This window comes from Leptosomus discolor, chromosome 11 (assembly GCF_034619465.1).
Source record: "Leptosomus discolor isolate bLepDis1 chromosome 11, bLepDis1.hap2, whole genome shotgun sequence".
Taxonomy (NCBI): domain Eukaryota; kingdom Metazoa; phylum Chordata; class Aves; order Leptosomiformes; family Leptosomidae; genus Leptosomus; species Leptosomus discolor.
The window spans coordinates 10,573,236-10,695,131 of NC_141401.1; the positions used below are offsets into that span (position 1 = coordinate 10,573,236).

The window sequence follows — 121,896 nt, forward strand, 5'->3', positions numbered from 1 at the left end:
AGACTTCAGTTTCAGCAACATGAAACATGAAAGAAGTTCAGTTTAGCACTAGCCAAAATCAACCTGAAGGAGTCAGAACTTCTGAAAGCTAAAATCATAATTGCTTCCTTAAAGGCATCACTTGAATAAAATTAAATGCATTTCTCCAAAAGCCTCACTAGCATAGCAACTGATTGGCCCTTGAGGATTCCTATAGATACTTGTCATTCAGCATGAAATCAGGTCAGCAGCTAAAATTAAACACCCACCTCTCCCCTGCACTGCATGTGGAGTCATTGCTGTTAGTATTGCTCAGCCTCTGCTTCCCCAAACGGGTTCATTCTTACCACAAGCTTAAAGGATGTCTTATCAAGGAGCACTGACGGATACAGTCATCCCTGTTCCAAGATGAAACTGTGGGGAATCAGACTCGCAGTCCCTTTGACTCTATCTGCATTGATTAGTTCTTGGGCAGCCTGCCAAGGCAGTGTGCTGCCTCTTACCCTCGCCACTGTTAATCTGCCTAAGCGAGGCCTGCAAGCCCTACATACACTGCAATTTCTCTTCATTAGTGTGATTCTGCCTGCATGAATCTGATAACATATGGGATATTATCATAAAACAGCCTATTTCACCAATTCATTTTCTCCTTTATGAAGATTATGAATGTACTGCAAGTGCATTGGGCAGGATAAAACAGAGGAGTCTACTGTACAGTTTATCTTTGATTTAGTTTCCAAAATGCAGATAGCCTTCTTTTTAAGTTCACATTTCCCAATGCTCCCGTGCTAATATATTATAAAAACTGCTGACTCTCTCTCCCTGATTTCCTCTAATCTGTTATGGGGCTGGATCCACACTACGTGCCACTTGCCTAGATTGAGACTTTAACGATGAACAGAGCTAGCAGATGCCACACAATGGAAAAATGGGAGGTACAGTAACTGTTTAGTCAACCCTAATCACTGCCACAGTCTGACTAAGCACGAACATGAAACATGATCACAGTTTGACTACGGATTATGTAATTCCAAACATGTGCTTCATGCCCCCTCGCTTCCTGCCTATTTCAGATAATACGAGGCTGTTGGAACGGGCAGTTTCTGCACAGTTGAATGAGTGCTTTGTCTGGGAATGATACGGATACAGGTAGACTCCTACCCACTTCTGAGATTTATTAATTAGCACATGTCCCCATTTAATGAAGTCTGCGTGCCCTCTACTGGTACATGCATGCATTCCCAAGAACATCAACACTCCTGAAGAGCCTCACACATACAACTGCTGTCACAAGCTCCTTGGACAACGTGTGCACACTTATCGTGGCATGCTTCCACGTGCAATATAGAATAAAATGAAATTAAGAACCCCCCATTTATTCTAAACCTCGCAGCTGTTTTGTCCTTAAAACTGTTAGGTTGGTTTTATGCCTCTGTTTTGAGGGCATTTTCTGCTAAAAGGTACCATTATAATTGCACAGTGCATGTCTCTTTCAGAGGGGATTTTGCATGCACTGATCTATTAAGGAGTTGGAATAAGGGGATGTTGCAGACGATGGAGAACACAGAAGCCTGCGGCAACCACAGATTTGTTCTGAGCTGCTCCCAAGAAAAAAAAAGTTCAGTTTTCCAGGATTAATCCATTATCAAAGGCTACACTTAACTCCTGGCTAATCTGTATCAATTACCACATACAGACACATGCAGTAGAGGTCATTTTAATAAGCAGTTCACTCCTGAAATTGCTTCCACTGACAAATCAAGTCGAGATTGCTGGGGATCATAACTAAGGGATCATTAGCTTAGATGTAGGCCCTTCTAACTATTATACTGCCAGACAACAATAGCAACAGTAGACTCTAGAAGAATATAGAATGGCTCTTTTTAACAAGGAAAAATAAAATATAGCACAAACCACAGGATGGGCAGGGTGAAAAGTGCATCAGATGAAGATAAATACGCCCGTATACAACCAGCTGGTGCCAGTGCCCAGAGAGAAGCTGATAGTTCCCTGCAGTTGGATGGTTCACAGCGGGAAAGGGATGTGCCCAAGGACCACTCATACATGGCAGTAGAGCAAAGGAAAAAAATATCTTGCTGTGCCCTAAACCATGACAAATCCCATGAAAATAACCTTGAAAAAAAGAATACTTTCATGTCTCACTAGTGACATTTAAAACAATAACAACAACAACAAAGGAAACAGCTGAGTGCATGGCTGACTCCCTGCCTTGGGAAGTGTGTTGGCGTATCAACTGATCTGTTCCTGGCAAGTGCACACCATCACTGGCACAGGTAGCGCTGTGAGAGTGTATCGAAAGGGTTAACCATGGCACATCAAAGAGAAGGTGCAGGCAGGAATGTAATTGAAAACTGGCTGGCCCAGGGCATATTAAAAGCTGTGTAAATTTTAGATGCTGCTCATCTACAAGACTCCAATCTGAGCGCTGACATAGTGATCTATGCCAGTGAGGTTCGGTTGCAAGAGGAAGTTACTGTTTAGATGCATATCGAGGACTCGTATCCATTCTTTCCTTTCCTTTTAAACTGAGCAGAAGCTATTGCATCAGCATCTGAGTACAAACCAGAGTCTAACTGCTGCAGAAGACAGAAATGTGAAACAGCCTGTCAGGAATAGAAATTAAGAGTTATATTCTGTCCTGCCTGGATGAAAGTGTAGCGCAAAATGACCTATAGTGGAATCTTCTCTATTTCTGTGATTCCAATTCTTTATTAAACTCCATTCCCACTGCGGTCTCATCCAGACAAGAAGAGGACATATCCAAACACGGAAGCAAACACAGCCTTAAACACAATTTTATGCCCAATGTACTGCTATTTCAGCTCTGTTAATGTATCATGATCCACCCTGGGGAAGGAAAGGGAGCCAAGAGACAGGTAGAGGTAGATATTTTTCAGAAGTGCTAAAAAGCATGAGTTTCAAAGCAGAACCTGTCTGGAAAGGAGCAAGGAGGCTCACTAACCCACAGATACTAATGTGTTTTGAAACACGACCCATTTTACAGAGTCAGGGTACAGCAAATGTCCGTACTGTGTTTCTGATAATGCCTGTGAGAGCAATAAGGGACACTGGAAAGTGCCGTTGCAGGTAGGAGAAGCTGTGTGTGTAGGTGAGCAGGACATGGAGCCAGGTGAAACACTACAGGCCCAGCTTCCTGCCATACACACACAAGTTATTTTTCCAAATCCAGACACACGGTTATTCATTTCTATTTCAAGGATGCACACATTGTACTAGACACACATCCTCGGTAGCAAGTATCTGTCCCTACATGCTCAAATTACCTTCCTATAGCTACTCCTGCTGGCTGGTGAGGTCTCTGTTAGAGCTATGTGACTACCAGCACTAGCGGTTCCCCCAGACACTCCACATTAATTATTGAACAGCAACAACACAAATTGCATAAACAACTCATCTAGGTCTAAAATCTTCACTCTGGTTGTACATTGTCACTTAGGATTTGGTTGAACTAGGAGGAGACTAGATCATCTCCCTTTCCTCCTGCTCAGAAGATACAAAGGAAACATAAGAGCCAGGAGACCAACTCTGTTTTTATATAAATATATAAAAATCCTGGGGAGATGGGAAATTCTGCCTGACTCCAGAAGCTTATGTGTGTGTATATATATATATAAATAAATATATAAATATATATAAAAATATATGAAATATATCTATATAAAAACTGTTGTCTTCCATCAAAAACAAGATGCTGGGCCAGGCAGACCAGTGGCCTGTCCCAGTACAGCTGTGCTGGTGGAGCAGAAGGGATGAGGGAGCAGTTGGCTCTGAGCAGCCTCAGTCCATGCCTTTCCCTCTAAGCTGCCTGCAGGCACAGGTGCTCTCCCTGCTGAAAGTCGCCTTGCCCACTGGGTGGTAGCAGCATAACTGTCAGACCAGGTTTCTGAACCGAACAGGTTAGCTTCTGGAGCCAGGCATGAATTTTCCCATCTGGCCAGGATTAAAAACATGTTAGGTGGGTTTCCTGATTTCCTCCTACCATCCTTGAGGTCGAGTGCAAAGGAAGAGGAAGGGAAAGGAATAGCAGCTTTAGAAGAATGAGGTTAGGTAATAAATGTCAGAAACATTATTATAACTTCCAGCCAGTGAGGACATCAGCAAACATCTTCATAGAATGAGATCTTGAGGTGCTGTTGTGCAGAAGCCTGAGGGGGGTGGTAGTGGGTGTCCAACAGACCTTGCTGGTTTGTCAGCCACCTTAGCTCCTCATTACTAATGCTCTGTTCTCCTTAGCAATGGTAAGATGTTGGCTAATAGAAATAGCCATGCTTCAGTTTTAAAGCAGAAAGATATTTATCACTTTCCTGGATCCAGTTATCATCTGGGTATTTGACTCTTAAGATTAATATTTATATTGCCTGGTTGCCTGCCAGGTCTATCTTCATTTCTCCTACATGTCCTGATCAAGCAACAAAGAGTTGTATAAGATTGGATTTTATTCTTTAGTCAAAACAAGTATAGAAAAAAGTTCCTCATTTCCTGTGAACAGATCTGGCTCAGTTAGTGTCTTCTCATGCTTAACCCTAAGCTTACAGTGACCTTAATGCTTGGCACTTGTTATTGCATGTATCCTCGCTACTAACAACCAGCAGCAACCACAGCATTCACTGCAGAATCAAAGCAAGTAAAACTTTTCTCTCATTGGTATTTTAAAAAAGGAAGTGGACTATTTCAAGATTTTAAGAGCAATTCCTGTACTTGGAAAGTTTAAGTGAACTGGGAGTGCTCACTAACAGTGACCCATTGATAAACCTAGAGAATGAAGTCCTGTTTCCAGCCAAACAGCAGATAGCCGCGCACTACAAGTTCTCCCCTTTCCACCTCAATCTTGTTCTGACGTCATGTCTAGGACTAAGAAAGTTGCTTAGTCTCCATGTCCATTAAATCATACTATTCTTGGAATTAGATTTGTGCCTTCAGGCCTCAACCAATTCAAGATTCAGTTGTATGAAGCATTCATAACGCGAGACAGTCCCTGCCCCAAAGAGCTTACTATATAAATAGCACTTTCTAAAAGCAAAGAGCACACAGTCAAGCTTTGCATTGCTGTATCAGACTGTCCGCAAGGATGTTAATTATTGCCAGGGTGACTATGGTTTTATGATGTGAAAATCTCGTCTATTGGGAATCAAACCTCATATCCAGCAAAGCAGCCATCAGATGATAGTAACTATTTTTAGGCTACTTCTGACCTTTCAGAAAGTAAGGACTGTTCAAAAAGATGATTAAAATACTAACTAAATTATACAGAGAGTTGAATAGTCCGAAGAAAATGTAACTTCATTCAGTCTTGCATAATGCCTTTGGTAACACGGTTAGATTCTTTTGGCCCACAACAGTCAAATTTTCCACTGTAGCGTTAGGATGTAAGTTGGGCTGGTTATTGAGTAATAGAGAGGGCTTTCTTATTTGTGCAAACTTCTTAACCTTCAAGAGAACAAAGATTAATCAACAACATTGAAGAGGCTTTTGTCATAAGATCCAGTCATAAGATTTGTAGGGACTCCTGCAGGGGCTGCAATCCTTAAAACTGGTTTGGAACAAAATCTGCAAGACAGGAGCACACAGGGAAAACATTTTAAAAATAAAGTCCAACATAGTTACTAATGATGGAATGAAGGAGGTTCTACCATTGCAGTAAAGAAATCTGGAGAGCAAAGACCAGTTCCAGTGCATGAAGAAGACATTGTGAGGTAGTAAGAAATACAGACAAGGCCACCTGGTTCCCAGTTTGGTATCTAAAGCATCCAAACGGCTTTCAAAGCAAGTCCTCATTTTGAAAATGACTTCTGAAATCATCACCCCTGTATCTTTAGACTGGCTTCCCTTGCTTCAGGCTATTTTTGTGTTAACATGGAAGGGACATGAAGGGACAGCTCTGTACCTTAAAGCAAGGTACCTAAGGGACGCACAGCTGTGCATCCACAGGTAGCTGCAGTCTGTGTGGCTCCAAGAAACTGGGGACGAGATTTTCAAAACTGTTTGGGATTGCTGACCTTACCCTACTCAACATCAAAAATTCCACTCTTAATGCGAGATCTACGCAGCTGCTGACCAAAATTGCCTCAAAGGATGCTTGGTAGTATTTGAAAAGGAGTGGGTCATGGTGTTCACATGCTGTCTTTGTCTGCGGCCATTCTGATCTGCTTGTGGCAGTCGCATCTAAAGAAATCTTAGCAAACCCTCCCTCCTAATTAAGGATGGACCAGCGAGTTTCTGAAATTCCTTAACTAGGAAAGAAGCCTCCTCTCCAGGTTTGTCACACAAGGCAGCCTGGGACAGGGTGGGCTCAGCTTATCATATCACCTTTCTCTGAGCTGCTAAAAGTCTTTCATTGTGGCTTACAATAAAGTGCTTAATACAACACTGATCAAGCTGAGGAGCTGGGAAAATACCAAGCCATGATCACCTTAGAAGCTTTCTTAACTCCCTACAAAATCATTACTTATCTACCAGGCAAATAAAAATCCTGAAACATTGAGTATTGAAATATCTGAGGCTTTGCTGCCAGACCTCTCAAAATCAGGAAGAAAGGGAACAAGTAGCTAGTGGGAACCATAAAAAATGAAGGAGCTGAACTTAGGAGAGAAGAATTAGCTGTCTGGATAACTTGGGGGGAGAAAGAGAACCAGGGAAAGCTGGAAGCAACTGCTTGTACAGCTGATTGAGGAGCAAGTTCCTGGTAAGGAACCAATGGAAGCAGTCATAGGGCTAAAAGGCTGGGCTGGATGCAGGTGAGACGGTGCTCCAGCTCGTTCTGCTGCGCTACCAGCAGGTAGGTCCAGACCTGCATGTTGTGTCTGAAAGCAGCAGGAGCAGATCAGCCAAAGCCCAAAGGCCCCATTTTCTCAGCTACCCCTAATAAAAATGAACCTGGCACAGGAAAGGATGGTGAAGGCAACCAAGTGCTCTGCATGGAATGTTTTGCTGAGTTTTCCATGGGCTGTCAGCAGCTCTTTGAACACTTCAGGGCAGCCAGGAAAAAAAAAAAAAAAAAGAAAAAGAAAAAGAAGGAAACCAAAAACCACAGGCCAAGCTGAAGGCAAAAGCAGCCTGCAAAGGGCGCCCCTGAGTAGCTGCAAATCACAAAAAAGCCGTGAAGAATTAAGAGCTGCCTTTGCAGGATCCAGTGGCTGGGGACACAAAGGTGCGCAAGGGGGAAGGGAAGCAGAACCCAGGCTCCGTGCCAACCCAGATAACCAAGGGGACCAGAGGAAGGAAATCACAAAGCTCTGCAGTAAACACACGGATTGAGAGAAGGGTAGATGAACCAGTCAGACAAAGTAACTGACCCAAAACTCTCTTCTCAAAACTCAGATAAGGTTTGTGTTTTAAAAATATCCCATGCTCTCCTCTCCTCCCACTTCCTATAGATTTTTTTTTTTTTTTCTTTTTTAACACTTTCTGGGTTTGGCCAGGAATGGGTAAGAAAGTGCCAGGATACTGCTAGGAAATCTGTCTGTTCTCACAGTGTTTCTGGCCCAACCAGGAGTAGGAGGGAGCTGGACTCTCAAGAGAGAGTCTGTTTCCATTTAATTTCCAGGCCAGTTTTGCAGACTTACAAGGTCAGGGTAAGGTGCCAGACTTCTGGGTGATGCTGAAAAAAGCCTTGAGCCTTTGGAAACTTGTTCCTTTCTCAGCTGTCAGGAGAAATGTTGTAAACACAAAGGGAAGAGACTTGAGGAAACTATGATATCACTGGTAGGCTACTGACATCCCATGGAGGGTTAGAGCCTCCCATGCCACCTTCTTTTTCAAACCACCTCTTTCTTTCTTTCCAAGGCCAGGTCTCTGTTTTGTAACAGAAGTTACACGAGCTTATTTAAAGCATTAAGTCAGCGACAACTCCTGGGTTGCACAGTACCAAACAGACACTAAAAAGAAATTATTCCATTAACCATTTAGTGTTTCTTCCAGTTCTGCACTTTACACCTTAAAAAAAAAAAAGATGGAGAAACATTTATCATTGTGACTTGGGTGATGTAGGTAACATCTGGTTAAAATGCCAGCAGATGCTGGAGGGTTTGCTAGGCGAGGGGCCCTTGTGGGCTACTCACTTATTTGCTATAATTCCCTGGGGTAGCTGGGGGTGTTTTGGAGAGGCCAGAGAGGAAAAGTATTCAGGGGCTGACGACTGAAAGGCAGGAAAAGGCTCCCTCAGAGCAAGCAGAAGTAAAACCAAAGCCTTGTGGGAACCGTCAGCGTGGGTGTAACTTGCTAGAGGTTTGTTTTTTTCCCCTCCTCCCATGGCAGCAAAGCCTGCATCAGTATCATTCTGACTTGCAACTCCTGTCACGGCACTACTCTGTTTGTATAACTCTTCTCCACAGACCAGCCCTGACAAAAGCTTAAAGAACTTTGTGATGACTCTAAGTATCATTAAGCAAATAGGGAAACGGTGCTGAACCTGTCACTCAAAGGGCTTGTGGAGTCAGTACAAGAATTTGCCTAGCTTTTCTTTAGCACTTCCCTGGGGTTAAATTCTCAGCCCTTTTGAATATATTTATTTTCTTTCAGCATACCAAAGAAACCACCCATTTAAAAACATTTGCTTTAAAAAAACCTCAACCCATCCATAATCAAAGACAAATCATATTTTCTGGAACTCAGGGGAGGGAAGAAGCAAGGATCCTTATTTTAGATTTTGAAAGAAACAGTCACCTTACATCTAGATGCAATTCTGACCTTTATTATTTTCAAGAGTTTTATTCTTCTAATGGACGAAATTTACTTCAGCCCAACTCCTCCTGTGCTGCCAGCAGCACTTCCACACAGTCTAAAGGAAGCAACACCTATCCCCACTCTCTGTTTACATTACTGACAGGTCCACAGCAGAATGACTGCAGCAAGATGTCCCATACCAGGTACAGAGCTAGCAAGAGACTGAAAAACAGGATATAAAAGCAGCTGCTTGACTTAAGGTAAGTGATAGCAGCACATGACGCATAAAAAAATTAAATTTCAGTAACTCTGGAATACTTCTGAGCAAAAGTAAATTCAGAGTGAGCATATCTTAACATGAGCTCACACTAAGCTTATCAAAAGACGCTAGGTAAGAATAGGATTGGTCTCTCCTAATATTGTTTACAGAGCATATTTAAGAAACAAGTATCACACTTCCAACCTCCAACTCCAGCAGAAATGCAAATTTCTGAATCCGCTTGCATGTTTCAGAGACTTTTTAAGGGCTGAGAAACCTTGTAACATTAGAAACTTCTTTGTAGGTATGATCAGACTTAACAGACATTCACAATTACACGTGCTTTCCTGCCTACATGCATGGCTTTTTCTGTTTATTTAGAAATTAAGTGCCCTTCCCCCCCAGTAAAATCGCCATCTAAGACCTTCTGTGGTCCAACAGGTCTTAGAAAGCCTCTCTGGAGAAATCTCCCTTCTGAAAAATTTTGGTACGTCTAGCAAGGGCATAAGTGCAATGCAAGGAGCTGTCTTGGAGATATCCTTGCAGGGACTCAAAACCCAACTGCGCACGGTCCTGGGAAACCTGCTCTAGGTGATCTGCTTGAGCTGAGGCGTTGGACAACGTGACGTCCAGAGGTCCCTTCCAACCTCAGCCATTATGTGATTTTCTGGGTACGAGCCCAGGGCTGTGGCTGATGGAGAGAAGCAGGAATGGAGGCCTACGTTTTATCCACACTGAAAATTTTTCACACTCTCCTGTCCTCACTTGCCTCTGCACAATCCCATGCTTCTTTTCCCCAGTTTTCCCTGCTCTGATGAGAAGCCATTATTATCATGTAGTTGAACCCCAAAGACAATGTTGCAACAATTCACCAGGAGTTTCTACTCAGACAGAGCAAAAAAAAAACAAAAAAAAACAAACAAAAAAAAACACCTCGGAATTTTGTCAGTCAAGACATTTTGAAGATAGCCATGGAAATTGTCAGGAAGCAAACATTGAAAAGCTAGCAGAAGTGCTGCTTAAAATAGATGTTCATATACCTCTCCCAAACTTGGACCTGCCTTCCTAGAAGATTTACCATCTTTAAATTATTTTTTCAGGATCTAGGAAAGATGTGAAAACAAGCTTACCCCGAAAGACAAGGTGCAACCTTAACTGTGAAGCAGCTACAAGATTTCCAGCTGCCAGATGTGCCACAGCATCTCTCCAAACCTGTTACATGGCACAAATAATAAAAACCCTACAGGGTTTATTAAAAATTTCACAATTATTGTACATATGGCTGCTTTATCTACAAAAATTTTAGAAAGAGAAACAAAGGAAGAATGACAGCTAAACATTCAGAAGTGGTACAGGTAACAGAAACCTAGGCTGTTAATTTTCAGCGCTGCACAGATGGTAGGAAACAAGGGCACAAATGGAGATCCAAAAAAACCACCATAAAAGACATTTAATTTTCTGACTCTGAGCTTAATAAACATGTGGAAATACTTTCCAGGCATGTTAGTTAAAGTAGCCATAATATGCATGAATGCTAAAAGAAGGCCCAGGGCTGGGAGAGGAACCAAGGATGAACACTCTGATGGTGTTCATTATATAAGGTGTCATCTACCATCTCAGAAGAAAGGATTTTACAACCCTCTAAAAATACAGAGCATTTTCTAAAAACAACTTTTGAACATCAGCATCTTGTTTTGAGATTATTCAAACAGCAGTAGCTTCTATCATCCACTCACTTCTGGGGAGAAGGGCAACTACACAGTGTGAGATATAAAAAGACATGACCTCTGATGTTACATACTGCCAGATAATTACCAGAGTTACACAGCTGGCTTAATGTTAGAATTATTTGGTTGTGTTTAAGTATTGTGGGTTTTAACATGGGCAGAAATGCTCAAGGCTTCCAATTTTAAGTCGTAAGCAGTTACTGTAAATTAACATTCTGAATGCTATTTTGTCACCCCATAAATTTCTTAGCACTGTAATACTTTTTTCAGTGCACTGAGCCTTGACCTAATGACTACCCTCTAGTGCTTCAAGAGTGGAGTTTATGTTTGTAGGCACTGAACTTTAAGGAGTCTTTGAACACAAGCTATAAGGCAGATATGTAATGCATCTAACAATCCACTGGGGAACTCCACAAAAACATGAATACTTCAGCCAGCCATGTAGCTTTGGGCTTCAGAAGATAAAAGAAAATACCCTAATTATTAAGCCGCCCATTCTTCCCAATAATTTAAAATCACAGACTGAATAAACATTTTGTCTAGTTCAGTAACGACATCTGTCTAGGAAAGGAAGAGTTAATGGACATAGCAGATGATGGAGAGTTCCACCAGTCTTCCTAGAACACAAGGGCTGGTGGGCCCTTGACAGCAGCAGCTGCAGGCTCACTGACAGCCTGCTCCCCAGCTCAGCTGTCATATTACAGACCAGGATACAAGGAACCTCTCTTGGCTTAACAGCTGTCTCCCTTAATGGATTGCCCAGTTCACCGCTTCCAGACATCCTCAGTTTCTCCCTGCTCAAATTCTCTTTGCAAACACGTTCATGTGGCTTCTAGTTCAAACCCGCCCTGGGGATAGAGGAATGGTCAAATTCCGACTACCTTTGCACAGGTGAGAAACAGAATCGTTTTGTTCTGACATTCAGGCTGGAAACCAGCTAATCCTCTAAGTGAGCCGAACCAGTTACAGTGTGAAGTCTTCAGAGAAAGCAGTTATAATTTCATCACAAACTTCAAAATAAACATGGTAAGCATGTGCCTAAGTCAAAGACCCCTCTTTGAAGGATACTGCAGATAGCCATCTTCCCAAGCAGATTTTTACTTCCTTTAGTAGAAAAAAAATACCGTGGATAAGTGCTGAGATGTGTCTCTAAGTGAACTCTTATTCAAAAGTGAGGCTCTTATCTTTGCAATCTTCTCACTTCGATAGGAGTGGGGTAAGCAAAGCCAAGGTTAGATACTGTTTGGCTAACAATAAAAGCATGTGGTGCCTTTCAGAGCATGAACGCCAGTTTTTTACTGCAGGTGCTCTTGTGGTGTGGCCACAGGAGGAAAGCGATAACTGACATCCTTTTCCATTCAATTTACAGTCAAAAGAGTGTTCGTAATTTAGTAGTTGACTGGCTGAAGCTCAGCCCATATGGTAGCTGTTGTTCAGCAAAGGAAAAAAAAAGTACAGTACTTAAACCGGAAAGCACAGGCAGTCTGTGCTTCAACTTGAAGCTTCAAGGGGGTTCTGGCCCACTTTCATTCATATTTAAATGTGCTTGTTCACACTGGGGAAGGGGACAGCGAGCCACCCTTCCTAATATTGCAAATTACCGCTTTACTTCAGGTCTTGCGCGTTCTATACAAAGATTAAAAAAAAAAAGTGAATGCAGATTTGCATCAGTGTCCCATGAGGAATGCTGAAGGTTAGAAGCAAAACCAGCTGGAAAATACATAAAGAGCACGACACAGACTACAGCCTGGTTCTTTTCTCAGAGTATTTCTCTACCATTCGCCTTCTGATCGGCAGCTCTAAAAGGCCCAGAAGTTGCTGCCTACAGAACGTAATTCTAAACACAAAGAAATAAACACAAACTGCAGAGATAATTTTAAATACATCTATGAGGTGAAATGCAATTCTGAATGGAAATGTCTGGACATATGAGGAAAAAAAATCACTGGTTTTTTTTCTTTTCAGTCTTTTTAGGGAAGGATAGGCCGTTATCACCATTTTCTTAAAAACACTGAAGTTTAAAATGGAAAATACCTCCCATGGACTCTTACAGAGAAAACAATAGTTCAAACAAGAAATTGAAAGAATGACATTAAAATGAAAAGGGTAGAATGATGATTTCAGGTTAGTTTTAGCTTGGGGGGAGTACTGCAAAATAAACAAGTGACCAATATAGGGCACACTGTCTGCTTGCAAAGAACATGCAGTCTTGCTGGGTTTTTGACTTATATTCTACAGCTATGCTTCCCAAGAAAACAAGGAATAAAGGAAAATGGGCAAAGAGAAAAAGCAGCAAGCTGGAAGGAAGGAAAGGAAAAGGGGACAAAGCTGATGTTTTTCACACTTGGATTTCACTGATGTTCAGTTTTTTAAAACATTTCTGGTATCTCTGGGGACCTGGAACTGATACACCATGACGTGTGGTTATTAAAACTGTGATTAGCAATCACAAGCACAGGGCTTGTGAAATTATGCTTTTCCTGTGCAAACGAATCCAAGACAGGAGCTTCACGGCAATCGTATTTGCACATCACTGTGCACATTGGCAGCTACAGCCAAGCAGCTTCAATTTTTGTCCATTTTCCCTTTAGTTTAGGATATGACACAAATCACATTAATAAGCCAAAAAAAGACATGTGCCAACCTGCAATAAAATCAGTCAAAAATGGGGAAAAATAATTTCTAGTGTCTTCCAACTAGTTCCCAAACTGACCAGTGTGTGCACCTTGTAATCATACCTTCTTAGGAACTGTTTTCTCCTCCTCTTGCGTGTGAAAATCCACATAAACATAACAGGTACCCGTCTGAACATGCAGGAGAAAGAGTGAAAGTGACTGTGCACAAATTGCCCTCAGGCACACAGTGATCTGAAAACACCGATTTGATTTGGTTGATGGTAATGACATTATATGAGGCATTAATTAGCATTAGAAATTAATACCAATAACACAAAAGACCTGTATCACCCAAAAAATAAAATGCACACAAGCCAATACACGGAAGGATCAACAAAGGAAAGAGGCTTTCTTTGCTTCAACCCGTTAGTATGCTCTGGCAATAACATTAAGTTCTTCAGACTCACAAAAATCGCAGCTCATCACCCCTTGCAATACCCTGGCTGACAAGAAGGTATTTACTAAAGAAACTGATAGGTATCATTCAGAGGTGTTCTCAAAGAACCATTTGCAAGAAGCTCCACTGAAAATACGTTGTGTTGAATGAGAAAATTGTCTTTATTGGTTCATGCAAAATTGGCCTTTTCTATAAATGACGGCCATTTGCTGCACTCAAATTGATACATCTTGATTTTTTGCAATGTTTCTGCAATGCACAAGTTGGCCATTGCAGAGAAGAGTTTCTCTTTGCTGTTGTGTTTCAGGCTAATTAATAAAGCTATTTAGATCACAGAATTAAAAGAAAGCAATGAAGTTAAAGCTCAGCTAGATGTGCACATTATATGGGTCGGCATATAATGGACATTTTAGGAACATTAAATGAGGCTATGGGTATCCAAATTTACTACCTTTAAAAAGCAGTTTTGAGCAGTTAAAAGTTAGTCACACATTAACAATTTTAATATAAGAATGTTGTTATTCCATACTGTATTTCTGCAGGCTTTATTAGCAAGGCCAGGAGTCAACATTAGTGATTTACAGTCTGTAAAAAGGATGATGTCATTGAAATGTGAAGAAGGTCAGAATCCCTAAAGACAAATTACCTTAACAATAGAGTGAGATCATTCCATGCACTTATCTGCTCCAAGGGGCAATAATCAAACAGACCTACATGTAAAGCCTATGCTGAGCACTAGATAAAAGCTACAGAGGCAGCACTTTCTCCAGTGTAATACAGTAGAGTGCTGTAGATTTTGCTCTGAGCTTCACTCATGAAAAAGCTTACTCTGCAAGGGTCCCAATCCCATTTACTTTTGCTAAAACATTACAAAGAAAAAGTTATAAGCATGTGTAAGCTTGAATAGAAGATCTGGTTCCATTTCAAATAGAAGCACTGATACCTACAAGGAACTAAATAATGGGGCTCATTAAAAAAGGAGAGTTTGCCTTTGAACTTCCATGTAAAGTTTAATACACAGCTTTTCCCTGCACTAAAATTCTACAGGCTGGTTAAGATCCAAATCTGCATAAAGAATAAAATCCCCCCACAGGTTCTCAATCAGAATAAATCAGTTTAACTTCCTTGATATAAAAGAGCTACAACACTAGCTAACTAACATTAGCTACCGAGACAAGAGAATTACACAAGTCCACACTATCTGAGAAAACATCCACATTTTTGTTATTCCTTGAGTAATTTCTACAGAATCCTACTGTTTCTAGGATTCTCCATTACCTCCTGCAACACTTTCCTATGGATATCAGGGGCGGAGGTTGCTGTGTTATGGTAAAAAGAAAAGCTGTCTCTACAGAGCAGGGAGTGATTCTAATCATCTTCAATAGGAATGAGCAATTCATCAAAAAATAAGAAAGTTTTTAAAAATAATGAATGAACTTGTGACACTAGGTGTCCTCTTATTTAGAAGTGATAAGTGGTGGATTGTTTGCCTGCCTCCTCCATCACAAATAAATACAAATTGCCAGAGTTCAGTGCTTCTGAAGTGAAAAAGAAGTCCTATGTTTAATGAAGAATTGCAATTGTGCTCCCGCATGAGCTCACTAGCTTCCTGGATGTGGGTGTCTCATTTCAACTTTTAAGAGGACATCAAACCACATTTGCATGAATATAGATCATTGCTTCCGCTGGGTGATTTAAATGAATCTTACAGCTGTGGAGAAGGATTTTCTCAGTATTCAAAACATCCTTCTTAAGAAAAGGAATTAATTTATTCCTTTCTTTTTATACACATCAATAAAATTAGACCCACCTCTGAACCCCCATATTCTCTTAGCAGCAACCCTCATCCTCCTTCCTTTTGCTCTGCATGAGAAATCTTAATACTTTTGCCTGACAAACATTTCACGGCACATTCGGAGTTTACAGTGAATGCTCCTCCAGGTGGTAGACATGCTTCACAGCTATTCCCACCTGATGCTATCACAATATCCCAGCACAGCCTACGGAGTTTCTAAGCTCAGGTCTCTCCATTACTGATTAATATTGGTGTGCTGGAAGACTGACCGTCATGAGGAAAGAGACCCCTCTATGAAGTACGTTGCCTCTGGGTATTCCTTTTAAAAGGCTAGGATAATCTTTCAGTTTTTAAAAAAAAAAAAAAACAACAAGCAAACAAACCCCAAGGCTGTTTCTTTAGCAGGAAGTGCTGAGAGGGCAAAAATCTGTTCCGGACTTCTTTCATGAGGTAGTTAAATGTTTGCTCACTTTGCAGATCATCTGTGTGGGTGAAGGTGAATGATGCAGCCCTATCAGTGGATCTCGGGAATGTGGTCCATTAAAGACCCCTCCTGCCCTGAGGGACCCAACTGGGTGTATGTATGGAAGGTTGTATGAATTAATGCTGCATAAACCAGTAGTGACTTCTGATTAGATATCATAATACATCCCTGAGCAATCAGCATAGAAAAAAAACCCACCAGATTTTGCCACCAGTTCCTCTTCTGCTACACAATCCACAAATCATTTATTTCATTTCCCCCAAGTATGCATTTAGGTTTTTAAAAACACATGGTACAGGAAATTATGTAGTGTTATGCCAGGGCTGAAGGAAAAGAGAAAACATGTTTTTTGATAACTTGATGAGTTCCTGGGATGTTCCCTATTTTACATCTGAAAAGAAAAGCAGCATGCTCTCTGGGAGTGTCATTTTAAGTCAGTGATGAGTATCATCACCAAAAGGTTCAATATAGCAACGTCAGAAAAGGAAATATGGCATAATAGGGGAAGCCCCATCTTTGCCTTGAAACACAGAAAATACACCCTATGACTCAAAAAATTTGTTTAAAGTCACAAAGTAAAAGGGATGCAAAATAAACAAACTCCCCTTGTTTTGCTATAATTCTAAAAAAAAGCTTTTCAGAGGATAACATAAAACCAACATAGCTCAAAGTTGTGTAAAATATCCTTTGATTTGGAAATTACAAAAGCTGCAGAATTTCAATCTCCAAGTACCAGGAATTCATTATTTCTGCAAACCTCCTCTATAACAACTCCATCAAGCTTTCCAAAATAGTATGTTGTAGCAAAAAGGCCTTTGAACCCACCAAATTCTTATTTTCTCTTCTATAGTGTTGCCTCTGGTTGCACAACTTGCAAAAGTGAAGTTTGCCCATTTATCCAGTAATCATCTTTCTTCTGGCCCAGATTACTGCTTCATCTATAACAGCATTTATTGTCAACAAAAGCAGAGTAAAAAGCTTACACTGTGACTTTTTGCCCTTTCATAACTTATTCAGGATGATTAAAGTTGACCTGAAATAATTTCAAATTGATTTTTACATCTGAAATATCAAACACAACAACTAGTTGTTTCTCTCCATTTTGTTGAAGTGCTGGATAATGATGTTGTGCAAGATGTAAACATTAAGTCTCTCTCCCTCACTGAGCAAAGAAGAAAGGCCAATTCATAAGAACCGATGAGAGAAGGAAAGCTCTGGTTCAGTTTGTAGACTCATTTGGTATCACTTGCCCAGTCCCCCAAAGATTTAGCCTAAACGCTTTGATTCACACAAGCGATGGCTTGACAATTCTCTAGTAAAAGCACAGTACACACACACTTGTTTGCTCCAAGCCAAGCTAGTAGCTAAAGGAGGGTTGTAATTTGAGAAAATCTTTATAAAATGAAATCCAAGGTCTAAAAATTAAAATAGAACGAACTATTCTTTAAACATTTATCCTGATAAAAAGCAGGGGTAACTCAGCACGCATCCAGCAATGAGGGAAGAATCCAGACCAGCATTTCCCCCTACAACAGCTCAATATTTTAGCAGATTTACTGTCAGCCTCCAGCCCTTCTGCTTTGGATCATGCACACTCAGATCAAGAATTAAATCTAGAGAAAAAGGCATCTGTTCAGGGACTATTAGCAGCTCTTTGTTTTATAAAGTGACCAATGTTTCCAAAGGATTCAACATCTTTTCTTTTTAAATAAGGATTTTGCAAGAAGCTTATCTGCAATGAAAAAAAAAGCCACTGCCACTTTATAAAGAAGTATTACAAAAGTCACTTTTACAGTTACAGTAAAAGACCACAACAGAGACATTAAGAGTCTGTCCTTCAAAACCACGGGTCTTTCATTTACTCAGCGGTTTGGGATTTTTTGTTTGTTGCTTTTAAAGTAAAATACTATATTTGGGGATTTTCATATGCATTTGGTTTTTTCTACCATCATGGTGAAGCTGCAAACATTTTCATGTTTTTCTCTAATTTGATGCCAACATCAAGCTGGAAACTTTTTTTTTTAATGAAAACAGAGATTCTGATGAAATACAAGACCTGAGGTTTTTAGGAAAAACAAAGTATCACAAGATTTGTCAGAAAAACACAGAGTTGGCAACAGCAACAGTCTCCTTATGCACAGTAGCTTGCTATTTATAGGAGTGCTCACAAGTCTGCAGACATATTTCTGCTCTCCAGTAATAAACCTATGAAGAAAAAAGGCTCAGCTAGCATTATCACAGATAACCTGTCACTTGACCTAAGTCAAGAACAAAATGAAAGTGGCACAAAACCCAGATCCTCATCTGGCAGAAATCAAACAGGACTCAACTTTAGTCACATAAACCAAATCAATCACCCAAAATGAGATTCTGGCCCTAAACCTCGATCTGTATGAACTAAACACGGAGGGCTAGGCTGTATTACATACCACACGTCCACGTAATCAGCAGCAAAAGAAGTGCACATCCTCCAGGGAGGCAACACAAAGAGAGTCAATTTGCCACACGGACGCAGGTGCCACGCCAGTCACGCGGCTGCACTGAGGAGGGTCGGACAATGCATGATCTTCAGACTCTTCAGTGATTCTTTCCTCTGTTCAGTGACTTTCTTCACCGAACAGCTCCTTTGTGCCTTGCAACCTGACGTTAAAGCTAATATCCAACTTCAGCTCTTTTGGCCTCTGTTCTCCTTTGGCTGCCTGCTCACAGGGCATACACACTCTGGGCTAACACAGCCAACAGTATGGACTGGGGAACTCCTCTCTTCTGATCATCTAAGAGTGAATCGCACATGGCAATGACATTGCTCAAGTCCAAACTGTTAACATCAATACTAAATCTGTTTATACAGCATAAGCAAGGGAACCTTAAAGTGACTTCGCCTTTCAGACACACTTAGAAGATGCAGCTGCTTGTCATTTTTTCAGTTAGCTATGAGGAAATACTAAGTTTCATTCTTTCTGGCCAGAGAAGTATGTTACCTGCAAGCTCTAGAGCAAAAGCAAAGCTCAGCTTGTCAGCCACTAACTCTGGTCTACGCAGTTAGGTATTTTCCTTTGTCAATCACAGTTTTAGCGTCTTCTCTTGGGCTTGGAAGAAATGATGTTGCAAGCTCAAGCACAAGTGCCAGCTATCAGAAAGCAGGACAGTTACTGTACTTCCCTCTTCTACAGCCTGAACTCTTCCAGCCCAGGTTGGCAGAGGCTTCTCCATGTGCTTTGGGGTGCTCAGCTGAGAGAGAAGCACAACAAAAAAATACTTAAGGAATTTCCTGTCACACAGCCTGTGGACCTCAGAACAACATCCCTTCAAAATACGCTTGCGTGCAGTTCTTCAGGCTCCACCTGTCCCAGCAGCAAGATTCAAGAGAAGCCACGATTCACTGCTGGGTCCTGGCAAAAAGGGATTAAAAAGTTTATTTAAAGCTGCTTTCTATACAGTCAGTAAACTGGTACCCAGGTAACTGCTGCTGCTGGGCGTGCACCTCTCCCTTCCGCCATGCTCCCTGAAACGATGAGCCTGCCATAGTCAAGGGGTTTCCACGAAATCTACAGGACAGCGAGGGAGACAGAGAAAGAAGCGATGCAGGCTTGTTTCTTCATGCTTTCCTTCGCAGAGGCAAGGCTATGCAGAAGGCACGCTCTGACTGGTAATTACATTCTGCCTGTCAGGGCAGCTTATCTTCCATATAGCATACTTGCACACTATCTATTATTAAACACTTCTAGAGCAACAAAGCAATCTCATTATGCAATTAAAACAGTTACTATAAAGGCACCCACACAAGTGTGATGTTATTTTTTTTTCCACAGCATTTTTTACATTTCTCCTCCAGCTTTTCCCTTTCACACCAGCTGCAGTCGAATCACTCACTGGCCTTGATGCTTACAATGCTGGATGTGATAGGAACAGACTAGACATTGTTTTAACACAGGAAGGTTAATTTAAAATAACCTTCCTAAGCTGTTCATACTGCATGACAGCAATATAACAACGAGAAGACATAGATTCATAAATAGGATCAGCTTTCAATCCTCAGACCAGTGATAGCAGCACTTGTCATGAACATACTGTGCCTAGTCTCCAGGGGAAGCGCAGCTTCAGCTGCCGCTTACACAGCTCCTTCTGTCAGTCACTCCATGAAGCAATGCCAGTTTTTTTCTTCTAAAGAGCCATTGTCTTGACCTCCTAAAGGTACATGCTACCATGACAAGAGATGAAAGACAGAAAACTATTAGCTGCAGATATGCTCCATAGCATGCCTGCTACTATATTTCAGCACCAGGTAGCTCTGGATACGTCTGTATTGCTGAGTAAATAAATCAGTCTTTGGAATTAGGTTGATTGTTATAAAATCATCATTTAAAGGAGTACTAGAAAACTAAAAAAGACTTACGGTCAAACACGTATCCTAGAGGCAACCAGAAACCACTGCTTAATGGATGTATCACTCCTGTCATGAAAATTTTTGAGGTTTTTTTAATCATCTCAGTCCCTACTCCTACACAACTGACCTTGACTTTGCAACCTCCCCTTTGAACAAAGTAGGAGTAAGATCTCAGAGTACTCAGGCAGTAAGTCTAGCCAAAAAGTTATACTGCTTTCGGATGCAGCAAAGGAATGGGACTCCTGAAGCTCCACAGACCTTAAGTCCTCTTTAAGCATGATTAAATCTGCCTTCTCATCATGGTCAACCTTCTTATAGCTCCACTAAGGACAGCATTTCGGCTTGCGTTGTATGGTGGCTACTCCAACCTACTTTCTTGAATCCTACAATTACAAGACAGCCAAATGTTCCCTTTTTCAAATGGTGTGAAATTACCGCTGCAGCAAAACAACACTTTCATAGGGCACACAGAGTTAGGCAGCCAGGGATCATTTTGTACTAAGTCCCTCTAAAAAGCTTGTTGCTTACTCCGTAGCCTTCTTTTTATATTAAGACTGAGGGGTTTTCCTTCTTTTTTAAGCAAGTTTTAATCCAGAATTATTGTTTTCAGGAGAATATTGCAGCGCGGACAATGATACATATAACTGTCATGGAGTCATCACTAAAGCCCAAAAGTTTCTTAAGAGATGTCTCCAAGTCTGAGCCCTTTGCTACAGCAAAACAAACGACAAAATATTCCAGGGCAGCAGTTTACACTGGCATAAATCATTCAGAAAGCAATGAAACAAGAGCGATTTATTCATTACCTGACTTAATTTATTACAGTATAAAAGAACCATATGAAAAATTCTGGAAAGAGCTCTCCACAGATGGGAAAAAGCCAGCACTGAATTGGTGATGATGATCAATCTGCCTCCCATTTGTAATTCCACTTGAGAAGATGCATATTTTAGCTGCGCTTTGTGGCCACTTCACAAAAACGTAGCATAACATTACTGCACTCCCCTCCCTCTCAGGGGATTGCAAACGTGTTTGTGAGCATGTAGGAAATGCAGGGTTTTAAAAAGCTATAGATTCTTTCGACAGAAGTTTTATTTTTGCTGCCTGTGCAGATTGTTATTTATTGTTAGCCTTTTACACCAGCAGCTTTCCAAGGGAAAAAAAAAAAATGCATCTAGGTATCTCACTGGAGAACAGTGAGACATGCCACGTCTATAAGGGTGAAGGACAAGCCTTTATATGGCCATCAAAAACGCTAGCAGGAAAACACTACTGAATTTTGCTCCTTTTTCTATTTTGTTCAAATTCCAGAAGCAGCAAGTCTTTACAAAGATAAGTGGTTTCAGTAAAAAGAAGTAAGTTGATAATAAAACTATTCCTCTAAAGAATCAGTGGGGGTTTATGGAGTTGGATCCTTGGTAAAATAGGAAATGAAGGAGGAGGGATGAGTAGAGGAGGAGGCAGGATAAATTAACAATAAATAAATAAATAAAGCTCCTGTACAAAAACAGCATCTGTTGAAACAGAAGTCTCTGCCAAAGAGCCCAAACCACACTACTTCATGGTATCTCTTTTTTTCCTCCTGTTAGTCATGGTTTGCAGGAGTTTTATAATCAGGGAATGATACAGCTGTAAAAGACCAATGACTCCCAAACTTTTCACCTTGGTTTATTAATAGAAACTATAAAATCAATATTAATTTTTTTCTTACCTACTTTTTAGTAGATCCAAACTAGCACAAAACAAGTCAAAAAGCACACGCTCACAACAGAGGATATGACTAAGCCACATCAAGTAGGTAAGAGACCAAAATTCAGAAATACTGCTAAATCAAAATGGTATTTACATGTAAATGTTTTATCTTGCATGTAAACTATTTGTCTAAGCAGCCATAAAATCAGCCAGGCCTGCACAGACATCTCATGTTAACACTGTAAGTATTTTCCTTCTCTGGGCTGAACTGAAGAAGCAAATCACAGCTACTGAAAATTTGAAGAGTAAAACTGCAAATTGGTGAAGAATAGCACAACCAAATGTACACACTTTTTATCATTTCACAGACATGTATATGCATGGTTTAAAATATGAGATTCTACTCCACATTCTGCCAACCTTACCCCAACTTCATTGGATCCCACTCTGCAGAAAATTCCCAAGAAGCTGGAGTTACGGCTGTAGAAATGGCATCAGGTCTTCTCAAAAATACCTTGTCCCTGGTAACGCAACCAGTGTGGATGTTTGCGTCTCATACCCCTCAGTCATAGCTGCGATGTCATAAGTGAATGTGAAGAATTAAATTGTAAGCTTGAAGTTCAAAAAATAATAATTAAAAATAAAAAAGCTGTTTCAGACAAGAATGTGTATTTATTTGGCTTTCTGCATATAAGACATAAGATTTGTATCTGTTGGGTGAAGGGAGGAAATACAGGAAGAAAATATTGCCATCTGAAATTGAAAGCTTTGGTGCATCCATGCTTTTTACAATACTTCTTAGCTTAAAACATTTGTTTTCATGTCACTTTTCCACTTTTCCTGTCAACAATAACCTATATTATATACAAATTTAATGAAAGGGCTTTCAGATCCATCAAAAAGCTTAGCTATAGTCAAAATAAGAGAATAACAATGCAAAAACCCTGAAATTACAGTGTTGAGAGAACATTTACTACCTGGAAATTTTATGTAAATATTTGATCTTTAAAAATCATGTTTCAGAATTAGTTTCATTTCCATGCATTTCTCATATCAGAAGTCATGTCAGTTGGTGGAAATTTCTTATAAGCATCCTGTAAGAGGAGACCTAATAGTATGCAGTAAAAAAAATTATTAACATTTAACACCCTTCAAGGACGGATTTAAAAACGTGTTATGAATACCAAAGGACTACGTGTCACCATTACAACAGGTACTAAAAAGACCTTATCACTATTTTCTTGACTGTCCTTATGCTCTACATGATGCAACAAAGAAAACTATACTCCCTTGCCTAGTTTCAACTCTTGAGTTTTCACAGGCACTCTGGTATGAACAAGAATCAAAATGAATCAGAAGCTGATGGTGAGAATTCAAACCAAGCACTAAAAAAATGGTGCTGACAAAATAATCTAGCTTATTCACAGCCTCTCCTCCACATGCTCTTCTGCTTCTATTTCTGCTTCCAAATGAAACCAGGAAGCAGCACAGAAAAATCTACATAGCAGTCTGAACCAAACTAAAGTTAGAAACAAGAAACCCTAATAGAAACAGCAAAACCTTTAGACACCCTGCCCAAAGAATTTTGGCTGATATGATCAGGGCCAGGAGAAAAGTCACCTGAATTCCCAGTTCAAGTTCTGCTGCCAAGTCACACTGTGGAAGGTTTTAAGCAGACCTGCAAGCTCCTATTCTTCAAGTTGTCTCATCTGCAAACAGTACTTGTCTGGCACTAGGTTTATAAATGAAAAAGGTTTCAGACAGATACATTTGAGGAACACCTCTCTAATCAAGAGTGCTGTTTTACTCCCAGAATTGCCAGGTACACTGTATTTACCTCCTGTGTAAAGTAAGAGAATGAAACTGACGTCCAGTTTCCCATGTATACTGGAGACATTTATTCCCTTCATCCAGTCTGTGGAAACAAAGAACAAGCAAGCACTTAGCAAAAGCTGAGGTCCTTCCAACCACATGGGTCTCAGCTAGTTACACAAACAGGTGACTCCTTGCACGCACAAAACTAATTTTTCCTCAGACCCATATAGCAATATGCCACATTCATTCGTTTAAGGCTCCCTTTTAATCTGGCTGTCTGAGAGATCAACTAAAGATCCCTCAAGTAGCATTGAAGAATTTTCCTGCCCACAGCTTTTCATGAGAGGAATCATGTTGATTATTTGTCATCTATTGTAAAGCCTGACTTGATCCACCTCTCCCTTCTTATGCTATTGGAAGGACTACTCAAGAAGACTACAAGGTACTTGAACTGTGCAGCTAACAACCTTCCTATAGACTTATTAGGGCTTTCCCCATATATTTATAACTCACCACCACGCACAGAAAAGCAGAGGATTCTACCATGCACTGCGAGAAATATAAAGGATATTTATAACTGTAATTGCTTAACCAACCCCAAATTGTTACAAGAATAGTTTCAACTCAAAACAATGGCCATTTTGAGTCCAAGAATTTTGCCAGGACCCCTCTGTTATCAGAGTAAGTATACAATCTCATAAAGCATTCCAGAAGCACTTACAGCCAAAGCTGCTCTTCCATGCTTTAGATTTATCAGAAGTACAGTGTACAGTTCAAATGTTGCATGTTTCTCTCCTCAGCATGGCAGCTGACTTTATGAAGGAGTGACACGTTCTATTTCCCAAAGAACAAACTTCCAAATATTAGTGTCTCAAACAAGAAGACTTAGTTCCCAAGGTTAGGATGGAGTCAAGAGATTGTACTCAGACCTAACTTAGGAACTACATGCTTTGGTACAGAAGTACTGTTCTTCTCTGGTGTCTCTGTCCTCATCAATTGTAATATTAAGGCTGCAGCTAAAGTCCCAAACTAACATGGAAATAGGCGTAGGAAACAAAACAGCACAGATCCCGGTTATGCTTTGATTTCCCTTTTGGACTCCTGCTTTTTGTTTAAAGAAAGAAAAAAGTATGTGGAAAAAAGTAGTGAATCAGCTAAGATTACTAGTGCTTAAGAAAAGGAAAGCTTTTTAAAGCAAGAAGATAAAAGAAGCGTGGCCAGAGACAACAGAAAGGTGCTTGATGGCCCCTGCTTGGTCTTTATTCTTCTCTGGGGAAATCTAGCTCATATTTTTGATATTTTGATACTTACACCTTTCTACAAAATGAAATCATTTGGATTATCATATTATACCAGTGAATAGTTATCATTCTCTCTAATAAATATTACCACATAGAAGCTGATTGTTGTTTTTATACATTATCAACATCCTGAATTACCATTTTTATGCTGCCTGAGATGCAATGTAAAAATGCACCATAACAAAATATGAAAGCTATTATTAAATTTTTTTAAATCTATGTTAATGCTCTTTCTGCTTACTCAAGTATAGTAGATTACAGTTAACAATTACATAGTCATAACAATGACCAACCCATCCATCTCTACATCACCTATTCAAGCACCTTTGTGACCGCAGGCCAGACAGCCCTAACTTGTATTCAGCTAGCAGGGTAGCTCTACTAGCCAAGAACTCGTTTGTGAGTTTATGTCTTGACTGTTTTTTGCAGGCTGCAGTAAGTTACTGTGCCTTCCATGGCTCAAGCTACACAAGTACGTTTGTTCAAGCTCTAGTAAGGCTGCTGTGGAGTCACCCCTTGCAAAACAACAGCAATTTATGGAACAACCTTCTAAGAAAGGCAAATATTTTGTTTGCTTGAACAATTCACAAATACAGTCTGAAAAAGAAACACTTCCACAATGAAAACAAACAAGCTAGAAAAGAAAGAGCTGCTATTTAAAATAAAAGTTAAGCACTCAAAAATCATTCTACTTTTGAAACAAGTAAGTTTTCTTTCCCATAAGAAGCAAAACTGATATGAGCAAATTCTGCCTGCTGTATTGACACACACAGAATATTTATTCAGAAAGATCAAGTAGGTGCTAAAGGAGTACAAGGCAATTACAAATTAAAGAAATGGTTATATTCTGGAAAGAAAAGGACAACCTATTTGCATGGTTATCTGAAACAGAACTCTGCAAGTAGCAAAGACAAGAGGTAGCAGAAAGTCAGTTGGCACAAGATTTAAGGACTTATTTCCCATTCATTTAACCAAATATCAGAAACTCTTCAAGGACACCTATCCATTCAGTCTTAACCTTCCAGAATTCTTGTCCTTTCCGTTTACAAATCTAAGCAGCCAAATGAGAAGACAATTCATGCATCATGCTCCTCTTTTATCCAAGGTTTCCGTTTTTCTTAACTAAAACTTACAGCCTGTGAGGACTTTTTTCCTCTTAGTCTTGGTCTGAGTCTTTTTGGAGCCTTCTGCATCCTAGACACCTGCGAGCAGCAAGACATTTTGTATATTTTTGCAAGTGTTTCCCTTCACTGAATTCAAGACAACAGGCTGAATGGGTAGACATTTCTGCACGAGTCTGTAAACACTCACATGATTGGCAAAGGTAGCTGCTTGCCTAGTGCAGAGACAGCAGCTCCCAGCTTAGGATATTCACATGAACTTTTCAACAGGATGTGTTTCTAAGGAGGGAAAAAAGAACAACCTTGCTTGGTTTGCAGTGGTCTTCTGCATGTGCCATTTTTGCCCTTTGATTTAAAGATGATACATTACTGCTTTAGATGACTGCTTACATGAGGAACGGAGTATAACAAATAGTTTAGAAACTCCTAGAAGGCTTAAAATTATTTGCATATAGGTAACTATGGAAAGTATCGGTGAGTAAAAAGTACATTACAGAAATTAAAATAAATTTACAAAACAGAGTCGAAAACATTAAGAAGCTAAATCCAGTGTATAGTTTATTTGCCACAATTTAGCTAACCAGCTCTAACTGTAGTTATATCTGATAAATCAGAAAGAAACAAATTAAATTAGGAGTTCCTACTCCTGTGACAGAAAGTTCAACAGGGCAGTAAGTTTTAAAAATTGGGACCAATTGCAATGAATACACCTGTATTTTATTTAAATAAATAAACTATTTTCTCTGTATAAAAGCTGGAAAGGCTAAAGTTTATCAAAACATAAGCCACAGACATTATAGCGTGTAAGAAAGTGGTGACAAAGAACAAAGTCCACATGAAATTTTCAATCTGCTGCATAGAAAATCATCCACCCGCACTTAGCTGAGTCAGGAGAGAAAGGAAGCAGACACAGCTACTTATTTCTACTGAGAGTTCTTTGCTTTTCAGCATGCTCCACAATTTTTTCTTCTACATAAAGTCCCTTTCGCTTTCTTACTGCATTCATGTACTTGCGGGCCTGGTTCTCTGAGTCTGCCTTTTCCCCAAAGTGCAAATATTCTTCCTCAGTGGTCGGTACCCAGAATGGGTCACTTGAAATCATCTATAAAAAGAAAAAATAATAATAATAAAAAAGTAGTACAAAGTTTTATCAGTACATTTCAGGTAATCAATCTCTGAAATAGAGAAATATGAAAGTAGAGCAGATAGAGTTTTCTGGAAAGCCTGCAATTAGCTATTCAAGCAGAAAACAAGAGTTAAGATACACTATGTAGCATTTGCCATAAGAAACCCACAACAGCTTTTCAAATTTCGTTGCATATATCTGCATATGAGGTTTTTTAAAAGCAAATTTAATTGCCAGTCAGCAAACAATGCCAAATAACATTCAGAAGATTAGCAGTTTTCAAGAAGGAATTTCTTATTTAGAATATTATCTCACTATGATTTTATTAGTATTTGTAAGAGCTAAAGATTTCTGCTTATTTCTGTGCCCCATGTTCTTCAATCCCCATGAGATGGCTTATAAATCATTGTTTCTGGTGCTAACATATTTAGCAGAGCTGTTCTTCCAGCTTAATATCTCACAGGCCCTCCCGTAGAAGAGATTTCAGATGCAATACGACCAGAGAATAACTGGACACGTCTTTATCCCCAGTTCATCCTGTATACCCCACACTTCTCAGCCTACCATAGAAAGCATTTCAAAGATGTAATTATCTTACAAAGTCTTCAAAACCTTTCTTCATTTCATCCTGCACAGCAAAACTACAACATTTCTAATTCCCCAAGAAAGTCTGAAGAAACATTTACTCTCTACCTTTGGACTATGCAGATGTCACACAAATTCTAGGCTTAATGCTTAACTAGCTAGCCAAAGATGACAATTTACTCTGTTACTGTTAGTAACTCATATTACTTTCAGAGGTTTTAGTTTTCCAAGTAAATGTTTTAAGACCTAAAGAAAAAGGAGGACCCCTCAATGAATTCTAAGCTCATAAGAATCCACCTCAGTTCTACTTGTGTGTTTAAACTGTTGCAGGCACCAAAAATTACTCCTAAATCATTAAAGAGTGACCATCAAGCCTTAAGCTCAAGCAATGTGTTTGTGTAATCAAATCTTGGAAATGCTCCCTAGTGAACTGATGTCTGGGCGACCAACCAAAATTGTATAAACCTTATAGTCCTAAGATTTAACTTTCCTTCCCATTACTGGACAATTAACCATAAAACAGAATAAAAAAAATACTGTAGTTAATGACCACTAAGGAACTCAGTGAAAAATAAGAAAATGCAGTTACAGGTAATATAATTTTACTAAAAAACCCCAACGGTTTCTTAAACAAAATCCTCATGGAAAAAGGAGAGCAGACAAGTATTAGTTACCGTAAGAATCATTGATAGTTATGACAATAATTGAGGACATCACTCTATAATAATTTCTGAAATATCTAACATTAGCACTAACATTAATAATTGATAATGAGGGAACTAACTTCCCTGAACTATGAATTTTAGCTTAGGGTTATAAACCTTTTCTAGCGTCATAAACTTTTTCTTCTGACAAATACTTTTAATTGCCATATGATACTTCAAACTGAGCAAAATATCTTAAAGCTTAAGTTACACAAACTAGCAAGAACAGGAATTAGAAAAATGATGGCTTAAGATGGACAATTTTCCCCAGAAATATCAACAATTGTAAAGTCCTAACTTAATACCTCATCTTAAATAACACCCAACACAAACAAATTACACTTTATAGGGAGTTAGGAACTCGACCATGGCAGAGGATGGCTGTTTTGTATTAGGTAACATTGCAGGTTCAGTCCTGCAAAATAGTATGTTAAGCCCCTAAACCAACAAAAACAGTTCTACTTTGTTACAGTTAAGTATATACATAGTCCTGGTAAATTAAGTGGAATATTGGAGACATCCAATCTCAATTATTTAGGTGGGAAATGACTATGCATAGGGTTGGCTGGCTGAAAATCAAAATCAAGCAGAGCTCAGAAATAAACGGTATGAAACTTAGCTTTCCAAATGTTTCTACATTTATTTTTAACATAAAAGTAAGGACTGTTCTAACCATAGAATAAACTGCCTGAGTCATATCCATTCTGATTTCTTGTACAGGACCTTATAATCAATACCCAGAAACTTAAAGGTGATTCCTTGACAGCTTACATCAATAAAAAAAAGAGAATAGATCCACTCTTGGAAAGCTTGAAAGTTTTACCACTATTTTACGCACTAAAAATAAAGAAAAAGGTTAGTGAAGACTACCGGCATTTTTCCAACTTTTGGGCAAAAATTGCATGTTGACTTGAAGTTCTAGTGATGTTCACACTGAACATCTTAAAGATGAAAAAACACCAGGGAGTCCCCATTCATGATCTGCCTAAAGAGCTCAACAAATAAAAATTTCAAAGTCCAAGAATACATGAATAAGAAAAGGTGATTCATGCTCAATGGATTTGCTCCAGACTGTACTGCTGAAGGAGATTATACAGCTACAAACCATAACTTAAAAGGCTGTTACTATCCTCTTTGATGAAGTTTTTTTTACATTAGCAAGAAATCTAACACCCAGAAGTTATGCCCAGAAAGGAACTGTGAAACAGTGGTTCTTGAAGAATGACTACAACAGATAAGTCCAAAAGTATACAAAATTGAACTTACAGATCTAATCTACTTGTAAATATTTAGATACCGTAGTGATGGATGCTTAAGAAAATCCCCACGTTTGACAGACTGGCTCTTTCAATAATTTATGAAAGACTTGTTCTACAAATGTTAACTGAAGTTTTGCACTGGATACCTGTTGAAGCACAAAGAGTGATCAGTGGAAAAAGTATCTCCAGCTTTTAGGAAAGACAACATAACGGGAAGCTCAAATGTATGTAGTATTTAGTAGCCAGAAAGGGTAAACCTGCAAACTTATTGCAGCACGGGGCTACAGAATCCCGAGTGAACCTTGAACTGCAACACGATGCAGAGCAGCACTGTAGAGACATGAATTAGGTTTCAAAAGCCACTTCAGGAGCTAGCTTTGCTTCTCAACCTGTCTAAACAATTCAGGCACTACTCACTGCTTCTAGAGCAAGTTATGGTGGCATCTGAAAATTTCTGTTAGAGGATCATGCCTATCTGAACAGTGTGGACACACTGCAAAAGATGAGGTGAATTAGACCACACTATTTGTATTACCACACCATGGTAAGTAATGAGCAAGAAGCCAGATCTACTGAGTCTGCTGGAACTTGGGGCATCAGCTGCACATCTCCTTTAAGAAGCCAACAAATAGCCGTGTTAACATAACCCTGCTACAACTACACAGAGGTGTTACTGACACAGCAATAAAAAAAAAAAATAGGCAGACTTCATTTTTAAAGGTTCTGATTCTGCAAGTGAAGGTGAGGGCACAGACTAAACTGTCCCTCTTCTATTCACATCGTATTAATAAATCGTAGCAGGTGGCATCCGTCGTCCCCCATACTCTGTTAATACAGTGCAAGCAAGCAACATGAAAAAAAAAAAGTTTCCATATAATGTTCCAAAAGCATTGTCATCAATTTGCTTACAATAGTAGCTGTCAGAATGGTGGATCTGGGTTTCCTGGAATCAGAGCTGAGAAGCTTTTTAGCCCCTGAGCTATTGTTTGTATTCATGGGAACCGCATAGGGATGACTCTGGAATCTGTTACAGAAATTGAGTTTTTGTCTGGATAAGTCCTAAATGATTAATTAGAGTCTAAATGGACCAATCCTTCTGGAATATTATGTAGCCATTTAACAGAGAGCATTTACTGGGGCCCCTGGAAGATCCACAGGATCAAAGCAGAATAAATAGTCTTTGTGGGTGTCTTTTCTATGTTGCATGTCAATTTTAATTTAAAATTATTTAGATGTTTCCATATACTAATTTTTCAGTACAAAACTAAAACATATAGCCTAAGATTCATTTTAAATACAGAAATCTGGTAGCATCTTAACAGTGTTTTTTCGAAAAGTTACACTCCTAAACAAAACCTAATCAAAACAGAACTGGAAATTCAAAAAAACCATGCCTTTCACAGCTGAAAAATCTTTAAATGACTCAAGCAATTCACTTAACCTTCTATCAAAGGTCTTTGTTTGCCTTTCTCTCATTCTGCCTGTGTGCCATGTGTGTCTGGAACCACTGAGCAGGGGTGACAAGAAAATTATCACAGCCAAACTGTTTATACCCCAAGTATAACAGCCAAAAGACTTCAAGAAAAACCAATATTAGAAAGACACTGTAAAACAAATAGCATGATGGTATTGTTAGTATTATGGTAAATGATATTTTAAAATACCACCATACTGTGTGTGATTTGATAACTAGAGAATTCAGCATATCTTTTCTTCAGGAACTTTTTCTAGGACTTGGGAATTTTTCTTTATAACAGCATAAACTAGCCACTGGCCTATGCTTATTTATTATTCAATACCAGAATAATCTGACGGGGACAACAGCAGTTTTAGCTGCAAACAGCCCAAAACAATCACATGATTACTCCCCCAAAGTGTGCATGACAAAGCAGCAAGACAGCTACTGCTTCCTAGTTAACACCACAGAGTATTTCTACACTACATCTGCAAGGCTCTCCTGAAAATAATTTCTTTTAAAAAGTGAATTATAAATCACGGTTTATATAGCAGAACACTGGACTACCATTTACTCTATTAGAGAACAACTATGTTCTCTAAATGCAGCCATACAAAATGCAATACAGTAAAATGAAGTAGTGCACAGTAGTTGATACAATTCTTAAATCTGTTATTGCAAATGCAATTCTTGAGTGATAGAAATGTTCCTTAATAGCATTGTTTAACAATATCTTCATTGATCTACTTTATAAAAGTCTTGGGTGATAGAATTTGTTTAAAGTATGACTATAAGCAAATCGCTAGAACTCCATTGTATTTAAAAGAAAAGAAAAAAACCAGCCAAATACATGCTAAAGAGTGTGTTCCATAGTTCACTGCAGAACTATGAGCCCACTCTAGGTACAAATAAAACGCTGTTTATAATGAAGTCAGCTGGGATTAGGTGTTTCAAAAGAAGTAAATACATTACTTCAAATACTGTAAGTGCAAGGGTATTCTTGAGAAAAAGAAATTATTTTAAAGCAAGATGTTTCATTAGATTTCACAATTATTCAAACCAACACACCCAAACAATGAAGTCTCATAAGACTTGTTTAGTAACAGCACGCAGAGTAGCATAGGCAAAACAGCTGTCATTTTCTTTCAGCCTACAACCTACACATTAATTACTCAAACAATAAATGCCTGTATCTTTATCAGAGACATAATCTGAACACCTGTAATAATTAATCCATACAAATACAAACCCTATGAGCGTACTATGCTAATACTGAAACACAATAGTGTACTAAATTCTGCAAATGATTATGTAAGCTAATCAAACTTTTCAGTAAGATTTGAGTTAGAACAGATCACTTTCATTTCAAGAGGATTTAGAGTTTAAGCCTTAATTTGAGGATGATTTATTATTTGCATTTCAGTGGTACCCAGATGGCTCCAATAGCGATCTAGGACCCATTGTCTAATGTATTTCACAAAATGATTGTATGAAACAGTCTCTGCCTAAGGCAGCCTAATTATGCAAAACAAGGTTGAGAGAAGCATCAAAAGCAAACAGAAGGGATCTGCCTAGTTCATCCAAAAGGTCAGGCAGATCTGGGAACACAGCCATGTTCCTAGTAGCTTTTCCCCTACTGGTCCTTACTGCCTGATGAGGACAGAAAATTTCTTTTGAGCCAAACATCATCAGTGTGAAAAAGCTTTAGTTGGACCACGAATACAAAGAGCAGTCTTACACTATCCAATGAAGATTAAGACCAGCAAGCAACATTATGGCCTTTGGGAACTGCTTAATAAGCAATCCCAAGAACCACTAAAATCAGTGTGATTGGGCACTGCCACAGGCAGCCCTTAGCATGCCAGGAAAAAAACATTATGCCAGAAGCTGTTTTTTTAAAAAAACTTTTCTTTCAAAAGAACTATTATGCACAATTTCAAAGATGATACAGGCTTCACCGTATCAGAAGCCTTCCTACCTTAGAAAAACTGATGCTAGAAAGATACTTCAAAAACATTCACTGTTCAAATGGTGTCCATCACTTAGTAATGGCACAGACTATGCAACTAAACGGGTACAGCTGATATGCATGTCTTAGATGTCTGACGCAGTCCTGTCAAATGGAAATTACCTCTACCTGCCAGGTTAAACGACAGAACTTTGCAGAGGTTTATGTGAAATGTGACCTTGCAAAACTTATCTGCTGGCTTTTCAGTAACATGCTGGGTAATGCTGCAAAAGTGCTTCTGCACTGAGCATAACCAAATGATGCAAGGCCCTTTGGATACTGGCAGTGTGCTTCCAGAACAGAGAACGCCAGGCAGTGTATCCAGTAAGATTGAGGTCAGGTGGACCGGGGTGGGCTCTAAACAGCTCCTCGTACATTCTTGGGATGTGGAGCAGGGGCAGGAAGATGACAATCTCAAAACCGGATAGAGGCTCATTTCTTGACTACACTCCTCCTGTGACCTCAGGTCCAAAAAGACCCATTCTCTCAAGAAGCTCTTCCTTGAGTATCACACAGTGTAACACAGAGGTACCCAAGTGACTTGACTCATTCCCGTGTTTAACTCAAGCAGCTGCAGTCAGGAAAGCAGTGCTGGCAGTGTAGCAGGGCACTACCGCCTAACACACAGCCTGCTAGTGCCTGTACGGACAGGTAGTTTTACAAGTCATTCCTTACTTCAGTGTGAATGAAAACACAGATCCCAGAGCACTGTTGCAAGATGACATTTGGTAACTTCAAAACCAACCTCCACATCAACAGCTGCTTTCCATCGATGTAAAATGTCGTGATGCTAGCATATGACTAGGAGCTGTAACAACCCGTGATGCAAAGCAGTCTGAATACCATTTTTGAAGGGTACTCCAGTGTTAAAATACTTTCGCTCAGTAATATACAACTGAGGAATAGGTAAAAACTTATTATTAATTTTGCCATTCTGCTTTCAAAGCAGACAGGATCTCAGCCTGTCCTTGAAAGAAACCACAACTTAAAATCTCAAGAAGAGATTCTGCAAGTTTGTGACTTTTCTTCGTTGTTGTTTAACCAACTATGGGATCTTTCTGGTTTTATTCAGTGAAAAACCCTTTCAAAACAGGTATTTTATTGCTCTGTAATCCTTTACAGGCCCCAAATGCTTCCTATTTAGAAAGGAAGGGAATGTTCTCTCTGCAGGTTCAGCTTCTCCATTTTGCTGCATTTATTCCACCACAGTGGAAAGCAGATATCACCCCTTTTCCTGCTTAGGAGTACTGAGTGACTGTGGGAAGTGCTGAGCACCTGAAACACTTCAGAAAACATCATGCTGTGGATGAGGATTAAGTGGCAGAGGGTGGGAGGAGAAATATCTACAATATGCTAAAGAATTTTACAGAAGCACCTACACATAAATGTTCTCAAAATAAAAACAAGTCACGGTTATTTTGTTAAAACACATACTTTCACATTGTACCAAATACTTTGTGTACCAGCTTGCCTATTTTAAAACCAGCTAATCTCTATACCACATCCTGAAAGAAAAAAAAAAACAAAAACCCAACAACTAATTTTCAGCCTCTCTTTTTACCAACTGCTTGACTACCTTGTAGTCAAATCTTGGCTTCACAGAATGCAGACAACTTTGCATCACTATTGATCAGCTTATGTATCAAGCAAATAAACACAACATATCTTTTTCTCACAATTATTATATCTACTTTTGTACAAGCATTTAAAAGGAAGTGTGAAAACAGATTGTTCTCTTCCTAACTAACTTGGAAAAAAGCTCCCAATTTTATTTCTCTCTGTATTCCTTAGAAGTATTTTCTCTCAAAGAGCTCTTGATTGTAAAACACAAGGTTTGGCAAACATACCATTTAAAAAAAAAAAAGGAAAAGAAAAAGAAAAAAGAGAGCACAAGCAAGAGATGGAAATTATAAACCCACCAGAAAAGTTCACTTATTTCATTTCCATAGCCATCTTGCAAAAGTTTCAAAAAATCCAAAAGAGTATGAGATTCGTAACTTTTCATTTTCTTTCAGAGACAGGAGGTTTAAGGGGATACGGAATAACTGCAGTCAAACTTTAGAGGTTTAACCTACAGAGATGTATTAGGAGTGTAGATTCCCTACAAATAAAACAAGCATCTAAATGTATTTCATAATTGAGAGATCCCATTCACAACAGATAAAGGGGACAGCCAAGGCCTTAAAATGCCTGAAGTCAGATATGAGAACTCCTCTTCCAATATTGTAATAATACACATTTAGTTATAAAATAAACTCATACACGTTTATTTTGGCTCAAAAGCATCATCCTTGTTTGTGTGCCTATCAGTGACAGCTGAGCTTTAGCCTTGACTTCAGTCAGTAGCTACAAACAGGAATTTGGGAATTGGAAAGCAAAAAGCAGACATGTGGCTCTACTGCTGCATTTTTTCCTATTACTTAAGAAACATGTACTGAGAGGAAAAATTAAAGCCACATCACTACAACTTTAATTAGTATTTTAATTAGCTTCTGATGTCCTGGCCAATACAATGAGCTTTTCATTTTTGAAAGGTTCCAGGTTACTCCTAGACTTCATTTACATGCCTGAACTGTCACTGGCACAACGATGTATGTGAAGTTACAGTTCAAACCCAGTAGAGACTCACAGATTCTTAGAGTCTCTCTCATTACCGTATTCTCCTTCATGTTTAATGCAGGCCTAATAATCTCATCCAGCAACTTCTATATTAAGCCTTCATCTTCTGAGTTGTAAAAAGACTTTCAATTTGAAAGGAATGTATTAAAATTCAGAATATAAAACTTCCAAATTCAGAATGCCTCATGTTCTTACCACTTATTACATGCAGTCCTCCTCTTACCTTTCTCCAGAGCCCTAAAGCACATTCTGGACACTATTCTACTTAGTAGGGATATTGGAGAAAGTATTCAGATTAAACATGTGTTTACACTTTGCCCATGCACCCCCAAGAATAGAAGTGTGTCTAATAGACAATCATCATGCAATTTAAAAGATGTGAGTTAACAGGAATACCATACATTTCACAACTTTACAACTAGTAGATGTCTGACAATTTCCACACTTGCTGAGAATTCAATCAGCATCTAATAGAGCCACATGCATTTTTTTATTTTTTTTTTACTACAGCACAAATACCCCAAATGGGATTAGAGCTCCATTATTCTAAGTATTGTGCAATTACAAATATCTTTTTCAAAGAACCTTATGATTAAGGTAAAAATGACATGAGCGAGTGAAAATACAAAGAATCAAGAGAGAACAAAGAACAGGCTCAGGCAAAAACATACACTAATTGAAGGTGTATTGTTGATTCAAGGATTAAAAAAACCCACAAGGAGTTCATAATTATCCCAAAGTTACATATTTTAAACTAAGAATTAAGAAGACAGTTTATGTTGAAATCTAAGAAAATATGTCCAAGTAGACCAAATACACTTAACATTTGCCTAGGTGTATCATAAAGGAAAATACTTGACAATCTTTTAAAATCGAGTTGTTTAAACTGAGACCAAACTGAAAGCTCCCACTAATGGTTATTTGGTGCCATCCTCTACAGGCAGAAATAAACTGTATAAGCATGACAGAAGAAATGAATAAAAAAAGAAGTATCTGACAAGATAGACCTCAATACATGTATTGCTCCATCCCTCAGGGCTGGAGCAATCTGAACTATACAAAATACATTCATTAACTGAAGAAAAAAAATGGTAATTTAATTTCCACAGAGACCAAAATGGCTTCATTTAAATGCAGGCTCTATCACTGACCTTCCTCTGTTTATCGTCTACAAATCATATTAATGAAACACAAGAATAATAAAAAAAATGAATTCAAACCTCAATTCTTTAAACATACTTCATGCATGTGATTTCCACGAGATTAAGTGTTTAAAAGTTTAAAAATACCAAAAAGCGTCTATTTCACTCTCTGTAAAATGGGGATAACAACAAGTATTTCTCTACAGAGATTCCTTCTAACATGTACCCCGTACTCGGCTAATGAGCACACTGAGAAAACACCACTAACACAGAATTAATTCAGAATGTCATGGACGGGTTTGGATAGCACGCAATTAAAGCAGCAACCATACACTCGGTAACATAGGAAATGCAAAACAAAACCAAGTAGCTACCACACTCCTTTTCCACTTTTAGCATTAAGGAAAAAATAGTGTAAGATTACACAGAGTTCACATCATATTGTCTTACACAATGATACATTAAATAATTGGGATTCAAATAAAATGCTGGTGTCTATCATGTATATAGACATACCATCGTAATTCATCAATAATGTAGCAATGTCAAAGTCATGCCTAATACTTGAGAAAACCTGATAGGGCTTTTTAATGATTTGGGGATTTGGTTTGTTTTTAGCAGAATACAGAGAGAAAAAGAAACACAGAAAAGCTCTACAAATTGCTCGTGATCTGAGACACAAACCCTTTTTTTCTGGCTTCACTGCCATAACTTGACTAGAGATTCTGAAAATTATATTTATTTAGCAATTCTGCTGATGATGTTAGAGTAGCATGTATTCCCTCTGCCACGGCTGAACAAGCCAACATTGCTAGTGGCTTAGTAAAAGGCTTATTTTGTCACAAAAGTATGTGAACATAACTTTCAATGTGACAAAAAAATAGCAACCCTCCCTACTGACAGATTTGCCAGGTGGAAAGGTGACTGGCTTACACAATCATTTTTCCTACTACCACTACATTTTAACATACTAGCTGTAATTATAATCTCTCCTGAGGGTCAATTTTAGAAAATGTTGTCAGTTGTTCAAATCTCCCTCTCCTATGCACATCTATAATTACATGTGAACATTTTCTTATGTGAAATTCACAACATCTGAAAAGAGTGACCATGTAATTCAAGGTCTGGGGATAGAAGGGAAGGTCAGAAAGGCAAGGGGTTTATGTTTTTGCTTAGTACTGGAGCACAGTAGCCACGAATCCTAAAGAAACTGGCACAAAACAATGGTTAGCTGGAATTAATGTCCTTCTGACTGATACTCCTTTAGGGCACTGATATCAGAGGCCATTCAGACAAACGGCCTTTTAAGCCACAAAACCTCACCAGCCGCACATCAGATGAGAACACCCAAAACTGACAAGACCACTGTATGCAATACCACCACACTCCTCGCTTTCAGGTACCTAATCTGTTACTGCCTTATACCTAGACCCCTTTACTCAAAGAGTTGTTGGGTTATCTGTATTTTGTGCATACACTGTCCACTGAGGGTTGCCTTGTTGTTTGGTGTTTTTTTTTTCTTTTTTATTCAGTATAGCTCTGTCTTTCCCTTCCATGGGTCTCTGTGTAGTCAAGACTTAGCTACAAGAAGATTAAATGAATCAGTATTGACGGAGGAGTGATAAACGCCTGGATCACTGCATTTTCTAACACCAGTAAGGTACCACTGCCAAGGAAGACATAATGTTCTTTTCCAAGTGTACTGTTTCAAGGATTCTCAACTCTTCTGATAGCACATGATTTGTCTGGTTTGCAGAGATCCTTCTTTTCCATTAGCATCCACATAAAATTCCTGAGGCAGTTACAAACAATAACTAACAAAGAAATACTGCTAGTGAAGCATTTAACAGATACTACCTATTAGGGCAACTTAGCTACAGGAAATTAGGAAGAATGCACACCACGTGAAAAACCAGCACATACTTCAGACAGAAACAGTGGTAAACAGACCATAGCTGGCAACTGCATGGACTATTACTGACCTCAAAAATCTGTAGTTGTTTCGACTCAGAGACTTGACATTTGAGGTCACAAAATAAATCAGATGAAACAAAAACCAACCAAACAAAAAACCTTCTAATCCATTCACAAAAGTTTCTACAGTCCTAACACCAAATAAAGGAGCACCTGACTAAAAAAAAAAAAGGAATCAGAAAAATCTAGAATGTAGTTATTTTAAAAATTTAATGTGAAAAGATTATACCTGCTGACTCTTGCCCTTGAACCCATTTTTAGCTCCTTCAGTGGAGTCTTCTGAGGAGCTCCACAACGCAGGTTTGTTTGTCTTGAACAAGGAACTCTGATTTACAACTTTGTATATTTCTCCTTGAAGATCCACATCACAGGAACAAAATACAGTGCACTCCTTATCAGCTTTCCCACTTGCATATTTCCTTTACACCTTCACTTTCACCTCTTCATTTCTTTAAGCGACAAAGATGACCAAAGATTTTGAGAATACCTCCACTTACTATCACCGCACTTAATTTTGAAAGAATGAAATCTATTCCCTTTGCCTTTAAGTAAGAAAATATATGCCCACTTGAAATATATAAGGACAAAAAAACACCTAGGTGCCTGCTAACCCCTAAGAGGTTAACTCTCATATGCATTTTCTACTAGTGATAGGTTGCGGTGGTTTTGTGCATTTGCTTTTTTTTTTTTTTTTTTTCAACTCCCCAAACAAGTTTACCAGAGAACTCATTAAAAAAGGCACATAAAATTCAGGAAAACACATTTATGAAGAAACAGTTTGATTTTTGAAGGACTTACTTTCTACTGAAATAAAAAAGCATCCCATCTAAACAAAATATAAATACATTTCTGAACAGCTTATCTATAAAAGAAAATAAGACTAATATGAAGCTATTTTTTTCCTCTTCATTTCAAAAAGGAATTAATCAAATGTCTTGACCAAAACTTAACCTTTTCCACTTACTATTCCAGTCTGCCACATCTACAGGAAATAGATCACCAAAACAGATGGAGCGAATAGATATTTTTACCTCCCAGTGGCTGAACACCAGCTGCGGACTGGCCAGGCCACTGGTTCTCTTCCTGATTTCATCAGCAAAACCAAAGCTTTCTGCTACTGGCAGGACTGCCTTAATAATAAACACATCCGTCCCCTCTTTCATCTCCTCTTGTAACACTCTGCCTTCTCTTTTGGACAAGACAGCATACACACGACCTGCAAAGACAAAATTTTGACGAGCTTACCAATATATGTATATTCCATGTCACAAAGAGAAATACATAAACATTTGTTCAGGAAGCTTCAGCATTAAGTAAAATACACAATTTCTTTGGCTGAAATTCTTCCTTGTAAGTGGATCAATTAAGTGGACCCCTTAAATTCAAACAAACAACAAATTTTGCCAGTACAACGTGCAGAACGATATGAGTAGCATTTAATGAATTATTACTACTGTATGGATCTAGATAATTCTTGCACTAGGTGCCTTTTATACAATCATACGGTTATTTTTTAAAAGGTACTTTGTCAGATTATGTGCCTAACTTGCTTTATTTCTTACAACCACATATTTGAGAAACATTACCAAGAAATATTACTGTGTTTCAGGCATCATATTTTAGCTACTTTTAGAAGTTTGTTTGGGTCACTATATCCCTATATGGTAGTTGTCCCATATACTGCAGTGTTGTTCTAATAGCAGAAAACTAGTTTATCTGAAATACTACATATTTATTATGTTTAATGCATTCAATTAGTTTTTCAATTAATTCAGTTTTTTAGTCATGAAAAATTTTATTTTTCTTTCCCAAATTAATATTAATTGAAATACAGTGTATATATCATGAAAGTAGCTCTGAAAATGCCCATGTTTGACTTTACAGTAGGCATTAATTTTTTTTAAATGTTTTTGCAAACATATGGGCTAAGTATTCTACAGACAAATACGAACAAATATATTTGTGTTGATCAAGACAATAAAAACATAAGAAAACCTATACACTGAAAAAAATATTTTTGGAATGCCTTCACTTACAAATGTGAATAGTTAGTAAGTATTAGATGTACAAATTACTTTTGAAAGAAGAACAAGTTTATATCAATTTATAAGCGGGTAAAATATTTTATATTATATTGCACTGAAAAAGCATGAATGCTTACTGCTACCCTTGTAACAGCTGGGCAAATCTGACTCTTACTGGAAATAATTAGAAATATACATTACTTCATAATACTTGCCACCAATTCTGACTTGACAAAGATTTAATTAAACATTATAGCCATGAACGATGATTTGCATATATACTGTAAGCCTTTTGTAGGACACCAGAGGAAATATTGGAGTGGGTTTATCTGCCTTTTTTTTTTTTTTAAAAAAAATACACAATCTGGTCCTCGTTCAGGAAATTCAGCACAAGCACACAGCTAGTACAGTTAAATCTTCCTGTCAAATGCAGGTAACAAAGCATCAGTTCAGCACCAATCATTTCAGAGTTTATAGTTCTCTAATAAAATTGGTGTTGAAGTGTTCTTTCTGTCATCACTGATAATTTTATCTGCTTGTGCCCTTACCAGGACCTCCTCACTGTTCCTCTGACTGAACTTCACCTTTAGTCTTCTTACTGCTCATGAGGAAATTGCAGAAATACTTAGGATTCTATATTTAAAATCGCAAAAAGATTAAGGCATTGTGAAGGTAAGTCACTGAGTTTGCCATGCATGTACAGCCTTCGTTAACATAACTAAGCAATTTCAAGTTTATGGAAGTTTCAGTGAGTCCAGAAAGTTCTCAGATATGAAAGGGTCATATCTCAGCACAGCTTACAATTCAGTAACTGCCTTAAAATGCAAGCTTAAACACACACATTGCAAAAGAGCATCACATCATGGTCACTGTACATATACTGTGTATGTACCATACAGTGTATATTAAAGCCATTTGTTAAAGCAAGTAAGTTCAAAACCACTTTATAGGTTATTAATGTTATAATTAAAAATATTTATTTTACTAATCGTTTTAAGTAGGATATAGAAAACTTTGCACACATATTAACGATATACGTAAGATAACATTTATCACAAAGCACTTTAGATGCACATATTCTGCCCATAATTCATGAAGATTATTCTCTGAAAACATAAAAGCCAGAAGACAATTTATAGCTTACTAAATGGTTTCTAGCTACATCTATTTCATCCAAGCAGTCTGGAGTATTGCCTCAATTAACGATACCACAAAGAAACTATATAGGGTCTTCAGTTTTACCACTATGGGCAGCCTGCAGTACACTGAAGAAATACTGGTTCTACCTCTACACTACTCAGTTGGATGGATTTAGCAGCATCAGTCACCAAGAAATACTGTAAGGTCTTCCTGTTCAAAACAGTTAACACAGTTGTTTCGAAAACATGATACTACTTCAAAAACAGATTCAAGGTGCTGTAACATACAGAGTAAGTGTGCATAATAGACTCAGTTTAAATATATATTAAGTCCAGCTCCTTAAAATATTCAAGTCCTGTTCACCACTTTACTGAAGGATACTTCAGTGCATCAAGTGAAAATGCTAAACAATTTCTGTATACCCTGCACACTAAAAAAAAAAAAAAAAAAGCAGCTTCATACTGGAAAGAAATACTGTGGAAGGACAACAGGATCACCACAAATGTAGCCAACAGGGAAGGAGGAGCTGCTCTTCTGTTTTGGAATCTGCATGTTTTCACTCACACACCTGAGCCAGAGATAATACTATGAATTGATGTGAACTGTCCCCTAAAATGCTGGCGTAAAATTTTAATACATTAAAAAAAAAAAAAAAAAAAAAAAAAAAAAAAAAGAAGAGACATGTAAGAATTGCTATCAAAATCCAAAACCAAAAGACAGTCTAGCTTTCAGTTTCCAGAACTCAAGAGAGAGAAGGGAAGAAGAGATTAAAAGGTAGGAATATCAACAGGCAAAAGCTAATAAAAATTAAACATGTGATACTGATACTCAGAATATTCTTGAGCTTTTGGAGGTTTACATAGAACTTCCGTAATGCAGGAGTGTGCAAAAATGGATTTTTCTAGCGAACTAACTGTCAGAACAAGATGCTCAAAGCATAACCTACTGGGAAACATGAGGTGTACGTAGAACCCAAGTCTAAACCCAAGGCCCATTACACTGTAGACTTATTAGCTTGCAACACATTTCTGTACCCCCCTCTCCTTGCTCCTCTCCTCAGCTCCAGTTCAGTTTATATTCATTGTCAGAAAACTCTATGGAAAAAGCTTTATATTCCGAGACAAAGAACATAAAAGAACTAGCTTTTTCAGAAGGTAAGATCTTAGAAACAAGCAGATTAATATGAAGATATATTAAACTCAGTGGGTATCGATGTATGAAAGACCGACTGAAAGAATGAAGTTACAAAAGCCAGTGGTTTATCACATGTCAACTGCCAAGTCTTACTGGATAGCATGCATACTCTTCACTTCCTCTAATGAGGATACAATTTATTAGCTTAAACTTCCATAATAAAAATTAAACCCATTAATTTGTAATGAACTAAGTGCATGTCCATGGTTATTACCACACAACTCGCATTCATTAGACTGAACTAATTTGCTTGCATGTCTGAGTCCTAAATTACTCAAAAAAACCCCACATATGCATTAGAAAGCTGCGTTTCCATTTGGTTTTATGGCACAATTGATGAGCCGATGCATGTTAATTACATCACTATAAACAATCATGCTTTTTCAGTACTGGGTATTTTCGAAAACAGCCATTTATACAGTGTTTTTGTGGTTTGAAAATTGGTATCTTGTTTATGTTTGACACAGAGATTCAGAAGTGTGCTAATGTGCTCCTGGAACAGTAATGTGTAACTCTACAAAGTCTAATTTTGATAAGCATTCTTAAATGTTAAAAAATAATTAAAGATAGTTTAAAATGCAGAAGTTCTAGTTGTCATAGTAATTTGTAGTTTAAGGTAATGTCCTAATAAGCTTACTGAGGGACACCTTTCACTAGGCCTACTAAAGAGTACCTCCAGAAAAGAACAGGATCATGCATCTGTACAAAACAATTGCTCAAAGGCATTTCTTTTCACTACACAGAACTTTAAATTTTGCTCTTCAGATGAACATTTTTCGTCTAACTGCTATCACTATGCTTGTGTGCACAACAGCTGACATTTTTACAACAAACAACCAAATCTTTAATTATTGTCTGTGGGATATACTATAATTTCTGTCATGATTAGTGTAGTCAAAGAAAACTGGCTGATAGCTTAAACACAACGGAAATTAATTTTAAAGAAAATCTTGGTACATTGAATCAGTTTAGCGCATAAGCAACTCCCATGGAAAACTCCAAGACAAATGTTAGGGTAAGTTAAGTGACATTGTAAGTAGGTCATAAAAACAAGCTTAAGTAGGTGTGAGTGGTAAGGTAATGTAAGTGACAAATATGGTATGCACTGTATTTGCAAAGTGAGCAGCTTGCATACCAGAAGAATACAGATGCTAAAAAAAAATCTACTAACTGGACTGTAACAATAATTTAAGATTGTCCCTTTTTCCTTATTTTACTATTATATTGATTGTATTAACTTAAAACATCTTGAAATGGCATTTACTAAGTTCCTGCACTCATTTTACACACAGGATAGGTTTCCTCACCTCTTCATGGAACTAACGCTTAATTACGAGGCACAATATTGATCTTCATCTTTCCTGAAGCTGATAATACAAGAACTTCATTAAAAGGCAACACTTTGTATCTTGCACTTCCAAAAAAGTGTAGCATTCCTATTTATGCATATGTTTCAAATAATCAAGAAGAACGTAAAATTTCATTTAGAATAGTACAAATACTACAGACGTCCGAGAGTCATTGTACAAATCTACTGGAGAACTATAAAAAAAACTGCTGACAAAGCTTTTAATCAAATTATACTTTCTGATTCAGTCTTATTTATAAAACCCCACCTTGGAACTCAGAAAGCAAATGGTTATCAAAGTTTATTTTGTGTCTTACCTAAAACTTCTGCAGTAGCCATAATTTCACACGTGTACATTGCTGCCATAAGCCTCTGAGGTTTTCCTTGCAAAGCATAACGACAAGCTTCCTTCATGGTGGCAATGAGTTGTCCAGAGAAGGGACCATAACAATCTGCAAGTAAAACTTCTCCCTTGTGTTTACTAATTTTCTCAGGTGATTTTGGAACACTTTGACTGCTGTCCTCGTCTTCATTCACTCTGCAAACTTCACCAGTGCAACTGCTTGTTAGAGTAATATCTTCATTTTGTTTATGTTCTATGGCATCACGTTCCCCTGAATCCTGACTACTTGTTGACAGCATCTCTCCAACTTTACTTATTTCCCATTTTTCCACTGTAAAGCAAACACCCATGAGGGGTTCTTCACACATGGGACCTGAAAGCGTAGCCAGCTGAAATCCACTTACTATGCTGTTGTCAAAGTCTCTGTATTTACTTACTTCTTTCACAGTGTTCCCAAGGCACTGCCACACAGACCTTTTATAGCCCTCAAAATTATATAACAAAATATTAGGCCCACACTTCCGTGGTCCAAATGACCAGATCTGATCAACAGCGTTTCTCCACTTTCTTCCCTGCAGATTTTGCTCCAACTTTTGTTTGAATTCCCTGATCCTATCCAGAGTCTTCTGATTTATCTCATGGGTTTTTTTATCTTCATTCAGAGATGTGTTGAGTTGCTCCATAGTTCGAATTAAGTCACTGTTTTCTTCAAGAAGTCGAGTTACCTCCTCAGGAAGTGGCACTGCTCTTACGCTGAGAGTCGCTTGTTTATTTGGAGTAGATATTGTAACAAGCCCATCTGAATCGACCTGGATTCCTTCAGGAATTTTATTTTGGTCCTCTTTTGTTTGGTGTATGACAGCAACTTTCTGCTGTTTCCCTATTTCTTCGTTCACCATATCAACTTTCGGCGGTCTTGTTATCGTCTCTCTGAACGGTATAATAGGTGCCGATACACTAATCTGTACCTTTGCAAACCTATAAAATAAAGTTTAACAATTAGTTTAAAATTTTAAAAATGCTTTTATACTTGGGGGTGGTAGGTAGGGCAATGGCCTTAACATGGAACAGATGTTCATGATAAATCTGATTGGAACACAGACTACTAGGTAATGCATTTCAAACTCAAACTCTTAAAAAAATTTATGTACTTCAAAAAAGCAGCATTGCCTTTTACGTCTTCAGTTCCTTTCCAAATCTTTCTGAAGACATAAAGACATTGCTATGCCTCTGTGTAAATCACTCACACTTTGGAAACTATGTGCTGCTGTTCTCTCGCCTCAAACAAGATACAACAGAACTAGAAAAAAAATGAGAATAAGGCTGATCAAAGGTATGAAAGTACAAGCAGCCTTCAGATATTTCTAGGATAAAGTAGAGGTCTACAGAATCATGAGGGGCATGGAGAAGGCTGACCAGAATTAACTGACAACCAAACCGCAACAGGCCCCGAACTGAAAACAACAATAAGGCCCAGGAAAGCATTACAATTACTCTGGTTTTACTCTTCCCCAGATATCTGCTGTAGGCCACACTGCTGCAGACAGGATACTGAGCAAGATGGACACTTGATTTGAAGCAGTGCATCTGTTCATACAGTGAGATGCTCTGAAAAGATGAAGCACTGTGTAAGCTGAACAGATTTTTGTAAGGACGTATGGAGCCACGGCTTTTAACCTTGTGGGTTCAGATCAAGTACTCTCTCTGCAGCTAGGAGCGCTTGGAGACCTGATACTCCCATTTTCTCCACAGTCCTAGCACAGTAGACTCAAATGTGTGCACAATGATGTGCTGCCCACGTGTGTTAAACCAGCACTGCACCACAGAAGCAGGAGGAGCATTAATGTAGGGAAAAAAGCCCCCGGTGAATTCATACTGTGATTAGCTAGTGGAAGACTTAACCATTATTCACCTTGCAAACCCAAAGGATCATTCACAAACGTGACCTTGTAACAAATGTAAATATCAAGGCACTATTCTGAAGGCAGAAGTCAATGACTGCCTACACTGGAATGTCTTTAAGTTAGCTCGAGGAAGCAAACAAATTTCAAGTGAAATAGCTCCCGAGTATCACCAGATAGGGGCACATTCATTATAGAGTTATGCCAGATAGTTATTTCATGTGTAGACCTGCCATTAGTAGCAGCCTTTTCTCTGCTATAAAGCAAAACACAATCCCTCTCCCTCAAACATCCCAAGTAGCCTTACATTGTACAGCTGCTTCAATGAAACTTAAGTGAGAATTTTTTTTATAAAGTTACTTAAGTGAGTACAGCTTTATACAAAACTAAAACATAAACAAAAGAAACTATGGGAGATAATTAAAATTAATTGACCATTAACTAAAGACAAAAATTAAACTATCAATTCTATACCAGAAAAACATATTATTTCAGGTTGTTAAACACTTTTCGGTTTGTTAGAAGAGTTTATATTGGAAAAGTCTCAAAGATAATAAAACGTCCTAACAGAAGAAAACAAACAAGTTTTAGTGCTGTGGATGAATCTTATTTTTCAACTAATTAAGAAAAGGTAAATTCAATATTTCCCTTTAAAGGACCACAGAAAGCATAAAATAAAATGGGGTATGAGACAGTAGGTGAAGATTCTGGTCTTTTTCCATGCCAAAAGGAAGGAAAAAAAAAATCTTACCAATGCAGTTCAGTCTGTTTAATCATAACAAATTTATAGTCTGCTTTGCAAGACTGCTAGCAATTTGTAAAGGAATTATTTTGGGTCAAGAGTTGAAAGATACAATCTAAGCAGCTTTCTTTTTCCTTTTAAACTAAGTTGGGAAATACCCTACACAGTGAAGAAAATCTGCGTTGGTAATAAAAACATTTAGGAAAAACCAAGTACAGCAGACAACAATAAGACAGAATGACAGAAATTTCAACAACATTGTAGTATTGGCATTTATAACAGTGATAGTGTCATTATTAAGGAACTGATATATTGTTCGCAGCAATGCTATTAACCAACAGCATTTTTTTTCAGATTAGTTTGTATTCATTATTTGTCTTGAAGTGAATACTCTGCAGGAAAACTTTCACTAGACTTGAAAACATATTTCACAAGATGAGGCAAATTAACTACTAGTGATTGAAATGCTCTAAAAGCAAAAAGTTCACATCGTTCAGTTATGCCAATGCTTTATTCTACCACCTAGCTAGGAAGTGCCAGATTTGTTAGCTCTTTCATATATTTAATAAACCCCTACATATTTATTCATAAAGGATCACCTGTTTTATCTTCAAGTACAACTTCATGACTTCAAAATATCCTGTATGGTATTTTATCTGTTTACTGTAATCACAGGAGCTGAAAATTGCCAAGGGGACCATGGCAAAACCCTGGGTTTTTTTAGAGCTGTTAAATGGATATTTACATGCACACAATCAGTATCTTGATCAAATACATTCAGAATTTAACTCAGCTGAAGATACTGGAACCTTGAAAACTTCCCATCAGATCTGGAAAATCGCCTGTATTTTTCACCTCATATGAAGGGGAAAAACAATAGTCTCATAGCAAAATCTCCCAGGAAATACCTTGTTTGGAAATGAAACGTACCTACCACTGGTAAAATGGTAATCCTGTGTCTTCAAAGATTTGTAACAGCTTTTTCTAGCTACATGATCTATAAAAACTATGTTCTACTGATTATTATCTCACTGCTACAATTACAACTTGTAGTATAGCAAGCTAGCACCAGACCAATGGACAACAGGTTTTGGTTTATCATTTGGGTATGAAGATACAAAAATAATGTCTGATGCTGCCAGCTGAATTAGGCTCAGTTTTTAAAACACATGGAGAAAACAAGACTGTAATTGGAATGACCTGCTTCTAAGGCCCAGCTGTTACTTACACTACATTCTTGCTAACGAATGTTTATATAGAACTATTTTATTATACAAATAGAAAGTTATTTTTTGGATAAGGATAAGCCAATGATCCCCGTAAAGGAGGTGCAGTTAGATTTTCATGCTGCTACAGTTTACGTTCAAAAACCAAAATTAATGAAAATCATGTTACAGTATGCATGGCTTAAAGGATGAATTACTTACATGATCGAATGGACATCTGTGAAGCTAACACAATGCATTCAGGAACACTCATACTTCATCTATATCTCGTTCTAAAGCTGAAATATTTTGCTGTAATTAGTTTTAGAATAGCCATTACTCTGCATCAAGTCTCAGTTCTAATTAGTAGTACCTACAGCTGAATAGCTGCCTGCAATAAAACAACCGCAACTACCACCACCTGAAATGATAGGTACTGTTATCCAAGCAAGCAGCTCAAAGTAACTAATCAGTTTTAATCTCTGTAATTTGAGCTTGCAGAAACAACCAAAGGCTCTGTCTTTTGCACTGTGGACTGCATGGACTTAGGAGCTCTAAAAAAACTTATCCAAAATATTTCACAAGTCTGGGAACAGTGATGACTATCTCTGTTTCTCTGTGATTGGTAATCTTGATATTTATAAACCCCCTTTTATTAAACCCTGCACTAAGCCTTCATATGAGGTACAATTATTGCATCAAAAATTGCTCTGAACCAGATGATTTTGGAAGCTATTAGTGTAAACTCCAAGAGAAGTGCAACTCAAAGAAAAAACTTCAAGCTAGGATTGTGTCTGAATTTTGTTGCAACGAAGCATGAATAAAAACTGCCAAGAGTTATTACAGAGAACATGGAAGTGAAGAACTGCTTTACTCTGGCAACCAGCATTACATTAACAGATATAATTTTGTCCTTTGGTCCGATAAGCACTATTATAACAGTTTCATGATATAAAGCAATGCTTTAAAGTCAAGATGAAACATTTTAGGCATATCAAATGTTGTGAGTGATGGCAAGAAAAAAGGAAGAATGATTTATCACATTTATCTGACAGACTCAAAGTTCAGGGCTGGGTATCCTTCTTAACCACTCATGAGGTCTGAGCAGGCTTATTAAATGACAACAAAAGGACTAACCAAGATCTTCTAAGTTCTGGTAAATTTTGGCAGAGAGATATAAAAGTTGCAGAGGAAAGGCAAATGGAATCGTAAGCTTTATCTCCATGGGACTCAAACCCAGGAGATCTATCCCTTTTGCAGTTTTTCCATGCACTTGTACTATACTAAAAAAACAAACACCCCCCCCCCCATCTTCATTCTCTTTGTTCCTCTTTCTGAACAGGGTAATTTAATACCCTCATGCTTAGTTTTTGCAACGCTCTTTGGACATAAAGTTCTAAAAATTTCTATTGCAAAATGAAGAAAATAAAATGCTCAAAGTTAAACAGTCTAATTTACCACTCTATTCAAAAAGAGCTAATTAGGAACAAAAAATAAAAATAAATTTAGGGAACTTAAGCAGAACATCCACATTTAATCATTTAGATAAACATGGATGACTGATCTTTTATTTATTTCCATGTCTCTTCATATCTTTGACAATAAATACACACTGGGAAAGCTAAAATTAAATATGTGCCTTCTAAAAAGTTTTATTAAAATCTTGACAAAGACAATTCAGTGTAGTTTCAACTCAGCAGAACCTCCTCAGTTTCTGTAATTACTCCAAAAATATCAACTTCAAAACCTAGTTGATATAAATATGATAGATGTTAAGATCAGAACCCTGCCCCACTACTTCAAGTGCAACTTAAGCACTTTGAATAACCTTCCCTGATATTTGTGGGGAAAAACTTGTGGGTCACATTTGAAGGGTATTATACCCTGTCTTGATCCCTAGTTCACAATTTGCTATTCCAAAATACGTGCGCTTAGAAGCAGCTAAACATTTGTACAGAAACACACACACAGCAAGTGTAACTAACATTTCAGACTACAACTTTTCCTCTTCACATAACTAATAGTTAACTGATACAAGTTTACCACTGGCAGAACTCACATGGAATCCGTAAGGAATGGTGCAAGACAGGGATCCCATTCTTCACTTTTCCTTCCACAAAATGGGGAGAGAAGGAAGGAACAATGCTTGTCCCACAAGCTAGTATAAGCGGGATGCCAGCTAAGATATGCTAAGACCTCAGAGAAGGAGCATCAGATGGTAAATACACTTGCTCCCATCTCCTTTTGGGAGTGGTACCCAACTGAGGAAAAAAAGGCATCATGAACCATATGTCAAGTCCGAGTGGGTCAATGGTGGGAGCCCTGCTAGGCTGTGCCCTCAGGTGTTTGTCTCCAATTATGTGCTTTGGTAGTCTGCAACACTGACAACGTTTTCTTGAGGAATACAGGTAAGGAATACAAAATGGTCACTCTTGACAGTTTATAGCTCTCTTAACAAAAGCCAAATTAGATGACAACTCAGCAGTGTGCCCAGGTGGCCAAGAAGGCCAACAGCATCCTGGCCTGTATCAGAAACAGTGTGGCCAGCAGGAGCAGGGAGGTGATGGTGCCCCTGTACTCCGCACTGGTGAGGCCACACCTCAAATACTGTGTGCAGTTTTGGGCCCTTCATTACAAGACAGATATTGAGGTACGAGAGCATGTCCAGAGAAGGGCAACAAAGCTGGTGAGGGGCCTGGAGAACAAGTCCTATAAAGAGCAGCTGAACAATTCTTATGAGGAACGGCTGAGGGACCTGGGGTTGTTTAGCCTGGAGAAGAGGAGGCTGAGGGGAGACCCTATCGCTCTCTACAGCTACCTGAAAGGAGGTTGCAGTGAGGTGGGGGTCAGTCTCTTCTTCCAAGTAACAAGCAATAGGACGAGAGGAAATGGCCTCAAGTTGCGCCAAGTGAGGTTTAGATTGGCCGTTAGGAAAAATTTCTTTACTGAAAGAGTGGTCAGGCATTGGAACAGGCTGCCCAGGGAAGTGGTGGAGTCACCATCCCTGGAGGTGTTCAAAAAATGTGTTAGTATGTTACTTTGGGACATGGTTTAGTGAGCATGGTAGTGTTGGGTTGATGGTTGGACTTGGTGATCTCAGAGGTCTTTTTCAACCTAACAATTCTATGATTCTAAAAAAACCCCAAAATTATGTTTACAAAAGGTTAGGAACATAAATACAGGGACTGATACTAACTGCACACTATCATCCTATTTCCTCATCGCATAGCTATTATTTTACTAAATTTCTTTTTAAATTTTGACAAGTGCCAATAATAAAGGCATTTATACATCTTGCTATGCAAACTGCAGCTGAAGACAGATGCAACCAGTTATGTTCTATTTAACACATTACATTCAAGTGAGGTGTATTCAATAAAGAATACTATGTTTTTAAAAGGGGTAAAAACACATTGCACTAAGTTGTAGTGAGGATAACCATCAAAACGTACATCCAGTTTTACAAGTGATCCAGTCTAACATCCATAAGAAGCGATCGTTGTCTGATATTAACCGTAATGAATATGCGTACAGTAAGGAAGACATTCAACCATCCGTCATCAGGTTTGCTTTTTTGGTTTAGAACAAAAATGACAGTAAACACATGTGGACAGAAGTACCAGAAATTTTTTTAGTAAGTGAAGTTATGGGAAAGGACTGTTTCAGACAACTGTCCTTCTACCATTTGATGAAACATTAGAAGATACTCAATGTAAGCATTTATGCTTGCAGAAAATACTGCTCATGAACAGAACATATTAGCATTAAAAAAATAATCAAAACCAGAATAGAGTGTGCAGATACAATTTTGGTCTTGTTGCTTTCTAATTTTTGAGAGTTTATCAGACATGATTCCCCTCCTAGTTTTTATTTTGTACAAATGGTACATTACATTCTTAGTTGGACTCCTGAACCTATTGCAATTTATCATCTCTAGGAAGTGCCCAAAAGATGTATAGTATGTATAAGAGTGATGAGCTAGTGGCTTCTGCCCAACTGTAAGTAATTTTATAGCTACAGAAAGGTATATTTATGATTCAATGGTAAAAAACTGTTGTTGGATGAAGCTTCTATTTTACCAGAATATAAATCAAAGATATACATCTGACAAAGAAATACAACAGACACCTACTGAACTAAAAATATTTCTTCCTCCTTGCCCCTCTAACCTTTCTTTCAGGTCATCCAAGCAACGCTGAAGATGAACTTCTCCTGCTGTCACTAGCACATGCTCTCCTGTCTCCTGGATTAAAACTTGTACACATGGATCAGCTTGGTTTAAAAGCTTCATTCCTCTGACCAGCTGAGGCATATCACCTGGCAAAATAAGGTATTATTAACAAAGTAATGCTGAAGAAGGAATACTTGAAGTAAGATATACCTAAAGTGAGAAATAGAAACACACATTTTTATGGAAGTCTAAACACAAATACTTATTTTAGGAATACTCAAAAAACTTCTCAATAAGTTCTGAAGTCTTTCTGTAGGCAAATTTCTGCTTATGAGCCACAAAGAGTGGCATGGTTTAAGAGCAGCAACCGAAGACATGAGCTAGACTCATCATTTGTCACCGCGAATTTATGTACTGGTAATAAAATTCCCATTATACATCATAACCATGGTACACATTGGAATGGTTTGCACATTTTTGTTTTAGTTTTACAATCGGTTTAGTATACCAAGCTAGCTATTGACTATGACTATATTATCTTGCTTCCTATATACGACTAACTACAGATACATCTCATAAACAGCTCATCATGAATAAAAAAATCTGAATGTTATCGACATGAAGTGATTAAAAAAAATTTCAGTATTTCACTCCTCATTTTCACAAATTATCAAGAGATTATAATTGTATTTCTTTGTAATCTTTCATGACTAAGCGTATCAACCTGTAAATTCCTAATGCTCAAAATGCTCCAAAGCCAAACAATAAGATATTAACTTTCCTAAAATAAAACCAAAAATTGTTCCATATAGATTACTTAGAAGGCATAAGAACAAATGAAGTACAGGAAGGATTTAAACTAGCTGGAAGCCACTGAAAAGCTTTAATGCTATTACAACCTGAAAAGGGGAAAAATCAGGAATGTGAGAGCTTTTCACTGAAACAAAACACAGCTGTCCCTAAAATGAAGGTGTTTAAAAAGAGCTGCCTTAAAGTTAATGGAGACTGAACAACCACAGCTGTGGCAAATTTGGCTAGATTACATCAAAGCTACACATAAACATCTCATGTCAGCAGCCTTTCATAATTAATACAATTTAAAAAAAATTAATTATGATTCCTTTTTATTTTACATATGGGGTAAAGAATACCCACAGGCTTTCCAGGAATGTATATTCATATTCAGAAGGAAGAGTAATATTAAACTTGTCATTCATGTGGAGACTATTAAAAGAAATATGATATTGTATATTTAATGCTAAGCTTGTAAGGGTATAATAAAAAAGTATCCTTGAAAACCAGACATAACAATCAACAAAAAGCAGAAAAAACACAGTGTTAGTTCACATGGCCAACACAGTTGAACAAAGACTTTCAATCTTGACTTCTGCATTCAAGCCCACTGAGAAGCATGAATAGTTTTTTGTTTGGTTGGTTTTTTTCTTTTAGAGCTTATGGTAACCATACAGGAAGATTTTGACATGCATGTGAAGACATGCAGTCACTTTCTAAAATAAGAAGAGGGAAATTATTTGTATTTATTTGTGTCGTTTTTCCAAATAAGAAGATGCAGTTTTGAAGTAAGTTTGCTGTGGAAATCCAAGGCACCCGTATGTGTCAATGTGCTAGGGCACCTCAAGACTATATGCAGCTCACTGGACAACTGATCGTTTTCAAGCTGAGCCTGCAACAGCCAAACTTCTCTTGTCTTCCTGTTATTGCAAGCAGCAGCCAATTTTCAGGAAACTTTTGCAAGTGTAGCTTCCTTTAAGGCTTCTGTCACTAACAAATTTAGTTCAAACCATAGATTCAGAAGGTACTACAGAGGAGAAATCAAGCAACTGTGTAAGAATGATAAAGCTTCGTTTCCTTAAGGGGGAAATAAATAAATAAAAATAGGTCAGTAGTTACAGAATTACATTCCTTCAATATTTTCAACTTAATACTACACTCCGTAGAACCTGTCATTTCCAATACTTTCAAAACTGCTTTAACAAATGCAGGATGTCCAATATACGATTATCTGTTATTCCAAACACATGGGACCAAGACCTGCTAAGCTGTCCAATCACTTTCTAAAAACATGTAATCTTAGAGTTAAGAGTATATTATAACTCAACAGAAAGCCTGTTATTTTGGTTCTACTTAACACTGTAACAACAAATGGCATTGGGCTGAAATTCAGATATAGCCAGAGATATACTACTTTCTGGTTTGGGGGTTATCAATTAAAAGCAGTACTGCAAATCTGTGCCATGAGCCTAATGATATAGCATAAAAGAATGTCAGCAGAAGTGACAAACCCAAGGATATACTTCCTTCACAGTAAAGGAATACTGAACCTTTAGCATCATGTAGTGTCTTACTTGCGGAACAGCTAAGTCTGACCATAAAGGCCACAACAAAGTCTGTATCTTCTCACCTACCAAGACATGAGCTAGCCAGCTAGAAGAATTCACAAGGACAATAAAGTATGACCCTCTATACTGGGTCGGTTTCTGATTCAGCAGGCAGATCATAAACTAGACAAATCACTAAGGGTGGGAAGCTGCATTGCTACCACATTGAACTTGCATAACCATCCCCGTTCTCGTTTAAACTTACTTGGATGTTTTGGTTCAACAGCTACCCGCACGATTGGTGTGGCTTCAAAGTTGAGAGGGGTAAATGGTGGACAAGCTGGAGATGTTGACAGTGTTGCAGACTTTAGCACAAAATCTTGCAGGCCTCCTATTCCTAATAGAAATTGGAAAAAAAAAAGTAAACTAACAAAAAATCACCCATTGTCATATTAAATAAGACTAAAGACATGATCATCAAGGTAAAAAAAGCTGAAATTATTCTAATTACAAAAATCAGATTCAAAAATTCCTCACTGTTCATATAAAGTACCCGTTAAAATATTTGTGCATAATCTGAGTACCCAAGTCTCTGGTGAGACATTTGGCATTTAGTCTCACAGTTCCCCTTGCACTCCCTATGTAAAAAAGTGTATTTATAACTCTGAAGAACAGAATGGGCATGAGGACTTTTTTCCCTTCTAATATGGCCAATCCTTTGTACAGTCAGACTTACTTTTGGTTTAAATTTAGACTGCAAGAGCCCTCCAATGGTCATCTAGTCCAATCTCCAGCCTAAAGCAGGGCTAACTTCAAAGTTAGATCAAATTGCTCAGGGCCTTGTCCAGTCAAGTTTTAAAAGCCTTTAATGATGGAGACTGCACAGCCTCTGTTGGCAAGCTCCTCCAGTGCTTGATTACTCTTATTGTGAAGAACGCGGGGTTTTTTTCCCTTCCCACCCCATCATGCCCATTTGGGATTCCACTCTTCTGCGAGTTCAATCTTGTAAATGTTAATTTTTCACATAGTAAGCTATTGATTCTAATCCTAGTATATTTTATAACGCTGGCAAGTTGAAGAAAACTCAGCTTAAATTGTAGTGATAAGAAAAAATATAGAAAAAAATATTAGCTATAAATCTGCAAAATAGCTGCTGTAAATGCATATTTAGCCTTGGCTGGCTGGCTGGCACATTTAAGACAATTTGAAATTATAGCCTTCAAATTCCTAACCAACAGGACATCATTCATAATTTAGTCAGAGCTATAAAAACACTACCAGAAGTGTTTGAGTACTAAAGACAACAAATAAAGCTGATACTGATATATACAGTCACTTTTCCTGATTCTCCTTCAATCACAAGCAATGAGCACTGCAGTACTTCTAATGTAGTACAAATTAAATGCACATGTAACTTACTATGAGAAAACTAAAACTTTTAGCTCATAATCTATACCTGCTTAACAATTAAATTCGCATTTGTAGACTGCAGTGTATTTGTGCTCCTTCCTCCTCATTCTCTCCTACGTGCCCTAACAGCGATAAGCAGAGGAGCTCTTAACCCCAGCTCCCCATTATGACTCTAATACTTTTCCAGGTTTTTTTTTTGGCTTAGTCTTCTTATTTTGAGGCCAGAAACAAAGAGGGTCAGCTTCCACCCTATGAGATCATAAGGGAGTTTAAATTCTGAAGAGTCAGTCTGCTGCAGAGTTATCATCTGCAGAATCAGGCTGTTTCTACAGCTCTGAAGGCTGAATGTCTGGCCAGTAGGATCTGCCAAAACCTGAAATGTCACTATCAAAGAAAACCTGCCTCAAAATAACTGGAAGCAGAACAACATTCAGCAGCTTTAAATGCAGGACAGCAGATGCTACAAAGAAAATAAATCTGTATAAACTCTGTGTTGCACCTGACCTATGACCAGCACGTATTTCCTCTTTTTCACTTATTCAACATGTGGTTTGAATGAAAAACAAACGCTGGATCATCATCACCACCAGGGACTGAGAAAAGGGATGGGTCCATTTTATTCTGATCTTCTCCAGCTGGTAAAAGGAAAATGATTTAGGGTGGGAGGTGAACAGCTTCTTTTCACAGTGTAACATGAACCACAGATATCAAGTTACCAAATCGTACTTCAGAGAGACTTACTCTTTTCTTAGCACACGTTACTGTACTCTTACTACCATAAAGACAACTTCAAGCTCTCTGCTCTTTTGTTTCACATTTGAAGGTAAAAATACATGAATTATACTAGTGTCACACACTAAAAATAATAATAAAAAAAATCTGTTCATGAAAATCCATTAGGCTTATAACCCGAGTGCTTTAATTGCTTAACTGTGTGAGCTAGCATAGAGCAGCGTCCAGCCTTGATGAATCTAATCTTAATTTACAAATTATTAGTAACGAAAGTTGGCAAAAAAATTCCATGAAGATTAAAGGTTCTTGGACACTTTTTTGCATAATATGATTATGAGTAAGTAACTGCTAATGCATTTTCTGAATAATATTAGAGGAAGATGTAACATAACTAATTCCAAAGTACCACATGACATGCCAATGGAAGAATTCTACTAATTATGCTGATACATACATCTTAAACTTACTTATTGTTCATCCAACTGAAATTTACACATGCTACTTGAGATCACAGATCCGAAATGTGTATTAATATGTTAATTACTTGAATGGACTTAGAAAAGCCACTCCAAAATTAAGCTTACAAATATGCCTCCCGTTTTAAGATTGGTTTTGTTCTGTTCAGCCCTTGAAGACAGATATCATTATAACACATACCTTTTACTTCACATTTCTTTTTGTAGTACAGTAAATTTCAAAAAGAAAGGAACCAAAGGTAAGAAAAAACTGCTTAAGCGAGAAAGGCGAGAGAAATTACTGCTCTTTTGTTTTACATTAGCTTAAAGAATGAAATACTAAAAAGCACTGCAAGTATTTTTGAATAGTCATCTCAAAGAACAACCTAGTCTACAAAGCATGCAGTCTGTCACACAAACAAGCACACTGGTAGGCAGTTTTTTGTACAATGCTTTCATTTATTTATTTATTAATTTTTAAGAGAAGCTGCAGTTAGAAATGGCTACAGGAATTTTTAAACATATTAACTTGATTAGGAAACTGCTTCTCTTTCCATTAACTCTGCCTGTGGTGTGTCACCTAATTTCTATACAAAACAAAACGCTGAATTCTGATTAGTCGGGGGAGTGTGTAAACTTCAAAGACACAAGAGTTCATTAATAACTCCATATTACAAAAATCACATATTTTGCTATACACTGTGTAACACTGCTAACATTATACTTAGTAGCAAAGCCTTTTCTTCCCAGTCAGGAGTCAAATCACCTTCATTTGCAGATTTTATAATGTAAAGGCAAAGAGCCATATCTACTAAACAGTTACTACTGTATTTTTTTTTCTTGTGCATAGCCCTGACGAGATTAAGGGGATTACAGTGTAGAGAACCACAAAACAAGCTACCCATGCTGAAAAGTCAAGCCTACCACGGGATACCATATGAGATTTAATAATAAGTATGAGACCAGATTAATTTTTCTTAAATTTGCCATCTACATGCTTTGCTCCTACTGCAGAATAATATTTTTATTTTGAAAAAGCATTCCCACACATTACTGGTCAATAAAGAAACACAGTGCCTGAACTCAACTAGACTTGAATAATAACAGGCACTGAAAAATACCAGTCTCCAGGGCTCTGTCTATGTGCCAAGGACTTCACTGAAAGAAAGGTAATTTTAAGAAGCTTAACGCTCATGGAAACACCCAGACAGAGTAGCATTAGTTCTATGAACTTGATACCATCTTCACAAGAAACAGATATTATGTGGAGATACAATTTAAAAAAAGATTACAAATTACCTCTTATCCTACAGAAGCCAATCTTACACATAATTGTTTATCAAACTGATTTTTGCTAGCATATATTAAGAGTATTGTCCACATTTCTAGAAATGTAACCAGTTGCTTAATTTTTACTTAGACTATACTCAGATTACTCTGATAAATCATTCACAGTGACCAACAATAAACATATTTCAAAGTATTAAAGTTATTATTTCAAAAGTAATTGTCAATCTGTAGGTTGAAAATAAGACTTCCTCTTAACAAACAAGGAACTCATTAAAAGCCTGGGAGATAATGTTAAGAAAGACCTTCCGAATTTGGATTTTTATCATTTAAAAGTACACCAAATTATGGTGTACACCAGGGAGAATTATTACACATATGGAGAAATGTGAGCTTTACAAAGGTCCTTCTGTTGTTGAGTCCTTGCCCTACAAGACAAGAATACTAAATCAAGTATATACCTATTGTATTACCAATGTTTTTACCATATGATAGAACCTAAATAGTAAAACCAGATAAGAACATCATAACCAGTATTTTCAAAAGGAAGTCTCCATTTACTTTTCACTTTTATGTCTCGCTGGTAACCGCTACACCTTAGACAATAATCTTGCTGCCTTTAAAGATAAAGTACACTTTTCCAGATGAATTCAGCTATAAAGATCTGAACACATAATAGATCAATTTCAAGATATATGTAATTAGTTTCCCTTGATGTAGAAAGATTTAGCTTTTAATGTTCTTTCAAGATGCAAAAAATGAAGCAGACACCACCATCATGCATAAGACTTTCAATCAGATAAGGAAATAATTTAGTTTGCAGTGTGAAAATCAAACAAAGAATGAAAGCTGTTTAAATTTCAACTTCTGGCACACTGTTACTAGCCTCAGCACATTAGTTCAGTGGATCTTTATCTTCTCTTACTGATGATATCACCACTTAAGAATCCTTAGCTGCCTTGGAATGGAGACATGTCAAGGTTTGGACTAACGCCATAAGGAGCTAAGGAAATCAAAAAGCTAATGGTAAGGCTCTGTCTCCACTGAAATATTTAATTTCTTATCAACGTTCTTTGTTTAGAAAGATTAAGACTTTACAATACGCAAAGCCTCCTGGTTTAAATGCTCCATGCACTGCACTATGTGTTAGTGACAAAGACCATGCAAGCTCATTCATAATCCATGTAAAAGGAGGTGTTTAGTGAAGACAAGGTTCATGACCACCTAAGGAACTTGAGCTTACATAAGCCTACGGGACCTGATGAGATGCATCCCAGAGTCCTGAGAGAACTGGCTGATGTAGGCGCCAAGCCACTCACCGTGATATTCGAAAAGTCATGGCAGTCAGGTGAAGTCCCAAGAGACTGGAAGAAGGGAAACGTTACACCCGTTTTTAAAAAGGGTAGAAAGGACCCTGGGAACTACCAACCTGTCAGCCTCACCTCTGTGCCAGGGAAGATCATGGAGCAGATCCGCCTAGAAGCTCTGCTAGGGCACACAGTGAACAGGGAGGTGATTCGGGACAGCCAGCATGGCTTCGCCAAGCGCAAGTCCTGCCTGACCAACTCAGTGGCCTTCTATGACGGAGTGACTACATCAGTGGACAATGGAAGAGCTATGGATATTATCCACCTGGACTTCTGGAAGGCCTTTGACACAGTCCCCCACAATAGCCTTCTCCCTAATTTGGAGAGATATGGATTTGATGAGTGGACTGTTCAATGGATAAGGAATTGGCTGTATGGTTGCATGCAGAGGGTAGTGGTCAATGGCTCCATGCCGAGATGGAGACAGGTGACAACTGGTGTTCCTCAGGGGCCCGTGCTGGGACCAGCGATGTTTAATATCTTCATCAATGATACAGACAGTGGGATCGAGTGCACCCTCAGCAAGATTGCAGATGACAACAAGCTGAGTGGTGCAGTCGACATGCCTGACAGACGGGATGCCATCCAAAGAGACCTGGAAAAGCTGGAGAGGTGGGCCAATGTGAATCTCATGAGGTTCAACAAGGCCAAGTGCAAGGTCCTGCACCTGGGCCAGGGTAATCCTCATAACTGATACAAGCTGGGGGATGATGTGATACAGAGCAGCACTGCCAAGAGGGACTTGGGGTGCTGGTGGATGAAAAGCTGAATAAGCGCCAACAATGCGCGCTTGCAGCCCAGAAGGCCAATTGCATCCTGGGCTGTATCAAGAGAAGCGTGGCCAGCAGATCAAGAGAGGTGATTCTCCCCCTCTACTCCACTCCGGTGAGACCCCACACCTGGAGTACTGTGTCCAGCTCTGGAGCCCTCAATAGAAGGAGGACATGGACCTGCTGGAGCGGGTCCAGAGGAGGGCCATGAAAATGATCAGGGGGCTGGAGCACCCCCGCTATGAGGACAGGCTGAGAGAGCTGGGGTTGTTCAGCCTGCAGAAGAGAAGACTCCGGGGAGACCTTATAGCAGCCTCTCAGTACCTGAGGGGGGCCTACAGGAAAGCTGGGGAGGGACTGTTTACGAGGGCACATACCAATAGGATGAGGGGCAATGGTTTTCAATTAGAAACAGGAAGATTTAGATTTGATATTAGGAAGAATTTCTTTACCATAAGGTGGCAAAGCACTGGAACAGTTCACCCAGAGAGGTGGTAGAGGCCCTATCCCTGGAGACATTCAAGCTTCGGCTGGATGGGGCTCTGGGCAACCTGATCTAGGTAAAGATGCCCGTGCTCACTGCAGGGGGTTTGGACTAGATGACCTTTGGGGTCCCTTCCAGCCCAATGCATTCTATGATTCTATGAGGTGTGATGCAAACTTTGTAAACCTACACAATCTAAAATCTTAAAACGAGCATATGCCTTTTGTTTCAAAGGGAGTGTACAGTCTAAGACCTCTGTCATTTTCTTTGGGCAGTTCTACAAATGCTTTCCTCACTCCTAGTAAGAAACATTTGAAAAGAAATATTTTTAAAAGGTGCTTTAAAAAACACGTATGAGAAAATAAATTCACAAGTCCACCTTAAAAATATGATTGGCTTTTAGATGTTTCCAGTTTCTCCTTAAACTAAATAGGCTAAAAGCCAACTAAAACAAACAGAAAGGCAAAATGTATTTGCCAAACAACATTAAAATCATAAAAAATTAATGAAAATAACTCCATATGTATCATCATTCTCCTTCAAATCTATCCACAGAATTCTCCTTTTCTCAATATCTAGCATAAGCCTAGAAAAGATTATACCATTAGCACACTGTTACCTATTAAGGTGACTAGTACTAGTTCACTGTTTCCATGTACACTTTAAGCATCAGCCTCCAACCTTTCATTGCTATCCCTAATTTAAAAAAAAAAAAAAAAGAAAAAAAAAGAACAAAAGAAAAAAGAAGAGGGATCTTGCAAAGGGAATCTGGCTTTCGGTAGGATTAAACTCAGTTACAATAGTACGTCTTTTATATTTGAGGAATCTTAAAATATTTTAAAAATTACTGGGATTAAATGATGATAACTAGGGACTTTGGAAAAGTAGTTACTGTGGCTTAAGAATAACTCGTATTATACATTTATCACCTCAGATTTTAAGCATGTTTCTCTTGAGTCTCATGGGCACTGCATAGAGACATCTGAGGGCAGAACTTGACCTTTCTATATTAGAAACTGTTCTGGAAGGGAAGGGAATGTAAATCAAGACACAGTCCACATTCTAGTTGAGATTTCATCAACTTTTTCCGTAATACAGACCACATGTTAGCACAGATTGCCGGTGAGCCTCCTCTCCTCATCTGTAATTGTGTACTTCCCCCGCAATTGTTCTTATTTGCTTCTGAGGCAAATGAAATTGCTTGTATGGAAAGCAGAATATGGTAAAGTACGTGCATAATTTCAGCTGTTCTCAGGAATTTTTCAATCATTTTACAGAAAAAAATCAACATTTTATTTTGTATTTAATTTCCTCTTTCCCAATGTGGGTTTTTTTTGAGCTGCATCTCTAAAAATCACCAGTAGAAGCCTCTGTCCCAGCTTATCCATGAGTTTCAAAGAAACAAGTTCTACCTAAATATGTGCTAGAGATTAACAAGCAGAAACATGAATTCAATTCCTCAATACAAAGGTGTTAAGTTATACTTTTATTGTAAAAACTTTACCTTTAGGTTCACAGTAGTTTGAGGGCAAATTGAGCATAACTTTCTGATCAGATGAGAGTAGATGCAGCCATATTATTAATAATATTATAACAAAATTCCTTCTCCCCAAGGGACGAAATCATGCGATACGGCATTAAATGCAACAAGCGACTTTTGACGCAAGAAGCACCTCAGTGCTTTACTACTTAATCATTAAGTAGTAAAAGATGAAAAAAAGGCTAGGGCACTCCATTGAGTTCTTTTTTAGGAAAAAGACTAGCAGTTGAAAGAACAAAGCTGTCTGCTTTTAGAAGAACTGCAAGGAAAGCAATTATATGACATAATAGCATGTTCCACTACAGTCTCCTACAAGATTAGTTTTGATGAGGATTGCAAACATATATAATGAGTAAACAAGCGTCATTTATCTTCTGATGAGATTCTTTGCAAAAAAATACCATATATTTGATTAAGTACTTCGACTGCACAGTAACATACATTTCCTAACTGGTGATTGAGTTGACAATGGTAATTACGAATTTTCCTATAGTTTTCTCAGACTAGACTAAAAACAATTTCAAGAAAACTACAAAAAAGCCCTTTACACTAAACAGTAACATCTTTAAAATGATAAAGTGAACGGACAGAGATCTACCTGCACTCAGTCTTTGTGAAAAACCAGACACCAAAGATAACTCAGGAATTTGCTTGCTAAAATACAAATTTACTTTAAAGTAAACAGAATTAAATCAAAATCAGTTAACATTCCAAATCTGACTTCTGGGTTTACAAATAGGTGTAGTCAAAAATGAATTATTGATTTCCTTAAGTTGCTTAATGAGGCAAACAAATATAGAAGATTAAAGTATTTCGCATAACGATGTTTTTTCTTATGCTACAAAAGTATTTCATTTGTCATGCCATACTATTTTTTGGAGCTCAAACCTGAAGTAAATGATCCTGATTTTAAAATATTTAAACTTAATTTTAGCACAGAAACTTACAAAGTTAGTTCATGTTTAGATCTGTAACCTGCCCCCATTCCTCTATATTTTATGAAGTCAATGCACTTGTAGCTTCACAAATAAAAAAAAGTTAAAAAAAACTTTACTCCTATTTCAGTTACTTTAATCTTTTAACTGCAAAGCACTCTTGATAAAGGCACTAAACAGTATCTTTTGTGGTTTTAGAAAACTGTTGTGAGTTCTACTCAGCAGAATACACATAATACATTGTGCCTGAGCCCACACATTGTCAGTCCTTTCCACACACCATCTCAACTTGACATCACTTGAGAACAGTGACACTGAACAATAGTAAATATGTGGACAGATCTTTGTACAATGTGACCACATAGGCACTGGAGCTCACTTCAGTTAGCCTGTACATCAAATTAATACTTCCATTACCACATGTGGAAAGCATTTAGCACCATACAAAACTCTTCAAGAGTTTCTCAAACACAAACCAAATTTTAGATTCCTAATTACTTTGAATAAATGATTTTAATTTGACCTGACAGCAACACATCTGAATTTACTTTTTTTTTTTTTTTTTTTTTAACTGACTACCAGAACTTCAGAGGCAGCTCAGCACAGTTGATGTCCCAACCAAATGGAATTTAGGAATGGTTATTTCAACATATTTACTTTGATAATCTAAAAGCCCTTTGAAATACTGATTTGTTGGTGTTTCAGTAGTAATAGTAAATGTGCTTTTGTAAATAAATTCATGAAATTGCATATTGTACTGGAAAACAGATCAGAAGAATTCATATGGAACATCCTATGCAAGGGAACAAATTTTGCCCAACATCTTCTAAAGAAAAAGAAATCCTTCTAGACAACAGAGCATTAACTACGCTCTCTAAAGAGAATATATATTTTTTTGGAGATAAGAAATGTCTCACAGGTGTAGCTCTGGACACTTCTAGGAAGCCTCTCTACTTTGTCCTACAGATAAACACATTTTAGTCACCTACTGATGATTTCTACTGGTTCAATGAGAAAAGTATTTAACAAAAAAGAACAAAGTTATTTTGTTTGTAATTCCTATATCGAAACTCTCCAAGACTTCAGCTACAATGCTGACATCTGCCTTGCAAAAGACAGAAAAAGATGGGGCTACTGACCCTTCATAAAGCTGTTTTGTACGTAATTATAAACTGATAATACATCTTATCCATGAAAAAATGTCAACAAAACCCAAGAAAACATTGAAGTGTTTGGTAGAATACTTTAGGTAGGCTTGATATTAATACCTAATTAAGTTTGCAAGTGGAACATACACTAAAAGACCTAAGATTTTTCACCATGAAAGTAGCAGAAGACCAAGACAATTCTCCCTATTCCAGCAGTCCCCTACCAAAGACATAGTTTATATTGCTCGTATTTTGGCCACTAAAGAGGAGAAAATTCAAATTATTTTAAAATAAACCTCTCTGGCTCACTGAATATGTCATAGCCATTACACTAGAAAACAGCAGAGAAATCTTAGTTCTACTCTTTTGCAGGACCACCATTAATAAAGTTAGCTTTGCACATACACTCAGTTCTGGAAATCTATTAGCACAGGAACCTATTTTCTTAGGTCTGTAACATGAACAGATTATATATCAGAAGCATTAATCAAAATAATTACTTCTCACTTTATTAAAATGTTTTTAAAATATTTCACCTACATTGAAATGCATGTAGAACTTCAGAAGGCAGGGAAGGGGGAGGCAGTGGCTTGAGACTGAGGGGAAGCATTGAATCAATTGTGCTCTATCACATGGAGCACGAAAAGTGTTTAACATTAGAATAAAGACAAAGCCCTTTCTATTTAAAAATGTAGTGAAGTTCAATATTTATTTTTAAGTAGACACGGGGAAGACATAACCCCCCATATAATACTTTAATATTTTTATGAGAACATTTGAAGCAATATGTGAGTGAAGATCTAAAGTTCATTAAGGTTTTGAGCAGAAGAGCAAACTGAATTCTTCTAATTTCTTGACCAAACGCTTCCCACAACAGAATAAAATAACTAATCTCAGCTAATAGATCATTAACATCAAATGATTTCTTCATAAATCAGACAAGTTATAGTATAGTCTAGCAACCAACTATTCATTAAGAGAAAATGCCATTTTAGGTTTCATTCAGTTTTAGTAGTGTGTCCTGAAAACGGGAAGAATTCATGTATATACTGTTTTCTTAAATTGAAGATTATAAAATATCAGTAACATCTGTTAGTTCCCAGAATCAATTATAAGTGGTGTTAAAATTAATGAGGCCTTCAGGCACTGATCTTGCAAGGAATTAATTTTAATCTGTACAAGTCTTGGAGGTTTTGTCATGTTTGCCTAGAAAAAGCTACATGAACATATTGCTACAACTTCTGCGTTACATATCCTAGCTACATAGGGAATTTAGAATCTACTACTAGAAGTGCAAATTACACAAGACAATTGTAGTTAGTTTAAAACCTCATTAAATTTTGTCCATCCTTGTGCTGATTTTAGAATTTGTTTAACTGTAGAATCCCAATATACTCGATTTACATTTCATCAGTTAAAAAAAAAAAAAAGAATACGAGGTCTTTAGCATTCAATACATCAGGTAAATGCGAAGATAGACTACTCAGTTACTAGGGTATTGCAGACATCACAAGTTGAAGCAGCATACCAATTACCAAACGTGTACAATATCCTGTGGGAAATGCCCTACTGAGTCATTGACCGTTTATCCCGTTAACTTGTACGACATGCAAGTAACTAATTAAAATTCAATTTTCCAAGACCTGACCCAATGCTTAATGCTCTGCTTTGAGGGCAACCCCCCACTCCCTATTACATCTGCCCGTAAGTGATTTCTGCTTGCTTATTTTGTAGTCTTGGGAAATACGGCTTGAAGTGTTCCAAAGTACCATGAATAATGGATCATTTCAGCCTACATTATGCAGAAGTTGATGTTTATTTTAAATACAATAATTTTCAAGAAGGATAAAGAATAATAAAGAATTTTACTTAAAGATAAAAGAAATATTCAAATAGCTCATTTGTAGTTACATGCAATATTTTGGGGAATAATTAATCAGAGGAAAGATTCTAACAAAAGAAAGCACCCTTCCAATGCCTCGGATTAGGACTATTTGACATAATGGGCGTACAAACAGATGGCACGAGAGGGAATAGAGGATGCTTTAAACACACTTGTTTTATCAGCAGCCTAGAAAGTTACTGATAATGAGTTATTTATCATGTGCTCCAGTTAAATAGCAAAATAAATTCAAAAATAAACGGAAAATGCATTCAAATAAAAGAAAATAAAGTTACCGTCACACAAAAACCTATGCCTGGCCCATTAATACTAATCTCAGATTGAAAGGTGGAGATATGCTTCAAACACATCAAATAAAATTTAGCTAGAATACTGACAAATTTTTAGGGAAAAATAAAGAAGGAATTTCAGAAAGTTATTTCATAACACACACATTAATAATTGACAAAAGTACCTAAGAAATACAAAATAATAAAATTTGGGAGAAAATGTTCTGCTAGCCCTTCATTATTCTGGTTAAAAGAGGTTTTTGTCACAGCAGTTAAAAAAACCACAACAAACAAAAAACCAAAAAACAAACACACAAACAAAAAACCCCCCCAAAAAACCCCACACCCCAAACCCCAAAACCTTATTCTTCCACAAAATTACAACTATATTTAAATCATTAATTTTACAAGTCAGCTTCACGTTAAGTATTTCTGGCAGTCTGCATCTGTGTAAACTAACCATACCAAAATCATGTCTACTTAAAACATGAAAAAAATACCTAAAAATTAAGGCTGCTACTCTGGACCCCTCCAATCTTTCTTCCCCAAATGAAAGGAAAAAAAGACTGCTATTTCCCCCCTAATTTCTGATTCCTTCAGTTAATGTATCATTGAGAGTTATTACTGTAATTCATAGTCCATATAACTTTGACTTCCTAAAATATTGCAACATATCAACTTTTATAAGTTCTAGATCAAGAAGAAAAAGGGAAAAATTATACAGATCATTCCTAAGATACAAGAATTCTTAAGACTTGTGCAGAAGACCAGATAATTGAGTTGGGCCTTAAAATGTTCCTCTATTTCAAAACTGAGAAAAGAAATTAAATAGAACTACTCTTGATTTTTAATGCCACCTTGAAAAAAAGTAACTAGTAAGATTTATTTTTATTTACACCCCACCAGTCTACATGCAATAACAGCCCAAACATTGCTCTCTTCATTTGTTAAAAACAGGCATGAGCCTCATACTGACAAAAGAGACTAAGAAGGGAGCTTGAAGCTTTAACCTCTCCACATTCAGAAAACCCTTAGTGTTTAATTTCCTTTTCAACAGTAATAACACCAGTCACTGAGTGCTTCATTTGCATTAGAGAATAAAAGGAAAAGAGTCCCCACCCCAAAAGGCAGTCTAAGAACACCATCTCAAATACAGCTAGGATGAACCAGCAGCCAGTTGCCTTCAAAAAGGGCAAGCTTGCCCCCACTTCTAGCTTCCCAGCACTACCATTTGTCACACTCTGGGTGAGCCAATTCAGGATATTAAATAAACAGAGTAAAACTAATCTAATAAAAAGGCAATTTTCCTTCTCACTCAATTTTCACTCCCTCAACTAACAAAGCATTTGTAAGTGACACTGCTTCTGACATGTTGTCCAAGAAAAGGCAAATCAACATATTAATTGTAGAGAAACTCCTATGGCATGACGAAGCCAACCAGAAGCACAGGTTTAACAATTAGCATAAAACTAGTTAACAGGCCTTTTTTCCCTCCCATCCATGTAGGAAGTGCAGCTAACAGCTCATGGTCCTGAAACAAGTTAATTGTCTCCATGCCCCACTGCTACCCCCTCAGAAACCAGCCCAGTCCGGCTAACATTTTGCTGACTAAGCAGAAGAGCCCACTGATGCAGTATCATGTATCACCCACAAGCAACAGCAGTGGCTTGGCTGCTGCTTCAAGACAAAGCAAAGCCTTAAAACACAGAACGTCAGCTGCTTTTCTGAACAAAAGAAACGTGGCCATTTGCCACTGCTAGGCATCAGCTTTAAATGCTTTGGAAGAGTTGTGGGTAGACAAACCTTTCCTACTAAAAATGAAAAGCATTTCTGTTAAAAATGGCTGATTCCTTAAATGACTTTTTTCGTTTGAGAAGCAATGCTTGCAACACAGTATGTCATACTTCCTGACGGGATTATGTACACAAAAGAATCTGTTAAAAATGGAGTATGTTTTTAGTCTCATTTCCAAAGTAAACGCAATGCCTGTAATAACACAGTCTCCCCTCAACAACTTTTAAACATGTTGTCAACTTCCACTAAGTTTACCAGTGAGAGAGAGGAGCGGGCTCAGATATAATTAAGTTTCCACAAGTTATGTAAAATCAATGGCTAAGTACTGAAGGGAGACCAAAATTGGTGAGCTCACTGAAAAGTGCAGGCAAAACACGATCATTATATATCCCGCCTGGAAGCAGCTGCCTGGCGACCAGCATGCACATCCTGGCTGGCCAACTGGGACACGAATAACTGCAGGATAGGCGTAGCTTAGAGGGAAGCGGAGGATTTTAAGGACACCAGTCCACAGGAATCCGGGCTTTGTCAGTACCACTGCTCAGAGAGCTTGCTTTTTGAACATCACAAAACAATTAGTCTTTTGTGGAAAAGCTCTGAAAAATGTAACCATCAGGATTCCAAACATTTTAGGTCCCATTTTGAGAGCTTCTCAACACACAGCTCTCTGAATCAATGAACCATGGAGGCTGTCTTTAGAATTCATCACTTGTGCTTTCAACTTCCGTGTCCTCAACAGCTCCAGCAGACTAAAGAGAGGGGAATTGGTTTGAATGTCTTTGCTGACGTGCAAGTGCAAGTGACGTAACGAGAACTACCAGCAGGTTCACATTTTCATCAGTCATGCAACACACAATGGTTGACCCAATAGCTCAATTGTGCATAAAGCATGATTTGTACAAATCCTAGCATATGGCGCTTGGAAAACACCAAGTATTTAAACGAATTTTTGTGGCTCAGTATTGTGTTTTAGAAATCAAATTAGTCACCAAAACAGACTTCTATCAAAGTTGGCAACGACCATATTTTAGCCAACAAAGCTTAAAATGACAGTAACAGATTAATTGACTTATCCACCATACATTAACTTAAACAACCATGTAATTTGTACATTCCAAGTGTGTTTTTTCTATTGCTCCACGAGGACATTGTCTTGGCTCAGGTTTGCCTACATTCAAGTCAATAATAGCGTGCTTAAATCAACACCAAGTTCCTTTGAAAAACCTGCCCACTTCAAATTCATTAGGATGACAGAAATAATCTCCATTCTGTAAAGAAAAACTTTGACTCACATCTCAGCTGGGGTCCTTAAATTCACTGCAATTTTCCTATTGTGATCTCACTGTCTTCACACAGACAGGCCCAGAAACAAAGATGGCAATATAAAACACTCACTACCAAATTAGGTCAATTATCTACCAAAACATGCTTGCACAAAGGAAGATTACCAAATGCAAAACCCCACAAAAAAACTCTAGCTAGAGTCCATGACAGCCATGACAGAGGAGCAGCCTAGGAAAATGGAGCCTCTCACTTTTTAAAATCACTTGCTTGAATTTTGCTCAAATACATTAACAGACCTCACTGGAGAGAATTGTTACAAAAAATGTTACAAAGGAACCATACTTCTTTTAGTCTTAATTAGATGTAAAAAGGTACCTAAATTTAGGTCCAGGTATTAACACCAAAATTTCAAAACACTGTCAATTAAAAGTCAGCAGCTGCTCTGCCTCTTAAAACAAACAAACAAAAAATCAATGGTTACAGACCCTCAAACACTACCCTTATCTATCTATAACTGGAATTAAACAATTCTTTATAAATAACAAATTCTTATAAATTCAGATTCTGAAATACGTAAGGTGAAACTAGAAGTTTTACCTATGCTTGCAATTTTCAATTCATAGTTTTAAAAATGAAATTAGAATAGCTATTAGTAGATAAGTACAAACGGAGTTGAAACTCACACTGCTTGGCTTGCAACCTCTGCAGAAGAACATTTCTAGCAAATATCAGCTTTTCCAATTATTTATTAGATGATAAAATACTACAACCAATCTAAGCTTTGAGCCTAACCTACCCAGTGCTGCCCCTTTAACACTGTTGTTTAGCAGTGCTCCACAGTTCGACATCAGTTGATACTCCTAAATATAGCTCTGCCTTAACTCCCCCCCACAGTTCACAAGCCAGACAAAGCCAACTTCATGACTCACACCCTGATACAGGCCAAACAACCCTCACAACACTTTTGCAATTTAACGTGAAGCATGAAACAACATCAAAATTTCAGGAAAATATTTAGAAAATAACTCACTAAAACATAGCCTTTATTAACAACCTCTTGACTTTGCAACCTTCCCATTTGTCAGACAGGATTTCAGTTCTCTGCAACCATGTTTGTATTCAGTGGGGTTGTGTGCAGAATTGATTCCAAACTGGTCTTCCTCCATCAGACTCCCATGCCCTCACTGGAACCCCCTCTCTGTTTTTTCTGAACTCCTTGAAGAAATTTTGGTAACAAGGGACAATGGAAGCAAAAAAGAAACACACAAAGTAATGAAAGGCTCTTGTGGCTGGTTCAAATGTAGAAGTAGAGGCATTTCACAACCACAGATGGTACTTATTGCAAGAACGCTGTCTATATATTACAGGCACTAGGTCTATTACACAATAAGACAAACACTTCTTCACATGCGGGTATGAAAGTGTGTATCCTGCTCCTCTCTCTGTTACACAGGAGGCCTGGCTAAGATTAGGAAGTGCTCCAGCAGGAATTTAAAATACATTCAAATAAACTGCCCTCATGGATTAGTGGTTTATATTGCATAAACAATACCAGTTAGGAGAAGAGCTTTTGCATTTGCCCGGGTTGTGGTTAACCAAAATACTCTCATATAGTCTTACTTCATTGACACGGGAAAACTAAGGTAATCAAAATTAAAAGGTGAGGTAAAGTAACAGATGGAAAAGCAGAGAGAAAGGTGGAATCTAAAGAGAAAACAGGAGGTTAACATTAAGATTTGGGATGGTGAGCTTAGGGGAAAAAGGATCTATTTCAGAGCCATGTTAACACTCCAAAGACAGCTGAGGGAGGTCCAGCCTAATTTCTACAGCCTGGCTATTAGTCTGTGCAGAAGGCAATTAGTGTAGCCATGAAAGTTGAAGAAACATTCAGAGATGAGAATTTTCCCATCTCTTCTTCATATACAACAGCAGCTTTTCTCAGTACAAAGTTAGTATCAAAGAAAAAAAGGAAGCTAAACAAGATGTTTTCATGACAGTGGCTTTACTTAACACTACACTGCCGTAAACCAGTACATTATTTCCGAGTTGAGCTAATAAGTAGGCACCACAGATTGCAGATTTTTGGCCTTCAGAAGACTCCGTGAGATTAATTTAGTTTAGAGTCAAAACATTTGTAGATTTTCTGCATAAAGAAATGCATGCTAAAAACCATAATCCAAAGTTTTCACTACACTGACAATGCTGTGAATCCATGTGAGACCTTTACCAAAAATTGAAATAGCTACACATTTTTGTATTGTATGAAAAACAGTGCCCTCTGGCTTCACATTAAATGGGAATAAGAAAACACTTTAAAGCATAAGACAAGTTACCTGGTTCCTATTTCTGTTACTCGTAAAGAAACATATGGAAAATTACATGGCAATTCTCTAACTAGCCTAATTTGTCAAGGAATCATCATCATAATTCAGATGCTCTGAATATTGAGATAATTTGATATTCAACCTAAATTATAATTCTTATTAGACTGTTGTACATATGTCATGAGAAACTGAAACTCGGTGAGAAACAAAGAAAAATACCAATTTTTTTCTTCAGAACTGTTTTGTTCACAGGATGTTTGTTTAAAGTATAAAGATGGGAAAAAGGCTTATTCAGTCAAAGCCATGTAAAAGAGTTTCAATTTTGCATAATCTTGGAAAAGGGATTATACAGAAATAGAGAACATTATAAATTCAAAAGAATTAGAAATTTTCTATTGCTAAAACCCACATATACAGAGAACGACTTCCTGATGTACTATAGCTGAAAAAAGGAAGATTTAGGAGAAATTACTCAGAAGTCAAGATCGCACAAAAATAGTGACAAACTAGATTTAACCAGCAAAACCTACACTGGTGGAGAAACTTTTATCCACCACTCATCCGCTGCCTCCTAGAGGGCATAGAGAGGATAACATCTTGAGACAACGAAAGTAATTTCTAGATCCAAGTTTCTTCTCCCCCTCCCTAACATTACACATGGTGTATTTCAGCACTGATAAACATCAGAAACGAAAATATTTTTATCGTTAATATAATCATCTAGGCAGGCAGTCTGTGTTATTTAAGGATGTGTCGGGAAAAGGACATTGTCCTGTTCGAGACTGCAAAAGGATAAGGAAGCAGCACTGTACACAAGGCCTGGCAAGACAGAAGCTATGTTAGGAACAGTGATGCACGCACATGTAAAATACATCACTAAGATACAGAAAACAAAGATTATGCAAATGGGTAATTTCACAATTTAATGTAAGTTAAATCTTTGCAATTCCACACTTAAGTAAAAGTCTAGCCTAAACGATACCTAGGAGACAGTGTTGCAGTTACGTTTTTCTTTAGTTACCTGTCCCAAAGTGCACTACGATGTGATACCATGACAAATATCTACATTTTACAACTACCTTTTAGTACATGAATTGACTGCCCTTGCAATGAAGATGAAAAGCTTAATTCATCTGATAGAAATTGAACTTCATCTGACCAGAAAAGCTAATGAAATACCCAACTGATTAAAAGTTCACGCTTCTTTTCAAAAACGTCACTATCCGATTCAAGTACTATCTGATTCACAGTAGCATAAGAAATGTATTTCCCATAAAGAACACTGCAAAACTTAAAATCCTTTTAGAATAAAACTTATTTTCTGCATTGATAATTGCACGCATTCCTAAACAGATTTGATTTATGGTGTCTTTTTTATGTCTGATTTGCTATATATGCATTTACATGTAATAAGGCATATATTTTCAAACTAATTTGTGCTTAAAGCAATTATTTCATACCTGTTCCTGAAGTGACACTGCATGTTCTCAGTTTGCAATTGAGAAAACCCTCGGCCACATTAAACAAAGGAAATGTTCCTTTAAAACAGCTTTCTGAAAGTTTGAGTTCTACAGCAAACTACTTCTGCAAATGGAATTCTCCAGCGCGTTTAATTCAGAAGTAGGAAAAGAAGCCTAATACCCTTTCGTACAGAGGGATAAAAGGTTCAAGTATAAATACGGATCCTTGGTAAAACAGGTAACTTACACCTCTGTTGAAAACTGAACCTCAAACCCTAATTCCTCAAATTAGGCACGCTTGCCGAATCTCTCGGCTATTTATTTGAGTGCCCTCGTGTCCAAGTTCATCCCTGAACTGATGTTTCCCACTTCTTCACACAATATTTCATAGTGGCGCTAACAGACAGAGTATTCTTAGAAATGGAATTCTAACAACTTTGAGTACAAAACTGAAGTCACTGTGGTTCATCTATCATAGATCCTCATTTAGTAAAGTCTCTTTAGAGATCTTCAACCAAGGCAAGTTAGACGGTTCCTGTTAGAACCATAAGAAAGGAGAGAGCACACGGCTATACTATAAACTGCCACATACTAAATAATATTGACATTCTAGAGAATACTGGTGTTAAAAAACAAAAACCACAGAACACCAAAGACAAAAGCATGCTCCAAGTAATTTTTATACGCAGATAGAAGGAGTTATTGTTTTCAGGCTCTTGAAATGAAAAGGTGAGGTTACTTCCCAAAATCATCAGTGATGTATCTCAGTATGCTAGAAAAAATCCCAAATGCAACCTTACAGATGTGAGCTCAGCCAATCATCTCAAAACTTCACCTTAAGAGTTCTATTACCATTTTACATCGGTGATAGTAACTACTTCAACACTACTCTTTTCTTGTAATAGTTGAAAAAATAAGGATTTCATTAGCCAAGTAATAAACATGGATATTTCTGTAGATAACTGTTCTCCCTTTATTTATACATGGACACACTCAGTTTCATACACAGAGAGACTAAACACATTGATGCTGACTAAGAAAGTAACTGTGAAATACTGGGGAAAAATCCCTATCCTCTCATTTTAAAGAGACTTGAAAAATCACACCCAACCACCTACTCACAAAGAAGTTTTGGAAATTTTGGACAGAAGACAGCTAGTATCTGGGACCTAAACCCACAAATTGTTAGCTATTGAAAGGTTGAGTAACATCTGCCCAGAGGCCATGACGACACAAGTCAGTTCCCTACCCTTACACGAGGAAAAGGAGTCAGTCTCCTTTAACACTGAATTCTGATCAATGTATATCAGTGTACTAATAAGCGTCTAATAAATTTGAAGTCCCAAGGCCAAAACCCACTTCTTCCTGAAGCAAACACAGGGGTGATAAACAGAGACTACTGCCTACACCTCAAACCCTCTTTCCAGTCTATTTCTAGACCTTTCCTAAGAAGCCGAGCATGTGCCTGCTGCTGTGCTGTGAGTTTCTTCAAGCAGCAATGGTATGAAACTGTCTTGATTCCTGCTAGTCCCACTGCTGCCCACAGGCATATAAGCAGCAACAACGAACACCAATAAGTCTGGGCAGTTTTCCTTCTGGTACTATCTGGGAAACTTGAAGCATCAGAAGGTAACTGCGCACAAACACAGAATCAGAAGTGTTTGCCTTATGTTTGGAAGATGATTTAGAAGTCTAATTTTCACTTACATGAAAACTCAGATTTTACAGATTATAATAATTAAAAGTTGCTTTAAAACCGATACAGAATGTTTATCTGCATTCTCTCCTTTCCTCAAAAATTTAATTATTTGATTTTTTTGACATTATAATCCAACAGTGGTCAAGAGTAAACTTAAAGGCATAGTTGGTTAGATGAATGTATTATGACTTCAGCTTAAATAATCTTATACAATTCCATTTTAAATACGATAAAAAAACCTCTTGTGCCACCATCCAGTGGCAAGACTAAACACATTTTTAAGATCTCATAATAAACTCCCAAAAATTAGAACAGAGAACATTCCAGAAGCACTAGAGAATTTAGAAGTGGATTTCTTCAGAAAGAATTACTACACTTATGATTTCCTTTTATAGTCTTAAAAAGCTACAGCCAGAAAAATAGAAAAAATATAGCTACTCAAAAAGCAATTTAAATTCTTTAACATAAATTTAAAAAAAAAAATCCAACCTAAAAATGCATTATAAGGAAGCTAATCATTCAAAGTATTCTTCTCCCAAAAAACCTCAGCTGGGTCAATAAAGACACATATCAATGCCATAACTCTGACCTAAGACGTGTCATATTATTTTCTCTCCAGTGGTATGTTGATATTGATTTGAAAACTAGGTAATGAATCACTTGTTTCTTTTGCAGTGAAGTTTGTCAAGTCAAATCCCCTGAAATGGAATCACAAATACAACAGCAGCAATAAGGCAAACAGAGTAAAGGAAAGTCACCAGATGATCAGCAAAATACACTTCTAATTTCATTTGATACTAGTTCATTATTGGCGCGCTATGTTACGTTACATTGCCCAGTAAGTGACACAAATTACTCAGCCTGCTTGTTGGGACCACTCACAGCAAAGAGTAGTAACTCCAGAGACTAACCCCACTACAGCAAAAACGAAGAAAATGTTTCCAGCACTGAAAAAGGCCAAACAACAGATTAACTATTGTATCTTAGCTCAAAGAAACAAGTTGAACATATTTAATTTTTTCAACAATCTCCCTATTCATAAAACATTAATTGGGTAGTAAATTCATATAGATACAATGCTGTGAGGTGAACTCAACAGTTCAGAGGTAAAACATCATTCAATTAAAAAATCCATTCAATTGTATTCCTTTTCCTGAATAATGCTGGATTACTATAAACTAGTTAAAAATGCAAGGTTATTTTATTGTGGTTATACGATGGCAGCGATAAATATTGTAAGTATTCCAAAACTGAAGACAAAGGTTTGAGTTTTCTTTGTTTCATTCACTATTTTCAGCTAATTTCAGTACCATTCTTGAGAAAGACTGCCCTCCTGTGTTTACTGATCATAGTATGCTGAGATGAGACAGCCCATGCAGCTGGAATCACTTCAAGCTGGCTATTTTATTTTTTATTTTTTTCTAAATAATCACATTATTGATTCAGAGAGTGAAATTAGCCCACCAAATGTTTGCACAGAAATAAAAGGCTGGTGCAACAGCAGGACTGTTCCTAGGGTTTTCACAGAAGGTGGTAATGCTTGCTAGTTGGCATCAGTCCTAGAAAGCCATTCTGGGCCTTTAAAATGGCATTGCTGCTTGCAGCTGCTCTTTGCTCTTAACAGAGGTTGCTTATTAAAAGCTCCTAGATTGTTCAGTGAATTCCTAAAGGAATAAAATGCTTGTTAGACACCTTGTAATGAGGTTAGCTATACTACTTCGTACCAGCTCTTCACACTAACTGCAGCTGTATGGCACCTATCTTCAGAAAGGTACCAAAAAAATCCAAAAGTATGAATCCGTAATCACCCACATTTCCCATGGCATATTCTTCCCATACCAAGAATCCTGTAAGCGCTTTATAAATAACTAAAACATGAAAGAACACTGCATGGGAATACAAGCATTTTAGAAATGGAAAAACCAAAGTACATAGCAGTCTGTCATGTAGGAAGTCAGTTCATAGTGAGCTGGCAACAGGACTGACTTCTAGATTGCTGCTTTTAACAATGTCATTTGGTAAATTAAAGAAACAAATGCACTTAATTTGGTAGAACACTTGATATTCATATAGCTAACTGCACTTGAAAACATTCAGGAAATCATCCAGCTTCCTATGAGCATCACATTAAAGCACTACAAATCTAGTGGTAAGGAAAAAGCTTTGCTTTTAACAGTATTCAACAAAACATAAAAAGCACTTAAATAGTCATATAGGCAGGTCTAAGAAAAACCCGGTTTTTGTATGCTAGCAAACACAATACTATTGTTGTGGTACTTGTGGATAAAAAGCAGTATACATGTCAATTTTAAGATGCATGTTATTCTGAACTCATGTGTGTTGTGCACATGCATAAGTGTGCATGCACCACATGCCTTGAGATAAATTTTATTCCAATTAACAGTATCACTTGGTGATCCTTCAATTATAGGATTCAGGAAAACATGACACTGAGCCAAGTTTAAAAAATAAACCCCTTAACATGATTCACTTATACAAGTACCTAGACACGCTTGTACTTATACAAATACCTAAACCAGTGTTTTCAGAAACATGTTCTTTGTTTTTTACTTCAGTGTTTGCTTAAATTACTTAGAAATAAGAATGAATACCCAACCCCCAGAATGGGAATCCTAGGCTTTTCATCTGTGCCCGATATCTTCATGAAAACACACTGCTACTTTTTGCCTATTCACACTACCTCCAACAACTGTTTTCATTATTAACACACACACCCCTTTTTTTTTTTTTGCATAGAACCAAAAATGTATTTTGCTTTCAATTACAGGACAGCAACAGGAAAAAGACCAAGAAGTAGGGGGAAAGGAAACTATTATGTGCATCTGGACAGCATGCACTTACTCAGTCTTTACTTATGAGCCCAAATTAGTTTTCCCTTACATATTGCCTTCTAATTTTCCCTTTGTCGCTTTGGGGAATCACCGATTACATTCTTTATCGTCTTCAATCAAAAAAAATATCAGAACAAGTGTTACAAAATGACGCTTTTCCTTTGCCTGTTTAAATAAATACCTGAATACACACACAGGGGAAAAAAAAAAGATTAGTCTTTCATGGGAATAAGCGAATGAACCATTTGCGCTTCCTCTTGCATTCCCCAGAATACAGACTTATTAATGCTTCAGACCACTTACTGGTGGGAAAGAGGAAGTCTTGCTTTAGATGAAATATTCTTTACATAGAAACATAACTGAAATAATTTAAATCTCGCCTATAATAATCTCCTTTGTGGAACTTTTAACACTGTTTCAATTTAAGTTATTTTTTTCCCTCCTGATAAAGCAGCAACTTTTTTCATTACTGAAATGACATGGTAAATACTGCTTCCCCACACGTTTCATTAACAAAAACAAATTTCAAAAGAAAAAATCTTCATGTTAGTGATAATTTTCCATTTGTGTACCTGCACTATCAGTTTCTAGTTTGTTAAACAATATCTAGCGCTACTTGGCAAACAGAAGAACCTACATACAACATCCAAATTAAATCAATTTAACTTTTAATGACTGGGCCACTCTGCTTTTTAGAAAAAGAAACTAAGCACTAGTGAGCAGAGCTATGGTAACTAAACCAGGGATTTACGGATTTCACGCTACAGCCAGGGGTTCACCTCCTGTCAAACACAAAAAGATGCCTGCATAGTAGCAGGAACCTCCAGTACCATAGAGTCGAGCAGTCCTTGGAATTTAATATTCAAGTACTGTTTCTCTCCTTAAAGACACAGAATGACAATATTTTCAAAACAGCACATAGACTTGTGTCCAACATGTACGACACAACATTTTCTTTCTGATATTCAGGCAGTTTTCAAAAGGTGAGCACAAAATGTGCCCAAGATGTCTTGGACTCAAAAGATCTCAACCGATTTTGAGATACAGATTTAGGTGACATACGTAATTGTCACATTTAGTGTTTGCAAGCACAGAGTACTTTTATATTTGGAATTTAAGCGTGACTTTGATATACCTAGTTAAACTTGCAAAGCAGATAACACTGTTTCTGTTAAGATAATAAGGCATGAGCCCAGCTGCAAGACAAGTGAAGCTGGTGCAGAAGTTCCTACAGCCCTTAAGACAGGACAGTGATACAGAGAAGGCCAGCAGCACAATAAGGACAAGTATGTGGATCATTTGCAAGACAAGGCTCTCACTCCCAGGACACTCAGACCTGATGACCACAGGGAGGTTCAAATTCAGCAACTGCATACCATGCAAAGGGCCTGTGACATGATACAGAAAAATAAGCCATTCCTGAAACAGTACATCAAAACACATGATTTATTTTTGGATCAGTACCTCAACATTTTTCCAAATTAGACCTCAAGATACCTTTCACAGCCCATTCCAATAACTATCATGTTTTTCATTCAGTAGTTTCAACTAAATATAAGTGGCATTTGCAACCCGAGGGCACATACCTAATCTAGTATAACCTTATCTGCTGCTCCAGTAACTAGATTCTCCTCCTGCAAGGTCTCTGTTCGTTCATGCATAGTACAAAGTAGAACCTAGTGGTACCAGTTACCAAGTATAATTTCCTGCCTGCTGGCACAGGACCTCTAACAAACAGAAGTGCATGGGGGGGAAAAATAAGACAGTACTCTCTCCTTAGAAGGCGTTTTGTTCACGTACTTTTTAGTTCTCAGAGTGGATAAGTCAATAGTGCTTCTAACCTATAAATTCTACAAACCAGGTGTGTTTGTCAGAAACAAGAATTTTACTCTTTTCGTAGAATATTCTGACAAATAATTTTTAAAAGAAGATTTATTACAAAGACTTTATTATCCTAGGTCCCAAAAAAACTTTCATTTCTTTTAAATCATATTTCACCTCCTACTCAAGAACTACAAAAATGCATAGCAGTCACAGAGATTGTAGAGAACTGTGAATTATAAACAGCTATGTAGAAGGAGGCAGTACTTTGTTTGCCATAGCACTTGAAAGGTACATAGTGTTTAAAGCTTTTTAACAAATACTTTTGACAAAACATCTGAACTGCAAACTTGCAATATATATTAACTAATGCAAAGCAGTTTGCCTCCCCTAACTTCCAGGAACTCAGAATAACACCAGAAAATGACTTTCCAAAGCTTGCTAGAATGGCTATGCATATTAGACAGGGACATAGTCTTGCTCTTCAGTGGGATGTTCTTCAATTCTGCCTGTGTGACAGCTTTGTAGTTCAAATACAGTATGCTTCATTACCTTTTCCTCTTACAATATTGTGCTACAAGTTTCTCAGATTTTTAGCAATTAAAAGTACATTTGTACTTTAAGGAAATATTAATGGAACACAAGGGATGAAATCTTTTCATCTTCAGAAAAATAAGCTACGTATCAAGCCATGGCTTTGATCATTAAACCTTCGTATAAGCCACTATAAAGAATAAAAAGGCCACTCAGTAGGACCAAGCAGATTCTTCCTTGTAAGAAATAACCTATAAATAATAGCAAAAAAAACCCCAAACCCTGAAGAAAAGAAATCTGAAAAAACCCTATACCATGAGTTTTACAGTGGAAACAGGCAGCCGTGATTAACTGTCTATTCCTTATGGCAATAATTTCATTATACAGAGTAAAACTACAGAGCTTTCAGAAAAGCGTCCTTAATTTACTAGATAATCTACAAGCAATTTCCTTATATGGCTAGAGAGAAATCACTGCTGGTATGCTTTAAAACTGGAAGATAAGTGGCCTTTGAAACAGAAATCATTGTTACTAACTGGAATAATAAAAGTCTTGCATCACCATTTTTACAGATTCCCTTCACATAAGTGTTATATTTTCTCCTGACTGTGGTTATCAACTTGTTTATCATCAAATCAGTAAAGGCGTTTATTGAATTTACGTAAATTAACAATGAAGCTTTACAGGGAAATGGGAGAAACAAATGAACAAGAAGGTATTTAGCATTTTAAAGAATTTTTAAAACTAAAAGCCCTATCAGATTTAGAAAAAAAACAACCCAACATACATACTTGAGCTTGTAAATTCTAGGTAAAAATGAAAATCTCTTTTGACAATATACAAAAAGATTGGACAACAATCTGGTAAAAAGAGACAAAATACCAAACATAGTCTGGTTAAGAGCTCTGACTGTTAATTCTGATCTTAAAATTCTAATGAATTCTAATTATGACAAGTCTTATGTCACCATTTAGAACTTTCATATTACTCAATATGCTTTTCTTTATGGAAAAGCTAGACCCCACTGAAGAGTAGCCTTCATCACTAGAGACCACTCTCAACTTTTTGGCAGAATTGGTTACAAAAAAAATTTCTTAACCAACTCTTAACACTGAAGACATAACGTAATTCTCACACCAGATTTTTCTCTGCAGGAGGCAGCTCCAGGAGTATTTATTATTTGGTGAGCACGAGAATGTTATCTTTTCACTACTACCACAGAGTGTCTTGAAGTGTTCTGGTTTGTTTCCAAAATCTTACACTTTTTTTGAAGTAAATAGACCATATATTTAACACATTTGATACTGAAAATGGTCAACTTGGGCATCAGACTAGAGCAAGGTATAATTCAGCATTTTAAAATATTAAGCTTCCAACTAGAACTAATTCACCAGCTGCTTATGTTCTGAACACCAGCCTCATGCTAAAAGCGACCAGCATGGTTAACTGCCTAGATTAACAAAATCCAACCCTGACAGAGTACACATTTTTAATTTACTATAAATATCTAAAAATCGGAGAACAGACATGAAAAGTAGAAAACTGCTGCCATTAATACATCTTCATTGACAAAATGAAAAAAAGGAAACAAGTATTTTTTACAGTTTACACTTTCTAAATTCTAAACACTACTTTTGATAATGAAAAAGAAAAAAAAAAAAAAAAGGACAAATGAAGGACAAAACCAGCAAAGAATGTTATTCATGCTCTAGAGCAAAGCAGCTCAGAATCTGGCACAGAAGAGCACAACTCAATGATTAAGATAACTTATCACTTAGAACCCTGTCCATGGACAAAGCGCAAAATTTGCCACAACCATAAAAGAAATAATTTTTAGCACCATAGTTCAAGCAGACCCATAAATAAAGCTACAATACCCACATCACTAGAGAAATCATATTATAGAATTTCCACTGTTGGGAAAATATTATGAATAATCCTTGCAATTTATAAAATACAAGACCTTACTGCTGCCTTTGGCAATTCTTGGCAGCAAGGCTTACCTGGCAATACTCCAACCTGAAGATAACTGTCTAATGTAATCCCTAGTTTTCTCCTATTCATGCATCTTTTCCCTTCTCACAATTCAAAGTTCACAGAAATCATAGTTTAATTATAGTGCCTTAATCTTTTGCACACACACCATACCTAAAAATAGTAATAGATTTACTTAAGTTTTATTATTATGAATAACATCAAAACAATTTCAGTGTATTTTGGATGATATAAGGATTCAAGCTCTAGGACAATAAATACTAGTTACACCTTACCCAGAACATTTCCTGCAGGTACTTCTTCAAGATCTTCAAGTTCTCTTCCCATAAGCAAGTAGAGATTCTCCAATGTACAGGAAGTCATATGTGGTACTAACGGCAGATCATTTGCAGCAGAACTCTGGGATGAGAGCTACACGTAGAAAAACCACCAGTGCTGGATATTTATCACTTAGTACTGACAAAAACTTCTTCCTCAAAACCTGACCTCATTCCAAAGCTAACAAATACCTTCTAACCCATTTTCATTTCAGAAGTTAGAGATTAACAACCAACATATACTTGAAAATATTTTTTCCCTTTCCAAAAAATCCAGTCTTGTGGCAAATGAGCAAATGTTACCAAGAAAATCAAAAATAATGCTTTCTTTAGTAATTTTCAGGTGTGTACTACTCCTAGCTCAGTTTTCATTCTCATTCATTATTTCATTTTTTTTTCATTAGTTCACGATAAAGGTTTTCAAGTAAATGCGTGTGATCATAGAAGTTAGTTAATCTCAAAACATTTACCACCATTTTCTTCAATATTATTATGTACCTTCCTGTTCCCCAAAAGCATTGGTTTTTTCTTCATAAGTTTTCTCTAAATCAAAGTGTGCACATACTCGATTTATTGTTAGCAAACACAAACCTGTGCTCAAACTATTTTGGAAATGTTTATAATGAGTTTACGGACACAATCAGCTATTACCACAATTACCAAAATCACTTTGATACTTTTTCAAATATTTGACTTGAACTTTTTTTTTTAAATTATTTTTTGAGTGAGTAATGTGTAGGAAGTTGAGACATCAGTGTTTCAAAAGTTACCAAGTAATATGGTTTACTGTCATCTCTTACCTTATGCAAAACCTCAGCAGGATCGTATTTTGGTCCTAAAACAAAGATCTTTTGCCCTCTTTGCACCACGCCACTGAACACTCTAGCAAAAGCAATGAAAGACTCCTTGTTGTCTGCTTCCTGTTTCACTGAACCACCGGTGACCTGTTGCTCTTCACCTGATTAAAGTTAAAAAAAAAATGCAGTATAAAAGCAGTTACTGCCTCATCATCTGAAGAAAAAAAATAATAAACAATTACATATTATCCTATCACATCTGGCGACACATTAAAAGACGGCAAGAATGGCCCATTGTAACTCATAATCCAATCCTGTTGCCCATACACTGCTTCTGTACTAATTTATTATTAGGCTTTTGGTTTCGTTTTTCTTTTAATGAAACAGTTACTCTCACAAAAGCTTAAAAGAATTCAAGTTACATTGGCAAGAAGGTATGGTAGCAACAAGTCCATAAGAAGGGTCCAGCACCGAACTAAGCAAATCTGAATCTTTCTACCCCATACACCAGGCTAAAAGTCAATCACCACACCTTTCTACTTACAGAGAAAATGATTTAATTTTCCATCAGAGCCTCTACTTCAAGCATCATCTGTCTTCACTGACTCAAAGTACTGAGACCAAGCACGTTCTCAGGCTCTAGGAACAGGTGCTCTAGGAACAGGTATCCATGGCACTATTACAGCATTTATGAACTATCAGCTTTCTTACAAATCCCTCCTCATTCTTCGTTCAGTTTCATCTACAGAACCGTCTGGACTGGCACGTCCACAATTCTTTGTAAGATACACAGCCCTCTGACAACACCTAGGCACTACTATTAATCATCCGACAAGAAAACCAGATAGCAGAGTATTACGTACCTTTCATATCACCAGTGTTATCAGTTACTTCAGATGAATTTTCACTTGGGGGCTTTTCTGACAGCTCCTTTCCTTGATTTGCTGCCAATTTTTCTGCATGCCTTCGTTTTGCAAGTTCACGCCGATGAGCAATTTCTTCTTGAGTTAAAGGCCTACATTGTATTTTAAAACATTAGTATTTGGAAATGTAATTTAACTAAAAATAAATTAAATCACAATAATTAGAATACTGTATTTGGCATAAGTAAAAACTTACGCAGAATGCCTTTTGTCCCCATGATACTACGTATTTTAAGTCAGTTAAAATTAGCAAACTCTTCCTCTACCATGTTTGGGAAGAGGCCGCCATGTTAAACTTCTGCTTATTTTGTTAAAGTCAGTCAAGCTTCTCCCACTGACATGTGAAGTCTCAGTTTTTCAGAAAAGATCCAAGCCAATTTTCAAAATTGTTTTCTACACCATGTCCAGTATGTTATCGTGAGCTAGAATGACAGCTAAGACTAAGCATACAGTATACTAATATAAGCTTATCTATACCAAGACAGTTAGAAAAAACTACTAGACTTTTCTTCCAAATACACAGAGATCAAAAACTGTAATTTTAAATTACTTGTGGTATCTTTATTATTTTAAGGTAGTCTTTACGGCAAGTGTTTAAACGGAGGGAAAAGTCTTTGCTTGCTATAGCTACCTTTCCATAAAGTGAGTAACTTCATAAAGGACAGCAGACTTAAAACTGAGACGTCAACAAATCATTTTAATATTCTGATGCAATTTGCATCTACTCATTGATAAACTCTGCCTTACAACAAAGTACTTTAACTTAAGATTTAAAGCAATAAACAGTGAGTTACACATACACGAAATCTAACAGCACTGACTGACATTGGCCATTTGATTTTTACATCTGGCCCTAAATAAAAATCTGTGATATGAGGTTATCTTCTGATTTAATAAAGTCCAAACAAGGAAACTAATTTCATATACCAGTCGTCATCTTTCCAATTCCTCCTCTGTTTCTACTAATTTCCCATATAAAAGAGCTGAACCTGTGATCCTGCTATAATCATTACAGATACTCTTAAGAATAATCATTCTGTTTATTAATTTCAATATCAACACTTTCCTATGTAATGTGCTGTCCGGTACCCACATTAAAAGAAAATATCTTTATCACAATGCCTTAAAAGAAGGCAAAAACAATTAAGTTAGGCAGATACAATCTTTTTCATGGAACTAGAATACTTTCAATTTATTTTTTTTTTTTCCCATGGGGAGCAATGGACACATACGTTGCTTTCCACCACTAAGTAATTTATTTCCAAAATAATAACCAATGCATTTTTTGTATTATATGCATATTATTAATGGAATTCTAACTCTAGAGAAGAAACAGAATAATTCTATCATAAAACATGCATTTGTACAACACAACTGGACAAACTAATCGCAAGGTCTTAGATCCTGACTTCAATTCAAGAAGGTAAAACTAATCCCCCAGCAAAACCCCATCTACATGACATGTCCTTACACCTGCATTTGCTCAAATGATGGAGGCAAGAACAGTACTTAGTATTAAGAAGGTTTAGGATTCTTCCAGTCAATCATATCAAACACACAGTCTGATGAACGCAGCATTAGAAACAAAGCACCCTATTAGTAGTTTTAGCTTGTTTAGTGGCCTTGGACAAGTCACTTCCTCTCTTTAATTTCCACACTTACAAAAACAGTTCAAGATTTCCTGAACAGCAGTAGTAGTAACGAATGATAAGAGGAAGAAAACAGTGGGAAGCACTACAGCAGCGGATTAATTTCTCTTTACAGAACAGGCATATAAATGCCACCTCTGCTTAAAAAAAAAAAAAAAAAAACCAAAAAAAAAAACCAAAAACTGAATCACATCCCCATACCAACTATTCCACACTCCCAAATAGGGAAACAACCCATCACTAATGGGTCAAAGTTCTTATGTGCAGCCAGTAGAGACAGTTACTGGATGGTTACTCTGCCCTTAGCTGGATTAATTAGGGGAGGAAAGCCCTGAACAGATTATGTGGCTGAGACCAACTCACTGCCACTAAGATTTTTCTAATAACATGGATGCTTTTCTTCAAGAGACTTCATTTAAAGAAATACTTAATGAGACCCTTCATTTTATCAAAACTCTTCTTAGAACTTGGGGAAATCACTTTGAACACAGTTGTCATGCTTACCTTGAATCAAAACGTGCAACTCAAAAGAGTCAGAATACTATACATAAATTAAAGATCTCTCTAAAAATTACCTAAAAGAGACACCCAGGCTAAAATGTCATATTTGAAGCACAGACTTTCAGAACTCAGAACCCAGGACAGACACATTACATGTCACAGAAAAGGCAAAAGCAAGACAAAGTTGCCACTACAAACTTCTCAGCAACTTTTTTTTTCCCTTTTTCTTTTTTTCTTTGTGACAGAATTAAGAATATGTATCTCTGAAATTTGGGGTAGTGTGGTATTTCTGTTTGATTTGTTTATTTTATTGCAAAAGGGAGTGAGGCTTAACAATACAAAATGCAAAGCAGATGGTAGAGAAAAAATACTTTTTTATGACAATTTCTTTCCTGAAGGCAGCTGCTCAAAGCTATTTAAGGGTTTGGAATGTCTGAAAAATTCCCAGAGAGAGGTATTGATAGGGAAAGAAAAGAATATAGAGCCAAGGTTGTCATAAATGCAGTCTATATATGACGGCATAGTATACACAAGGACATATGTATGCATTCCAACACATTTTGTTGTTCAAAAATACTTTTCATTTGTGTAAATAATCCTGAAGAGTAAAAGAAAAAAAGGTTGCTTTTTTTCCCTTTACGTGGTATTTTTAAAAGTGTCAGTATATTCAGGTGTCAGATAGCCCTAATCACAAATGTTCAAGGTACCTTAAAATTCTGAATGCACTGGTGTACGTTTCAACACATGTAAGTACAGTTAATTATATTCTCAATTTGATACGAAGCAGATTGAGTGTGGGTGGGACTTTAGCTAGTAGGTACAACCTAGGCTTCCATCCTGGTTTCTGTCAGCGTCAATTTCTATAAAATTAGTCACTCCCGGTAGTATCATTAGAAACCACGAAAAGATAATGTTGTCAAATAAATCCTTATATAGAACTGTAACACACTCAAGCAGAACACAGAACAAGATTAATGCACATAAGGCACTGGATCTGCAACAAAACCAGTTTCAAATTATATCCTGATTTATTCAATTTCTCCAGTTGACAAAACCAATCAGAAGAGAAATCAATTTTGAACAAACACTGCCCAAACCAGAAGAAAGATTCTCTCCTCTTATTCCCAACCATATTTCTTCCCTCTCCTTTTTTCAATCCATAAGAAAGGATCTACAGCCTCATAATATTAGTAGAAAAAAAATGCAACCATGCAGTCACACAAAAACCAGTAAATTAAAATTCTGGAGCATAAAGAAAAAAAAGAGAGATTCCCTGCCTCCAGAGAGCTGCTACAGCATCCAGACACCATACACATGAAGGAGGCACAAGTAATAGAGCTGACATAGATTGGTAACCACATTAATACCAACTCATCTTAACCTTAACCATGTGGCAAACAAATGCTGTGTAAATAGTAACATGGAAAAAGAGTTTAATATACATATTATTAACATTCAGTAGATTGCTGATTAAATGCATCAGATTTCAGGTAATGTAAGCGAGCTGCTGCTGGCTGCTTCTTTATTTCCACATTCCCCTAGGATAACTCATTTAGTTCAAACTGAACAACAATTAAACTTCTTCATGCAATCAATCCTCTGAACGTGATAGCTTTTCTACCCTTCCATGTTATCAAAGAGAGACTTCATTCCAAAACATTTCAAAAATTCATAGTGATTAATCAAAACACACAACCATAAATTGGCCTCTGGTTATTAAAGTTATGTTTATTTTTTTAACCTTCAAACCATTTTATAAAGGAAACACCACAGTCAGAACATCCAATTAATTTCCAAAAGATTGATACTACCGTCAACAAGAGTCTGTGATGCATCTCCCATGCCATGAACGATATTTTTGAAGTGGCTGAGAACATTTTCTCTTCATACAGTTTTTACCAGTTTAAATTCCATGAGCTCATGGGTATGTGCTTGACTTCATCAAACTAAGGGGGTAATTTCTGTTGACATCTTTAAATCCAAGTAATTTATAAAGAATCTTCTGGATTACTCTTCATGACTCTGCTCTTCAAAATTAAGATCTAGTTAAACTGTTGGCAGCTGTTCTACTCACCGTCTGGCACTGAAAGACTTCTGACAACAGCGTCCCTAAGGACAGCACTCTCAAGTGCGGCTTGTTCGCTACAATTTATCGCAGTGGTCTTCCTCATGCTCTGAAGTTCACTAATTTCTGGACTAAACTGCTTAATGTCTAAGGAACTATATCAGTTCACAAACTAATGTACAACTTTCTTTTCTATTGCAACTGAAAGCACTAGGCCATTCAGAGTAGAAATAAACATAGATACACAACACGAACAACTGAAAACTATCCAAATCAGAATTTACATAAAATTTCATACAACAGTCTAGGGCTCCTGTGAAGGGGAATACTTGGTACCTGTTTCGCATTATACTATATAGCAATTATCATTCATTCTGAGACACATAATGAAACTAAGATATCAATATCAAGCCGTCACACACTGTCTTGAAAAACATTCTTGACTGATATGCTGACCTTTGATTTATCTCACATACTAAATGTGCAATAAAGAAACAAGAAACTTGATGCAAAACTCTTCCAGAACGTTACAAGCTTTTCTTTTGAGCTTATGATTACCCAAACTAAATTAGGTCCAGAGATTCAAATTTTATCCATTACTACGTGCTTCTCTTTTAGATTACTTCCAAAGGTCTTAGCTGGATTCAAACGTTTACCGTTACAACAAAATTTATTTCACAATAACCGTAAGTAAGGTTTTTAATTTTTGAAAAGCCTGTATTACCCCACTAATTGTATAACTGGGTGCCATCTTCAGATGTTAACCTGCGAAGCTGACAGGCTGTTCAGATGACTCATGCCATACCAATTTCTAATGTACTAACTACAACTTAGAACAAACTATTAATGCAAACAGATGATGATGGGTTCAGATCCCACTGAAGTCACTGAAAGTCATATTGCCTTTAAACATAAAAATTAATTTACTTGCAAGAAAGACAGTAATTTCTTACAGAGCTTGGAGCTTTATAATTGTTCACTTTTTTTCAAGACAATGTTATGACTTTTTAGCTGAAGGTTGGGCAAAAATCACAGTATTTACATTTTTTTCCAATACAATTTTTAGGAAACGTTAGAAAGGAAACAGATGAAGTACACTACAATCTGTTGGTTGAAGACACGGAAACAAGCTGCACCACAAAACAAAGAAATGATTATCAACATAATTTCATGCAGAACTGTACGGGAAAGCGCCTATCTCATGGCGACACCTAAGAAAAAAATAATCCTGATTTCAAGCTGACTGAGGAGGAAAATGGTAAGGGTATTATAAGTTTTATATCCCCCAGTGCAGTTATAAAGTATAGTTTTAGCATATTGGGTTATTTGGTCAATAGACTTTTCATTATTACCACTGAAAAGCAGAAATGGAATATCTTTAGTACACTCTATTTACATTATTCAGCAGGATTGTAAGAATGATGGACTTGAAGTAACATAAATCATTTGCCTCCTATTGCTGACACTGCATCACATCACTGTGACATTTATACATAAAGCTCTACAAAGTTAGCAGAGGATTTCATCATACCAAGCATCTGATATTCAATTTATGTATTCTCAGTATTTTCTATCAAATACACATAGCAACTACTTGAAAGCAACCGTAACTAACTACTCAGTATTTTGATTTTACACTGGGTTAGATAGACAGAATTCTGAACCTCAGGAACAGCAAACTGGAACATTTATACTCTGCATCTAAATGTCAAGCTCCGCTTTTATTTATACATCTACACTCCACTGTTCTGTTTTAGACTGCAGTTCAATGTAAAACACTAGTAGAAAGGAGGGAAAGAAACAGCATATGCCGAATTAACACCTAATTCTGCACAGCAATACTTAAGAATAGATAACCATAGGCATCATCAAATAACCATGGCCTCATTACGTAAAGGAAGTAGCTCCAAAAGAAGCCAATACGGCCCTATTTCCTACTGGTTTTCGGTTTAGATATTTTAATACATAAAGTGAAGGAGATCACAACACACTCTCTTATCAGGGGTCCTAATTTGTTTGTCTACTCTGCCCAGCTACCAATTGTCAGAAAATTTACACCTCTGTCTTGATTTGGTTGGAATTAGCAAATAATATCAGAAGTTCAGACAGAAAAAACTGCAAGACAAAATTTATTTATTCAGAAAACTTGATAAAAACTCAGGGAAATCCTGGTACCACATAAAAGTCAAATTTCAAATCTTTCCAAAGAAAGATAAATACAAGCTGCCAACCTGACCACAAATTATTTTCCCATGTATTCTAGTGTTGTAACAGCTGACAAACTAGTATTTAAACAGTAAAAGCAAAAACATAGCAGTTTTAGTATAATAACTATTAATTTTTAAAGTCACCTTCTAGGAGATGTTAGTTGCCAACAGCCGTCTCAAAGGAGGTTGTTTTAATTAAAAATCCAACCTTCACTGTCATTTACTGTACACCCTGGACTTAGAAGAGCTTTTTGCTTTTCCCAGCCTATGCTTAAAAAGTATTACAAACAGATGGCTGAAATAAGGCAAACTATAAAAACTGCAAAGTCAATTTGTAACTTCTAAGAAATTGACAAAAAGATAACATTAGCCAATACTACCTTACAAAAGGAAAGAAAAAGACAGTGGCATGGATCTACTTTTTTTTTTCCCCTCCTCTGGAAGCAGAAGTGTGTTTTTAAAAAAAAAAAAAAAAATCTAAAGAAAAATCTCAGATTTTTTTAACATGCTTAAAAATACTCCCTGCCCCACCCCCCCAAAGGTTGCAAATAACCTAACAGATAGGTTCAGCAGTCAAACATCAGAATACAGAAGAATGAATTTATGGCTCCTCAAAATTAACACATAAATGGAACATAAAACATGTATTAATGTTCTTAAATAGGTAAACATGAAACCACTGTTAATTGACATAGTGTATATACTCTTTGCTTCTCCCTGTGTTCAAGCATTCTCATGGAGCATCCTCACGGAATGCCAGTTTAAATATTGGATCTCACACACTCCTCACAACCATCACTCAATTCTGTTAAGCACAATCTTCACTGTGTAACTATAGCACACAGTAATTCAAAACATGTGCTTAGGAACCACATTTACACAATGCAGTGTTTTCAAAACATTTATATTTTCTTTGAAGGAGATAGCTTTCCTTCCTCTTTAAAACTAACCTCCTTTTCTGATTTCTTCAAGAACTGCTTACCTGTAGAATATAAACAATTAAAATATCAAGAAACACACATTTAGATGTATTACTATTTTTCAAAAAATGGAATCCAACTGTCACATCAAAACAGAATTGTTAATGCTACCTAATCAGCAAAATTACATGGTGCTCATAATGACTGGTTATCTCAAAGAAAAACAGTCATGTGATTTCATTTTAACACTAACCAATTACTAACTAATTGAACAGTTTAATATTAAGGACAGCAAGAAATACTTTTCATACAAACTACAGAGCAAGACACTACAATTTTCAATTTACTAAATAAACAGGGAGAAAGGACATATTGTCTACAGTCACCACTAATACGCCTCAAGTCTCCCAGAAAGAATTCCAGGACAGGCCTTACTCTCCTGCGATATTATCTTAGAAAGCCTGATTTATCTACATTTTGTTTGGATTTTTTGACCAGCTCTGCATTACTTGGACTATCAGTCAACTGTGATCCTCCACTCAACTCAGTAAACATCTTGAGGCTTTTCAAACCAAACTGATGACCAGAATTACAGATTTGTTACACAATATGTATCAGAGTGCAAAAACGCAATCCCGTTTGCATTCTGAAAACCAATAAAATTGAGAGCAGCCCACTTTTTTATCAAAGGAGAAAATGCAACCAACAAGTCGCAATGCATAAGCTTCTGTTCTGAACGCATCATTCACCAAAAAATGTAAGATGAATGTCGGAGGAGACACGGAAGGAGAGTTTATCCACGAGGCAGAGTGCTCATAAGCAAACGACATAGAATGAAAAACCCCACCAGGACTTGCAGCAGCTAGCTTTTCTTTTTTTTAAAATTTTTTACTAAAATCTTGAAAATACGTCCAAGACTTTCTGTGTCTGTATATGTAAAAGCCAGCTCTACATTACATCCTTATCACATCAAAGCATCTCAATCCTCCCAACAAATAAAAGAACAGCTCATTATCAATGATAGAACAGCCAGAAAGTGATGGTGTCAGTGCAGTCATCCCTGATAACTGGACTATATATCCAGGAAAGCAGACAAAGCAGGAATGGCGCTGCTGGGGTACACCAGTACCTGAGAGCAAGCTCTGTTTCAGATACATTTAAGGACAGAACTCAAAGCAAAACTGCACCATCTAGTGTCTGGTCAATCCTTAAGTACAACGCATCTTTTCCCGATTCAAACAGTGCAAGAAAGATTTTTGGTGGAAGATTCACAGAATCACAGATTGTTAGGGGTTGGAAGGGACCTTGAAAGATCATCTAGTCCAACCCCTTCGTAGATAAGTGTGGTAAGAAAAAATTTAAGTATGAACTCGGAAGTGTACAAAAAACCGAAGACAGTAGTGAAGCCTTCAAATACAGCAACAGTACCATGGCACAGCAACAGTACCATTTTTTTGCACAGAGATTTAACAGTCACAATCAGTCTAATTTAGTAGAAAGATTAATAGTTCCTGTATTACTTCACTGTACCATGACAATCCCAGAAAAACATAAAAGGGCCAGCTGATACAAAAGTTGACTACTGAAAATGCTCCAGAGGCTTCGGGGGATGAAAGGTTAAGTTGAAGCCCATTCTTATGAACTCATCAGAAAAGTACCTTTCTTCTGCAAAAAAAGCAGATGGCTTCAGATCAAAGTAGTACAGTTAATTAAATCAGGGAAATGAAATCAAGAAGGATCTACCCCTCAAGGAAAATAAGATGGTCATTAAACAAAACAAAACAAAAAAGCAACAAAAAATCTTCCAAACCGCCCCGAAGAAAATATTTTGAAGTGCATTAATGCCTTTCAGTTCACTGCAAAAAGTTAGTCAAGGTTCAGACTACTTTCATTAACCCGTTTTATTGTGCATTTACTGGATGATCACTTAGCTATTATGCCAGATTTGATGGGAAGTGCTTCTTGCTACAAACGCAACCTGTTACGATCACGCCAACACAACCTTACTGAAACTAAGAAAGCATTACAACTCAATCGTATTTTCAACCAAACATCCTGGAATAGCATACAATGTATGCATTAGGATGATATATTTGGACAAAAGTACGATTCTCCCACAAATGTGTTTTTTACTTCTCAACAAATTGGCTATATCTTCTAAAACTAACATGATCAAACAAACCATCTCTTGAACTCATTGAGAAAATATCTACTTGCTGAAAAGATTTTATTCCACCTCAAGAATTCGTGAATTATTTTCTCAAGTCTAAAATAATTTATCCACACTTGCAACATAATTTTTTTCGTGAAAGTATCTAATGCAGACCAGAAAGTTAAATATTACATTTTCTTACCTTGGTTTATTGTGTGGTAATGCCTTTGCATCAACAGCAAACATTTTGGAAACAAAGACAATAACTGGGGCTGTTCCTTCACTACTGCATTTCATAAAAGCTGAGGAAATATAGAAGGATGTTATTTGCGTATTTTTTCCCAACAGTATGGACAAAACTATGACTATCCATGAATTTTATAGGAATTACGGTTTCTTTCCTATTTGTATGGATAATGCGCTAAAGACAAATTAGCAGGCAAATCAGGAAGTTACTCTAGCGTAATCATTTGATAACACTGCCCATATCTTCAAGTCTGTTTCACAACAAAATAAAATGAGCAAAACTGTAAAAAGAATGTATTGTTTTGATATTTAAAGTTGAGTTCATAGGCTGGTTTAGATTAGAATGAAAAACGGAGCAGCTTAGCAATAAGACCGAGCTATTTACTCAGTACCTCAAAGTATTCTCCTCCTTTGAAACTAAAAATGTCCAGACACTCACGTCTTCACGAAATTGGAACAACTTAACTGCAAGAATGGATATTCCTCAAAGGATGAAAGATTCACACAAAACTCGTTCAATATTTAGGAAATTCCCATAAACTATTCTTTTCATCCAACTTGGAATACGCTATCAACCCCAAACAGACACAATACCATTCAAAACGTCTAAGCACGTTGAAAATAAATCATGTTCTCCTACATGTCTCCCTTTTACCTGAAGTATGGAAATCTATACTGTAAAGCGCTTAGGCAAACAAACTGCAAGACTACTATTAAAAAATCTGCACGATATTCACTAAATGTGAAGTACGCTATTTTTTCATAGCCAAGAGCAGTAAGATCAGAGTTTACAGAGGCAAATTTCTTCTAATTAACTTATACTGATACAGCACTGAATACTGTTTGGAGAATACAATGTCTGTAAATGTTCAGTAAAGGATGAAAACATCAGTTGTCTCAACCCCAGGAATCAATTCCTAACAGCCTGTCAATTTGACAACCACATCTCATCTTAAATTGACATTTGATATCTCACCCCGATAGATTTCTTGAAGCTCTCTTCAGAACATTGTTCTATAAACACCTTTCCTCCGCAAAGAAAGTTAAAAAATGTTTTTAGCTGTTACCAACTTAACCATGGTATCTTCTTATAATTTTAACTAAAGTACCTCTTGAAATATCAGAGAACATTTACTACCTTACAAAAAAAATGGTATTGTGTTATAATCTGTTCAGTTCGAAAGAGTATCTGCAGAATAATAAAATCACACATATAAGGCCTATTTCTCCACTACAAACACATCTGAAAAGAATTGGGGTACATTCTTTTTCAGACCACCAAATCTGGGCGATAAACATAATGTGATTTTATATAGAACTTCCTATGCTACAGAGAAAATTACTGACTATACATGTAGAAATACTAGCTTTGCTCACCACTGAGCATCACATCCATATCATCAGTTTCAACTTTGATTCTGAGTAAGTTCCACTAAACACTTAATTCAGCTTCAGCAGTTTTCATCTGTCTTTCAGGAGGAGAACTAGCAGAAGTTCTCCTTCCCAAGGCACCACAATTTTTATGAAGGACATACATGAACACAGAGTTCATAAGTAATTCAAAGACAGAAAAAGGAATATGAGCATCTTAAGAGCTCTCCTGCATCTTGTACACCAAGTTCATTTTCATTAGTGCCTATATACAGTTCTGTTACTGCCTACAGCAAAGTTAAATCCTTGAACACAATCTTTCCAGCCCCTATTACAATTTTATAGCACGCAACTTGGTGATTATCAAACCTCCTCTTGCTTACTTTTGCAGACAGACATCCTAACGTTCAACACCACAGCATCTGAATATATTACTAAACCTTTCTTGAGGAGGAACTTTTAGTTAAAGCTGGAAAATGCTAGAACTGGAGATGAAATCGTGATCTCAGTGAAGTCAATGGCAAAACTTAAACTAACTTCAAAACATCAGGATTTCATATCTTCATTTAACACTGGGTAACAAAATGCATTTGTTGCCCTGGAAGTCTTTTGGCTCTTGTTTTTATTTGCCAATCTTTTATCATTCTGGAATATTATGAAATAACTAAGAAATCAAGTTATATCTTGAGCTATGGAAATGTTGAAGAAATTCAGAATGACAACGTTTGTACTAACAGCTAAGGTACATCTTACTAACTTCTTTTCAGTACATTAACTTCTTAGCAAGAAATTCAAGAATAAAATGGGGTTTTATTTTAAATTACCAAAAGCTGGGCCTAGTTAATGAATATACTTCTAAAAATGAAATCCAAATTCAAACCCCTACTGGCTAAAAATTAATGATTTTAATATAGAAGTTGGTAAAATATTCAATTCTCGATTATATGACAACTCTACTGTTTAGAACTAAAACCAAATATTAACCTCATATCCTTCCAAAATCCCCAGTTTCAGAGTCTTAGACATCACATCACCTGCAGCTTAAGTTGTCTAAAAAAACATGAACATATTGAAGAAAAATGTGTGGCCATAAAAATAAGACATGACGTGTCACTGTGACGTGTCACTGACAAACATCAACAAAGCTACTACAAGTAAAATAATTACAAACCTAAGTATAGATTACTGCACATCTTATGATCTAAAGACAAACAAACCCACCAATATAGAAGCAACTTTCATGTTAGTCGGAGAACACCTACTCACCACTTTTCAGTTCCTGAGTTTCTGGTGGTAAAGAATCAAATGTTCTAGCTCCAACACACATCAGCTTTTCCACTCTCTCTGCAGTGATGTCAAGAGGACTGGGAAGTTTACTACACACCATGGCTAAAACACATTGCTAAGGATATATATTTATATATTTGTATTTCCTTACTGAATGCAAATAAAAGGAAGACAAATGCTTTCAATGTTTATTTCTTTAAATCAACCTCACGCACTAACTACCAGCAACAACAGCCAGCCAAATCCAGCTCTGACTGTTACAGCACATAGAGCTCCCTCTCAAGTCAGCAACAATCTCCGGTGTTTATCCAAGGGCAGAATGGATAGTTAAGTAGGGGTGGCTCACTCTATGTGCAACTGGGAAACTAAAGGCAGCACAATCAGGGCAAGATTCATAGAAGTAATTAGGACTTATACATCAATAATTTGTGCCTATCTACTATACTATAGTATATATTAAAATATAAACAATGAGAAGACCATCTACACAGCAAATAGCAAAGGCTTATCTTGGATTAAGAATGTGTATACCTAAAACATACACCAGATACTCAGAGAAGCTCACAGACAGAAGACCTGAGGTACTATTATAAAAAGATTGGTTTATCCTCCAGGAAAAGCACTAAAATTTGTATCTAAAACTACATCATGAAAGGGTATTGTTAAACTACTTCCAGTTCCGAAACTTATTTTTCTAAAAAAAGGATGCAGGCAAAAGCACAAAGTTGGTAGAAATGCAAGACTAATTGTAGATACGTAATAATATTACAAGTGAGAAAAATAGGTCCAGGTAGCATAGGCACAGTCATGAAAAAAAAGAGAACAAATCATACCAAATCACACACTGAAATATGTAAGCACTCTTTGAAGTTTGAGAGCTGCCAATAGACCAAAAAGTAGTATCTTCCTTAAGGATACAGAGGACTGCATCAGAAATTGGTAGCCACTGGCTACAAATGGCATTAAGATGAACTTTAGGGTCTGCATGTCGTGACTCCCTTGCACCAATTTTCAATCCCAAAGAGGTGACTATCTTTTCAATTTTTTCTTTGTCTCTGTAAGGAAAATAATAAATAGATTAAAAAAACCAAAACACAGCAGCACTGCATAACAAGCATCTACAACATTTCTTGTCCGAGTACTTAAAAAAAAAAAGATCACCATAGCACATGGAAAGAAAACTTTATAGATCTTCTCACCTTTTCATAACAGCTTCATACAGACTCCATATGTTGTCCAGCACCAGTTGCACAAACAAAGGTTTCTTTCCTTTTGACTGATAGAACATAAACATACAAATAATTACCAGCAATTCCCCACTTTTACAATAGGCTTAAGACTGCACTTTTAACTGACCAGTTCCATAAGGAGTACTTATTCAAAATCAAGACAATTATCTGTTTCTACAGAAGATCATTACTTCAACAGTCTATCTTACAAGAATGGTATAAGGCACAAAATAAACATGAAATTTAAAAGTGAATGACAAGGGTTTCAATCTCAAAGCCCGATAATTACAGAACGTGTCTACCTTGAGCCTAGTTATCACCCTTTGTATAACTATTAATCCTCACCTATGAAAACACATAAAAATCATCATTTAATGAAAACAGGGAAACTCCCTTTCCCTCTCTTTAATGGTGGAAACACTTAACGCAGGAGAAGTATAGTTCTGAGGCCAGGATTTTGGTGTAGCATTCAACGGGATTTCACCAAGGCAAAAGACATTTTCTAAATCGTAAGCTAAACACGAATATCCTAAATCCTTAGCTGTTGAACGACTCTTCAAATAAGACAGACTCACACTCATTACTCTCATTTCTATGTTGGTAGTCTTCCATTCATCTTGTGTGTTTTGCTCCATGCTGAAACCTTGAAGCTAGAATGTCCCTTATTTTGTGAACAGAGACATTTAAGAGCAAATGTGAGCACTGTTAGACGAGATTTCCTCCATGTAGCTTTTGAACGGTCAGTTTTGGAATGTTCTCTTCTCCAAGGGCTGATGCAAGGCTATTCTAGTGACTTTATACCTCCACTGATGTAGAGGGAAAAGGTACTGAGGGCAATTTTCAGAATACATTAAGAGGAAAAGAAGAAAAAAAGACGAAACAAAATAAAACCCAGGTACTATTTCTGACAACCTCCCTACCTGATCACCTTTCATTATCTTCTTTGCTTTTGTATTTAGATAATAATCTCCCCATAAAGTCTTCAGAAGTACTGCAGGCTTGATTCCAATCTTTTGGCTGTACAGTTTGGCAAAATGCTCAATGCTGAAATGAAACAAAATGTATCTTGACAAAAGTATAATGCTGTTTACACGTGCTTATCAGCCTAAGCAACAGACCACTTACACGAAAATGACACAGAAATCTCAAATCCTTATTTTACTCCCATTTTTCCAATTGCCTTTGCTTTAGCTCACATTAACTTATACTTGCAAAAATATTTAGTCATAACAGCTCAAAAATGTCAGCAGTATTTGTATGTTTTTGTTTTGTTTCAAGACTGCTTCAAGGCTGAACTAGTTTATTTCAAATAAATATTTGTGTACTACCCTCCTCCCCCTGTAAAAACTCAAAAGCATAATACAAAAGTTCTAAATATTTGTGATTACTCTCAAATTTATTCTACGAAAGACGTTCCGCAACACATTTAACTATAGTCTATTGTCAAATAGTCTATGACCAGAATGGTACCAGTTAAAACACAATTATTCTTTCAAGCCACACTTGAGCCATCAGACAGTAATAATTATTTTTTAAATTAACTACTTAGGGCACTTCTTGTTTGAATCACTGCTTTAATAACAAATGAAACACAGAAAACAACATAAAAACTGTAATGCCATAATTGTGTCATAAAGCCAATTGTGCTGTTCAGTGGTCCCCAAGAGTTAACAAAACCAGGCTGCTTAAAACCTAAAGAGGGAGTCCTGAACATTCTATAGCAGTAACAACAACAACAAAAAAAATCACATATTTGCTCCCTGTGCATGCAGAAACAAAAATATACGCTTATAATCAGAGCAATCCTATTTACTGAACAATGATATTTGATAATCTGGTTTTCTAAATCCGGTATTCTTAAATTTCTACACACCTAAAAAAACACCTGCCAGGTCAACAAGACATAAGCTATCAGGTTCTGAAGTAAGACCGAAAAGGAGACTTTTTTTTTTTTTTACTAATTCCCCCCCCCCCCCCCCCCCCAACTACCCTGAACTCTGAACAGGAGGAGAACCTTCCAGATTCTTGTGCCAGCAACTCCTGCATATGTATTTATGGCTTTTTTCAACACTTGAGGATTGTAATAAAAGCATATGTACTAATTGCATTGGATGAGGCTGGCATTGCCTAATTGCTCAATTTTTTTCTGCCATGACAAGTCGTAACACTTTTAAGAACAGCGCCCACAACCGAGGACAGTCAAGGCTTGCCCCATTAAGAAAATGCTCCACTGATCCACTGTTCAGTACACTGCACCGCTGGCAGTCCAGAAGAACCTCTTGAAACTAATTAAGGAAAATATTCCTTCCCGCCCCCTCCAATTATATGATTTATCAGAACCAGGGCCCACCAGTTCATTATAAGAAAAAAGTAGTATCAGAAAGCCAACAATCTTCATTTAGCTTCAACAAACACATTAAAACATTTTCAGGATGTGGGAGAAAAATGGAGAATTAGGACAGGTACAAGTAAGAAAATTAGCACATAGGAGTCCTGTTATTTGTCCAAGCTGTAGGCACATTTTGTGGGCTAGAAAATAGATTAACATAAATTAGTCTATTGTGTAATGTATGAACAGTCTGATCCAGACCCAGCAGCAGAATACTAACATCCCCTGCCTACGTCAGATGCATAAACGTTTTTGGATAAGTTACAATCTCGTACATAGATAGTTCAATTAATATAATCTTACAATTAAAAGTTAAAATACATAAAGCAGAAGGGGATTAAAATTTAGGGAATCTTAACAAACACAGGGTTTAATCTCATATTCAATAAAAAGCATTATAAGGTTTTTAAGTTCATCACGTATCAGTATAGTATTGGCATAGATTAAACATAAAGCCTATCAATCCCCTCTAGTGTACCAATATACCAATCACAAAAATAAGAACAGGTCCTCTCTGGCCCATTTCTTCTCCCCATTTGAAGCAAAATTACAAGCAGTACCTAGATTTCAGACTTACAGAAACTCTGCAAGTAAGATTCAAGCCACTTGACAAAGATTTCAAGTGGCAGGGACACAGCAAATACAAAGAAATAACTAAAGATTGACCAGTTATCATTCCACTTCAGATTACCCTAGCATATATCATTAACCATCTATCACACATTCCACTCTGCAGAAATATCAGTTACCAACATGCATCAAGTGCTAAAAGCTTCAGGGAAAAAATAATAAAAACAAAATTAACACAAAGTATAATCTCTAAAAAACAACATATTAAAGACTCTCAAGCCCGAAGCACTGCTTAGAGAAATTTTCTTCTCCCCCTCTCTGTACATACCCCAACGTTACTACAAATGAGATACCTAACTTGGAAGTACACCAGAGAGTAAACTCCTGTGTCAAACAGTTCAAACAAGTATTTTTTGCTAAACTTCTGAGCTGGAGAAACAAATCAACTTTCTTTGCCACATTTATATGAAATTTAATTCTATCTGCAGAGAAATTATCAGAGGAAAAGAAATCATGACAGAAAGATAACTATTTGAAGTCTCACCTTTTACAAAAATAACCATTATATTCACCTACCATTTAAGCATAACATGCTTGCTTTCCCATTTAGCAAGGTGATCAGAGTGTTTATGACCACATGCTTATATCAGAATGTAGTTCTGTAACCTATAAAATCTTAATAGTTGATCATTTACTTGCAAATACCTAGTAGTTTGATCTAAAGAAACAGCTTCCAAATTGCTTTTGAGCTTATAATTCTACCTACTGTAACAAAGTACTTCACTGTATCATTTTCTTTAAGAAGCCTTTTTCTTAATGTTTAGCATTCCCTGGTAGCATACTTAGAATACTAATGCTAAACTTAGGCCACCTTTGAACTTCCCAAAACAAAAACTCAGCTTTTTGTTTTCATTTATTCCCTTCCACAGGCTTTGTCAGTATCCAAAACAAAAGCAAGCTGCAAATTGCCCAATCTTTATCCATACAGGACAAAAATAGCAGATAGCTCTAAATCATTTCAACATCTGCTAAAGAAAATGTTCACAATCTGACTCCAAACTCTAACTTTCTAACAGTTGCATCCCAAACACTCTGTGTAAAAACAGTTTACTACTGTTCTACGTTTTTTCCATGGAATTTCAATGAAAAATTACAAGTCAGAAAAGCTAAAGCCTACAGAAATCAAAATATTGCTTCCTTGCACATCATAAAACAGAAGAGAGACTGTGGGAATGGAGGACTTCAGATAGGACGTGTGTTAATGTGCAGATCACCAAAGGTATCGGAAAACCCTCTCTAGCCCTCAGAAATGAAAAGGTTTCCCCTCACACCCTCTATGAAAAGAAATCTTCAAGACTAAAGAGCACATCAGAATTTGTTTTCAATTTCCTTACACACGTACACACCCTGATTTTTCTTTTTATAAAATATTAATCATGACAGATAATTAAACTAAACCAGCCTATTTTATTTTCCCTTTCCTCTGCAGTGATAAGAAATCCTTGTGCTAGACTACAAACTACACACGGAACCTTATTTGAGAGCTTGACTTTGACTTAAAAATCCTGGAGCTGACTTTTTTTTTTAAAAAAAAGTTTTGCAATACCAAAGACACACACTGCCCTACTGAGTGCAGCTTTTTAATTGTATTTTCATGATGAAGACAACGACTCCACCTTGTGGCAAGCAATCGGAACATGTGCAATCTTCACACTAGCCTGCTGCCCGTTGAAACTAAGGACAGGACTGTAAAACAGAACTGATCACACACTCAGAGTAACCCAGAAAATTTTCTGAAATTGTTCTATCCCCAAATTCTTACATTTACTTAAACAGCTCTGCAATGTTCTTTAGCAACCACTGAAAGAGAAACTCAAAGACGAGGTAACAAGTGGTAAGAAAGGCACCTCAATGAAGAACAGAAGAAAGCTACATTAAGACTGAGGAACATAACACTTGAGGACAAACGCGTCATTTCGAGGGCAAGTCAAAGTCTGGTACAGAAAAAACAGATCCCAGGAATGCTGTGACCCAGACCTAACTGGGCGGATGAAACTGCTGCCCTGATGCCAGCTGCCTGCCTGAGGAATGTCACTGTCCCTGGAAGGTCCAAACTACTTGAAAAACAGCTCCAGAACTGCTGCAGTTTTTGGCATAGTTTAGTATAGCCTATCAAATGTCACCGATTAGTAAAATCTTAAGCTTATCAGGCTAGGCTGGACACTACAGTGGGCTCAGCAGCTGCTGTGTAAGTGAAACTGGGGTCCCTGTCACATAGATGACAAAGCTGGTGGCATTTTCAGCTGTCCAGGGTTAATAATGTATTAGAACTGATTATATACAGTTGCATATCATAGAACAATATAAAAAACACCTTTAGAAACATGAAGCATCTGAAAACACTTTAAGATTAACTGCAGTAATCAATTTTTAAAAAGCCAGTAACTAAATCCCAGACTTACCCAAAACCCCAGCCATCAATTGCACTGGCAAACACCACATTTCCATGGTCTGGTGAAAAATAAAGATGTGAATCATCAGTATCTTCCAATCCAGCACTCCAGTCATAAACTTGATCTCCTGGTGCAGTGTCTGAAATACTTTCACTTTCTGTTTCTTTCTCAGCTCTTTCTTCTAAGACTTTAGAGGTAAAGAGTGCTCCAGTGACTGCATTGATCTACAGAAGGATATGTAAAGACACCCTAAGATTCCTTCACTCTATCACAACCCTTGCAATTAAAATGCAATTCCCCCCACCCTCCAAAATATAAAGAAGAGGGTTTTTTTAACAAGATCGCATGCCTGTGATTAATTTTGCAATTTGAAACACAGACCTTGTGTATCTAATCCTGCCCGTCTGAAGACAGCAGGAGTTTGAAGGGACTAACATTTTGACTTAAGCACTGTGTACTTTCCAAACCAAAGTCAGCCACAACAGGACTGAATCAGATCTGGAGTATCATGTGTAATACCCTTTGTCTCTCATAACAAGCAATGGCGAAACAGGAACTTGTTACTGCCAACAGAGGGCAAAGGGAAACCAGGTAGATAAGTGCTTAAAAGTAAGCTCCGGGGAAAAAAAGAAGAATTTGAAGGCAACTTAACTTAAAAGTTGAATTTACTTTATCCCTGTGTACGTCCATCAATATCAGGAGCAGACTAAAGATATTACTTGTCTACCTCCAGAGAAGTTGAAGCAATTTAACAGGAAGAACAAAAGATTCAGCATATTATTTCTGAAAATGAGGACTCTTTCTGATGACCTGTCAAGAGACATTTAATTCTCTTTTCTCTATCGCAGGTATTCTGAATGAACCTCAAAACCAACTAGAAATAAAAAGTATCTCAATGTTAAAAATTAGACTAGATGTTATAGTGCTTGATAATGTGAAGTAAGAAAAAACTGGTTCTGCTGCACTAAATTTGTTCCAGCTATAAGGCAGTGAAAATTAGTCTCTTTCAATTCAAGAATGGAGAAAAGGGGCAAGAAAAAACCCTCCAAAAAATCTGCTGTGTGAACATGACACTATATACACACATGAATACCTGTTCTAAGATATTCTTAAGGTGCAAGTATGCTTCCTGAGGGGTCAGCTTGAGCTCCACAATCAAGCGATCGATTTTATTAATCACCAATACTGGACGTATATTTTCTAGCCACGCTTGCCGTAGAACTGCTTGAGTCTATTAAGAAGGAAATAGTTAAAAAAAAAAATCCATTACAGAAAGGCTGATACCACAAGAGATGGAATGCTAAATAAAATGACAATATAATTCTAAAATTTAATTAAACCTGTAATAAAGGATAGGTTGACATTCACACCAGAAATTTGACTCCCATAGTACACAGTGCTAGTTATTCCAGAATTCTGCAGAATGGCAGAATTTCATGGCAAGAACACCCACAACAAAATAATCCCTCTTTATAAAAGTAAGTCATGGGAAAAAAAGCAAACTCAATGTTATTTTGCATATTTTTTCACTTTCAATACCCTAAAAGCGCATGTAAAGATACTAAATTATTTCCCTTAAGACACTTACTTCTTCTCTATACAAATATTCCATTACCTGGAAAATTGCATGCTCACTGTTTCAACCCTGCATCACTACACCCGCTTGCCAGCATTGCTCAGTTTTTCAGCACAACTATGACACTAACTATCCTCCTTCATACCTCAAGTACACTGTCATTCATTACAAGTTTTACTAAACTCCTTAAGCCAGCTCATCTATTATTTCTAGATAATGCACTTAAGACATTGCTTACTCTGTCTTCTCTACCCTCTTTCTCCATGCAATATACTTTATTTCACCTGTGGACAGACTCCTTCAACAGCATCCACCACTATGATGCAACCATCACAGAGTCGGACAGCAGTAGATACTTCTGAAGAAAAATCCACGTGCCCTGGGGAGTCTATTAAATTAATCAGATACTCCTGATCACCTAGGATCAAACAATAAATTAGTATTTCAGAACATTTTAAAAAAAATCTTTTAGCCACCTGGTTATACTGCTTAAGCTATTATTAATTTCTAAGGATCAAATCTGCAGTAACCATTACACTTAAGAAAAACTCCAACAGGACAGGAAGACTGTCAGCAGCACAGTATCTTGTTGCTTGTGTCTAATTGTTTTTAATTTCTCTCTTAATGCCAATTTTCATCTTTCCATGCCCAACTACCTTCGGAAAATCAAAACCAAAACCACACCAGCCAACCAAACAAAAAGAAAAACCTGAATACTGAACAAGCATGTAGTAGCATTACAAACAGATGGCTAGCTAAAACACAAGTCAACTGCATTATAGCCTGCATTTTAAAGATAAATCATGACAGATTATCACAAAAATAAGCCCTATCTTCTTGATAAAATGTCTCACTTCAACCTTGCAATTTTTTTAAAAACACACTTTCGACTCTTTTGACTAAAATATCTTCAATATATCAATACAGGAGAAGTTTTCAGTATTTTCTACACTACTCCCCCAAAAAATTCTACTTAGTGAAGACTCCAGTCAACTTTTGATGAACTCACTGCATTTATCATCAGCCATAATCAAATTACGGTCAAACAACTTTTCTGTTTAACAAGTTTTTCAGCATCTAAATTTCAATATAACAGAAAAACAACAGACATAAAAGGTTCTAACCATCAAAAGTAAGGTCATTTCAGAGTCAATAATAAACCAGCCACAGCTTCCAATACTTCGCTGGAAGATCATCAAGTCCAACTACTTTTTATAATCAGCTGTAGCTGAAATGGAAAGACTAATGGTGACTCTTTTGTTCACGCAATTTTTCTGTTACTCTTTTTTCTGCACAAGCCCATGAGTACCGTAATTCATGTTTTTCATTCACCTAGCTGAGGATAAGACTGGTGAGGAGCGTGGAGTCATAACAAAGATCAGACCGTAACTACACTATAAAAAACATCTGAACACTTTATAGCACAGTATAACAGGCACCTTGACACAGAAGTATAATATAGATAAGACTGTACAAAATAATTTCAAAATTTGTTGTTTTTTGAAACAAAAATCTTGCCTTTCAAGACTTAAGATAAAAAAACAAAGATTTAGATCGAAAATAAAAGGATAAAAGAAACTATTCTAATTGCTTGCACTCAGATGTATGACCGAAGATGATTTTCCTAACCCTAAAATGGAACTGGATTATCTTGGTCAACAGTTAAAACACACACCTAAGTCTTTGCAGAACCATGGCCTAACACTGAGAAATGCAAAAGTAGAAGTTGCATACAAAAAGATCTCCACAGTAACAACAACTAAGAGACAGGAAAAACAACAAAAATACATATTAAAGTTTATACTTGCCAGCACCAACAACTTACCTTTCACAAAGTGCAATGAAATTGCACTAGATTTCATTGTTATTCCTCGGATCTGTTCATCTTCTCTACTGTCTAGATATCTCAGCTGAGTACAAAAACAAAAGAAGGGGTGATAAATCTGTAGAATCATCTTCACAAGTTATTTACCAACTGTCAAAGGGTATGACTGGGAGAAAATAAGGTTTAGCAAGACTAGGAATGGAATTTCCTTAATCATCACTGATTTACAGTCCCAGCACATAAACACCAGAATTTTGTTTAAAAAGACAGTATAACTCTTACCTTTCCTGCCAAGCGGCTAGAGATTATTCCATTGCTAGATATAAGACAATCAGCTAGAGTTGTTTTGCCTGAAAAATAAATTACTTAAATTAATAGACAATGGAAAAAGATGCAACAACATCTGACGTTCTGAGATATCAACATTAATAAAGTCTTTAAAATGCCACAAAACTACAAGCTAATTAAAAAAAAATAAGTCTGATTACTCAACTTCACCTGTTAGGTGCACACAAATTTATTTTTGAAGCATGGATGCAACCTTACCTGTTTACGACCAGAAATGCAGTTGAAATAACAAACAGTACACCGGAACTCAGTATATTGTGCAATTAGACAAAAGATTTGTCCCGTAAAATAAGCATTTATTTTTCCCATTTACATAACGAACTTCTTCCATTAACTAAACACAGCAATACAGCAGCCCACCTCACACAGACATATATTTAATTCATTCAGTATCACAAAAGTAGAAAACGTTGTTTCAACTAATCCAAATTATTACAGTGTAATGCTCTCTTAAGTGCTGAAAGATAAGCTGCACCAGGACAAAAGAAGTGTGCATAAAGCAAATTTACTTCTCAGATTAAGGATTAAGACAGCTTGAAGCTAAATCCATGAAAACCTACTGCTCTAAAACAGAGACCAAAATATCTGGCCATCAAACTAACACAGACGTGTTTTCCTCAGGAGGACTCTGCCACTCACAAACACCCGTCTTACCATGATCCACATGAGCTAATATACAGATATTCCTGATCCCAGAAGTCTTCTTCTGGAGACTAACCATCTTTTCCACGCTTGTGAGGCCCATGCTTAGCTAATTCTGTGAACGGAAAAAAGTATTTTATTTAGGAGAAAACTCAAGAAAGAGCTGGGTTTTTTTCTTTTCTTTTTCCAATCACGGCAGTTGTGATTAGAGCTACTCATCCCGGAAACCTCCTCTGACACGCGGAGCGCGTCACGTTCCTCAGACACCACCTGCACTACACCTCAGGTACCAGAAATTTACAAAACACGCGGCACGTTTCGATTTTTAACAAGAATCAGGAGACTGGGGGTTTCGGTCAGTTTTTCGGTATGGACGCACACACAGCCGCCTCAGCCCTCGCACCCGAAGGTGCCCCGGAGCGGCACAACCTCACGCTTCACCCCCGGGCCGGGCCGGGGGGGGGGGGGGGGGGGGCGGTGCCCGGTCCCGCTCTCCCCTCCCGCCCCTCCGAGGAGTCACCGTCCGGTGCCGCACGCCCCGCCACGCTCCCCCCGGGACTGCTCCCGGCCCCCCAACGCTCCGGCTGCGCACGGCCGCCCCAGGGAACCCACGCCCCGGGAGGCCGCCGTCGCCGCCGTCCTCCCCCGACGTTCCCCGGCTCGGGGCGTGGGGAGCCCTCCGGGCCGGGGCTGAGGCGGGGGAGGCCGCGCCACCGCTCCCGCGCAGCCAGGCCCGCGCGTCCCCCCGCGCCAAGCGGCCCCTCACGGCGGAGGGAGGGGGAGGGGTAGCACACACACCCCTCACCTTCGCTCCCGCCGGCGCCGCGCCGCTCGCACCCGGAAGCCCGCGCCCGCTCCTCCCCTGTCCCGCCCTCCCGGTGCGTGACGCCGGACGGAAGCCGGCGGAGGCCTCTCGTCGCGAGGACGCCGCCGTTGCCACGCGACGGAGCGCGGCCGCCGTTGCCACGCGACGGAGCGCGGCCGCCGTTACCCCGGCCGGGGCGGCCGCGCGGACCATGAAGCCGCTGCGGTGTCTGTGCGAGATTTGCATCTGCGGGTGAGCAGCCCCGCGGGCGCCACGGTCCTCGGGGAGCGGGGGGAGACTTCGGTCCCCGGGTCGGGGCGGGGGGGGGGGTGTACAGGCCCCCCAGAAGATGGGGGCGGGTCCCCCTTAGCACTCCGGGCCCTCCAACGCCGCCCCCACAAAAAATCCCCTCGTCTCGTCCCCTCCTCGCCCATCCCGGGTTGCGCGGGGACTCCCCTGCCCGATCGTGGCTAATGACTTCAGCAGTGGGAAGGCAGAAACTGGGTAACATTCCCATTTCAACCGTTTCTGCCTTCCCTTTTTTCTCAAAGGGATCTTCTCAGTATTTATGTTTAAGTCAGGTAGGGGAAAAAGCAGGTCTGAAATGCATTAAAATACAAAAGAGCGGAGACAGTCTTTCGAAGCCGTCTAGGCTAAACTTCAGGGTCAGGCGCTCCTCTAAGGCAGAGCCAGCTCTCCCTGGAGGACAGCGCCGAAGGAGCCCTCAGAGGAGTTCTGCCTGGGTCAGGCTTGACAGAACCTGTGCCAGCGCTGCGGCCCCTGGTTTGGCCGGGACAGAATCCCAGCCCAGCCACGCCAGGCCGGCCGTTAGCGGTTCTGAGTCAGCCAGGGCAGCTGACCTGAGTTAGGTACAGGGGTAGCCTTACCGTAATGTCATGGTCATTGTAAAGGGGGAAGGTTTGCTGAGGAAGGGGAGCTGCTGTGGGGTTCCTGCTGGTGTTCTCCTGCTCTGGCTTCTCTGGAGGACTGGTCTCTGGTCTGGTTGTGATGACTGGATGTTCATTTGGTTGAGTATAACTGTGTATCTCTGTTGGTATTGGTGGTGTTTCATTAAATCTGTTTTGCTTCTACCCATGGGTCTGCTCTCCTTTTCCTGATTCCCCTCCCTGGCTGGTGAGGGGTTGTTGCGTGATAAAGCAACTATAATAGTTTAGCCCTCAGTACAGGCTAAACTTAGACAGGCCTTCAAAATAGATGTAATATATCTGCCTTTCTAACATCACATCTAGTTAATACTCCCCACTGTGAAGGGAAGCCTCACTATTTCTTTCTATTCAATGGTCCTGTTTGGAGACACACAGTTCATCATTGTACTACAGCTGCTTTGGCCCGTGGAGGCAGACGTAATACAAGCAGGCATTTTTGTTGTTGTTGTTTGAAATTACTGTTGCAGGCTATAAGCGATATTATCAATGTCATACATAAAACAATTCACAAGCCGTGTTTCCCAAAATCATAAGGGATTTAAACCTTGCAAAATTCATATATATATTTTATAGGTTTGGAGTCAATACCCTTAAATGTTTTCAACTTCTTCTCTGTCTACTTTAAAAAAAATCCAACAACAACAACAAAAAACAAACCCCAAAAAAACACCCAGAAAAATAATCATCTTGGGATTCACATCTTAGGATTCAAAGATTCAGTCTTTAGTATTAAAAAAAATAAAAAAGACTAACACCTACATACCAGGAGAGTCATCATAAGATCACAAGAGTGTGATCACTGTCTTTCAGAAGTACAGGGCCAACCCTATGGCTGCAAAGTGTTTCACGTCGAGGTTTGTACAGCAGGCATGCTCCTTGTGTGTGTCTCTGTGGGACATCTGTCTAGCTGTTCATCAGCCACTTTTCTTTTTTTAATCTTTAGATAGGGATGAGAGACAGGCAGTGTGTAAAGCTTCTCATGTTCTTTTTGGCCAAGACTGTGGGTGTAGATTGCACCATAAACTTGTTTCAAAAGTCCTAGATTAATGAAGGGTTGGAACACATTGTTTTCATTGATGAGATAACAAATCTGGCTCAGGCTCAAGTGTAAAGATGGTGAGATAACACAACCTGACAGCACAAAATGAAGTTCAACTCAACTGAAAATTCTCAATTCAAAACATCAGTTTAATAAGATGAAAAATTGAACAAAACAGGCACAAAACTTATGGTTTAAAATAAACACCAGTAAAGTTTTTACAGTCAATAACATCTTAAGCCATTATTGGTTTAGGCAGCACATTGTGTTCGCTTCAGTGCCATTACAGTGTTTCTGTTTTTTGGGGAAGTCTGGTCGCTTGGCAGTGTTACCTGGGTATTGCAATGCATACACGACTTAGAAGAGATTTCAAAGCGAAGAGAAAGGTCTAATATTTTGTAGAAGTTACCATTTAGCTATTTTCAGAAAATTTTGTGGAGATATAATTATTGTTTCATTCTAAATAATAAAATAGAAGGAAATAATCTTTCCTAGCTGTTCACAGAAGTGAAAACACTCAAAAAAAAATTATGAATACAGGGGAGGAAAGTCAATAAAACATACCTTTATTCTGCTTTCTCTTTACTGGGAAATGAGAAGAGCCCCCCAAATGGCAGAATGACCTTTTCTGCGTTGTAACTCACGATCCACTCCTTAAAGGCTCACATAGGAGTGCTGGGGTTCATATTAGGGGTTGCAGTCTTGAACTCTTAAATAATTGTTAGGAGATTTTTAAGAATATTTTTAACAGATTCCTTTTTAATAGACTGAATCATTTTCTGTGCCTATTAGGTGATCTTTTTCAAGATCAACAAATAATTGTAATGCCAAAAACCACTGGAAGTGTACCCAGTGCCGAGCATGCTCAAAGACCTATTTGCAAAATAGTCCCAATGCTGGGGACTTCTCCATTTTTCATAACTGACATAATTTCTAGCCTCTTGAGTTTAAGACTTTTGCAGTAGCATAAGATACTGCCCAGGCAGAATGAGAATAATTTTCAAGTTGCTATGTTAGAGGTGTAAGTTTGGTTGGAGTTTGTTGTTTTGTTTTTTTTTTAAATAAAGCACAAAAATGTTCTCAAAACTGCATTGTGCAGGGTAATGGCTGTATTGTTTCCCAAGATATTCCAGATCCATCTCTTATTTTAGAATAGGTATGTTTTTCATGTGGAGAAAGTATGAGCTAGTCTTACTTGGGATTGTATCCATAAACAGAAGGAAGTATTTTTATTTTCTTATTTCCCATAGGTTCCTAATGTGTTAACTTAATACAAGAGAAAATTTACCCCCTGCTAGCAAGTACAGTCAGGCTTCAGATCACTGGCTCAACAGAAATGTCTAATAGCAAATACAGGATGTTAAGTCTGGCTTCCAAAGGATGACTAAAACCTCTGAGGCAGGTCAACTCTCTGCACTCAAGAATAGTATTTGTCTACTATTCACAGCATACAAAAGCATAGAAGTTTAGCTGTGAGATATGAAAATAAACTACCGCTTTATCTTCTTCTCAGTCTGTCAGCCTTTCCCTGTTTATTTTGTTATCGTTATCATAAAAATCTAGATTCCTGAATAAATGTAAGTTAAAAGGAAAGAGGAAGATTTCTATAAAATTGAAACTTTAAGCTGTGGGATTTTTTTTAATAATTTTTTTATGATGATAAACATTACACTTTTGTCAGTATTAGTCTAGTTCTCTGGGAGTAAAATACTTCCTGGGAAAATTTCAAGGGTCTTGCTAGCGTTGTATAAAAACCAACTGTATGTATGCCAGATCCAAATAAGTGAAACTCAGCATCATTCTCTTAAAATAATCAGAGCAACAGCGTTTGGCACTAGAGAGCCCATATACTGTCAATTTTATTTAGCTGAGATTCTGTTCAGACCTTATGCAAGCCACAGGATAATTGGTCTCTCTCAAAGAAGAGAAAGAATAATAATCCATCAAAGCAAGCAGCAGTCAGTCATGGGGGAAGGCGTATTCTCACCAAATTAACTTGAATTACCAGTAACTCTGGGGTTGAACTTAGGATAACTACAATTAAAAGTTTAAAATAATCAGTGACTCAGGGAGTTCTGGGCAAATTGTAACCAACATATTTCATTTATCAGTTGTAATCTGTCTTCTCTGATGATTCTTAGCATCATCTCTCTAAAGAGCTGTGATGCCCTATGTAATCAGTTTTATAAAATTGTTATCTAAATTAAAACTTTTGGTTTAGCAGTTGGACAACATCCAAAAGTAGATTTATCGGTTAACCAAAAAAACCCCTAATCTGTTCTCCAAGTCAAATTCACATTGATATTAAGGTAATTTTACATTACCTTTAGGCCCACTGAAAGTTCTTTCACAGTACAGAGTAGGATGCAGGATCTTCCTGAACAGTCTCATCTGAATCAAAGTAATTTTGTGCATAGTTAGAGGCTGTTCAGAATTATTTCATATGCTAGAAATGACTGGCATCAAGGACATTTTTTATTCAGCAGTGAATTCTAATGCAATTACAAAAACTTCTTTCCTTGGAGAGATACTTTAGATTACTTTCACCTCTGTGTTGAATCTACAAAGAACTACAGGCTCACTGTGCAACATGGGGGATATACGGGCAATATTGCTTAGAAAATAGTGAGATTAAGTCTTTAAAGACTGGTGATACTGGAACAGAGGGGTTTTTTTTGTTTGGTGATTGGCCTTCTGGACCAGCCTATGGCAAACTGAAGATTGTAAACACGAAGTTCTTGTAGGTGAATATCGTTTGTTTCAAACTCCTTTGAATTGTATGCCTAAAATAAGTGAAGAACATTATAAACTGATACCTCATATTTTAACTAACTTTCGAAACATAAATTCAATGGTTTCTGCTTTGCTGTTGCTTTTAGATGCTACATGACACAGCATATGCTGTTTATACTTACTGAAGAAATATTACTAAGGTGGTAACTGAATTTCATGAAGAATGTAGTGGCAGGCAGGCACCATGCTGAGAAATAGCATACACTCACGTCCTTGTTTTCCTGCCTTTCCTGTTCTTTCCCACTTCTTCCTTTTTCCTTTCCCTGCTATGTTCTGAATAGGTTTCTCAGTTGTTACTTGACTATCTGTCGAGTTGATTGAAAAGGAGCAAGGGCCTGAGGCTTTGGAAGGATCTGGCTTCTTAGACAGGGCTACTTAATTTCTCATTTATTGAACTACTGAGCTGGCAAAGTCAGGCAGCCCAAACTAACACCAGCTTTAGGGATGTCCAGTTCCAGATAACTTCTTAGTGGTTTTTTTTCATTTTACTTTTCCCAGCAGGAGTCCCTCATGTCTGTTTCTGTATTCTATTTTACCTTGCTTTAATTTCCTTTTTTTCCTTTTTGGTATTCAGTGCTAGCTAAACTTCTCTGCTGACTTTTGAGCTATTCCTTGGTAGAAACTTGATTTTTTTTGTACCCAGTAAGAGCTGTACACTTTTATCCTTCTTGTTCTTTAGCTATTTTTGCTTTTCATGTACAGAATTTTACAAGACTTGTTTATTTTAAAAAGTATTTCTTATTATTTGCCTTTGCTTATATCTGAACCAGTATTGCAAGTTGTCAGCCGCAAGTAGGAGGAACATCTTGCGTTATGTATCTACTTAAAGGAGAGATTAAATAATAATCATGTCAACCAAAATAAAATTTTAAAACTGTGCTTTAAACAAACTACCAGAGAGATGTGTGTTGTACAAATTAGGTTAATATAACAAGATTTTTCAAAGAATATAGAAAATAACAGGTACATTTTAATTTCATGTATAATTTACACAAAACAAGGTATAAGTAATGAAGTCAGTCATGATATACCAATTAACGACTTTTAACACAATGGTGTTGATAAAATAGGGATCAATGATAAGCAGGTGTAATTGAAATAAAGCTCTTAAGAAAAAGAGATGTCATTACTTCTAAACAAACATAGTTTTTGGATAGAGGGTTTAGTCAGTCCTTGGAAGAAAAAGGGCTGAAAAGTCAGAAATGGCCTGCAGAACACTAGAAGCGCAAATGAGATTTCACACCACTAAAATTTTAATCAAAAAGGGTCAATCAAGAGTTGTGGTGAAAATAGGTGAGCAGATGCACAGAAATAAAAGACAAGCGATGAGAGAAAACAGTAAAAAAAGAGACAACATGAGAGGAGAAATGAAGCATAGTTATTTTTACAAATAAGACTAGTAATATCATTAAAGCTTAAAAAAAGAGAGGCAAGTCCATCTTGGTGGTAGCAGCATTGAGAGGACTGAGATCAACTCTATCCATCCTTTGTATTCTGTACTAAGGACTAACTCGCATGCTGGTACTGTTTCTTACTGTACTGGTATACTGTGCTCTGGGATCTATGCCATCAGCACAATATTTTGTGTTTTTATCATTCAGAACAGATTTTAAACACAAGCTACTGACATTGTTCAATCTTCCCCATTTGCTGTTCAATCCTCCCCATTTGTTCTTCACTCCCAGTAGATAGGGTGTGGGTTTTCCCCTTAAATGAAACTATTCAAAATGATCTCATCTGATGTGTTTTACCCAGGCGCCATCGCTGCCCTCATAAACCCACAAGGATTTATGATAATGGACAACAGCCGTGCCTCACAACAGAGTATGCGGAAAAATATCCCAAGTATAGCAACATCTCTCCTCCTTGGAGCCTTAAGCCGAAACAAGAGTACCAAGTGCATCGTGGGAAAATGGAAGGAATTACAACATTTAAGTAAATATTTTGAAGCAATGTGTTTTACAATTACTCTATAAAGTTTCTCATACTTTCTCTTTTAAGGGGGGACTTAACACTGTGTTGCAATCATTTTCAAAATGCAATCATTGCATCCTTTGCACTTTTAGCGTATTTTAAACTATAAATTTTGAGTGTAGAAATACAGTTACCACTAAAATGTCACAAAAAATAGTGAAGCACACGTACAATAAGATTTGCATTCCTTACAGCATCCTTTAACCTGTAAAGATAATCTGAAATTTTTGTCCTTGTTTTCAGCCTATTTTGGAAATCTAGGTCTTATCAAGCCTGAAAAAGCTGGCAAGCTGGGGAACTTGCTGTAATACGCGTGTGGACTCAGATAATGGGGAAAATGAAACCTTAAGAAAAAGGAACAGAGATTTTTTTATTATTATTTAGACAGTTATTAATTATTAGGAGCTTGAAGAAAGCCAGCTGTAAAGGGCTTCAGTAGGTCTGTCTTGTCAGTGTACAGACTCTGACATTAAGCTTACAAAATCAATGAGTGTCTTTCAGAGAATTAGAAAAAGACATCACTTCTTCATTATTAATAACGTGACAGGAGCATAAACCTTTACTGTTTCCATTATTGTTTTTCTTTTAAGCTACAAGGCCAACAGGTGAAACTTCTTTATTTGTTTATAAAAAACCCAAAAGTGACGTACATAGAAAGGCCAAATGCCATTCTGCAAGATTGGTTGTGTACTGCATATACTGTTTAAACACCTACATATGTAATATACAGCCTTTTAATGTAATGTGCCCGTATAAAAACAGTAAAATGCTGTTTCTGACTATATTCCATTCTCCTCATGCAGTTAGTAAATGCTGCCACAGTAGTATCTTTGCTCTGCTTCTGCTTTCTGGATCATTTCTTTGTAAAACTACAGCAACTTTTTCTAGTTTCCTTTCAGGTATTTTAAAGAATATTTTGAAACTGGGAATGAGACTCGGAGTGTTGAAAAAGTTGCTTCACCACCTATCTTTGAATAAAGGCTGTATCATGCATCAGAGACCGTAGATTTATGTACTATGGTTTTCTTTTCTCTTTGCTATCCCTCTAATATATGGCATCAGACTGATTTCTTGCAATAAAAATTCTAAGTCATTGTTCTTCTGTATAGTGGAAAAATTACAAAAGTGACTCCATCAGAAAAAGAAATTTCTAACCAGTGTTTCCTTTTTCCCCAATTCAGATCTGATTATTTACCATATGATATTGTGAAGCGACCTTTTCAGGTACAAGAAGAACATAAACCAAAGACGGGCAAGATAGAACTGGGAACCACATACCAGAAAGATTATAATGCTCATAAAGTACAACCAGTGACATTAGTAAGACCTCTAGAGAGAAAACACACCACAAGAGGAAAATTGGATACCATACCAACCTATCAAGGTAATAATATATGCCACCTTCAGAAAGAGAAATAACCAAGATGAAGGTAGTATTCTGAATTATCTATATTAGAAACTGGATTTCTTGGTTTGGGCCAGAGAGTTAGACATAACAGAAAGCAGGTGATAATACCTTAAGATGTTCAGCACTCCGGTTGTTTAGGGGTGACATTTATTGGTTCTAAACGAAAAGCCTTCTCTAAGGTTTTCTTGGCTAGAAGGAGAGAAAATCTAACATACACTTGATTAGGCTATCTCAGGCAAAAGCTGGTTGTAAATAAAGTGCCAATATATCTTTCAGATAGTTTTAGCTCATGTAAGACGTTTTCCACAGAGTAGGTCCAAAGTTGATTTTAGACTTCTGTCTTGTGTACTGCATAGCTTGCATATCATCCTCGTAATTATCTGTTTTGACACAAATTATTGCCGTGGTCAGTACAAAGGGACTGAATCTCCTTTTAAGTCATTCTGGCAAGTGACCTTGATATACTTTATACCAGTAGAAAATTTTGTATATGTGTTACTGAATTTGTTACATGTAATGCATTGCCCCAGTTAAAAGTAAGTTGAAGTAACTTATGAGGTATAATCTACTAGACTGAAGAAAATCAAGATGTTCCTGATTATGAGGGCCAGTGGTATCAAAAAGATAGTTGAAATAACAAGGATCAGCTATGACTATTAAAACAGGAAGTTAGAGGGCTTGGTGCAAAATGAGCAGAGGAGAGAGTGCAGTGACAGAGAGTTGGAAGGATAAAATTTAGGAAAAAAGGCTCATCAAAAAAACCCAAAGTTGTATTTCACTAGCTTCTTTAAGCTTAGGTCTATGCTAGATAGAAATGCATTTATATAAATACATTCTATTTATACTTATTAATTGTAAATAATTTATAAGGAAACTTAAATATTTCTATTTAGTCTTCATGTAAGTAGTAAGTTAGCAAATAGTAAATAATTTAGCCTAGTCTCAGCATACAACTAAGGCAGCATGCAACTGCTTCATTTAAAATGTATGTTAGCAGTTCAACAGGGAGTAGGGATCAAGAAGTGAAAAACCCACTGATTTCAACTGCCTGTGAAGAAGTTTAGACGGGACAGTAAGTTTTGTAACTATAGCAGAACAGTCTGTCAGTAAAAAACCCCAGAAGGAAAGAAAGAAAAATCCCAACAAGCTTTAAGATATTGTAATGTTGATATGGAAATTAAGAGAGAGAATTCTCCCAATCAGTGAACATAACCCATTGACCCATAACGTTCATTTCAGTCTTGTATATTTGCATAAACTTCTAAGTAAAATGTGAGATATTGTATACAAGCCTATATATGGCTATTTTCTGTATAGAACACACTAAATATGTACATGCAACATTTTCCTTGAGGATATGGTCAAAATAGGGCATCACGTACGTTTTTTTTGTCTGTTTTGATCACACCAATTACAGAAGACAGTTTTGTCGTATCACATGCAAATAACATTATCATTCTCACTTAATCCATGTTATTTTGTTTTGCAAGATTTAATACCAGAACAATTTGGCTTAATTTTAAAGGAATGGTCTTAAGTAGTAACACTTGTATGGTGAAGTTTTGTTTTTGCCTTAAAGATGACTACAGGTCATGGGAAGTTCAAAGAAGGGAAGCTAGTAAGATGGAGCATATATACCACCCACCTACACAGAAGTTTGGAAATTCTACTACTTTTCAAGATGACTTTGTTCCTAGGGAACTGAATCCCAGACAAAGTTTTAAACCTCCTTGTGTGGCCAAGCTTTCAGATGTGCCTTTTGATAGTGCTACTAGCCATCGCACTTCTTACGTTGCTCATCAACTGGAACCAAAGTTTGTAAGATCAAAAGAAGAGTACAAGCCAAGCAACCAACCCTTTGAAGATCTCACAACCCACCGAAATGATTTTAAAGGGCTACCTGGGCAACTTGCAAAAAGCTGCAAACCTGAAAATGCAAAAGTCGGATCCAATGCTCATTTTAACGGGGTCACTGAATTCCAGGATCGTTTTCAGCCATGGCTGGTCTCCTTGCCTGAGGTCCACAAACCAAAAGAGTACGTTCCACCCCGAGGCAACATGGACTTTAACTCCACAAGCCATCTTGATTACATTAAGCATGAGGTTTCTCCTGCTGTCCCCATAAGACCAGTTTCTAATCCAAGAAGAACCAATGCCCCTTTTCAAAGGAATACAACTACGAAAGAAGACTTTAAAGCTTGGGGCAGCTGTCGGCAAGAGATTATTAAGAAAGAACAGGAAATTCCAAAACCTGCGGGAAAATTTTATGATTTAACTACATTCAGATCTCATTACATACCACATCAGATCATTCCAGCTCAAAGTTTCAAACCTGTACATGTTGTAGTTCCTAGTTCAGCAGCTTTTCAAGATGAAACTATGTATCGCACAGAATATACTCCTAAGAAACAAGAGATCTGCCCAGCAAATTACCCCTCTCCTCCCAGTTATGTCTATGTAAACACAGATTCTCGTGGTCACAAATTCTTCCGCCAGCTTACTCCAGAATTTTCTGAGTCAAATAGTAATCCTATTCCCAAGGAAGTAGCTGTTGTGTCGTAATACTTTAACGCAATATTGCAAGCAACCTGGTAAAGTAATTTTCATTTTTTTTCTTCAAATAACACTAAAAGCAAGTTACATAATGCAAATTCTGCTTTTAAAAGCATTTAAACTAATAGCTTGAACAAAATCAAAGCAAAACCAGAAGTATATTACAAGACTAATAAAGATTTGCCAATTTCTGTAGGAACAACGCATCTTATGACATCTATTCTTTTTTTTATCATGTATTCTAATTTTCTTAACTTCTTAGATTTCATTGTGCTCCATCTCAAGCATATGTATTGTACGTTCAGATTTTCTGCAAATCAAATTATTGTATTTGCAAAATAGCAAGTATCTTTTGATCATAACTTTTTTCATAGTAAGCAAATAATGCTATAATAATCTAAATTAGCTCATCAGTCCAGTTTTTCATCTCATCAATACTTTGAGTAATCTGATAAGGAGATTGTTTTTCTTTACATTTTGCTGCCCAAGTCATAAGATAGCATCCCATGACACCTAAGCATTTCTAAAAACCTAGTTTTAGCTTTAGTCATCATTATTTTTCCTTCATTCAGTTCTGAGGAGAGTATAAAGGTCACCCTGCGATTTCTGATAGCAATTAACAAGAAGTAACCTTGCTCTTTTTCTGTACACATGCTTGAAATCACTCGGACACAAAAAGCAGGTCATTAGACTCTGTTTCCTCATTTCTCTGATAGTGCTTTTTCAGCCTTAATTCCAAAGGAAACAAAGCTGATGCACAGCTTTGGACACACTGACACGCTAAGGGCGTGTCCTCCCCACCTGAGTAGGTTTTAAACCCAATGTGCAAATTCAATCACATTTCATGAAGATATCTCACAGATGATTGTTTTTCAAGTTTCTAAGGTAGATGGTGAGGAAGCAGAGTGAGTCAGGTTCAAAAAGTGAACATCTATCTGCTGCAGGTTTTGATCCTGCTATCTGATTTTTAAAGCTAAACAGCCTGTTATTACTGCCAAAGTTCACTGCAGAGGCAGTCTGGAGGGTAAAGTGGCAGAAAATGATAAAGGTGTACGTAGAGATGAGAGAAAATAGTGCAGACTCAGTTAAAAAAAAGAAATATCAGCTGAGATGCCAAAATCTCTAGACAGCTTGGCTTCAGTCTGTCTGCTCTTCAAAGAATTACTTGTTACAAATACATAGAAACAATTTTTTTTTTCAGAAATTGTACATGCAATGATTATACTTCTGTA

General features: G+C 37.4%; 2 protein-coding genes across 4 annotated transcripts; one reads left to right on the forward strand and one right to left on the reverse strand.

Moving 5' to 3' along the window:
* Positions 1 to 27,145: 27,145 nt before the first annotated feature.
* EFL1 (elongation factor like GTPase 1) lies at positions 27,146 to 109,248 on the reverse strand. 3 transcript variants are annotated; one of them, XM_009953122.2, is made up of 19 exons: positions 109,158 to 109,248; positions 108,438 to 108,505; positions 108,156 to 108,240; positions 106,615 to 106,748; positions 105,848 to 105,985; positions 104,764 to 104,978; positions 100,263 to 100,386; positions 99,313 to 99,389; positions 99,032 to 99,168; positions 98,093 to 98,215; positions 95,412 to 95,511; positions 85,656 to 85,807; positions 84,796 to 84,953; positions 83,954 to 84,089; positions 55,881 to 56,012; positions 53,275 to 53,422; positions 45,232 to 46,235; positions 40,240 to 40,424; positions 27,146 to 27,437 (listed from the first exon to the last, which is right to left on the reverse strand). In XM_009953122.2, the coding sequence occupies exons 1-19, from the start codon at positions 109,246 to 109,248 to the stop codon at positions 27,249 to 27,251; spliced, it is 3,396 nt and encodes a 1,131-aa protein (XP_009951424.2). In that variant the 3' UTR covers positions 27,146 to 27,248. The 3 variants fall into 3 exon arrangements, with proteins under 3 accessions (XP_009951424.2, XP_009951416.2, XP_009951432.2); XM_009953114.2 differs by having other exon boundaries at positions 83,954 to 84,077; positions 84,766 to 84,953; XM_009953130.2 differs by lacking the exons at positions 108,156 to 108,240; positions 108,438 to 108,505 and having other exon boundaries at positions 83,954 to 84,077; positions 84,766 to 84,953.
* A 910-nt stretch (positions 109,249 to 110,158) lies between these two features.
* SAXO2 (stabilizer of axonemal microtubules 2) lies at positions 110,159 to 120,673 on the forward strand. Its single transcript, XM_086471773.1, has 4 exons — positions 110,159 to 110,202; positions 116,485 to 116,664; positions 117,885 to 118,087; positions 119,691 to 120,673. Exons 1-4 carry the CDS (start codon positions 110,162 to 110,164, stop codon positions 120,671 to 120,673), a joined length of 1,407 nt encoding a protein of 468 aa, XP_086327899.1. The 5' UTR covers positions 110,159 to 110,161.
* The last annotated feature ends 1,223 nt before the right edge of the window (positions 120,674 to 121,896 follow it).

Coding starts and splice junctions, on each gene's coding strand:
- EFL1 (XM_009953114.2), bottom strand. CDS start 109,248: ATGGGCCTCACAAGCGTGGAAAAGATGGTTAGTCTCCAGAAGAAGACT. Junction 108,241..108,437: donor CTAGCCGCTTGGCAGGAAAG/GTAAGAGTTATA, acceptor TTTTGTACTCAG/CTGAGATATCTAGACAGTAG. Junction 98,216..99,031: donor AATTTCTGATGCAGTCCTCT/GTATCCTTAAGG, acceptor AATGTGTTTTAG/CCATGGTGTGTAGTAAACTT.
- SAXO2 (XM_086471773.1), top strand. CDS start 110,162: ATGAAGCCGCTGCGGTGTCTGTGCGAGATTTGCATCTGCGG. Junction 110,203..116,484: donor TGCGAGATTTGCATCTGCGG/GTGAGCAGCCCC, acceptor TGTTTTACCCAG/GCGCCATCGCTGCCCTCATA. Junction 118,088..119,690: donor TACCATACCAACCTATCAAG/GTAATAATATAT, acceptor TTTGCCTTAAAG/ATGACTACAGGTCATGGGAA.